At 50.1% G+C, this 143,477-nt stretch overlaps 1 protein-coding gene across 1 annotated transcript; it reads right to left on the reverse strand.

The window, feature by feature from the left end:
* Positions 1–38,779: 38,779 nt before the first annotated feature.
* Positions 38,780–106,785, reverse strand: CDH22 (cadherin 22). Its single transcript, XM_063078720.1, has 11 exons — positions 106,516–106,785; positions 97,398–97,692; positions 84,565–84,684; positions 75,333–75,500; positions 71,528–71,721; positions 68,883–69,136; positions 59,734–59,870; positions 48,559–48,680; positions 48,322–48,439; positions 42,387–42,638; positions 38,780–39,333 (listed from the first exon to the last, which is right to left on the reverse strand). The coding sequence occupies exons 1-11, from the start codon at positions 106,783–106,785 to the stop codon at positions 38,780–38,782; spliced, it is 2,484 nt and encodes an 827-aa protein (XP_062934790.1).
* Between the last annotated feature and the right edge of the window lie 36,692 nt (positions 106,786–143,477).

Raw genomic sequence — 143,477 nt, forward strand, 5'->3', positions numbered from 1 at the left:
CACACTTTGAGAACCGCTGCCCTAGGCGTTCATATTTCTATATGAGCAACCGGTTTCCTATTTCAAGCGCTTGGGATTGCTTGCCTCAGGGTTTTCCCTGGTCTTGAAAACATGCTTGGTGTAGATGTAGGCCAGGAATGCTGCAGCTGGGGGAGTTAATGCCCCAAAGTACTCTCAACGAACTTGGGTTGAAAGTTGGAGAATAAATACGCCAGCTTCCTTGCCCTTGGGAGGAACAGATCTGAGGTGTGTGCTACACTGTCTGCTAGGCTCTCTAGAGGGACGGAGCCCCAGATGCCCCCAGCGGCACTCTGCAATGGTGCTCACTCCCTTCCCTATCTCCCTTCCCCACCCCACCACTGGTGCTTCCTCTGTTCAACCCCTGAATATACTACCTGCATTCATTCCTTGTCTCAGGGTCTGCTTCTGGGAGAACCTCCCGCTGAGAATCAGCAGAGCTCATGTGCAAGAAGGTGCAATTTTGTCTGTTAGTGTCTTTGACAAGGGAAGAGGTGGTGATGCTTGACAGCTCTAGCAAGTTCTGGTTCTAAATGGAGCTCAGCCAGGAGCTTTCTGTGCGACCTCAGAAAAGTTACTCTCTGGTTTTGGGCTTTTGTTCCCAGATAAGTGATGATGGTCTGGGTCCCTGTGAGTTCTCAGGGTCCTGCTAGTTCTGAAATTAGTTGGGGTCTGTCTACCCTGGCCTGTGGGTGGATGGGGTGGCTGTGAGGCACACATAAGCCGGAAGGTGGCGCCAAGGTAACATCCAAAGACCTTGGCGGCGGCTTGGACGCCCTGAGTTGGCTGTGACGACTCGCGCCACACTGGCCCCATGCTTTGAAGATGAGGCTTTTCCTCCCTTGGCTCCATGGGCCTGAGCCTCCTGCAGTCTCTACTTGCAACTTTATCCTTTCCCTGGATCTTACCCTCTCCATTAATTTTTTTGTTTCATGTAGCAAACATTGACTGCATTCCTACTGTGCGCCTCATCCAGAGCTAGGGTTGTGCAGTGGCACTACTAACAGCTCACACCAATTGGGTGCTCACTGTGTGCTAGGCACAGCGCGAAGAACTTTACATGCATTGTTTTAGTCCATACACAACCCTGTGTAAGGCGTGGTCTCTTGTAATACCCATTTTACAGAGGAGGCACAGAAGTCGAATGACTTGCTAACGTCTCAAGAGTTAGAGCTGGGTTTTGGACTTGAGTAGGTTGACTCAAAAGCCTGTGGTTTTTACCCACACAGTGAGTAGGGAAATGGGCACATGGGGTGGAGGCTGGTAAATGCACACCCACAGGGGCTGGAAAGGAAGGCAGTCCAGGTCCGAAGTCAGGATGGCAGAATTATGGCAAAATGGAGAGGCTCTGCCCATCTTTGAGGGAGCAGCATCCATCAGCCCCTTCCAATGGTTGCCCAGCAGAAATGAGGATTGTATATTACTGGGAATACGGATCATTATGTGAAATCTCCCAATGTTTAAATGCTACCAGTTTCAAAAATTAAAAGAAAAAAATTGGCAAGAACTCAAGAAAGCACATCACAGAAGGTTGAGATTAAAAGAGACTGGAAACTTCATCGTGTCCAATCCTTTTGTTTTATACATGGGGAGACTGAGGTCCTGGGAGGGTCCTTTGCACCCAGCCAGGAGGATGGATAGAACCCCTCGGGACTTAGGCTCCACCATGTGCAACACAGGTGACAAGGGCCCAAAGCATGGAGTCTCTAGGACTGAGGCACTTGCCTTGGGCTGGGCTGAGCTGGGTGTAGATGTCCTCCTAGTTTATGACCAGCCCCCTCTCCTCTTGCAGCCCTGGCCTCGGGCGTGCATGCACATAACACCCTCCCCCCCAACACACCACCACCAAGCCTTCAGGTCCTGCAGTTGATTCCTTGGGCAGCAGAAGTTATTAAAGACTCTGCCCCCAAGGATTTCTCTCCCCCAGAGTGATTCTGGCACAGAAAATTGCAAACCCACCTGCAGGGGTGGGGAGATGCAGTTTTAATTTGTAAAAATAGAAAAAACACCCATGCTGTGGGCCTGGAATCTGGGGGAAGCTCATGAGGGGGAGCTCCCCTGGAATGAGCAGCACTGTTAAGGGGGGGCTCCAGGAGGGGTCCAGCAAGGTCAGTGAACAGCTTTTGCCCAGGCAGACTGGGCCAGTGGGTGGGGGGATGGGGAGCAGGGGGTGGGGAGAAACGTTCCTCCATTCCTGTCCCTCCCTCCCTGGCCCTGGGGCTCTCTGCCTCTCTCCCTGCCGACTGGCACATCCCACTGGGCCTTGGTGGCCAGCTAGTTCCCTGCCTCCTCCTCACTCCAGGACTCACTCCCACCCTCTGCAGTGTCTGCCGCTCTCTCCACCCCCCTGCCTACTTTCTGCCTTGCTCCCTAATCACTCCTTTCCTGGCTCCAGCTCTTCCACCTCACCCCGTTCTCTTTTGAACAAGTGTTATTGTTTTGACTAATTATAAAAGTCATACTCCTGCATCACCTGCACCCCCCAATCCAAGCAATAAACAGGAGCTGGAAAATAAGACTACCTGTAAGCTTCCTGCCACACCTGCCAACCACAAGGTATAGGTCCTTCCAGCCTTGTTTTCTGTGCCAAAAATATTTTTTAAGCTTGGGCTATTATTATATGCACTGTTTTGTAAGCAGCCTTCTTTGCTTAGTGGTATACGGCAGACATCTCTCCGTGCCAATACATATAGATGGACAACATGCTTTTTAATTGCAGCATAGGATTCCGTTGTACAGCTGGATGCTGATTCATGGAAGGGCTCCCATATCGGTGGACTTTTAGGTGATTCTCCTCCGATGCCCCCTCCGCTGATCCTCTCTCTCCATCTCTCCTCTCCTGTCTCCCGTTTTCTCTCCACCTCTTTCACACTCCCCTCCTCTCCTGTCTTCATCCCAGTGTCCCCGCCCTCAGTTTCCCCTCTCTGTCTCCACTCCAGGCCCCACTCTTTCTGGACATCTCCAGCCCTCCCCACTCCCTCCAAGTTCTCTACCCACTGCGGACGGGTGCGGGGGTCTCTGATGTTTAACACCTGATCCCCATGTCAGACATGTGCCATCTCATTAGTGTGCCTGTCCCCCCAAGTGAGGCAGGTTGGAGCCATAGTAGCAGCAAGAGGCCTAATTGAATGTAACTAATTATTCACTCCCTTAAATGGGCCTGGGAGGGACAGAATTACTCACTCTTAACTGGGGAGACAAGGAACTGGCCGGCTGGCAAACAAATCCCGGGGCCTGTGGAGATGGCTCTCCTTGGAATACTAATTAGGGTAGGAGTGATGAGATAAAATCGGGGACAGAGATGCCTCTCCCTGCCTCCCTTCTCATCCCTCATCCGGGAAGTTGGGGGTCGAGAGGAGAAACAGATCCTCGTGTGAATCTAATTAGAGGACTCCAGGGCAGGGTTAATATGGGGTAGAGGGTGAGGGAAATGAAATGCTGAGCCTGGGGCTTGAGAAAGGTAGGGGGTTAATGTTTAATATGGAGAGAGACAGGAGGGCACAGCAGTGCTGGAGGGGACAAGGGAAGGAGCAGGGTTGGAGTGGGGTGGTAGCAACCTCAGTTCCACCCAGAGCTGAGGGGACCCAGTTGGTGCCTAGGAGGAAGCCTCTCTGCTCCCAGGTGCCAGGCCTTGTGCTGAAGACTGGATGCCCGTCATCCTCACGATGCCCACGTGCATTGCTCATGAGGACATCTGAGCCTCAGAGAGGGGACGTGATTCATCCAACCGAGATCGAGCAGCAGAGCTGGGGCTCAGTTCTGTCTAGCTACAAAGCTTGACCCTAACCCTAACCCGAGAATTACCCAGGCCTCAGCCCAGAAAATCCAATAAAATTTCCCAAAGGGTGGGGCATGATGGTGGTAGTGCAGGCACCTGTATTTTTCTGAAGCTTCCCCAGTGATTCTAACATTCAACAGGATCAAGATCCACTCACTGGTTTTTAGACTTTATTTCCCTGTTTGAGTCTCTGCTTCTTCACACTGTTTGTGGCATCCATTCTTCTACCCATTCAACCCATCCCAAATGACATCCTGACTCCAGCCTTACCTACGATGCTGGTTTCCTGACATCCAGGAGCATGAAAGTTGGAGCAGGAGGGACTGCGTGGAATAGGATGATGGAAATGACTGGGGTGTGGGGAGGGCTCTGTTGTCCAGGGAGGTGGGAGTGGAGCAAGGGTAGAAGACCAGAATGTGGCCCCAGGGGACTCCAGGCTGTACCCTTCTGGGCAGCTCCTGGAGGTCAGAGGTGAGAGGTCAGCTAGGATTGTGCAGACTTGAGAAGAGGATTGGATCAGGCTATGGGGAGAAACAGAGATTGGAGAGACTGTGTGTGTGTGTGTGTGTGTGTTTGTGTGTGTGCGTGCGCGCGCGCGCACGCGCGCGAGCACATGCATGCATGCACATGTAGTTAGGGGAGTGGGTGGGTGTAGTAATCATGATTCTAGGTGCCATTTATGTGCCAGGCACTTCTCTTTCATTATCTTATTTGATCCTGACAATAATCCTTTGAGGGAGTATGGTTATCCTTGCAACTGAGCAAGGTATGGCTCAGAGAGGTTGAGTGAGTGGCCCAAGTGACACAGCAGGGATAGCATCCAATTTTTGGCTCTCCTCAACTCCAAATCCCATGCTCCTTTCTCCCACGATGCTTTGGTTCTGCTATTGGGCTTGTGATCTCTTCTCTAGTAGGTGTTAGCGTGGGCATGCTACTCTTCTGCGTGTGTGTACATGCTTGTTAGCTCTGCATGTGCTTGTGTGTGTGCTCCCTTCTCAAAGGAGCTGGCTGTCAACATGCCTCCCACTGCTGCCCAGCACAACACCGCCTGCTGACCAGCAAGAGGAGAGAGGAGGGGGCGGCTCCAGTGCTCACACAGCTGGTGACCATCTCTCCTCATGCCTGGGGGCTCAGGAGGGGTGGGGCAAGGCGGGTCATCCTGCCAGCCAAGTGACAAATAGCCTTGTTTGTAGCAAAGATGGACAGAGAACACTCACTAGTTCTAGGGCAGGGAGATTTCCCCTTTTCCAGGCTTTCAAGGCCCCACACCCACAGTGAACGTGGCAGGGAGAGATGATCGGTTGCCCCGTCACACTCACCCCCCTCCACTCCACTACCCATCTTGTGTAGGGGACTTCATGGGAGCCTCAAAGAGCGGCAGAAATTTATGAGCCCAACACTGATTCCCGTTCACCTTACCAGCCGATCCATCTTTCTGGAGCCAGGGATGAAATGAAATTATTGTGAAATAAATCTGTACAGATGATGGACTGGCAGTGGGGGAGGGGGCAGCAAGGGGTGTGAGCTGCAGAGGAATATGGGGCTCAGGTGGGATGGCCATTGCCACTCTCCCTTGGCTGAGACCCAGAGAGGGGACTTTCCTCCCTTTGAGGTCTTCTATTGGGGGTTGGGTTGGTGTTCTGTCTATGCCCCCAACTCTCCCTGGAGTCCTCTGTCCGATAGGACTTTTGTCTAAAGTCCTGGATGCAGGGGTTTCCAGCTTGTGCTGGGGTCCTGAGTCACCCATGCTTCCAGACTGCCAGGGTCAGAGAGCAGGGCAGGGCAGCTGGGCCAGGGGAAGGGGAACCAAGGGGTTGCATTCAGCGTAAGAGGGTGGGGACAGAGTCGGAGTCAGGACCAAGGTCCTGGGTGGTTCTTCACATATTTAATTATCCGACTGTAATCATGACCAGGGACCAATCAGAACATCCACAGAGGGGCAAGATCCTTGGAGGCCCCCTGCTGTGTCAATTGTTTAATTTCTGGGAATGAGGAGAGAGCCAGGAATGAGACTAGTGTTGGGGATGCTCAGAGAACTTGGGAGCAGTACCCATTCACCAACGTTTAGAAGTAGTTTGGTGTTTTAACAACCTCCATAGCGGGACTGGTGTGTTTTGGCTGAACGCCAGCCTCGGAACAGAGCTAGGGTTGGGGCAGCATGCCCCCAAAAGCCCTAGTGACCATCTCCCTCCTCTTTGCCCAGCAGTGTCTGGGCCCCCTCCCTAAAGACCCTGCAGGATGGCTAGACCTTAGGCTGGTGAATCAGGGATAGGCTCAGAGTTGAAGCGCCCACAGTATACTTGGAGTGCCAGAGTCTTCCTGCCTCCCCTCCCACCTCAGCCAGCTCTCAGGGGACCCCCTTCACCCTGAGCACCGAGCTGGAAGCACACGCAGCCAGCTGGCTGGGATGTGATCATTCGGCCTCCTGAGCAAGGTCAGCCCTAGCAACAGGGTGACAATGAGGTCCTGTGGTGATGAGCAGTCACAGCTCTGCTGGGGCCACTGGGCAGGACAGGCCCTCCACAGCCCACCCTGGTCTTGCCCTAGGACCCCTCCCCCTCCTCTTCCCAGGAAGGGTGCAGTGGCTTTGGGGGCTGATAAGGGCCAGACAGCCAGACCATCAGCACCTATTGATATTGCAGGCTGGGTGGGGGGTGTGGAGTCTGAGTGCAGCCCCAGGCTCACGCTAGGTGGGGTGGGGGTGGGAGCCAGACATAGACTGCTCTGGCAATGAGATTTGCCTTGTTAATCTGTGCTTGCTCAGGCCAAGGGCCTTGGGCATCAACCAGCCCATCCAAGGAGTTAAGAATTTGAGGGGGAGTAGAAACCCAGGCTGGAGTGAACAGAGCACCTGCTGGAATGTGTGCATATGTGTGCCCCTGGGTGATTTGGATTTGTGGGGTTTTGTCTCCAAAAGTGTGTGTGTATGTTTTCCTGATTAGTGTGCATGTCCTTTAAAAGAATGTGTGTAAAAGGGCTTTGTTCTCTGCTTATGAGTGTTGATATTTCTCTTTAGTTCACGTGTGTTGCTGGAATTGATGTGTGTGTGTGTTTCTTGACTGTGTGTGAGTGTGTGTGCACACCCACACGCTCCTGATGGTTTTGTTTGTACATACCCTGTTTACGCTCCAGCCCACTCAGAAGCCTGCAGGCCCAGACCCCGCTGAATGGACAGAGCTAGGTGGGCGGGCAGGCAGGCTGGCCTGTACACAGGGGGCGGGATGGGTCAGAGGGGCCCGGGAGGTGGGTGGGTCTAGGCATCTTCCAGAGGCACCAGCCTGGCAGGGAACAAAGGGGCAATCAGTTGAGAGGCCACAAGAGCAGGGCTGATTGAGGAAGAGGAATTACTGAGGAGCCTCATGGGGCCCTACAGGGGGGCGCTGGGCGGTGGGGGGGCCCTGGCATCCTGATTAAGAGGGTGAGCAGGTGCAGCTGGGCTTACCTGAGCCACAGGAGGGCAGGCAGCAGGGAGTTGGGGGAGGCAGAGGAGGAAGATCAAGAATGGGAAAGGGACAAACTGGAGCAGAGCCTGAGGCTGACGGCCTGGACCTTGAGGAAGAGTAGCAAGTGGCCCTGGGGAAGGAGGTGACGGTGCACAGAGTAGATGTCATCACTTTCCTAAATGGGATCCCTCTCTATCCATTGTCCTAAGTGGTCTCTCCCACTCCCACTTGTCCAGAGCTTGCTGTAGGCCTGGCAATGAGCTAAGTTCCTGCCACATAATCTTCACAACACGGAGGCCAGTTCTATCATCAGCCTGGCTCACAAATCAGGCAATGGATGCCCAGAGACTTGCTCAAGGCTGCACAGCTACTAACCCAGGTCTGTGTGATTTCAGAGGCCTCATTTTAACCTTTGTGCTACCTTGCCACTCCCCAGGCCTCTGCTGCATTGCCAGTGGGGAGAAGATACTGAAGACAGATTGCCGTTACAACAAAAGAGGAATTTATAAAATCCACCTGACCAACAAAGCAGGCTGACCTGGGAAGTGGTGAAATGCCCAATGCTGGAAGTATGCAAGAATGCCTCACTGGTGAAGAGGTTCCTTGCAGTATAGGAGGTTGGATTCCATTCTGTTTATCACTGTGGTATGGACTTGTCAGAGCCCCTGGGTTTGAATCCCAGATCCACTGTTTAGTCACTGTGTGACCTTAGGCAACTTGCTAGACCTATCTGTGCTTCAGTTTTTCCCATCTGTAAAATGGAGGGGTGTGAGGATCGAATGGGTAATACATGTAAAGTGCTAAGAACAATGCCTGGTAAGTAAGCGCTTCTAAGTTCTAGCACTGTAAAAGGGTGCTTCGAAAAGTTCCCGGAAAAAATAGAATTAAAAGATAATATGAATCTTTCCATAAACTATTAAAGTTCCCTCATATATTAGGTGGGGCAGAGTGGAAATGGATGGGGGTGTGGAGGGTCAGAGAGAGCTGGGGAAAGAGGTGAGACTTGGGATGAGCAGAAAGCCAGGCGAAAAAGCAGGTGTTTGGCGCTGAGGCTTGAGGGTTTGGGTGGCGGTCCAGGTGACCTCCTGAAGATGTCCAGACCTCACATCTCTCCCCGAGGCCATCACTCCAGCCTCCTTCCTGCTTTTCCTGCATAGCCCCTCCTCCTCCAGTCCATTCTCTGCCCCCTTTAATTTGACCAGGTCACTCCTCTCATCTGCAGCCTTCAATGACTCCCCTTTGCCTCTGGAAGTGGTTCTCAAAGTGTGCTAGGAGAACTCCCCAGAGGAGGGATAACCTAAGGTGGCATGTGATCCAGATTTGCTAGGGACATTTCAGTTCTTTTGATGACAAGGAAGACATCCCAGTGCTGGCTTGTCCTTCCCACCTCTTGCCGCAGGGACATCAGGTCAGACTCAGAGACACCGTCAAACAACTGCATCTAGTTAGAACTCAATAACACTGATTTGTTTTAAAACTTGATTTCTCCGGCTGTTTTCTTCCTCTTGGAACACCCCTCTGGGTTCCTAAATGCCACACTTTCTGGTTTGCCATCCTGTTTCTCTGGCTGCTCCCTGCCAGCCTCCATTTTGATTTTCCCTTTGCAGCTGGTCCTAACTAGGCAGGTGTGTCTCTATCTGTTCCCAGGGCTTGAAACACCACTAGTGATTCCCCAATGTATCTTTCCAGACTCAGATACATTTCCAGCTGCCTTCTTGACGTTTCTATTTGGATGTCCAACAGGTATCTCTAACCTGCATGTCCTAAATGGAGCCTGGTGCTACCCCACACCTGCCTCTCCTCTTGCCTGCCCTGTTTCAGTAGATGGCCAAACATCTAGGCATTATCCTTGATTGCTCTGTCTTTGCTCTCCCCGTCCAATCCATCAGCTGTGCCTGTCAACTTTACCTGCAAAACATCCAGAAATAGCCACTTCTGTCCATTTCTTCATGCCCTCGTTCACTCCAGCATCGCCCCTCTCCTGCATGTTGCAGTACCCTCTGTGCTGGTCTTGCCTCTTCCGCCTTGCACCCCCATAATCCCCCCCCCCCCCACAGTAGCCGGAAGGGCTTTTGGAAGCATTAATCAGATTATGTCACTCCACTGCTTAAGACTCTCAAAGGGCATTCCCTTGTGCTTACTACAAATCCAAGCCCTTTGCTCTGGTTTACAAGGCTCTGCGTGACCAGGGTTTTTTTCTGTCTGTTTCTCCCTCTTCATCCCACATGAGTCTCCCCCTTGCCCACTCTGCTCCTGCCACAGTGCCTTCCTTTTGTCCTTGAACATGCTGAGCTCAGTTCTACCTTACTCTCTGCCCAGAATCTCTCCCTCTTGATCATTGCAGCATGGCACTTTCTCTTTTTTTTTTTTGCTGTTTGCTTGAGGATCACCTCCTCCAAGACGCCTTCTCTGACCATCCAACAGTAAAGTTGCCCCAGACACTACAGCATCCTTCTCTTCTCACTCTTTGCAGAGCATGACATACGCAGCATGACCTTTTTTATTTGTTTTCTTTGTTTGGCTTTTGCTTTCCTTCATATAATTATAAATTTCATCTAAGTAGTAAGGTTACCTGTCTTATTCATTACTGTATTCATTACCATTCTTGGCACTGAGGATATAGCAACAAATAAGACAGTTAATAGGAGGTGATCACTAAGTATGTGCCTGGGTCATAAGAGAGATTATTAAGTATTTGTTGATTGAATTAATGAACTGCATTTATTTTTACAACTACCTTTGATGTATGATAGGTGTCACTGTTTTTTTTCCATTTTAGGTAGTAATACAAAGTTTCCTTTTAAGAATAAAGCAAAGAGGATCTGATAAGAGACTTGCATCCAGAATATATAAAGAACTCTTACAAGTCAACAATAAAAAGGCAAATACAGTTTAAAAATGGGCAAAGGACTTGAATAGACATTTCAGCAAAGAAACATACAGCTCACTAATAAGCACATGAAAAGATTCTCAACATCATTAGTCATTAGAGAAATGCAAACTAAAACCACGACGAGATACCACATCAAACCACAGTGTTATATCACTTCACTAGAATGGCTAAAATAAAAATACAGACAATAACAAGTGTTGACAAGCCTGTGGAGAAATTGGAATGTTCATACATTGCTGGTGGGATTGTCAAACAGTGAAACCACTTTGGAAATAGTTTGGCAGCTCCTCAAGAAGTTAAACATGTGGTTACCATATGACCCAGAAATTCCTCTCCTAGCTATATACCCAAGAGAAATAGAACCAAACATCCACACAAAAACTTGTACATAAATATTGATAGCAGCATTATTAGAAATAGTCAAAAAGTAGAAACAACTCAGATGTCCATTCATGATGAATGGATGAACAAAACATGGTGTGTACATACAATGGAATATTCAGCAATAAAAGGAAATAGATTACTGGTGTGTGCTGAAACATAGATGAATCTTGAAAACAGTATGCTAATTGAGAGAAGCCAGTCACAAAAAGTCACATATGGTATGATTCCATTTACATGAACTGTCCAGAATAGGCAAACCCACAGAAATAAAAAATAGGTCAGTGGTTTCCAGGGGCTAGGGAGAGGGGAGGATGTGAAGCCAGTGATAATTAGTACAGAATTTCTTTTACGGGTGATGAAAAATGTTCTGAAATTAGATAGTGGCAATGGTTGTGCAACTCTTTGAAAAATACTAAAAACCACTGAATTGTACATTTTGAAAGGGTGAATTTTGTACTATGTAAATTATATCTCAATAACATTGTTATTAAAAAATAACGTGAAAAAATGATAATTTAAAGAAAAAAGCCAACAACAGTACAGGGACACATGGATCTCTGGTAAAGTCATAGAACTGGAATATGAATGACTGAAATTGGCTTATAGGCTTTTTGTTTATTTATTTATTTTAATTTATCAATATACAATGTAGTTGATTTTTGTGTCCCTTTACCAATTCCTCCTTTTCCCCACCTCTAATAGGCTTACAAGAATAAAGTCTAGATATCTTAGTTCAACATTCAAGGCTATGCTTAACTCCAGCCTCATGTCCCGCCCTCCTTAATATGGTCATATTGTTTTGCTCCCTATTTCTGAGACACTTAGGAATCGTTCAGATTGCCTTGTCTTTGCAAATTTTGGTTCTTGCCTGGGATGCTCTCTTTCCTTTTCTCCACCTAATTTAACTGAACCAGTCAATATTGGTGGGATTGATAGGGGATGGGACATGTGCTAGGCACTGTGTCTGGTGCTGGCAAGACAGTGCAGAGAAGCAAGACAGGCATGGGCTGGGCCCTTGACCAGCTCCCAGACAAGATGGGGAGACAGATGAGTACCCTGCAACAACCAAGCTGAGAGAAGAGACTTGGGCTATGGGAATGCAGCAGAAGAACCTAAAACAGCCTGAGAGATCAAGGGAGGTTTCCCCAGAAGGGGACCCTCTGAGGAGTTAGCCAGGCAGAGGATAGGGAAGAGTGCTCCAGACACAGGGAACAGTCTGGGTGAAGGCCTCAAGACAGAGCAGGGCAGGTTGCAGGAAGGTGGGTGTGGCTGGAATGTAGCCTAGATAGTGATCCTAGAGAGAAATGATCCTAGAGAGAAAGTCGGAGCCTGGTGGTAGGCCATGCCAAGGAATCTGGACGTTTCCAGAGCTCAATTAGATTCTGCACTACACATTATGGTTATTTTTTCTTCAAATCTCTGATCATCCCTGCTGTTATATATCCATCTGTTTATTGACTCTCCCCCTACTAGAAAGGACATGGACTTTGTGCTGCTCACTGTGCTGTCCCCAACAGCCGGAACAGTGCCCTGGTCACATAGACACTCAGTAAATACTTATTGAATGCGTCAGTTTACCTGACTATCTCCACTGCTTACCTGAGTTATTTAAAGTCAGGGACCTGGTAGATTCATTGTGTCCCCAGGGCCTAGCACAGAGGTTGGTGTACACATGCTGCTTAATAAGTATTTAAAGAATAAGTGAATGAATGAATGTCTCCCCCAGGGTGTAATGAATTCCTGAAGGGCAGGGACTATGTGATTTATGTCCCTAGTGCCCAACACATTGCCTGGAAGAGAGCAGACACTCAATAAAGGTTTGCTGAACCAAACAGCAATCTCTACTGGATGGAGGCCCTTGGCAGGCCTGCAGTGAGAGCTACAACAGGCACATCAAGGCTCCATGCTCCCGGTTCCCAGGAGGCAGGAAGAGAAGATGGCCAGCTGGCAAAGGGTCTTAGGACCCTGGAGTCACAGGCTGTGCAGATGGGATCATCCTGGATGTGTGGGGTGGCCAAGGAGACTAGGAGCACCAAGAAGAGCTTCCTGGTTGTTAGGGACCCCCCTCCCCTCCGTTTATCAACCAACCCCAGCCCCGCCCTCCTCTGGCAATGGCAGACAGCTCCACCAATGAGGCACAGCTGGGGTGGTGGTGGGATGGGACAGATGGTGGGAGACAAGGAAACCCCCATGTTCTCCTCCATCTGTTACATTTAATTGACTTCCCGCGGAAAGAAAAAAAACACAAACCAGTTGCAAGGATGAAATTGCTAATTCAAAGCCCCTCTGATTAGCTAGACAAATATTTACCAATTATGCCTGACCCCGTCTGTCCCTTTTATGTTTGCAAACTCCCCCATCAGCACCATGGCCACATCACACCCAGCTGGTGGCTCTTCTACCAATCGCTCTCCCGGGGGTCAGATTGGCTGTAGGTGAAACAGAGGCAAATACTGTACTGGCAGATAGTCGTTCAACAAACACTTATGATGCCTATTGCAAGTTCAAGCTCAGTGCTGGGCCCCAGGAAGCCAAAGCAGGATTTCCGTGGGCAGTTCTTCAGGTCGTGCACTGCATGAAAGAACATTGTCTAGGAGAGCGGGGTACCGCTGGAACCAGAGGAGGGGGCTTTTTTTTTTTCTTTGCACAATAGGCCTTAAACTTGCCAAACCAAATTCGGAGGATTGTGCCTGCCTAGAGAAAGTGCCTTTTTCTAATTCACACAGAATGTGCTAGTGGCAGCTCTACAGACATGAATATAGTTCAGTTTCTAATCTTCAAGGACTCTTGTGATAGTGCAGGAGAAAAATATGCCTATGATGAGTAAACATTCATTTAAAAAACATTTATTGAGCACCTAAAGTTTGCCAAGCACTGTGTTAGCTGCTGGGGGAGAGAGAGGAGTAATACACATTTCCTGCCCTCCAGGAGCCCAGTGTACTTGGAAGAGATGGATGTATATACCTGGGTCTGCCCTTGCGTTTTTCCTTCCCTTCCTTCCTTCCACAAAATCTTTAGGAATACCTGGGAGATAAGAGTAACATTTCTGGACACACATCACCTACATTCAAATTCTGGCTCTACCATGTCCTTTCTCTGTAACCCTGGGCCACAGGTGCATACACAGAAGAACACATGCACAGAGAAATCCACCAGAAGGCTCACACACACTCAGGCTGTGCTGAAAGACAGTTGTGGTGGCAGGGTGTGGTTCTGGAATGAATGAGTCTTAATTTAGAAGTCAGAAGATTTGGGGTTGTTTTAAGTCCAGGCTGGGGGAATAGAATGATTGCCTGGTAAGGTAGTGAGCTCTACATCACTGGAGGTGTGCAAGCCAAAGTGTGAGGTTGCCATAGAGAGAAGGATCCTGGTTGTGGGTGAGAGGCAGGTTGATCCATCAGGCTGACACTTGTTTCTGGTATGACAGTCCCCTCTTGGGACAGTGAGATCCAGGCTCTCTACCCTGTATGTCCATTCCCTGGGGCAAGGCACTGAATGACAGAACCACAAGCAGAGGGAGGAAAGAGGAAACTTCCAGCCCCTTTTAGGAGACCAAAGTTGGGCTGGGAGACAATGGAATGGCTTAGCCTTGAAGAGGTGACTTGAGAACCCAGTCTGCTTGTGTGACCATTGTCCTTCCCTGCCCCCAGGACTCAGTTTCCCCACCTGTAAAACAGGAAGAGAATAGACTATATAATATCAATGTTCAGCCCTTGTTTCCTTTCTCCTATTCCTAGATTATAGATTATAGACAACATGTATTGAGGGCTCACTACATGCCAAGCACTTGGCTAAGCCTATTGCACGTAGCATCTCATTTAAATCTCACCACAACCCAGGAGGCAGGCACTATTATTATCATGCCCACTTTACAGATGAGGAAACTGTGGCCCTCACAAGTAAAGTAAGTTGTCCAAGTTCACCCAGCATGGAAATTATAGAGCCAGGTCTCAAATCCAGGCTGACATTGAAACCCGGGAGGTCAGTAACCCTGCCCTCTTGCTGATGGGTCCTGCCAGGCTCTCTGGATGGCCCCACCCCCTGCCACATCCCTGGGAACACTCCCCCACTCCCCATCCCTTTCCTGGGCTCATACCATGAAAGCCCCATGCATAGCCTTCTACTCTAGAGGGATATATATTATCTAAATTTGATAAGACAACTTAATTTCACTCCGTGTCTGTTACCGGTGATAAAACCAGGAGACTTTTATGACCCAGCGTCCTCGGCAAGATTGTCAGGAACTTATTATACAAGGTCTAACTGGATTTCTCTCTGCAGATGGCTGGGAGCCATGGGCTGGAACGCAATTCGGCAACACATTTGGGGGAATAAATGCAAAATGCTTGTTCCAGAGACTTAGATAAGGCAGCAGGCCTCTGAGCTCCCCAAGAATTGGATCTGCCTTTCCCAGGCCCTGAAGGGCGATTTGGGGAGGATTTGCCCTGTTGGGGGAGGAGGAGATGATGGGCTCTCTCTCACCTTCCTCCCTTGATCCTCCTCACCCCAGGGAAGGGATGTGGAGGTGCCTGAGACTTGGGGTTCAGCAGTTGCAATTTCTGGAGAGTTAGCAGTTTGGGGGAGAGGTAGGAGTAAGCAAGGGGCAGAATGGGTGCTGGAGGGTGGGACCAAGGATATGAGAATTGTGTGCACTGAAAGAGGGGTGAAGGATTAACAAAAGGATGGGGAGCTGGGCACGTCTTCACTTGCTGCCCAGGATCTACCCAAGACTCATTCCTACTGCCCTGAGATGCCTGGCCCCTTCCCAAACACACCTCCAGGGCTGGTGTGGACCCTCATAGGCAGGGCTCTCAAACAGACCCCATCCCTCAGATGAATGGTTCACATACAGATTCAGATGACCCGCATACTTGGGCTCACAGATACCCCAAGATTTTGAGGTCACGATCAGGGTACCCCAAATTCAGAGCTCACCTCAAATTCTGATAATCTCCCAGGGTTGGACTCACAGACAGACTGGATTTATCTCAGTTTTGACAGCACCAAATGTAGATATGTCAAATTTCAAATTTGGAGCTTCACAGAGTCAGCCCCAAATTCAGAGTTCACTCTCTAGTACAGTCATCCCCCACACCTGGCCTTACACACAGATGAGGCACAACCCCAGATACACACATCTCTCCAAACTAGACTCTAACCCATAGCTTGGGCACCCCCAGCCTTGGGTACCACCAGAACCTGAGGGGCTAACCTCAGATCCAGGCATCCCCCTAAACAAGCTCATACCAAGCCTTGGGGGTCTGGCTCTTCCTGTCCTAGGCTCCAGCCCAGGTGCAGGGAAGCTGCTTCACCACCATTGATCTGGGAAGTTTGAGGCCCTTGCCTACAGTCCCTGTGACTCTAAACCCTTTCCACAGGGCCAGAGAGGCAGCTGAGATATTTTCATCTGTCACCCAGCTCCCTGAGGCCTATTTCGCTTCCTTTCAGTGGACTTGGTACTCCATTAAGGAAAGTTTGTCTCATCTTTTCAGCCCTCTCTTGCCTCTTCTTGCATGTAGAATCCCCACCCCAGCAGGGTCCTTCCCCTCCAGTTTTTGGAGGGAAGAGGGCAACATGTACTGAGCATCCTCTGTGTGCCAGGGCCTGGCGTGTCTGTGATTTCATCAAGTCCTCACCACAACCTTTCAAGCTAGATTTTTATTATACCCATTCTGCAGATGAGGAAATGGAGGCACAGAGAGTTAAGCCACTTGTCCAAAGGCACACAGTCCAGAAGGGTGGGAGTTTTGTCTCTGCCAGGATTTTGCCCCAGGACTTGGAGCAGAGCTGGGAAGCATCCTTCAGATTTGGAGCTTGTGGGGGCTGTTACTATGTGGCAGGCTGGGGGGGAGTTGTTGCTGAGCCTAAGCTTGTATTGTTTCCACACTGGCAAAATGAATTATTTCTAGTGGACAGGAAGATGGGGGTGGGGGCATGGGAGCGGAGAACACTGCAGAGAGATCAAGGGCGTCGGCTGCCAGGGCCAGTCACTGGGGAGGGGGGTAGAAGCTGGCCTTTGCCAGGAGACAGTGATGAATGGGCTGGGTCCCAGCCTTGGGGTGCCAAAGGGCAAACCAAGACTCAGCTCCTGCATGGGGTGGGGCAATGGTGTTGGAAATCACTGCCACCCTGGAGAAGCCAGGAAGGGGGATTGCCCCACCTTGGGTGAAGGCCAGGAAGTCCATGGGGCTGCTGGAATACTAATGGTACTGCAGGATGTAGCAAGCAGGCTGGAGCCTGCCTGTCTCTCCATCCTTAACTCCACAGATTCCTGGAGAGGCATGTTGGGGAGCGGGGAGTGAAGAAGAGGCCTGGGCCAGGGTCTGGGGCTGAACAAGAACCTGGCTGCAGTGGGGAGCAAATGAATGTTGGAACAAAGCTCTACCATTTCCCAGATATGTGACCTCAAGAAAATCATTTCACCTCTCTGAGCTGCAGGTACATGTAAACAGGTCAATGATGTTGACCTGTGGGGCTGTGAGTGTTGGAAGGTACAGAGTACCTACTGACTTAGGATAATGGTACTTTATATTACAGAGGGGTTACCATGCCTACACCTTAACAGGTATACCCTGAAAAATCACCTCCAAGTGGGGGGTAAAGCCTGAAAAATTACCCAAATCCTCTAGCTGTGTGTGATTTTTTTTTTTTTAAAGAGAAACAAGTAATACAATCCTCAAAGGATTTTCCCTTTTGGGTCTAAAAAAAAATCTAATATCTTCATTTCCATCCCCCGTTTAAGCTAATTTGTGGAAAATTAAAATGGGGAACTCACCAAGGTTGGCATTTTAATTGGATATTGTCTGGCATCCTCTTTAGGATTTCCTGATTAGCTTCCTCCATTAAATCCTGTGTGCTCTGTTTAGTCTGGTTCCCACCCTCTTTGGGGCTTGGGACTGGCAGGGCTGCCCAGGGCTCCAGTGACTTCCCACGCAGAAACAGGGATTTCAGCCTGGCCCCCCACCTGTCCTCAGAGGCTTTCGGGTCAGAGGGACTCAGGTTAGACTTTTGGCTCTGCTGCCACTGATGGGTGATCCGTGCATGGCACCCTGCTGGCTGCGCTTGTAACTCATTGGGAAACGTGATTTCCCTGAATGACTTCACTTGGGACCGAGCATCCCTGGCACACCCAGGTGATCAATACATAGTGCTTCTCCTCACCCCACCTCCAAGATCTGGGGGGCTCCTGCATTCCTCCTAGTCTCCAAGGGCAGAACTCTCTTCTGCATCCATCACAGTCCAGCCTCTGGTTAAGAAGCCCATTTGTCACTCTCCCCACTTTCAGGGATCTGGGTAATAATAGCAATAACGATGTTTCTTGAGTGCTCACTTCCTGTCAGACAGGCTACCTGCAGAGTCTTATTCTGTCCTCATAACAACCCAAGGAAGGAAGGACTACTATCTTCCCATTTTATGGATGAAGAAACCGAGGCTCGGAGAGGATAAGTAATTTGCCCAATGCCACACAGCTACTTTGAGTGGCAGAGTTAGGATTAGAATTCAGGCGGTCTGGCCCCAGAAGTCCCCTAAACTCAGCCTCGGCTTCTTGGCCCTGGGTTCCCGGTGGGTCCCTCGGAGGCTCAGACCATAGCGCCCCCCGCCCCCATCTCCAACAGCTAGCTTTGTCTGCGCCGACGGGTGAGGGACTGAGCGGATGAAAGGGGCCCATTGTCCTCACTTCGAGGCCCAGTCCCGAGGAGGGGCTCCCTCCTCCGCCCCGCGGGGGGCCGCAATCAGTACTAATCAGCCACAGCTAATTATCCAGCCCAAGGGGAGGTGAGCACGGTGGTGCCAAGAGGGAGCAGCGGAGGCAGCGCGGGGACCCGGGTTCCAGCTCTGGGCCAGGGTTTCCCTGACTACACGTAGGGGTGGGTGAAGGTAGCGGGCCCCTAACTCTGAAATGCAAGAGAGAGGAAGAGCCTCCTCCGCTGCCTACCCCAAAGCAAGCTAGGGTAAAGCACAGCTTCTGACTGGAGGTATGGGCTCAGCCTGGCTGCCTGGTTTCAAAGCTGGCTGCGGGGTCACTGATGTAGTTGGTCACCTCTCACTTTTCTCATGCAGTAGATGGGGTAAGGTTAAAGCACCGACATCCACTTAAAATGGTTGCTATGAGGGTTCAGTATGGTACCTGGAACAGTTCCTGGCATGTAGTAAGTGCTCAATAAATGGCAGCTTATGGTTAGGGAGCATTTTGTTCACGTTATCTCATTTAACTCCCAGAACAACTTCGTGAGGGAGGCATTATGGCAGATGGGGAAACTGAGGCTCAGAGAGGTGAAACCTCTTGCTTCGTGGAGTTAGCCCATTCATCCGTGCGTTCACTCTGCACATTTACTGCGCATTTACCATGCCCCAAGTTCATTGCTCAAACAGACTGATGTAGCTCCTGCCCTCTTGGGACTTATGTTCCAGCAATTTGAATTTCCACTTCCCTGGCTCCCCCTGGGAGGGGAGGGACACCTCTCCACCCCCTTGTAGTAGCTGAGGAGGGTGTAAGAGGGGGCCAACTAATGGAAATCTTTGGGGTTAGGGTGCCTAATGACCCCCTTCTCATAAACATCTTATGTAAATTTCTTTCATAATTACACTGAAAGCTATCAAACTATCTAATTTAATTTCTCTGTGAAAATAAATAGCTAATGTGGCCCTAGGTACTGGTATAAATACTTCAGGCAGAACGGTCTGAGATTGCTGCCTGTGCAGGCCTGACTGGCCACAATACACACTTAATAAGTACATATTTATTGTACTTTGCTCTCTCTGCTGACTCAGCCAGAGGGAGAGCAAAGCAATTGGGACCATGGTGGTAATGTGGGGATGGGGGAAGGAGTGGAGGGAAAATATGCAGGGGAATTAATTATCCATCTTTGTACATCCATAGCTTTTTATTAAACAAATATGCAAATGCTGCCTAACTAGCTGCCTTTGCTTGGGTCTGCCTCGGGAATGACTGTTAATCTGTGGCTGGGCCCATGGGGAAGAGGCCTGTCTACAAAATGGACCAGGGCTGGGCCAGCCTCTCGTTTCTCGCTCACCTGCTATGGCTCCCCCGGTCCACCAGGCCAAGCATCATTAGTTTGATTTTCTTACCCAAGGCAGATGAATTCCCTGCTGCCAGGGTTCAGCGTCAGGTGTCCTCCTCTTGTTTTACATCTTCTGTCTACATCTTCATCCCCATTTTCTGTCTTTCTTCCACTTGCCCGGTATGCCTCAGCTCTACTGGCCTCCAACCTCGCTTGCTGCATCTCAGGGCCTTTGCACTGGCTGTTTCTCTGCCTGGAATGCTGTGTTCCCATGGCCAGCTTGTTCTTGTCATTCAAGTTTAAGATCAATGTCACCTTCCCCAACCATGCACTTGAAAGTACTCCTCTTGCTTTTATACTATCTTGTTTTACTATTTTTTTCATAGCACCTATGTTGGAGTGAGTAGGACTGAAGTCATACTGGGACCTAAAACTGCCTGGGATGTAGGCAAATCTTTAAAATACACAGTTTTTTTCTTAACATGTATTTCTCTGAGTTCCCTCTTTTCTCATGGTTATTTGATACTTTGAACCTTGGTTACAAGGCAAGATGACATTATGTACATAAATGTAACATTGTTTTCCAGTCAGCCTGGATTTGCAAACTTGCCACAAGGCACGTACTATCCAGACCCTGAGAAACCAGAAAAAGACTGTCTTCTTAAAAAAGACATTAATAAAGCTATGCTGATTCCACCCCAAATCAGGACCCTAAAATAATATCAAGGACGGGAGCAGAAACCACATGGAGCCTTGGTGAGACCTTGCACCTGGCTCCTTGTACAGAGCCCCACAGCTCATGTCCCCCTCCCTCCTGCTTTTCACTTCCCATGTTCCAGTCCCTCAGTTTCCTCTTTAAAAACCCCTCAGTAAATGTGAGTCAGGGAGATGGCTTTAGTCTGGTTATTCTCTTTCAGGTTTACTGGAGAGACGGGTTAGCCTAACATCTCTCCTTAGGTCACAGGTATTCCTAAATAAAAGCTGACTTCCATTTTCACCAACAATTTGACTTTTGAGTGGTTTGCTTTTGAAGGGGGATAGGCAGCCGGACCTGGGTTTAGTAACAAGATTTTGACAAGCTTAAGCCAGGAGCCGAATGCCCTGAGGTAACAGATCAAGCCAGGGTTTTTGTATGGGGCAGGCAGCTGGACTTGGACTCTGTAACACTATTACTCTGGTTTTTTCCTTTTTTATTTATTAGTTTTCAAATTTATTTTTCTCTCCCACTAGAAAGTAACTTCCAGGAAAGAAGAGCCTTGTATTATTTATTGCTGTATCCCCAGTGCCTAGAACAGCATACATAGCAGGTCCTTGCTAAATGTACATTACCTGAATGAATGAATAAAGTAAAGAAGAGCCTCCTCACTACTATTCTTGTTGCCCAGTCACCGTCTTCCTGTCTCCACAAAATTCAGGATAGTCTTTTTAAAACACAAATTCTGCTGCAGATAACCTTCCATGGCTCCCTAGTTCTTTGGAACAATCTCCGAGTTCCTTCACCTGCCTCTTTACAACCTGGCCTCTGTCTGCTTCTCCAGCTCATTCTCTATTCACCCCAGCTTGCTTCATGCTACACACTCTGGCCTCCACACAAAGCGCCGGGCTTCCACGTGATCCCTGCACATGTTGTTCTAGTTGCCAAATTCTCCTCCTTGCCCTTCTTTGCTCGGCAGACTCTACCTTGTCTTTTGCATCTCAGATCAGGCATCTCCTCCTCTAGGAAGGTTTCCTGCCTAGTCTGCTTGCCTCCCTCTGTCATAGCTCTTTCCAGCTCACCCTCTTACCTTTCTGCTTCTCTTTCTAGATGGAGAGCTTCAGGAGGGCCAGTTTCTCATCATCTAGGCAGGAATCAGGTGTATGAGCCAGATTCTGGATTAAGAACATGGATTCTGTAGCCAGGCTGCCTGGATTCATATGTCAGCTCCACTATTTACCACCTGTGATAGATACCCTTTAGGATGGCCCCCAATGGGGCTGTGGCATCTGGCACTCATGACTTTGTGCAGACCCCTCCTCTCAAGTGTGAGCTGGACCTCGTGACCTGCTTCTTATAAGTATGAGGGTACTTCAAAAAGTTCATGGAAAGATTCATATTATCTTTTAAATCTATTTTCCACGACCTTTTTGAAGTACCCTCATATAATACAGCAAAAGTAATGGGATCTCTTTTCTGAGATTAGGTTATGAAAAGTCTGTGGCTTCCATCTTGGGCACCTTCTCTTGCTCACTGTCTGTGAGGGAAGCCAGCTGCCATGTGGCAAGAGAGGCTCACGTGGCAAGGAACTGATCTCTTCAGCCAACGGTCATGTGGGAGGCCCGGAGGCATCCAACTAAATTGTGCCTGGACTCCTGACCTACAGAAACAGTGAGATAATAAATGTTTATTATTTTAAGCTGCTAAGTTTTGGGCTAATTTGTTACACAGCAGTAGATAATTACATACTGACTGAGTAATCATGGGCAAGTTACTTGACCTGTGTGTGTTTGTATGTCTATAGAGAATGGGGATAATAACTGTACTTACTTTGCAGGGTTGTTATGAGGGTTAGATGAGGTACTGCATGTGAAGCACTTAGAGCAGTGCCTGGCCTACAGTAAGTGCTGGATAAACGTAGTTATTATAATATTCTCAGCGCATAGGAGATGCTCAATAAATGTTGAACAGAAGCAACGTGGCTTACTGTTTATTGCTCTCTTGGCACGAAGAGAGCATCTCCAGCTTCTCGAGATGGCCTTCAAAGCCCTTTTTGATCTTTTGACCCCTGTCAGTTTCGTGGGTGTGGTGCTGGCCACTAAATTCAGCTCACCACATTTCATTTTATCTCTGTACCATTCTTGTGAGGTAGGGGCTGTTTAACAAATGCAGAGACCTGGGTTCAGAGAGGTTAAGTAAATTGCCCAAGGCTACACAGCCAAAACAAGATTAAAACTAAAAAATTTGAATCCAGGAATGTCTGGCTTCTGGTTCAGTTGATCTGTATGTTCTCAGTGTTTCCTACGGGTCTGGCATGAAACCGAAAATGGGTACATGGCCACCGAATAACTGCCTGCGTGCCTGGATAAATATTGTTCCCCCCACCCCATTTTTCAGGTGAAAATGCAACAAAATAGCTGCCCCCTGCCAAGAGACATTGGGGAGCAATGCTTAACCCAGAAGATTGACCTGCCAGTGGGGTTCCGTGGCATCAGCCCAGCAGCTCTGCTCAGTGGCCTGCTTTAATGGAGGAGAAGGAAGAGGCAGTGGAGCCAGCAGGGAGAGCTGCCCATTAGCCCTAATTAGCAGCCCGTCTGGAAAAGAGCTTGGGCTGAAATTAAGATACTGTCAGTGGGTCCCAGCTGGGTCATAGCAGAGTGGCAGCTGCAACATTTCCAGAGCCTGAGCTTGAAACACCCAGCTGGGAAGGCCTTTCTGCCTGCCTCCACCTGGGCTCAGTGGCCCCTGGGAGGCAGCCAGACCCTCTCCCAGCCAGGCAGTGATCACTGAGACAGCCTCATGCATGCAGAGCACTCACAAAGCCCCCACACCTTAGTTATTTCCGTGGGTTCTCCCGCAGTCCTGGGAGATGGCATCTCTACACCCATTGTGCAGAAGAAACAGAGGCTTTAAGAGTTTTAATTGTGTGCCCCTTGGGCCGGCCCCATGGCGCACTCGGGAGAGTGCGGTGCTGGGAGCGCAGCGGTGCTCCCACCGCGGGTTCGGATCCTATATAGGGATGGCCGGTGCGCTCACTGGCTGAGCGCTGTGTGGGAGACACCAAGCCAAGGGTTGCGATCCCCTTACCGGTCACAAAAAAAAAAAAAAAAAAATTGTGTGCCCCATACCCACAATTAGGAAGTGGCAGAGTTGGGGGTTCCCTTAAGCTGATTCCCTGAGCCCAAGGTTGGGGGGTGGGAGGCACAGAAAGATCCTGACTAGGGCTGGGGGGTTAGGGCATCACCAGAAGGACAGGGGACAGGGCCTGAGCTCCAAGTCACCATCACTGACTCCATCCCCACTCCCTATCCTAAGGCAAGGCAGAGGTCCCAGTGCTACCTCATCTGGAGGAAGAGACAAGTTATGCAGTAGGAGTCGATTGGGTGGAGAGGGAAATAGGGGTGGAAGAGCAGGAAAACTGAGTGTCAGGAAGGACTCAGCCTGCCTCCCAAGTCTCTATTTCCTCTCTTAAAGCATGGAGAATAAACTAGGATTTTAAGTTAAAAAAAAAAAAAAATCACAAAAGCCCTAAAGCTGCCTTCCATGGAATCAATGGCAGTGATTTGTGCAGCAGAGGTGCTGTGGGGAAGCCCTGTTGGACAGCGGGTGGGGCTTTGTGGCAGGAGATGGGCCGGGAGGTGCTGGGGACCAAGGGATCCCTGCCCCAGGTTGCCGATATTGTTATTCATAATAATAACAGGGAAGGAGTTGAGGGCTCATTATTTATGTGCTAGATACTTGCTGACTGCTTTGTAGAGATTAACTCTTTAATCCTGGTAATTAACCTCATAGGAGTGGGTATATATGGGCCCTTGTTAAGTAGTTGAAGAAGTAGGTCCAGGGGCTGAAGAGGCTTGTCCAGGTGGAGGAGTGAGATTTCAAATCCACATCTGTTTGTCTTCAGAAGCTTGTATGTGTCTCAGCCACACCAGGCTGAAAGGGGGTAGTGTGGGGGGTGGGGGGATGCTGCCAGCTCTGAGGAAGTCCACAGTTTTCACCTGAAAGAAAGACTTAGACTTTTTCCTAGGATTAAGTTTTGAAAGCTAAGGGGAGAGAGAACAGGAATGGCTGCCTGAGAGGCAGCAGGGAAGAACTGCTTCCTGGCAAGGAGGCTGGGACCTCATAGGGGACCAAGTCCTGATGCATCACGGATCCAAAACTAGTGGGAATTTCTCCAGTCCTGGGGCCTCTTTTATCCTCCTAGGCTTCGACCAGGGGTTGGCAAAGTACCACACGTGGGCCAGCACTTGCCTATTTTGTCAATAAAGTTTTATTGGTACACAGCCACATCCACATCCACTCATTTACGTATAGTCTGTGGTTGCTTTTACACTACAATGACACAGATGAGCTGTGCCAGATACTGTGTGGCCCTCAAAACTGAAAATATTTACTATCTGGCCCTTTACAGAAGAATTTGTTGACCACGTCCTAGACAATATAATCACTCATTTTAGATCTCAGAATCTAGAATATCAGAGCTGAAAGCTTCCATAGAAAATATTCCATCCAGCTGAGGCACAGAGAGGGAAAGGGACTCAGCGAAGGACACACAGCAAACAGTGAAAAAAATCAAAACAAAATCCTTGGCTCTTGCGTTGAACCGATGCAATGGTTAGCTCCAGGAAACCCTGAGAGTTAGCATCAATCCTGTGCTTCCAAATGTGTGGTATGCCTGCCCCTGACAATCATAGATAGCATTAAATGACACTAAACTGTCACCTGGTGAAATAGGTGATTCCTCCTCAGTCCTCTTTCAGTCTTCTGATTATGTCAAAGAGAAAGTTGTGTTTGGTGCTCACATGTCTTTGTCACTTCTCTAATACTACTTTTCAGTAATCTGCCTTGCAATAGAGTACAAGACTCAGGCTGCAGGCTTCGGCAGGCACCATTATCAGGCCAGGCATTAATAATCATTGTTTAGTGTGCTTATTTTCACATCACCATCTATATCCTGTGTTACTGTTTTCCACTTAATGTACTGATGTAAGTTTTGCTTTCAAAATAAAATTAAGTATGAAAAGGGGGTTGTTGTTGGAGGAAGAAAAACATAAAATAAATAATAGTCCAGGTGGTACTTGAATATGGCAGAAACCATGAATATGGTATTTGAAAGGCTGGGACAGGGAAAACACTGATCGATTCCATAATATCTCTAGAGCTGAAGTTCCAAGGTTCTGTGATTTAAGAGAAGAGCATGATCTCAAAGTAAGGGTAGGGCTGCTATCATAGCCTGGAGGATGGAGTGACTTCTAATTCACACGAAGGTGTGCTGTGGGCCAGCAGGCTCCCCAGCCACATCCCTTCATTTCCACCTTCTGATTTGAGCTACAAATCCCATGAGGCTGGGGCATCTTGGAGGCAGCCAGGTGACTGGCAGAGGTCAAAGATTAGAGGTTGCTGAGATGGGAGTTGCTCCCTGTTGCCAGTAGGTCATCCCTGCTTGCAATGAAGCTATTCCCATCCCAAGCTGCTGCACGGCAATGCTGACCATGGTGGCATGGGCAGATCTGGGTTTAGAGGCTGTCAGCAGCCATCCACAGGAGCCGGCCCTGGGATCAGATCAATCTGGGTTCAAGAGCTTACTCTGTCCCATCCGTGCTGTGTGACTTTAGGCAGCTTCTCTCTCCTCTCTGAGCCTGTTTCCTCACTGTGAAATAGGGCACCTTAGTGATTGGATCTGACTCCCACGGTACACTTGAAGATGTGGATTAGGTGGTGCAGGGGTGTTGAATAAGTGGCAGGTAGGTTGAGCAATCCCCACCCTGAGGGTGACCCTCTAGGAGGGGCACTGGGTGGTCAGCCCTGCCAGAGGTCATGGCTGGGTCTGCACGAAACTGGTGGCTGCAGAGGGGCCGGACTGACTCCCCCAACCACTGCCAGGCTGAGTTGAGGGCAACTGGCTCCCCAGCTGCCAGGTAGCTACTGACATTTTTATGGGCAGATCACAGGTAATGAGCTTTCCCTCCCAGACCTGGGGACATTTGAGAAAATTGTATTCAGGTTGGAGAGTGAGAGCGGGGAGAACAGGGTCAGGAAGTGAGAGGCTCTCCTGCCTCTGCCCACCTCCATCTCTACCTCCATCCCCACTGCAAAGGAGAGAATCAGCTGAAACCATCCAGCCCACGTGGGGCTCAGCCCACTAGGGGTGGGGCAGGAAGCAGGTTTCTCTTCTCTCTCAGGATTACTTTGTGCTGAATTCTGTGGTCTCAGAGGCTGATTCCTTGACATTACAGATGGGCAGTAACTGTGCTCCAATGCCATCCTTCCTCCTTTCACTCATGCATCATGCAAATTTATGCACCCACCCATCCAACAGATACTTTTGGAACACTCTCCTTGCTCAGGCACTGTGTAAGGACAGAGAAAAGGTTCCTGTCCTTCCCAGGAACATTCACTTTCTCATTCATCTACTCAACAGATGTCTACTGAGCTGTTATGTGTTGGCCACCATGGCTAGTGGAGATACAGTGACGATCCAATAGGACACCATCCCAATGCTCGGGGGCATCAAAGAGGATGACAATCCAGGCTTTGGGCATGGACACCGATGGGTATTGCCGAGAATACAAATGATGGATTCTTCAGGACAGTGATAATAGACATTGATCGTGCCCCCAAAGTCATCACTGATGACTTCCATCGATGATGGTATCCTCAAAGTACTGGTGCTAAGCATTGATGTGCCCCTCTGGACATTGGTAATGAACTCTGACGGTGCTCCTATGGTATCAAGGGTGGGCACTGTTGGTACCCCCCAAGGCCACTGCTGCTGGGCACTAACAGTGCTCCAATGACATCAGTGATGGGCACTGGTGAGCTAAGGACATTTCTTTGCTTCTGCTGGAGATCTCAGCTCATCCTCACATTTGGCCTCCCTTCCCCCACCCAATTAATGCTCTTACAGGCAGATGGATCTTGGGCTGACCCGGTGGCCCAAAACATGATGTGATGGTGGCCATCCCTGGCCTCCCCTTGATTGGCAGGGCTGGCTCTCCACTGGAGGCCAATTGATCCTCTTGCCTGGGATTCTGTCTCTAGCTAGAATGTCATTTTCCACACACACACAAAACCCCTCTTTCTTGTAATTACTGAGAATTACTTATGAAGAGAGAGACAGAGTGCGCATATTGATTGCTACCCCCGAGAAGCTAAGGAATCATTTAGCGCAGATTAACCTAACTTTCTTTTGCCTTTTGGGAAGTTGGACTCCGAGTTATTTAAGGAGATTAATCAGCTCGTAAGAGATCCAGACAGTCTTCTTTCCTCTTCTATTGCTTTTTGGACTAGTGGGGGCCATGTCATTTTTTACCCTGCCCTCAAAATATCTTTTTCCTCATGCCCTACCACCCTGTCTCTATTTCCATCATTCTTGCCCAGTCTGTTCAGTTCAGCAGGATTCTCTGCAGGCCCCTGTTTTGGAAAATTGGTAGGCATACCTCTTGTTGTCATTAGTTTACCTGGATACATTGTTCCCTGGATCTGAGGTTCCACACAACCTCAGAGAGGGCTGGGTCACCCCAGGTAAGTCTCCCCATCCAAGCGCTGGGTCTCTGCAACTGTCACATAGGAAGGATCCAGCCATTCCATCACTCTGGCAGTGGCTTCCAGAGGCTTTTCTGCGAGGCTTGCACATTGATTCTGCAGATGTCAATCCTGCCCATCCACTCTTCTGGGCTTCCAGGTGCAGCTCAGCTCCTCCTCTTCCCTTCTAGGAAGCTGTCCCAGACTGTGCCATCGTCTGGGAACACTGATCCTGCTTAGTAAGGTGAGGATGAGGGGAGGAGAGAGGAGAGAAAGAAAGCCAGAGAGAGGAAGGGGAGGAGAAGAGAAAAGGTTGTGAGAGGTCCCGGGGAGGATTCAGCATTTGTCTGTCTCTGCAGCACATCTTGCAGAGTGGAAAGAGGATGGGTTCTGGAGCCAGACAGATTTGGGTTCAAATCTCATCTCCAATCCTTCCTGGCTGTGTGACCTTGGGCAAGTCACTTCACCTCTCTGAGTTTCAGGCCCTTCATCATTCAAATGAGATGATAATAGTTCCTACCTCACAAGGTTGTTACCATTGTCAAATGAGGTCATGAATGTGACATGCTTAAAACAAGGTCTGGCGCTTAGTAGGATCTCCACTGGGAGCAGGTAGATATCGCCAGGTCCCAGACTTGATGGAGGGACTCTTCATAGATCTTCTGTGAAGACTTGCTGTATGGTATGAAACTTCATCTTTGCCTTGGGGATCTCTGTTCCTCCTCCCCAACCCCACTTTCCCAGATAGATGCAGAAGGGGCAGCCTGTGTGCCTGGGCTCTGGGAGGTGACGAATCTCAGCTCCCGGGGTCTGAGAACATTGCAGAACATTGCAGGCCCTCGCTACCCCCTCTCTGCCACTTCTCTCCTCTTCCAGGAAAAAAGTTTGGAGTCAAATGGGTCCCGAGGTGGAATATTTTCCAAATGTCAGTGCAATCTGTGGTACATTACAGCTAAATGTGATCATCTCAGTGCCGGGCTCTGAATGTCAGCGCACTGGCCGTGATGGAGTGACAAACGGCAGGTTGACAGGTGGGGCAGCAGCCTCCCCGCTCCTGGGAAATCAGCCTGGTTGGGCAGGGAACTGGGCCAGCTCTGGGTTCAGCAGCTGGCAACCATGGGCCTCTATGGGGACACACAGTGGGCCTCGAGGAGTTCTGTGCATTTGGTGTGTGTGCACATATGTGAACACGTGCTCCAGTGTTCTGCATCTCTTTCTCCTCATCACTATGTCGGTGTGCACACATGCTTAGACACCCTGAGACAGTGTTCACTAAGCACAGGTGAGATCTGTGTGTGGCTGTGTATATGTGTTCTCCACCTCAAGGGGATATCGGATATCTGTGAGTTTGCACATATTAGTAGAACCCCTGGAATGGTGTGCATACATCTGCACTCACTGATCGTGAGACTGTGTGTAACTGTGTGGACATATACACCACCCACCTCTCGGAGCCTTTTATGTCTGTTGTGCACGCTATCTTCTTGTGCCCATATGTGTAGCTGTGTGTATGTGCAAGTGTGTGTAGTTCTGTGAATATGCAATTGTGTTTGCATGTGTATCCGCAGTCTCAGGACATCAGTGTGTGCATGCATGCGCGTGTCTAGGTTTGTAAATCCCATCTCAACTGCAAAGGTGGAAGGGGAGCCTGGAGTGGGGAGGGACTCTCTGCCTCGCTGCCCTCAGGGTGGGGGCATTTTGATGGCTGTCTGCTCTGTGGGGCCTGTGATTGGCTGGGTGGGATGGGGATTAAATTGCCTCCAATTACCAGACAGTGAATGAGGAGCTGTGAGGCCAGAGGGATGGAGTGTGTACGCCAGGATCTGCCAACCACAACGGGATTAAAAGGCCCTGTGCATGCAAATGGCCCCACGAGTCTGTGTGGGTGTATGCACACACTAACACCTGGGACCATGTGTTTTATGTCTCTGTGTGTGGGGATATGTGCCTGTGAACACACACAGGAGCATGTCTGTATTGTGTGTGTGATTATGAGAATGCAGATGTGTTCCTGTGTGTCTGTCTATGTGGCTGTCATTGTGCCTTTGTGGATGTGTATCTGGGGGATGTGCAGGTGTTATGTTGTTGTCACATTTTTGTCCATGTCTGTGAGCATGTATGTATGTATGTACATGTATATGATTCTTCATGTGTCCTTGTGTGTGAGTTCTGCATGGATGTCTTTGAGTGTGTGTGTATTTATGTGTGACTTCATATTTATGGGTGGGTCTCTGGTTTTCTCTGAATAGTCTGTGTGTGTGTGTGTATTTAAATATAAGGGTCTGTGAATCAGTGGCTAGGAAGGAAGAGGATGGGAGAAAACTATTCCCCATCCCACCCCACCCCAGCTGGTGATCAGAGTCCCAAGGCCTTCTCCCTCTGGCTGCACCGCAGGGTGGGCAGGACTCACACAGTCTGTAAAGGAGCCTGGCAAGGAGTTCCCTGGTAAGAGCTGGTGCTGAGCCTGGAACAGGGGATTTTATGGGTTAAATTGTATCCCCCTAAAATTCATATGTTGAAGTCCTAAACCTGTTGTACTTCAGAATGTGACCCTATTTGGAAATAGTGTGGTTGCAGATGTAACTTTAGTTAAGATGAGGCCATACTGAAGTCAGATGGGCCACTAATCCAATATGACTTGGGTCCTTATAAAAAAAAGAGAAATTTGGACACAGACACAGACATGTGTAGAGGGAAGAGGATGTGAAGAGATGCAAGGAGAAGAGGGCCATCTACAAGCCAAGCCAAGGAGAGAAACTAGAAAAGATTCTCCCTCACAGCCCTCCAAAGGAACCAACCCTGCTGACACCTGAATTTCCAGCTTCCAAGCCTCCAGGATTGGGAGATAATAAATTTCTGTTGATTAAGCCACCCAGTTTATGGTACTTTGTTATGGCAGCCCTAGCAAACTAATCCAGGGGTTGCAAAGTGTTAAAAGCGCTTCTCCCACCAGTTCCCTTCTGTTCCCTAAACACCCATCCCATAGATGTGTGTGCTGTGATCAGGGGCTGTGTCCTCTTGGCTCTGTGGTGGGGAGCCACTAGGCTCCCTCCAGCTCAGAGCACTCTGCCCTCCAGGCCTCAGTTTAGTAGCCTCCTCTGGGAGACCTTCCAGATAACCCCATCCCTGTCCCTGTCCTAGCCCCTCCCCTGCCCCCAGATATCACCTTGCTTCAAACTCTCCTGACAAAGCTGGGCTTTAGCACCTTTTCAAAAGTAAGTATATCTTCTCCCTATTTTTCTCCTCTCCCTGCATAGCTCTGTGTCCTGTATACAGCAGGTGCCCACTAAATGTCTCAGTGAGGGATCCTAGGCTTCCAGCCTCTTTCTGATCTTGGGATGGGAGAAGGACTCATCTCCACCCCTCCTCACCTCACATCGAGCTCCCTTGTCCGTGTCCTGACAGCTGCCATTACCCGAGGGCCGAGCTCCGTGCTTTTGTGTGGGCCACTTCCTGCTCTGAGCAACCCCAGGGAGGAGGTGCTATTTTGAGCCCCATTTTCCAAAGGGGAAGCTGAATCACAGGGAGGAGAAAAAAAACAGTCTAAGATTACACCTTAAAGTTCTTGAATGTCAGATCAGGAAGGAATTTAGGGATCCGTTAGGTCGCTCCTCTCAGCTGCCCCCATTTTACTGCTGGAGACACTGAGGTCCACGCAGTTCCTCTCCCTCCACCTGACCCTGATGCTCCTCAGAGTTCACCCTTGACCCATTGGCCCCATTATTCTACACAGTCTCCCCGGGAACTTCTTTGCTTTTACAACTTTAGCTATCCTGTGGACATGGTAACCGGCAAATCGCTTGTTAGTCCCCTCTCCTCTTTCTGAGCTCCAGCCCTGAATTTTTACGTCTTGCGCACATGGACTGCAGACCTCTCAAACTCAACATGTCCAAAATCAAACTGGCTTTGCCTGACCCCAGATCGGAGGCTTCTCCTGGGTTCCCTGCCTCATTACCAGCTCTGCCGTCCTTGTCACTCAAGCCTGAAGCCTTTGACCTCCTGTATTCACGATCCGCACATCCAGTCAATTGCCAGCTCCTGTCAGGTCTTCCATCTATTTCTCAGGTCTGCTGTTGCTGACCCAGCTTAAGCCTCAATTTCTCTCTCTGAGTTTCCTATGTCAGCCTCTCATATCAGCTAGAATTAGGCTTGGCTGCTTGGAACAGAAGACAAAAATAACAGTGACTTCAAAAAGTTGGAAGTTTATTTCTCTCCATGTAAACCAAGTCTGGATATGGGAAATTCAGAGCTGGTATGGTACCACCATAGGGTTGAAAGGAACCAAGTCTCCTTCTAGTTTATTTTCTAGTCATTTATAGGGTATAACCCTTGTCCTCATGATCCAAGATGGCTGCTTTGGCTCCAGCCATCTCAGCTGTGTTCAGCCAGCAGAAAGGAGAAAGGGACAGAAAAAGAGGCAAAAAGCACAGGCCAGCAATCTTCTAAGGAGGTATCCCAGAAGCTGCCACACACAAATTCTGCTCAGATAGTATTGGCTGAGATTCAGTCCATGCAATACATAGCTGTGATGGAGGCTAGGAAATGTAGTCCTTTTAATAGATAGCCATGTGCCCAGCTAGAAACTGGGGTTTCTCTGATTAAGGCAGATGGTGACACGGTGACCTCCCCCCGTCTTTATGGTTTCTCTCTTCTCTCTCCCTCTAATCTACCCTGGATACTGTAGCCAGGATGATCTTTCTCAAATGCAAATCTGTACATAAGGTTGTTCAAATAAAACTATAGGATTCCCAGTTAAATGTGGATTTCAGATAAACAATAAATACATGTTTTAGCATAAGTATGTCCTGTGCAATATTTAGGATATTAATACCAGAAAAAAAAGTTTGTTATTTATCTGAAATTCACATTTAACTGGGTGCTTTGAATTTTATCTGTCAACCCTATCCATACACCTTTCACAGTTCCCCATTGCTGTCAGGAAAAGGCCCAAGCTCTTTGGAAGGGTTTACTAGGCCTTTTATGATCTGTCACCAACTGACCTGTCTAGACTCGTTTCTTGAGCAAACTCTTGCTCTCCAAGCCCCCACGCCTTTGCTTAAGCTGTTTCCTTGGCCTGGAATGCCCTTCTCCATCTGAGAAACCCCATGTATCCAGAGGGACCATGTGGCATTTGTATCTCTGTATTCCCAGGGACAGGGCAGGGCTGAGAGATTATCTGGTGAATGAAATGATGAGTCCAAAATCACGCAACAAATGAGGGGCAAGGTTGGAGTGGCCACCTGGGCATGATGGTTCCCTCCACAGTGCTCTCTGCACCTGGGTTGGCTCACATGGGCCCAGCACTGGGATCCCTGTCTCCTGGCCCTTCGTTCCCTGCAAGCCCATGTCTGAGCATCATGCCCCACAGCACACAAAGGGTTAAGCCAGACTTGGATTTGGGAGCCAGAGCCCATGGAGTCCTTCCTGACAATAAAGCTGATGAGTCCCTCCTTGCCATTTTCGCTCGCACAATAACATTTAATCATCATTTGCACAGCAGATGAGAAGTTTGCGGCAGATGCAATTCTGCGTGAGTGGCGATTTCTGCGTGTGGGCACCATTCCTGCTGTCCCCAGCACACCTGACAATCTGGGGCTGGAGCACGCTGAACCCCAGAGGGAGCGTGTATGCATCCACATGCCAGGAATCTGACTCCACACATGTTTGGGAGACGAGCTTTGGAGCCACGTGTCTGTTTGTGTATGTGCTTGTCTGTGGAGTTAGGCACCTGTAGCATGACTGTGGGTGAACCACGGTGGGCCTGTCTGAAGGTGCATGTGAACAGAGGTAGTTAGGTTCCTGAGGATTTGTGGTCTGGAACCACTTACACGTAGGCAGGCCAGTGCACGGGGGTATATATCATAGCATTGCTTGCCTGCTTGGTGTAGATCTGAGTACTTGGGGATGCTTGTTTTTTAGGTGCTTGTAAGTGATCGTGTATATGTTCATAGACACATATCTATGTGCTCATGTGTGAAAACACATCTATGGGCACCATTCGCTTAAATTTAGAGTTTGTAACAGACTGTTCCTGAGGCTACACCTGCTTTCCCGTGTGTACATGTAACTGTGCATATGCATTATGAATGAGTGCATGCAGTTATATGTTCACATGTGCACAAGCACATCGGAGGGTATACACATACATGTACTGTGTACATAAATGGGAGTTTCTGGGGACACATGTTCATGCATATGTATAAGTACATGTCTGAATGGAAAAAGATGTTCCCTCATTGAAGAATGCCAGTGGACGTACATGTACACACATGTAAGATAACACATCTATGGAAGCCATGTATATGCTCTGTGTACAAACATGAGTGCAAACATGAGAGCTTGCCTCTAGAACATGCGTGGTGCACTGGCATGTCATCACATTTGCAGGCCTGCACAGATATACTCTGTGTGCCTGACTAAGAACGTGCACATGTCTGCATCTCACACACAGGTGGGAATAAGTCTGCGGTACAACGCGTGCATGTGTCATGTGCTGGCATGCTCCTGTACCCATGTGCATACATTGAAGCATGAGCCCTCCTGCCTCAGAGGAGGGGCTGACAAGGTTACATTTTCCAAGGGCTCAGTGACCAGTGACAGAGAGCTGGCCTGAGTGCTCTTGCTGGCAGGAGGTAAGTGGAGCTGCTGATTTGTGACCTAGGGGTGGGTGGTGATGACGGCTGGCTGACGGAGTGGGAGCTTAGCCACCCCCTATGACAGCAGCCGGCTCTCCGAGCTGCCTGAATCAGGAGGGGAGGTTAGTTCTTGACCTGTGGTGCTTGGTGTTGGCTTTCCATCTCCTTCATGCATGTCCATAGCCATGTGTGGGCACACACACACATTGGTATGCACCAGGGACACAGACTCAGGCTTGGACGGTAGCCAGCCACTTAAGCTCTGCCTCCACCTTGCTCCCAAGCTCTGCCATACATCTGGAGGGGCTCCCCTTCTCACCAACCTGCTTCTCTCTCCTTCTCACACTGCCCACCCCCTCAGAAACTCCACTCAGAATCCAGGTCATCTAGGTCCTGTGCAGAGCCATTGGTGTGTGTGTGTGTGTGTGTGTGTGTGTGTAAAATGGTCGTGGGCCCTTGAGCAAGGCCTTCCTCATCAGTGAGCATTGGGTTCCTTGTCTCATAGGGCTAATAAAATTACCAGATTAAAGTTAAACAAGACAAGTTTTGTAAAGTGCTAAACACAGTAGACACAGAGCTCACTCTCCATGAGTTTTGCCTATATCAGTATTACTTACGTTCAGTGCTTAGAACAGTGCCTGGCACAGGGCAAGTGCAATGTAAATGTGCTGCCATCATTGTCATTACCATCATTGTCGTCATTAATATCCCTCATTCTGAAATTCTTGGCCAATTACACATAATTCTTGCTCAAGACCCTGAATACTCTTTCATCCTATGATAATGACAGTGATGGTGATGATGATAATAAAAGAGGAATCTTTCTCTTTTCATTTTCCTAGATGCCTTGTAAGGAGGGCAGATGTAGTAAATGGAAGGCTGTTTGTTCTCTGAGCTCCTCAATAGAGGTGGATGTGCCCATTTGGAGCCTGGAGCTGGGGTGGCCGTATTCTCTGCTTAACACAGGGAGAGGATTTGGAACTCTTGGGGAACCTGGCAGGAACCAACAAGACAGATGGCCAAAGGTTGTGTACCCCACAACAAGACCCTTTTCTGTGACCCCAAATCATAAGAAAAATCCATGATATGCTAGGCATGAGTGGATACCTTGTTCAACCCAGTGGATTTCACTTCGGGCTGGCTCAGCACCCAGTGGAGACAGCAAGTATGGATGCAGGTAAAACTTTTCCCTCCACACCCCACCCCAGAACCAGCAGAAATCATGGGGAGGCTTGAGGACTCACCTAGGCAGTGAAATGCAGTAGCAAGTAGAGGAACAAGCTTTCCCAGTGCAGACAGTGACTTCTGGACACACCCAGAACACGTGTTCAGGGCTTACTATGCGTGCTGCTGATGGGGTAGGTTCTGGGGGCCAGAGCACTGAGGTTTAAATCTTAGCATCTCCACTTATTAGTTGTTTGATCTTAGGCAAGTTACTTAACCTCATTGTGCCTCAGTTTCTTCACTATAAATAAATAAATAAATAAATATATATATATATATATAAATGCAGGGCTACCTTGTTGGACTTTTGTGGGATTAAATGAGTTAATTCATGTGCAGTGCTTGTGTGAACACAGGAAGCACTCAGTAAGTGTCAGTTGTTGTTAATGTATTTTATCCTCACAACAACCTAAGGAATACATGTTCTGAGTGTGTGCACTTTGTGGATGAGAAAACAGAGGCACAGAGAGGGCAAATCACTTGTCCAAAGTCACACAGCAGGTAAACAGTAGAGCCAAAGGCTCAGAATGTGAATCTGCATAAATAATGTTCTTTATTTCTGGCAAGAAATAAAGAGTTCTTTAACTCTGTGTGACCTTGGGTAAGTCACTCCCCATGTGTGGGGTTTGGACAAGATGTTCAAGGGACCTGTGAGTCCTTGTTCATGTGTCCCTCTCAACATGTAACCCACCTGTAACTTCCTTCTTGGCAGAGTGAGAATCTGTCAAGGCAACTAGTGCCTGTGGAAGGATCAGAGACTTGGAGTCAGGCGACTTGTGTTTTCCCAGCTCTGTCCCATACCAGCTGGGTGTCCTTGAACCAGTCACTTTATTCCTCTGAGTCTTGTTGGGATCGTGTATGTGAGAGCTGGGCACATGAGGGTGAGAGAGTGATCTGGCGTCTCCCTGTTCTTCCCCAGTTGCTATACCCATTTGTAGCATGAGCAAAAGGAACAAGTTAAGGGTCCAACATGGGGTGAACAGAGGTTCCCAAATATGCCCCCACTTGGTCCTACCATGTCCACATCCTCGTCATTAGTGATCCTCAGTGGACTTCAGAAGACATGTTCAAGTTCAGCAAAGCATCAGGTTCCTTAGCCTGGCCTTCAAGTTCTTATAACCTGCTTTAACCAGCCTTCCCCGCCTCATGTCCCATCATTCCTCCACCCTGTGATCCATCCCCTGGGACCACAGACCCTTCCTGAAGCTGCCACATGCTTCTTGCTCTCCCCTTCTCCCCACCTTTGCAGATGCCCTTCTCTCTGCATGCAATACTCCTTCTTTCTTGGCCATCTCATACTGATCCTTCACACTCAGTTAGAGTCACCTCTTCTGGGAAGCCCTCTAGGAAATATTAAATTTTTCTTCAGTTACTAGGACATTGCTCTGTTAATTCTGCTACGACTCTTACCAAACACATTATTATTGGCTGTTTCTGCTCCTGACCCTCCTCCTTCCTCTGAGTTAGGTCTTAAGCTACTGGAAGGCAAGAACTACTTATCATCTGTGTAACCCTGGGCGTGTTACTACTCTCTGAGCCTCAGTTTCTTCACCTGTGAACTGGAGCTGACACCATTTAACTTAGACGAAATAATACAGATAAGGCACTCAGGACATACTGACTGTCTCTGGATGTACCACAGTGGACTGTGGCAAATGTGGAGGGAATGAATGAAAGCTCCCTGGGAGGGTAAAAAAAATAAGGCTAATTATCAAAAAATAATGCTAATAATGAGCATTTATTGAGCATTTTTCATGTGTCAAGAAGACACTGAGATCAGAGCTTAACATTCATTATCTCCTTTAAGCTTCTTAACAACCCTTTAAGTGAGAGACTATCATTATCCCCATTTTACAGATAAGGAAACTGAGGCTTCAGCAGTTGATTACCTTGATGAAAAATACCCAGCTGAAATTCATACCAGATCAACGTGGAATGAACAAATCACATGAATCACTTGGGGGTAGGAGTAGGGTGGGAGGACATATAACCTACATCTTATAATCATATATGGTTTAAAGCTGGAAACTTTTAGAGACAATTTAGTCCAGGGGTTCTTAATTTGGAGTTCATAGATGGAGTCCATAGACGGGTTCCCAGACTAGACAGATAAGGTGTCCAGTGGCTTCCGACCTTTCTGTCTCCTGCCAACTCTTCCATCCCACCAAGTCCTAGAGCTGCCCAGTTTGTCTTCTCTTGGGACTCCTGTCAGGTGTCCTATTAACGTGGTCTGAGACTCTGGAAAGCTCCACAGTCGCCGAGGGTGTCCTTATCCCTTACTTAGGGCAGAATCAGGAGCTGACAATTGGGACCATTTTTTCCTCCTCCCTTGCAGATGTTGGGAAAAGGGGGAGAGCAGCTAAGGCAGAGCTCAGACTTGAGAGGCAGACACCCTGGGGTTCTAATAACGACAAGGATAATAGTAGTAGCAAAGGCTAACATTTATTGAACACCTACTATGTGCCAGGCACTGTCCTAACCACTTGACACATACGAATCCCTTTTATTCTCACATCTCTTTGAGGTAGGTTCTGCTAATAACCTCATTTGACAGATGAGGAAACTGAGGCCCAGAGAAGTGAGCTGACTTGCCCAAGGCCAGGCAGCTGGTCAGTGCCAGAGACTCCACCATCACTGATTAGGTGTCTTTGGACAGGTCACAGCCACTTCTCTGGGGGGCTTTCCTCATCTGTTACCTGCAGGACCCCACCTCACTGTTTCTAGACGACTGAGATGGTCTCTGTACAGCATCCTAGCACATAGCAGGTGCTTAGTAAACGAACAGCCTTTCTTTCTCCTTAACTTTGATGCGAGAAAACCTGTGGTGGCGGGGGGGGGGCATCTAAGCAGCGTCCTTCCTCCAGCAGTCTCGCTCAGACCAGGGTTGAGTAACCCACGCCTTCCCGACGCAGCAACGCCGCCCCCATCTCCCCTTGACTCCAGAGCCACGCAGTGCCCCGTCTCGCCGAAGTTTTAATGACGTTGGTCAAAATTCTGCACCTTGGGCCCCAAAGCTGCACCCCCTGGAGGGGGGGGGATCGGGGAATCTGCCCCTAATAAGTCTCCCCTCCTGTCCGGCCGCCCTGGGAGGGTGGGAGGGCTGGGGAAAGGGGTGAGCGGGGGAAATGTGTTGTCCTCGGGTCCAGTCGGGTCCCGGCTGGGGCTAGGAGGCCTGGGCCTCGTCGTCGGCGCGGTGGCCGGCGTAGAGCGCGGCCAGGGGCCGGAAGCGCGGGCCCCAGCCGCTGAGATATGAGAAGTCCTGCTCGGAGCCCGACGAGCCGCTGTGCAGCGAGCTGAGCGACCCGGCCGGCGAGTCCGCGCCTTCGAAGGCGTAAGTCTGGAAGGCGTCGTAGGGCGGCACCGACAGGTCCCCGTCCGCCAGCGCCACCTTGCGGCTGATGAAGTCCCTGAACACCGAGAAGTCCGGCTCGGGGCTCGGCGGCCCCTGCGGGAGCGAGTGGCGCTCCGAGGGCAGGCGGGCCTGCGGGGGGCTGCCCGCGCCCCCGCCCCCGCCCTCGCCGCCACCCCCGTCGCCGCCCTTGAGCTCGCCGAAGTCGTAGAGACTCCGCAGCGCCGTCATGTCGTAGGCTTCGGTGTCCTGCTCGCCGCCGCCCTCGTCATTGTATTTGATGACGTTGTCCCTCATGTCCTCATCCTCGTCCGGGCTCAGGTGGCTCTTATGGTGGCGCCTGAGGGTGAGGATCAGCAGCACCAGCACTGCGCAGGAAACAGAGGGGGCGAGTGAGGGCCGAGCCCCGCCCAGAGCATTATCCGGACCCACCAACCCTCCCGCCCATTCCGCCCTGGAGCGGGCCCAGCCTCAACATCCTGCAAATCTTCCTGGATTTCCACCTCTTACAATCAGAACCGAGCTGACTGCCGATAGGTAGTGAGCTTCCCATCTCGGGAGGTATGCAAACGGAGACTAGATCACCACTGAGGGTGGGGGTGGTGAACAGAGAGCAGAGTTAAGGGTTTCCACGGGTGTTGAGGGCTGGATTCAACCTCCGAGGTCTCCATTCTCAAGTCTACGAAGAGATACACTCTGAGGACTAGGTGCTGGGGAGTATGAAGGGGGCAGCTGAGAGACAGGTGGAGCTGGGGGAGTGAGAGATGCCCTTGACCCTGACCTCTCTTTCACTCTTGCCCTCTCTGTTCACTCCAGAAGCCCTGAGCTCCCTCTCAGGCCTTTGGGTCTGGGGTCAAGGCCAGCAGGAGCCCTTCCCTGAGAGCCCCAGGCCAGGTTGAGTGCCTTCACCTCCAAGGTCCCCGGGGAAGAGGTTCCTCCCTCTATAACACCAGTTCTCAAAGTGTGGCCCCTGAGCCAGCAACAGCTGCATCCCTTGGGAACATGTTAGAAATGCAAGTACTCAGGTCCTGCCCTAGAGCTACCGGGTGGCACCCAGCAGTCTGTGTTTTAACAAGTCCTCCTGGTGATGAAGAGACAGCTCAAGTTTGAGAGCCACAGCTCTATCATAAACCAGACCCTGCTGTGTTAACATGTCTGTCGCCCCACCCCAAAATACACACGTTAAACTACCCTTGAGGACCTGAGAAATGTTCCTGTAGCTTGGTACCTGGCATGTGGTGAGCACTTGAAGCATGCTTGTGGAGTGAATGAATGAAGAGTTGAATGGAGACCTGGGTGAGTGAAAGAGCGAGTCAATGAATGAATCATCCCTATCACTTTCTTCACTTGACTTCAGGGCTCCACACTGTCCTCCTCCTCCCACTGTGCTCATCACTTGTTCTCAGTCTTCTAAGCAGACTTCTCACCTCTCTGACTTCTTAATGTCAGATGTCCCAGGACTCAGGTCTTGGTCCTTTATCTCTGCTCCCTCTCTTGGCACTCTCCTTCAGTCATGTCGTTAAGTTCCATTTAGAAGCTGACAATTCCCATATCTCAGACTCCAGCTGGGACCCCGCCCCTGAAATCTAGATTGTACATCCAATTTCCTATAGAACATGTTCTCTTGGTTGACCAAGAGAATCTCAAACTTAACATATCCAAAGTTGAAATAATCTTCCCTTCTTCCCCACCCTCAGTCTTCCCCATCTCAGTGATGGCAACCCCAAATTTTAGTTACTCAGGACTTTAAAAATCTCTTGTTCACTGATGAACTCCAGTGCCTAGCACAGTATAGCACATAGAGGGACTCTTTGGATGGATATGTAAATAAATAATGATGGGTGGGTGGATGGATGGATGGATGGATTGGACATGTGCTGGGTACTGTGCCAGGCACTGGACTCTTCTTGCTGCTCCAAACAGCTCCTGCCGGGTCAGTGGCCAGAGCCAGCTGCTAGGGCCATGGGGTAGGGTACTGGCTCACCACCTAACAAGGTGGCTATGACAGGGAAGGAGGTGGGGGCTGGGGACAGGTCCAGAGGGAGGACTCAAGGGAAGGAAGGTATCAGGAGAGAAGTGGAAAAGATGTATGGATGGCTTTTGGAGCTCACGGCTAGGAGCTGTAGAGGGGGATGCCCATGAGAGCAGATGGTGGGGATTGCGAGTGGCGGGCGACAGATGTGCCAGGCCTGATCAGCGATTCCTCCCATCACCTTTAGAGCAGTGATGTGCACTTTCTTCGTTTGTGGGCAATTAGGCAGAAATTTGTTTGCACTGCCTCGGAAAATGAAACCGCTGTAAAGTGCACCCTCTGGAAAAAGAGTTTCTGAGCAATGGGCTGGGGTGGAGAGGGAGGGGCTCCTGGGCCTCCCAGCTAGGAGGAGCTTGCCCAAGGCCTCTGCAGGGACTGAAGAAATACATCTTGGCCAGGGGAAGGTCCCTGGAGGCCATGCAGCGACCACACCAGTGGTAGGCAGCGAGGGGCGAGAGACAGCTGTCATCTCTCAGGGAAGTAAGCAGAGCTGGTATCTGCAATCCACACCTCCCTTGAGTTTCTCCAGCTCTGGCTGCACCATGAAACCCAGTAAGCACAAGTGAAGCATCACTGCCTTTCTGTATTTGTGGGGCTTATGGCCACTGGAATCCATTTTAGCTCCTGAAACTTGACCTCTTCACTGGTGACAATTTGGGATTCAAATGGCTGCTGGTGGGACTGGTATTAGTGTAGATTTTGCACCCCCCTCCAATGTCTTGAGATTTTGCCCCAGGTGCCTTAAGGTTTTGCCCCCAGTTTAGATTTATAGTAGGTGATGTAGTTAGAGTAACAGGGGACACAGGGTGAGAAGACCTAATTTCATGTAAGAAAATCAACTGTAGGGCTGGCCTGTGGCTCACTTGGGAGAGTGTGGTGCTGAAAACACCAAGTCAAGTGTTAAGATCCCCTCACTGGTCATCTTAAAAAAATCAGCTGTGTACCCTTATACAAGCCATTTAACCTCTCTGAGTCTCAGTTTCTTCATCTGAAAAATGGGATGATATAGCTGGCCATGTGGTTGCAAGGTTCACAAGAGCCCTTTTTACTAAAAGCCCTATGTAGAGAATTAAAAAGGACTATAGACATGAGAGAATTTTTAAAAAAATATGTTTGGTTTTTACAAATTAGGGAGAGATTTGGGCTGTGTAGAGGGTGAGCCTGTGTGAACTCAGTCCCAGGTCGGGTTGACACCATCTGGAGTTGGTGGTGGGGCAGCTCTGAACTTAGATTTCTCCTGGGAGCTGCATATCAGAGCTTGGAAATGTTCAGGCCAGCCTATCCTTGTATGGAGAGGGAAACTGAGGCTGCAGGGGGGCTAGGTGAGGAAACCCAGGACTCCAGGACGAGAGCCAATTGAGCGGGGTGGGTGGCTCTCGGTGGACTCACCGACCAGGATGAGGACACAGACCAAGAGGGCTATGAGGGCACCGGGGCTGAGGGAGGCGGCCATGACAAAGGCGGTGGTGTTGCAGGACTGGATGGCGCCGGAGCTGTCGCAGCCGCAGATGCGGATCGTGAGTGTGCCCGTGCTGCTCAGCGTGGGTGGCCCGCTGTCCACTACCAGGATGGGCAGGAAGAACACGTCCTGCTCCTGCCGGTTGAAGCCCATGTGTTGCGTGTGCACTGCAGCTGTGTTGTCTGCTCCAGAAGAAGAGTGTGGCATGTGACTTGGGTCCTGGGCTCAGCTCCCCTGTCCTAGCCATCTCCTGATCCCACCTCGAGATTTGCCTCCCTATGTTTCAATGTTACTGCCTCCCAACTGACTCATGGGTCTATTCCCTGATCTCCCAAAATTCTGTTACAAGCTGTTCCCAAATGGTGCCCCCAACTGCCCGAAGAGCCTGTCTCCAGCCATATAGCCCACAATTCTGTCCTCGGCTGCCCCAAGATTCTATTCCCAGCTGTCTCAAGATTGTGTTTTCAGCTATTCTAAGATTTTGTCCCCAGCTGTGCCAAGGTCCTGTCCCCAGCTATTCCAAGATTCTCTCCCCAGCTGGGCCAAGGTCCTGTCCCTGGCTATGTCAATTTTTGTTTTTTTGGCCATTTGTTTCAACAGCCTGCTTTTGTTCTAGATTCTACCCCAGCTGCCTGGTGCATTTTGGCCCTAGGAGTCCTGTGGTCCTTGGATTGTGGTTTGCTGGGCCCTGACAAATCCTGGGTCATCAGCGAGGACTGAATGCTGGCTGGCATCTGACTTTGGCTGAGGGATCTTTCTGTCCTTCAGACCCCGAGACCAGCTGAGCATCCCGTAGCCGGCTCAGAAGTCTCTCTGAGTCTAGCAGGCTGGGGGTATGGCCACAGGGGCCTGATGAGTGGACTCTAGAGTGACAAGGTCTCCTTACCCACATCTTCCTTTTTACATAGGCAGCCAAAGGGGAAAGTGAATGAACACACATGGTACCCACTGCGCTGCTTCAGCCTGTTGCTGGGAAAGCCAGGCTGGGCTTGGTGATAGGTGGTACCCACTTCCTCTGCCCTTCCCTCCTCCTACACACCTGTTCTGTATGAGTCAGGCCATACCGGCCCTCCATCATTTTGATAGCTCCTCTTAGCTCTGTACGACGTGGTGGTATGAAATGCTCAGAGCCCAGCTGGCTGCTGTCCCCACCCTTTACAGCCGACTCTGCAAAAGAGGGCCCTGCCTTCTTGCTGGGGGCCCTTCAGTCCTTCTCTCTGCCCTTGCAGTCTTCAGGCTGGTGTCTCTGACCCGAGACTTTTGCAGCCTGGGTTCCGTTCCCAGCTTGGTGGCCCCAGTTAACCCAGTCCCTTCCCCAGCATCTCCAGTGCCCCAGATCTGGCCTTCGTCATCTTGGACACAATGCAGGAAAAGGAGCCCTTGGACAGACTGACTTGTGACCTGGGGCACATCTAGGAAGTGGTCATGAGATGAAGATTGCGCACGAGGTGATGGGCGCATGGGGGCTCATTATATTATCCTTCCCACGCATTTGAAAATTTCCATAAAAATATTAAACAGTAATGCCAAGTCTGTCATTTACTAGCTTGGGAAACTCACTTAGGTTGTTCGGACCTCAGTTTCCTCATCTGTAAACTGAGAAAAAGAGTATCACGTAGGTTTGAGGATTAAATGGTACGATTCACGCATGGCCCTTAGAGTAGCTCCCAGCACATAGAAATTCTCAACCAATGCTGGTTAATATTTTTTTCAGAGTCCACTGTATTTCCCCTACACTGCACCATACAGCGGCTGCCTGTCTAGGGCCCTGCCTTTACTCATAAAGCTCCCACTATCTGGAACACCCTCTCCACCTTCTTGCCTGGGCAAATCCCTCATCCGTCATGCTCCAGCGAAATGTCACCTCCTTTATGTGGCCTCCTTTCTCTGCTTCCCTGGGAAGGAAGGATTTATGGCTCCCCCTTCCCTGCTCTGACTACTCAGGTGCCACGCACAGTTCTGTTACAGCACTTGTCACGTTGCACTAAGTTAGTGTGTGCCTGTCTCTCCACTACACAGCCAGCCAGCGCCTGGCACTAAGCCAGTCTTGAACAATGCTTGAATGAACCACAACTTTTGGGCTACCTGGTGATCCTGGGTCAGTTCCTCAGGCTCTGGCTTGAACTCTAGCCCTCCTGCCAAAGGGTGAGTTTACCCCAGCTGTGGAAACATTTGCCTTCCACTGGGGAAGAGTGATTCAAGGGCAAGATGGGGAACAGAGGAAATGACATGGGATCATTTGCATTGACTGGATGCCTTTTATGCATCAAGGAAGGTGTGGGTACTTTAGATACATAGTAATGTTTAATCCTCACAACTCAAGAGTTGTGGCATTATCCCCATTTTATATATATGGAAATTCAGGGTCAGGGAGAAGTGGCTTGTCTGAATTTATCCAGTGAAATCATACATTCGTCAACTCACCAATCTGTCAATTTTTCCTTCCTTCCATCCACCTAACAAATTTTTATTAACTCCTATGTGCCAGGCACCATGCTAGTCACCGGGGGAAAATGGTAGAGAGCTAAGCCAACCATAGCCCTGGATCAGAGCTTATATTCTAATGTGAGAGACAACTGTTAATCAAGTAAACACACAATTTAGTCTACAATTACCAACCATGGAACGATGATGAGTGCTCCCAAGGAAAAGTATAGGAAGAGCACGTAATAGAGGACCTGACCCAGCTTGGAGGTCAGGGAAAGATTCTTAGAAGAAGTGACATTACTCCTGAGCCCTGAATGATGAGTTCAGGGAGAGAGAGCTGCCTGTGCAAAGGCCCTGAGGTTGGAAGAAGCATAACACACTCAAGGAACTGAAAGCAGTTCTCTGGCTGGAGGGGTGAGAGCAATAGCTAGCATGAGTCAAGATTCGGCTGGAGGGGGAGACAGGAACTCATCAGGGGAGGTCTTGGAGGCCATGGTAAGGAATTTGGGTTATTTTCTTAAAAGCAATGGGAGGCCACTGATTGGTGTGTTTTAAGCAAAGAAGTGACCTAGTGACACATCATCCATTCATTCAACAGCATATATGAAATGAGCACTCTATATGTCAGGACTATTCTAGCCCCTGGCGATACAGCAATGAACAAGACAGACATGGTCCCTATCCTTGCTGAGCATACATTATAAGGCAGCTGATAATCTGAAATACAGGAGTGGATGTGGAAGACCATTTGTGAAGCTATTGTGTGTTTTAGGTATAAGAAAATAGTGGTAATGAAGGCACACAGAAGTAGGCAGATTTGAGAAATGAGAGGCTGGCACTGGTTCAACCTCAAATTGCCGAGCAAGAACAGAGATGGTTTGTCTCTCCGGGTTGCTGTCTTTGGCCATGGAACCATATGTTCTGAGAGCTCTGGTCCCTGCCACTTCCCCACCCCATAACAGGGAATCCTGGGGCATCATCTCCCTGAACCCATCAAGCTGCCATCCTGGGCAGCAGCTGGCTTCGGTTGGGGGAGCTGCTGGCCTCCCCAGACCCCTACCCCACCCTTGTGGGTGGGATCTGCGCCCAGCACTACATCCATCCATCTGGCCTGACATACATCAGTGTCAATCCCTGGCTGCAAAAGCAATATTTATAAATCACGTTTCCAAACTGGCTACAAATTTGTACAAAGAAACAGATGGGTTGGGGTAGCCTTTTGTCACCTAGGATATTTATATGGTGAGGAGGAGGGGGCTTGGCATGTTTCAGAAGGGGACTAAGGGACTGGAAGGGGGACCTTCCGTGGCTGTTCTGACCTCAGCACACTGCTGCCACCCTGTCCTTCACCCCCCCCCCCACCGCCCCGAGCTTTATACACTGGATAGGAGCTCTGCCAGCCCCCAGCCAAAGAGAAGCACCTGGGGCAGAACCTCAGGCCCCTTGGGTTGGAAAGACTTGTGTACTTGGTGAGGCAGAGCCAGGGCTATCTGTGTCCCCTGGGCCCAGCTCAGGATACCATTGGCATAACGAGTAGGCCAGGCTGTACTGGCTGTGAAAATATCAAAATACTTCCAAAAAGGTTTAAATAGTTGTGACTGTGGCCCCCCCCAAGTCCTTCCCTGCTGCTTCAGCCTTTCCTCCAGGCATCTCCCCAACTTTGACACAATCAGCCACTAAGGGGTTAATGGTTGGCACAGCAGGGGCTCTAGGGTCCTGCTTCAGCTTACATCAGTGTCCTTTCTTGGTTATCTGAGCTGGACTTGTTAAATATTTCTAATATGACTCCTGGGAATACAGGTGGGTTTGACTTCAGAGGCCACTAAAGCCTCACCTTTTGCGGGGGAGGGTGTCAAGATCTTGAGGGCGATCCCAGACTTGCTGCAGGTCCAGAAGGAACCAATATGATCCGGTCCCCAGTGCTTCTCTGACTACATCTCCTCCTGGTTCTGTCTCTCACTGGCTCCAGCCAAGAAGGTCTGTTTCTCAAACATCCCAGCCCTGCCCCCACCTCAAGGCTTCTGCACTTGCTGTTTCTTCCACCTGTATGGTTTTGTGTCCAGTTATATCTATGGCTCACTCCCTCATTTCCTTTTGATCCCTACTCATCATGGATCTTCTCAGAGAGGCCTTCGTGGGCCACCCTATCTAAAACAGCTTCTACTCTTAACCTGCTTTAATTTTCACTGTTTCATTTTGCACATTTTATTGAACACTTACTATGTGCCAGGCACTGCTCTAGGCACCCAGGGTCCAGCACTGAACAAAATTAAGTCCAGACTCTTGTGGAGATTGCATCATTCCTCCACCCCTTGCCGCATATCATTCCCAACATATTATTTTCTTGTTTAATTTCTGTCTTGCTTTACTAGAATATCACCTCCATGAGGGTGGGGATTTTGTGATGTTTGCCATTGCATTTCCAGGGCCCAGAGCAGAGCCTGACACACAGACATTGTGTCTCAACAAATGCTCAGTAATATACTCAATAAATAATTGCTCAATTGTAGGAAGTGACACGTTCTGGGTATAACAATATACCTTGGTAGCCCTCTTCTCACTGGGGCCATCTAGCCACCCAGGGTGGTAGGCATTATCAGCCCCATTCCACAGATATGAAACTAAGGCTTAGAGAGGCACAGACACTTGCCAGGGTTGTATAGAGAGTCATCAACTGAGCCTGGGCTGGGACCCAGGTCCCTCACTCCTAGTCCATTGACACCCCCCTTCCCCTCAGTGCATTCCTTAAAGGTTCAAACTTCAACTTCATGAGGAACTTGTAGCGGGGGCGGGGGAGGCAGATGAGGAGGTGGGGTGAGGGTCTCACCATGGACTCATGGACTCAGCCCAGGTTGGATGGCAGTTTGCTTTCAAGGTAATGAGCTAAGGAAGGAGGACACCGGACCTGAGACAGGTGTGGGTTTGAATCCCAGCCCCACCACTGACTCCTCGTATGACCCTGGGTGGGTCCCTTTTCCTCTTAGAGTCTCTGTTTCATCACCTGCAGAATGGGGAGAGGAGTAGGAAAACCATCTCCCAGAGCAGCTGTGAGGGTGCAAAGGGAAGTGTGAGTGGGACAAAGCACTTCTTAAACTGCACGTTAGGGAGTGTGTGTACGTGGCTTACTTCAATCTTCACTTAGAACAGGGGCTCTTTCCAGCCTGGACTCGGGCCCAACCACTCCCCATCTATCCCCTCTCTGTATCTTCCCATCTACCATTCCCCACTCTTGGGGTGCCCCCTCTCCACTCTGCCAGGCCACACCCTGCTGGTTTTTTGTGGTGGCAGCTCTGGTTTGGCCCAGACTTTCTGTGTAGTCTTAGACCCAACACTGGCCTCTAGGGGCCTCAGTTCCTCCATTTGTGACAAGGGAAGAGGGCAGAGGCTAGGCGCCTCCCTCCATGCAGTTGAGGATCTGGTGGCTCAGAGATAACTCACCTTGGATGTCGAGCAGAGAGAAATGAGGGTTGCTGGGGGCTTCAGGCACCAGGCGGAAATAGAAGCGGTGCCCGCCTTGGGGCTCGTCTCTGTCTACCACACTGATGGTCTGGATGAGCTGAAGGGTGAGGAGGGGGCAGGGAGCCGATGGTGAGGTTGAGAACACTCCCAGCCTGCATGGAGGGTGCCCGTGGCCAGTCCTGGCAGCAACCCCCAGTCCCAAACCCCTGGTGGTACCTGGCCTGGTTTGGCATCCTCACAGATAGCTGCCTCGTAGGGCGTGGCCAGTTCTGGGGGATTGTCGTTCACATCCAGGATTCGGATCCTTAGGGATGCCCGGGATAGCTGGGCATGATTGTCTGTAAGAAGAGCACAGGAGTGGGGTGAGAGGCCCCAAGTGTGAGATCTAGACAAGCCCCTATCTGCTACCAGGACAAGATCAGGCAGTGGGGTGACCCTGAGAGATTTATGGGTTGACCAAGCTGATACAAGGACCAGGACTGGGGACATGTGGGCATAAGTGGGTAATCATCATTGTAACCATCACCACCACCATTACTATCATCACCACTGTTACCATTAGCACTGGCACCACCGGCATCATCACCACAACCCCACAACCATAATCCCCAGTCCCATCCCATCACCATCACACCATTAGCATCATCACCACCGTCACCATCTCCGCCATTTCCAGCACCACCATTAGCATTATCATCACTGCCCCAACCAATATAACTATCAGGACAGCCATCACTGTTTTCACCACTATCACACTCTATTATCATCACTGTTGCTGTCACCATCACCACCATAAGTTCACCACCATCACTACCATCACCAATAGAACTACCACCACCACCATATCCATCAGAGCCACCCTCTTCTCTACCACCATTGCAAATACTAAGACCATCACTGTCACCACCCTCACCACCACCACCATCCCCCATCACCATCACCAATATCACCACCACCATCTGCACCATCACCACCAATATGACCATCACATCATTCCCCCCTGCCCCCAACAACACTATCGTCACCACTGCCATCTCCATCTGTCAGCAGAGTGCACCTGGAGCACCTATATCCAGCATTTCAAGTATCTTTGCATAAATCCTGTGGTTTGGTACAATTTATATCCCCAAATCGCAAAGGAGAAACTAAAACATGGGAAAGTTTAAAGACTGAATTCTAAAATCTCTGCTCTCTTGAGACCCAATCCTGAAGGGGCCAGACAAATCCAAGGAGATGGGTCTTGGCCAGCAAAACCACCAAGTCCCCACCCCTCCAACTGGGATCTCTCTGAGGTCAAGGCCCTTGTCTTATTTATCTCTGGGCCCCCAGAATTGTGGGATATGGCACAGAGTAGGTTCTAATATATTTGTTGAACAAATGAATGAAGCCTGGAAGATCGAGACTAAAGGAGTCTTCAATCCCAGACGTGGCTGTGTCCCTGACCAGTGTTTGATTTTGGGTAAGACTATGCCTTCTCCGTTATCAGTTTCCACACTTGGAAAACGAACAGAGTATAGTGATTAAAAGCAAGGACTCTGGAGCTGGGAGATTGTGATCCTAACTCTGCCACTTAGTAGCTGTGTGATCTGAACTAGCTCACTTGACCTTCCTGTGCCTCCGTTTTCTCACCTGTAAAAACAGGTCTAATAGTAACAGGTTGGATAAGAGACAGATTGAGTTGATCTCTGGAAAAATGCTTAAAACTGTGTATATAACACATAGCAAGTGCCACAAAAGTATTTGTTAAATAAACAGATGTCCTCAACGGGTTCTTTCAACAATGACATTAAATGACTCTAAGATGTGGAATACTCAACCCACCTGTCCTCTCTGAACAGCATCCTGAACGTCAGCCCTTTCTAGCCTCCCTGCAGCCCCGGACCTCTGAGTGCTCTTTGATTCTCTGTCCTCAGCTATCTTAGCCATGTGTCCGTTACTGACATATCCCAGCTGCCAGTAACCTCAGGAACATCCCCTGGGAGAGGAAACGATACCCCACTTCCAAGCAGTGACTTGGATGATGGGGGCCTCTGGCTGCACTGGAAGGGAGCTATTTTGGGGGACAGCCTGGAAGCTTCCAGGCAGATGGCACCCCATTAGTTTTGTGGGGTTTGGGACTGGTCTGATGCTTCTTTCTCTGAACTCGGGGTTCTGGTGAATGCTGGCTGCAGCTGCTCATGTGTTGATAAAGACAGAAATGGAGATTGAAAGGCAGGTGCAGCCACCTCCTGGGGGGTCAGGGAGAGGAGGGGGGGTGCATCCTTAATTAACTCAGACCCTGACCCCTTTCTGGAGCTCCCCTTAGCCAGCGGCACCTAATCTTTTCAGCTTACCCAGATCTGCTGCTTCAGCGATTAGAGGGGGCTTTTTGGGGGGTGAGAGATGGGAGTCGTGACTGGGAATGCCGGGTGAGCTGTTATTTTTAAGAGCGTGTTGCCAGAGAACTTCAACAGACAGACGGTGGGTGCTTTCAGGAGGAGGAGAGAGTGAGGCTCAAAGCCAGGAACAGGCACCTCTCTCCCAGCCGAGGCAGAGGGAGGATGGTGGGGTGGCCAGGGCCCAAGTGTCCTCCCCAGGCACCCTCTCCTGCAATGGGGGGTGGTGGAGGAGGGAGGTGCAGGGGCTTGAGGGGGAGACAGGATCCTACAGGCCATGCAGAAGGGAGACCTCAGAGTAGGATGGACTGCTCAGTGGGCAGTCCCTCTCCTGGAGTGTAGGTCCCATTGCTGGTGAGACCCCCATCTATGCACCATTTCTTTGGGTTATGCTGGGCCTCTCTTAACTCCTCTTTTAAAAGTTCACAGGTCTCCTCTTAGAAAGCCTTGACCCATCTGGCATGAGTGAGGTCTCAGATCTAAGAGGCAGGGCAGCTGGGTAAGCCCTGAAGAGGTATGCCTCTAAATTGCCAAAGTTGCCACCTGCAGAACTTGTCTAGGGACCCCTGAATTTGGGGCTGACCTAGAATCCCTAGAGCTTTTGGGTTGGCCCCAGGTCAGCATACAATGCCCTTGACATTGGGGCAGTTGTTCTCCAGGCTGGCTATACATTAGAATCACCTAGGGAGCCTTGAAAAAATACTAATGCCCAAGACTTGGTCACTGATGTTTTTTAACAGCCCCCAAGGGAATCTAGCATGTAGCAAGGTATGCAAACCACTGCCCTGGGGCGACTATCAAGTGGGAGAGTCCCACCTGATGTCTTGCCTCTGATGGGCTTCCTCCGAGCCCCTCCTGATCACAATTAATATCATTTATAATAATTGATAATAGTAATTTATATTTTTGCCACCTTAAATGTCTCTGGTATAAAACAAGAAATCTATCAGTTGATTAATTTTGAGCTCTGTGCAGGATTTTCCAATTTGTAACATTCTTTCTTATCTGTGACCTCATCTGCTCATCTAAATACCCCATGAAGGAGGTATTGTTAAATCCATTTAGTTAATAAGAAAACTGAGGTCCGGAGAGGAGCAGGACTTTCCCTAAAGCCATAGGTGAGTCAGTGGCAGAGCTGGGGTTGGGTCCTAAGTCAACTGACTCCATGTTCAGTGCTTGGTCTGGATACGATGTCAGCAGGCCCTCCTGCCACCTGGGTGTTTGTCCATCCAGTGACAGCTACTGCTCAGACTCAGGCCCAAGCTGACCCGATGTCCAGTGGCAGGTGCCCCCGCCAGGGGCTGGGTCCCCCACGGCCCTCCCCTCTTGGCATCTCAGTTCAGCTGACTGACATGCAAATTAGTTTAATTATTTCTTCTTCTAAAATAAATTATATTTTGCAGTAGCTGCAATATGTTGTGTCAGGCAAAATTACATTCAATATTTTTAAACTAATTGATGCAGCCTTGAGGAAGGCTGAATGACAGCCTGGAGCTGAGCAGGACTGCAGCCTTAACCGATTCCTAAATTAAAATTAAACGTGCTTCGGCCTGGTGCTTCCTCCTTGAGTTGGCTCCCCACTAATCTGGGGAGGTGGCTGGTGAAGCCCCGGTGGTCTGAGGGGCCCGAGGAGAAGGGGCTGCCTGGTGGGTGTCTCGGGAAGAGACCAAACTTGGGGCAGGAGAACTGCCAGGCAATGTGGCAGGTCTCTTACCTACATGGGGCCTCAGAGTCCTTCAAGTATAGTGGGCGGGGGGTTGGACTGGGTGATCTGAAACTGAGACTGTGGTTTTTGCTGACAATTATAAATTGAACACCTCCTTTGTACCAAGGACACAGCCGTGTACAAGACGAACACGGTCTCGTGGTCTAGTGGCAAGGACAGACATTATTCCAGACTATGATATGAGCTGAGAAAAAAAAAAAAGTTCAGGAGCTATAAGAGCATGGAGCAGGGACTCCTGTCCTGATGGGGTGCAGAGATATTTTCCCTGGAGTAAGTGACATTTCTGTTGAGATATGACTAAGAAATAATCAGGGAAGGGTATGGGGAGGGAAAGATCGTCAAAGAGAGTGGGATCAGCATGTGCAAAGGCCCTGGGGTGAGAGGCAGGCTGTAGATAACAAGACTCTGTATCTCTCCTAAGGAAGATCCCAGCCCCTGGCATGGTTACTCACCTGGTGTCTGGACCAAACTGACCCTCGGGAGGTGGCGGGGGGCTGGGGGTCAGTGGGAAGGGAAGCAGAGATGAGGCCTGGCATAGTGACCCTGTTAGGGCACTCCTAGGAATGCGCTCCTTCCCAGAAGGATGGCAGCAAACATATATGAAGCCCCTGCCACACACCAGGGTCTGTGCAGCCCCATTTCATCCTGTCAACCACTATGCAAGGTAGGAACTAGTATTATTGTGCTTTACTGATGAGGGGGAAATAGGCTCAGAGAAATGGGGCAGCTTACTCAAGGTCTCACAGGGAACAACTGCAGAGCTGGGACTTGAACCTGGGTCTCCTTCCAAAAGAGGAGTTTTTCACCACCAGATGGTACTGCCTTCCTTAACGTCTTTAGATGTCACACTCTTACTTGCCTTCAAGGCCCCAAACAAACATCACTGCCTCCTCCAGGAAGTTTTCCTTGACTGCCCCCAGTCTTGGACGATCAGAAAATAAGCCCAAGTCTTATATGCATACAAGACTCCATCCTGCCATCACCTCCCTGGCCTCCCCCACCTCTCCCTCCCTCTTTCACTCTGCTCCAAGTTTGCTCCTTTATTTTTTTGGAGTCTTTCTCCAGATGTCTTCTTGGAGAGACCTTCCCTAATGACCTTATTTAAATTTGCTCCTTGCCTTCCACCAGATACCACCTCCCTGCTTTCTCACCATAGCATTTATCCAACATCCTTAGTTTTTATTAAGTTGCTCATTATCTATCACCTCCCCTATAATGCAAGCAGAATTTTTATCTATTTTGTTTACTGATGTGTCCCCAGCACCTGTGTGCATGGCACACAGTAGGTGCTAAATAGCTCTGTCAAATGAATGGATTTTATTGTCCGTGGCATCCCTGACTATGTCCAGTGCTCCAAGAGGGATGCTGGGGAGGTGACAGGGAGAGACCGAGACCTTCCTGGATGGACTGACAGTGTGGGGGTGCACCCCTCCAGGACCCCCCAACTAAGAAGCAGCCTGGTGCTGTGACCGTATTCTCGCCTCTCTCTCTGCACCTAGGTTTTCTCATCAGTAAAACAAATGGAGTTGGCTGTCACAGAGAAAGAAAGAAGCCCAGAGAGAAGTGAAGTTACGAGCATGAGAGTGGGAATGAGAGAGAGAGATCAGCTCGAAGGCACCTCCTTCCCACTCACTTGCAGTGGTGGGGAGGGGAGCAGAGCCCAGACCCTCTTCTTCGCTGTTCCCCCACCACCCCCTCCTCCCAAGGGAATTAAATTGCATCCAAACACCAGGCTCTGATTAGAGCTGGCCAGCTGGGCAGGAAGATTTATCATCCCAATTACAAGCCCGCCAAGACAAGCCGGCAGGACGAGCTGGGTGAGCAGGTGGGGGTGCTCCAGGAAAAGGGGGTGTCGGAGCAGCCAGGAGTGGACTCCTTGCACTCCCAGCCCTGTTCCCATGCCCTTCCAATAGGAGGGGGCTCAGGTGCCCTTCTCTGTCTCTCTTAGGAACTTTGCTTATCTGTTTCACTTCCACATGGAGATTGGAGGCTTTGACCTTGTTGGGGTGAAGTTTATTCTTCCAAGGGGTGGGGAAAACTTCTGCATGAAGTAGAGCCCCTGAAATAATAGCACTCCTTGAATTGGGGGTGGGGGCATGGGAGGAAGTTTCCTTCCCTAGGGGCTGAGCGGGCTCCTGATGTTCTGGGCTGTCCTGACTCCATGTCAGCATCTGTTAGCTACTTAAGGTAGCAAAAGATTCCAGGAGTCACCCAGTCCAAGAGGATCCCAGGCCTGATTTACACACCTTTGATGATGGGGAGTTCACAGCCTCCTGAAGTGGCCCCTTCCAGGTAGAGCTGTGACATGGCTCTCCCCCAGACAGCCCCATGTGCAGCCTCCCTGGAGCTCCCTTGCACTGTCCCAGCCCTGCCCTGGCACCAGAGCACACAGCTAAGCCCGAGTGTTCCTGACAACCTCCCATCTGTTTTCCCTGCTCTGGGCTCGCCCCCTCCAACCCACCCTTCCCCTGAACCAGAAGGAACATTGAGGACTGCACATCTGATCATGTCACTCTTCTGCTCAAAGACCTGCACTGGCTCCCTGTCGCCTCCAAGAGATGTCTGGCTCCTTACAAGACATCCAAGGCCCTACCCATCCAGGCCCAGCGAGCTTCTTCACCCTTGTTTCACCTTAGCAGCTCCGGCCACACCCAGTCTCTCTGTTCTCAGAATGGGCAGTGAACAGCCAAGCCTCCAGGCTTTTGAACACAGGTGCCTTTTTGCTTTGAGTACCTGAGTCCTCTTTCTTGGCCTTTGAGACTCAACTCAGATGTCCTCTTCTCTGGGAAGGGTTTCCTGCCCCTCACTTGCTGAGTAAGTCTCTCCTTGCTCCTTGGGAATCCCCATGGCTTTCTTCCATTCTGTGTTGTCACTGACTGGTGACATGTCTCTCCCCTGCCCACCTGTGAGCTCTCAGAAAAGTGCCCAAATCCTGTTTATCTCCAGATCCCAGCACCCAGCCCAGGCTGGGGTGGGTGAAGAGAGCCTCTCAGAAAACACTGGCAAGTGTAGACATGGCAGGAGGCATCCCTGGAAGAACTGAGCACTCTCTGCGACACAGACCCCACTGAGACCCCTCACTCCCAATCCCTACTCTTTCCTCATTCCTCTCAGATCCCCTCTCTGGTCCCTGAGGAGAACTGCACTGGGAGTCAGAAAGCCTCAGGGATGGGCAAGTTGCTTCCTTCCTTGACCTCAGTCTCCCCACCTATGAAATGAGGGGGTCGGGGGCTGGGGTCCATCATCTCTGACATTCCCTCTCCCAGCAGATTCTTTCTCTGGCTGTTAATAGCACCTACTGTGTGTCAGGCACTGTGCTAGGCACACAATGAACATGATTTGTAATCCCTGGGGGATGATGAGATGTTTTATATAAAACATTCAGCACAACATCTGGCATATTGCATGCTTTAAATAAATAGAAGCTGCTATCAGTAATAGTTATTATCCCTACAGCCATCTAGTAAGGTAGGTATTACTGTCACCATTTTATAGATGAGACACCAAGTCGATGAGAGTGGGAGTGGCCTGTCTGAGCCCACACAGCTGGGAACCATGCAGCTGTGGCCAGTTCTTTTCCACTGCTTTGCTAACTGGGCAGGCATGCCCATTTACTCATCCATTCAGTAAATTACACACGCCTACTATGTGCATGGCTGGTGTGAATGTTGCACATGCAGCATCTCCTGGGGAAGAAGGATATTCACTAAATACTCACATCTATAAATCATAAGCATGCTCTGTGGTATGAAGAAATATGCAGGGTGCTTTGAGACGTGACTTGGCCTGGGGTGACCCAGATGGGGAAGCTTCTAGGGAATCTGGTTAAACCTTTGCCACCCTGGACAGCTAGATATTACCCCTCCAGATGACCCTGAAAGAAGTGGCTGGATGCAGCTCCTGGTACCCCTTACCCCAGTGTTGGCTTCCCAAGACCCCCCCATCTCTTTGAAGACTGTCCCTTTACAACTGCCCTTTCCACCGAAGGATTCAGACACAAATTGTGCTTTAAATTCAATATCGGTCATTAATATTTCATGATTACAAAACGTTAAAGATAATGTCAGTGGAAGGAGCATCTGCATGGGCAAAATGGATGACTCAGAAGTTCGGGGAGAGGGGAGCCGGCATACTAAGTGGCTCGGGAGCCTTTGAGGTAATCCGGTGTGACAGGCGGCGGCTCCCGGCTGAGTGCAACATTCTCCGAGGTGCTCACAAAGCGCCACTGCTGTGTATAAATATTTCCCCTCTGATTCTTGTCACCTCGTGTTTGTCACGCCCGGGAGCAGGCGAGGCCACCGTGACCCCCTGAGCATCCTCTCTGTTTCTGAGGAAGCCAAATGGACGCTTCAGCAGGAGGACACTGGCCAGGCGGGCAGTCCCATTGGTATTGCACTTGGGGCTCGGGCTGGCTCCTGGGAGGCTGGAGGTCTGGGTCGTGCCCTGCTCTGCATGGACTTGCTCTGTGATCTTGGGGCCATTGCTGTTCCTCCCTGAGCCTCTATTTCCTCATCTGTAAAATGGAGATAATTTTGTCCTCGTCTCATGGAAGTGGCAAGAAGGTGAAGTGGGTGGGTTATTTGTGACAGCTCCGGATTTTGTACCAGCACCAAGGAAATATGACTTGGGAGGACAGCTGGGCTCTGGAGTCAGACAGGCTGGGAGTGGGAATTTGGACAAAAGACTTCACTTTCTGAGTCTCAGTTTTCTCATCCACACATCAGGGATGACAGTACAATCGACAACTCTTAGCTGTGAAGATTCAGTGAGCTCATTAGTATAAAGGGCCTGCCTGGCACAGGTTCGGTGTTAAGTCCATGTACAGAGTCAAGACCAACACATACCATTAACTGAGCACTTAATTAACGGTATCTGTCGGTCTCAACTTAACCACTAACTTGACTCAACCACCAACTCAACCACCAGGCTAAGTTCTTTCCAGGTGTCATCCTTCCACCAGCACTGTGAAGTGAACCATTCATTTTCCCATTGATTAGTAGCCCTGGTGAGGGGTTGTGGATTGAAGCTCATAGAGAGGGGGTCTAGAGCCCATTAGTCAGTCTTCTCTTTTCAGAGATTCCTCTCCTTCTCCAAGGTCAGCTGCTGGGATTGGTGGGTGGGACTCAGAGAGCAGAGCATTTCAGGAAAAGGCAGCTACACAGCAATGCTGTGGTGGGAACCCAGCAGACCTGGTCCAAATCCCAGCTCTGCCACTGTAGGTCCTGGGGCAAGTCTCCTAACTCTCTGAACCTCGATTTTCCTGTCAGCAAAATGGGTGCCGATTATGCTACTGATCATGATTCAATAGAAGTATGTGCTAGAAAGCATCTAGGCCAGAACACATATTAAGGATAAATTGTAAAATGTTTGTGGAGTGCCCCGCCCCCACATTCTTTCTCCTGTGAAATGGCAGCATTACAGACTTTGTATGCTATTCTAGATGTTTTCTAAAAGAGACCCACTGGGTAGACTCACAATGCCTAACCCAAGAGGGGACTTGCTAGTGGGGGACAGGCTGGTGGGGGATGTATTTGTTGGTAGGAGAAGAGGCACTTCTGCCTGGCAGCCAGGCCTGTCCTCCTTGGCTTGTCTGCAGCCCGGAGCCTCAGTGCTGCCCAGGGAGCAGGTTTGGGGAGGCAAAGAGGGGGAGCTCTCTTCCCCCCACTCCAGCCGCCACTTCCTCTCCAGCCACCTTTGTTATTTCTCTTTCATGCCGGAGGAGGAGTGGATTCAAAGCCTCCAGAGCAGCAGGCACTGAGGTCTGAGCCAGCTTTGTATTTTCTTTTAAACCACAGTTGAAAGAGACGAAGGGAACTTCAGCCTAGGGACTTCCTCGGCCGTGGGGCCTGGGAAGTGGGAAGACGCCAGCAGGGGAGGAGGGGGAAGGCTGACAGGAGGGGCCTAGGGCAGGAGGGGCATGGGATGTGCAGAGGCGAGGCGAGTTTGATGCTGCCTGCCCACCTGCCCTCAGGCTCAGAGACTCAACAGTATTCGCGTTGTCATGATTGCTTACTGGTGGTGCTGGTGACTCTTGAGACCTTGAGAGCTGCAGGGTGGGGAGCTTGGAGACCAGGCCGAGGCAGTGGTGATGGCAGCTGCTCTGGTTATGGAGGCCCGGTGGGCACTCCCTTCTCCACTCTTCTGGTGCTCGTGGGTCCCCAAGCTCTCAGTTGCTCACCTCCACGGCCTTACTTATCTGAACCCCATGTCTCAGGTCCTCCTCTCTTTCTATCCCAGCTGACACTCCACCAAACTGCCTGTGATACACACACACACACACACGTATTCTTTCAGAAACTCAGGCCAAGCACCTTGGAGTCACCCTGACCCTTCTCCACCTCTCACCCTTGCGTCAGCTATCTGCAGGTCCGCTGGCTCTATCTCCAGCCTGTCTCCCAAAGCTGCTCATTCCTCACGTCCTCCACTGCTGCTGCCTAGGGCCAGCCACCGTCCTATCTCCTCGGCACTATTGCCTTTAGCTTCTAGCTAAGCCCCTGCTTCCCCATAGCCCCCAGTCTATTCTCAATGCAGCAGCAGAGGTACCCTGCCAGACAATATCCCTCCTCAGCTCAAACCCCTCCACGTGACTCCAGCTTCATTTGGAGTAAAGTCCAAAGACCCTATAATAGCTGACCACCCTCACCAACCACACTGGCCTCCTCACTGTTCCTCCAAAGTGCTAGGGAAACTACTACCTCGGGGTCTTTGCACTGGCTATTTGCTCTGCCTAGAATGCTCCTCCCCAGATGTCAGCATGACTCCCTCACTTTATTAAGGTCTTTGTTGAGTTATTCCTAGAGCAGCCTTCCCCTAAGCGAAACAATGTCCCCCTTCCTTCCTTCTGATCCCCTTTCACTGCTTTCTTCTCTCCCTGTTTCTTCTCAGCATGTAACATCACCTGACACATTATGCACAGCCTTTCTTGAAGTTTGTTGATGGTCTAACGCTCCCCACTGAGGACAGGAGCTTTTCTGTTTCGTTCAAGGCTGTATCTTCAGCCCCAGGGTTTGGCATGGAGTAGGTGCTCAATAAACGATGAGGGAAGAAAGCCGGCCGCAAGGCCAGCCCTATTCTCTTGGCTTGGGACCCCTCCTGGATCTTTGTTCCCACCATCAGCTTTTGCCTCCACTTCCACCCCCAGCGGATTCTTTGCCCAGATTCTTACTCTTTGCCCGCCCCCAACCTTTGGCCTCTCCACCATGGGCTTTGACTGACAGCTCAGCATTGACCCCGCCTTTCAACTTATGCTCCTCCCCCCATATATACCTGGGTTGGGGCCACCCAGCTCACCTGCCTCCATGGCCAGCACCGTGATGTTGTGCCAGCCGGCCGTCTCACGGTCCAGCCCCTTGCCGGTCACGATGGCGCCTGTGTCCGCATCAATATCGAAGATCTGGTCCAAATCCGATTCGCGGTCAATGGCGTACCTGATGGGAGCAGGGCAGGGCTGATTGAAAGTGCCCCGGTGCCAGATGGAGCCCGTGCCCATGTCTCCCCACCTCGCCCCAAGAGAAGGACCACCTGCCTCGGACACACAAGGGGCAGAGAAACACTTTCCAACAGCAGGGGTGGGGTATGGGAGAGAGCATGGGAAGCCATCTGGGTTTGCATCTCAGCTGCACGGGTGCCTGCTATGTGACCACGGGCAACTCTCCACCTTTCTGAGCCTCAGTTTCCTCCGTTGGGCAGGGGAGCTAATAATTTGCGCCCAGTTGTTGTGAGAGCTAGAAACAGGCGAAGTGCCAGGCGCAGAGTTAGTTATCACTCATCGACGCTGGATTCTAATCTTACCCTAAGAGGTGACTCTGGAATTGGGTTGAAGGCAGAGGAGGGAACCGGGAATAGCACTCAGGGCAGGGGGAACAGACGCTGCAAAGGCAGGGCGGGCGGGAATTATTCAGGGAATGGCAAATGGTGTGAAGTGGCTAGAACTGGGAAGTGGGGAGAGTTAGGCACCAGAACACGCCAGCACAGTTTCAGGATTTCACGTGTACTGGGAGCCAGTGGGGGATTTTGAGCCGGGCTGGGGTGGGAGGACAGTTGTGGCCTAGGGGGCTCTCCGGCCGCCAGGGATGGGGGCCCAGGCCGGGGACGCGGGCTGAGCGGGCGCCGTGCCGAGGGGGTCTGTGGGCACAGCCGCCGGCTCCTCCCCGCCTGCGCAGCACGAGCGAGCTAATCTGTCGCTTTTCAGTTGCCGCGTGAAAAAGCCCTTTGTTCCGCCTTCTTCCCGGGCCTTTGTGCGGCGGCTCCAGGCCTGAAAGGCCCGTGTCCAACACATGTCTCGGGCGGCGGCGGCCCAGAGAGGCCCCGCCAGCGCCGGCCGCCGCTTCCCGCCGCTGATAACGCGGGTGGGGGCGCGGCCGGGCTGCGCTGAGGACAAAGGCCTCGAATGCCGAGCAAGGGCTCATTGTGCAGCGCGGACAAAGCAGCCTGGCGGGGAGGGGCCCAGCCCAAGCCACCCGCCCCTCCCACAGGTAGGAGGTAAGGGGCCCGTTCCCCATCTCCCAGCATGGGAAACTGAGGCCCAGGGAGATGAGGCCAGCAGAAACACTTCCTGCTCGGGGCCCCAAGCCCTGAGATGGCCCTTCAGTGAGGCCTTGGCTGTGTTGCCAAATCTCTCTGGGCCTCAGCGTCCCCTTCTATTGAATAGGGATTATGACAGCCAGCGGGACTGCACAGGTCTGAGAGCAGTCAGAGCTGCGTTTGAATCCTCTGCCATTTATTCTACCTGTGTGATCTTGGACAAGTCACTCCACCTCCTTGGCCTCTGTTCACCTGGAAAAAGGCGTGATTCGTACTACCTCGCACTGTGGTGTGGGTTAGAGGAGGAGCTGGTATAGGTGACAGCCCTTATTCTTTTCATATTTACTATTGTGGCAGAGGTGAAGGCATGAGGCATACTGTAAAGGGCTGTCCATATGGGTATAGTGGGCATTATCAGCCTGTCTCCTGAAGCCCCCCCCTCCCCAGCCCCCATCTCTGAGCTGCTAAGCCCACATCCTTCTTGCCTCTGACCAGCCTGGGTTCCACTGACCTGGGTGAAAGTGTGTGGGGAGGTTCAACCCCAAGATTATGATTCCTGTCCCTAGCATGCACTTAAGAGTTTGTAGATCACTTTACTCCCAGCCACCCCTCCATTTATTCCTTTATTCCCTAAACACTCACTGAGTGCCTGTTCTGCGCTGCTCTTTGCTAGGCTCTGGGACAAAGTGGCAAACGAGGCAGACAAGGTCCCTGCCAGGCATTCTATGAGGCTGATGTAAATCTCCTCCATTTTGCAGATGAAGACACTGAGGTTCAGAGAGAAAACTTGCTAAGCTCAAGGCTGCCAAGTCCTGTTGTTCAGGTTTGTCATGCACAAAGGTATCAGGTTGAAGGGAGGAAGTGGGGATGAATTCCAGGCAGTGTTCTGCTTGCCAATCCTTGTGAAGATCTTCTCAAAGGGGGGCCTTTTCCTTCTTCACACAAATGTGCCGTATTAGCTAGCAATGACCCTGCCCAAGGTTGCACCACAACTCTGTCGCAGAATTGGAATTTGTACCCAAATTTGAGACTCTATACCTTGAACTCTTTCTCGCTTGTTGAACTATCCAAAACTTTGGTGCATGGAGTCTCAGGTCCCCTTTGCCCCCATTCTGGCCCTGTCAGATGTTTGGTCCAAAGGAGGTAGAATGAGACTCTGAGTGCTAATTCAGCTAGAAGAAACCTTAGAGACCTCCTCCTGATTTTCCAGGGAGGAGGGTGGAGGGCAGAGTCCAGGAGAGGGCAGGGGCAGGGCACAGCCTGGGCTCCTGATCCCCAGGTCAGGGCTGAGAGTGAGGCAATGCTTGCAGGAGGATGCCACCTGCCATCTTGCTGCTTCTCCTGCCCTCTCTGACCAGACCTTTCTCCTCTCCTCCTCTACACAGTTTTTCTCTTTTGTTTGCTCCTAGAAGGGAAGGGAGGGGCTGGAATCTAAGTGGAGGCAGCTGTTCCCAAGGCCATGGGGTGGGGCTGTGCGAGAACCCACGATTAACCAACTAAAGACTTGGGACTGCTGGTCATTGTGGCTGGCCAAGCCCAGGTGTTTTTGTTCCAGCTCAGGGAGCCAGCGAGTGAGTGGGAGGGAGAGGGTAGGAGGGGCTCTGTGTGGCAGCGACTGTGGCCTGGCCAACATGAGGATGGGGGAAGCTTGTGCATGCATGAGTGTGTGTCTGGTTTGTGTTGTGGGTGGAAAGTGTGTGTTTGTGGGACGTGAATGTGTGAATGGTGTGTGTGCCTGTGTGTGTGAGACAGTGTGTTGCAGTTGAAAGACCAAGGCTTAAGAGGCAGCTGCTCAGCCCTGGGTCTGGATGCTGGTCCACGTTGCCCCCAGACAAGTCACTTCCATCTTTGAGCCTTAATTTTCAGCAAAATAGAGATGATAATGCTAACTTGCAAGTTGTTGGGAGGATGAAATGCATATAAGGTGCCTAGCTGAGCTCCAGGAAAATTACTCCATGAATGGGAACTATTGTTATTCTAATTATTATTCAGAAATGTCTAGCAGGTAGTGCACAGGAGTCCCCCTAACCCAGTGTGTGGCTTGCGTGCCTGGGAGGGGGTGGCACCATGTATGACATAGGCACATTCTCAGTGGTCTGAGAAGGACAGGAAGCAGCTGTAGGTCTAGAAGGTTCTGCTTAAATTTTGCAGTCCTCCTCATTCGGTCAGCCAGGACCTGAAAGGCAGCAAGGGGAACCAGAGCAGGTGTGGGTGGAAGAGGACAGAGAGAGAATACGGGGTACGTGTCAGCTATTCTGTATGCGTGTGTGTTTACATGTATATATGGCCATATGTGCACGGGAGGCCTGGGAATAGTGGTAGGAGTGCCCACCTGCCTAGGTTTGAAACCTAGCTGTGTGACCTTGGGCAAGTCACTTAATCTCTCTGTTCTTCAATTGCCTCCTCTTATAAATGAAGGCACTATTACCTACCTCACAGGCTGGTCATGAGGTTTAGACAAGTGAGTGCCAATACAGCACTTATTCCAGTGCTGGGCACCTCCCCGGTGATGTATGGATTGGCTCTTATTTTCACTGCTGAGCAAGACTTTGTGCCAGGCCTGTATAAGGGCTTCACCTGCATGAGCACCTCCAATCTTCCCAGGTGCTCTCGTCATACTCATTTTACAGATGAGGAAACTGAAGCTCAGGGAAGCAGGTAGCCCCGCCAGCTCACAAAGGGCTCATTAGACATAGGGCCAAGTTCTCAACCATGTCTGTCCAGAGCCCCACATCTAAGAGCGCCCTCCTAAGGAGCAACCCAGGTATACGTGCTGGCATTCCCATGTGCTAGGAACAGCGCAAAATGCTGCTGTTGTCAAGGTTAGTGTCAGGGAAATGGGGTGGGTACTGCTTCCTGGTTTGGATGCCCATGTAGTTTTTCTCTGCATAAATATGTGGATGTATATTATACAACATGCATAATAAACACAAAAGGCTGGAGGATCATGCATGTACAGGCTTTCTGGTGTTCCTGCATGCGGGCTCATGAATATATATGAGGAGACTTCAAAAAGTTCATGGAAAAATAGAATTGAAAGATAATATGAGTCTTTCCACGAATTTTTAAAGTACTCTGGTACATTCAGCAGGCTGCATGATGCAGCCCCCACCCAAGCTACTGCAGGGGAATCTTTTAAAATACTAAGTGGGCTGGCCCCAGCCCCCAAGGGATCCCTCCTTGTTCACTTCACCCTATCTGTGACTCTTTTCCCCAACCACCCTTTAAGGCACATACTCAAAAGCACATACACGATGTCTGGAAAATTCTATGTGGTTATTACTGGTTGCAGAACGAAGCAGAAAAACAGGTATTCAGACCACCAAGAAAAATGGTAATGTCCTTTTCCTGAGGGCCTACTACATGCCAAGCACTCGGTCCTCCCTCCAACTCAAGCACAGAACTCAGTACGTCAGTAGACATTTAATACCTATGAATGAGGCAGGTACTGTCATGATGCCCATTTGAGAAATGGGGAAACTGAAGCTCAAAGTGGGGCGAAGTGACTTGCTCAAAATTCTACAACTGAGCTGGGATTTGAACCCAGGTCTTCTCTGATTCCAAAGCCCATGCACTTTCTGCTGCAGCTCACTGTGGAGTGGTGGGTGGAAATGAAGCATCCACTTTCTCTGATCCAGTGTGGCCTTCCTGTTTTTGATGTTCAAAGGAGACTCACAATGGGGCTAGCGCCGGCAGGAATCCGGCTAAGCTGATAAATGTTCAGTCTGTCTGCAAAGCTGCCTAATCCAGAGATGGACCCATCTGAGAACCCTCCTCCCTCCCTCTAAAGCCTGCAAAGGCTTCCCACTGCTTGTAGGATAAAGTCCCACTTCTTCACCTGACATTCAAGGTCCTTCACAGCCTGTCCCCAAGTGCTCCCTCTGTCCTTCTCCTCCACCATGCCTGACATGAGCTTGTCTAGCTGATCTCCCTGCTCCTGAATTTAACCTCCTGTCTTCTTGATTTTGTTCCTGTCACCTGCCCCTCATCATCACTCCAACCTGGAGCATCCTCGCCCCATTCCAAGCCTCATCCTCCTCATCCTCCCTCAGGGTCCCCCTGGGGGAAACCTGTGCTCACTTTCCTCCCTGGTGCAGCGAGTACTTGCCCCTCCTTGGAGCTCCTCAAGCCCCTGCCTCAGCCCAAGCTCACTCGGACCTGGATCTGCCACTGGATTCATTCACACAGCACCAGCCTTTCCACTGGCCCATGTCTGACTCGTCTCTGTGGCCCGTGCACAGGGGAGGGCACAGCACAAGTTTAGAAACTGCACTAACCACAGAGAGAGCAAGAAGCAGGGGTGAAATGGCATAAGGCGGGATTCAGGAAGCAGTCGGTCATGGGTTAAATCCCAGGAGCTGGGTGACCTTGGGCAAGTCACTTCCCCTCTCTGACCCACAGTTTCTTCATCTGAAGAGTGAGTATAATACCTTCTGGGGAGTAAATGTGACAATATGAAGCACCTTCCATTCTCCCCAGTGCAGAGGCTCAGAAAGACCACCCTGTACAGTCTGTATTCCCAGGAGCCTGCTGTGCCCTGCAAACCGTGCTAGGCAAAGTCCCCCAGGACACCGCTTCATTTCCTCACGTTCAGGAACACATCAAGCTCATTCCTGCCTCAGGACTGTCATATTTGCTGTTCCCTCTATCTGGAATGCTCTTCCCCACATCTTTGTATGGTCGGCTCTCTGTCATTTTGATCTTAGCTCATTTGTCACCTCTCTGACCACTCAATCCAAAAGTGGCATTCCTGACCACTCAATTGCCCTATCCTATTACTCTGTGTATTTTCTTTATAGCTCTTATCAGCAGTGATCTCATTTAACCATTGACTTGTGTCAACAAATGTTAAACTGTTTGCTGGCTGTCTCCCCCCAGCAGAAGGCAAACTCCATGAGGGCGGGGATCTTATCTTATCACCTCCATTTCCCCACTGCATGGAATAGTTGGGGAGAGTCAGTGACCCTTACAGTGTGGAGCTGGGAAACAAGGCAGGCTCAGGCAGCACATGTGGCCTATGAGGACCCCTTCTCTGTCTCCCATGGCCCCTCACTGGCCTCCTGTTTCCGTGTTTGTACCCCACCACCTGGGAGCTCCACCTCAGCTCTGCCCTTGGCTGAGTCATCTGAATGTCCCCAGGCCTGGCTCAGGGCCGGGCACAGAGGAGGAGTTGGGTAAATGTTTGTGGTGTTAAATTGGACCTGTCTAAAGCTCCTTACCCGCCTCCACATCTGAGGAGCCCGAGGGAAGGGGCTGGCAAAGAGAGATGAAAGAAGGTGGAAGCAGGTTTCAAAGCTGGCCCTTTCAGTGCAGATAAAAGAAGAGGGAAGGGAAGCCAAAGGAGGGAAGAGGGAGAAGACTGAGAGTGGGTGTGGAGAGTGATATTGGAGAGGCAGGGAGCCAGCAGACAGGAGCACTGACCTGGGGACCAAGGACTCGGCTCCCATGCCTGATTCTTAACTCTCCAGGAGAGCCTGCAGAAGCCTCCTCCCCTCACTGGGCCTCCTTTTCCTGACAAATAGGGGTGACAGTGTCCTCCCTAGAGAGGTCTAGGGCCAGGCCAGAGACCAAGACTGTGCCAACAGCCCTGGTGGAAGGGAGGTGGAGTTCAGAGTGGCAGGATGGTTTTGGCAGTGAGATTGGCGGAAGTAGCACAGGCATTCTGGACTTCTGGCTAGAGTCTGAGCTCCTCGGCCTGCCCTTGAAGCCTCATTAGATTTCACTTTTGTGCCTCATCTCCTCCATTCTACTGTGGCTATCACAGTCCGCTCTTCTCTAGACACACCTGCCACTCCTCTCCCTCCATACACCCACATAACCTGTTCCTGCACCTGGAATGCCCTTCTCATATTTACACCTGACCAGACCAGATGCCCAGCTCAGTTCAGTTTCTGACTCCTCCAGGAAGTCTTCCCAGACTCCTAGAGTTATTTTCCAGTCTGAGAGCCCATGGGCAGTTAAACAGGATGGCAATTTTGTGTCTCCTCCCCTAGGGCTGCCATGTAAGGTTGCACAGGCTATGCACTGTACAACCCCAAGAGAACCATTCAGACAATGACTGGGATGTTGACCTCTGGAATTATACAAGAAGTCCTCAGATTAACTTCCCCTTCCTCTCTCCTCCATGCTCGGCACAGAGTGGGGCACATAGTCAGCTCAAAGATTACATGGACGGGGGTTTTAAGGAGGGGACAGGGAGCCCCAGAGCCTCTTTCGCATCTGTCTAACTGGCCATTCCCCTGACCCCCGACCTCCTCCTTTGAATTAGCTTCTGCTACAACTTATCTTCCCTCCTCTTCTATCTGACCTTCGTCCAACCTAGGCCACAGTCAGGGAGTCCTCAACCCCTCCAGCTTCCAACCCCTCCCAGGGACAGCACTACCTTCATCCCTGCTCTGCCTCTGTCTCACCCACGTCGGTTTCTATTTCTTTCCCTTTCTGCCTTTCTCTCCGTCTCCTCTCTCTGTGTCTACATTGCCAGGCGGGTCCCTTGTCCTCTTTCCACTGGCTCTTCTCTCTCTCCAATCTCTTCTTCTCATTGTTGGTCTCTCTACATCCCCATGAGTCTATTTTCCTGTCTCTTTTCTCAGTTTTTCTCTATTTTTACATTTTACTCACTCACTTAGTGAGTGTCACCGAGTGCTGAGCCCTGGGCTAGGCTCTGAGGATGCAGTGGTGAGCAAATAGATGAAAATCCCTACCCTCATGGAGCTTACCTGTAAGTGAGAGAGACAGACAAAGTAATGAGAAAAATAGGCTGCATGTGAGATGGTGAGCAAGGCTACTGAGGAGAAAGTAGAATGAGGAAAGTGGGTATGAAGGGTCGGGCCTGGGGGTTGGGTACGGCGAAATTGTAGAAAGAGCAGTCAGGGAAGGCCTTACTTAGTGGGTGACTTCTGAGCAGAGACCTGGAGGAAGTGAGAGTACGAACCAAGGGGGATGTTAGGGCAAGAACATTCTAGGCCAAGGGGTCAGCAGTAGCACAGGCCCTTAGGTAGAGGTGAGCTTGGTGTATCTGTGGAGCTGTAAGGAGGCCAGTGTGGCTGGAGCAGAGTGAACTGGGAAAGAGAGAATAGTGGGAGATGAGGTCTGAGAGGTCACAGGGAGCCTGGGTCACATAGAGTCTGCGTTATTGTCAGGGCTTGGTCGTTTATTTTGAGCGCAATAGGTACCTTTGGAGGGTTTTGAGGAGAAGTGAGCTAGACTCTGGCTTTCATTTAAGCAGGCTGGCTCCTGTATCGACTCTAAATTAAAGAGTGGGGAGACAGAAGCAAGGAGACCAGCGAGGAGGCAGCTGCAATAATCTGGGCAAGAGAGAATGGCCCAGACCAGGGTGGGAGCAGCGGAGGTGGTGAGACTTGGTCAGATTCCGGATATATCGTTAAGGTGGAGGCAACAGGATTTGTTGATGGGTTGGGGGCGGGTGTGAGAGAAAGAGAGGGGTCGAGGATGTCTCCAACACTTATGACCTGAAAAACTGGAAGAATGGAGTTGTCCTTCCGGAGGTAGGATGATTCAAGAAAAACATGGCAAGTCTGAGATGTCTAATGGAGACCGAGGGGGGATGAAGAGGGAGAGGTGGGGCCAGAAGGAGACTCCGGGGGGTCGTGGGCAGGTGGGTAAACTGGCTGGGAGCAGAGCTCAGAGGGAGGAGCGGGGCTGGGAGGCCGAGTCCAGTTCTCTTGCTGCACCTAGTTCTCCCTCCTTGTCCTGACTCCCGTCGCCTCTCTCTCTGTGACTGTCCTCACATCTGTTTCCTTGGCTCTTTGGCTCCCGGCCTGTTTCTCTCCACCTCCCCTCCGCGTCTTCTCCTCCGTCCTCCCCGCCCCGGCCTTCCTCCCCTCCGCCCGCGGTCTGTCCGCGGGGCGCTGGCGGGCGAGCAGGCAGCAGGCGTCGGCCCCGGGCGCGGGTCTCACCGGACGGGCCGGTTGGCGGCGTCGGGGTCCCGCGCCGTCACCACGCCGACCAGGGAGCCCACCTGCGCGTCCTCCTGCACCTCCAGGAGGCCGGAGGGCGGCCGGAACTCGGGGGGCTCATCCACGTCGGTCACGGCCACGCGCACGATCGCCTGGTCGCGGAACGTGCCCAGGTCTGCGAAGCGGGGGTCCACGAACTTGTTGAGGGCCTCCAGGACCACGGTGTGCACGGGCTGGGACTCGAAGTCCAGGCGCTGCGAGAGGGAACAGAGGGCCGGTTAGTGGGCTGGGGTCTGGTGGACATTGAGGCTCTCAAGAGGCGGGCGGCCCAAGGTCACAGGTGACTCAGCAGGGCTTGGGGGGAGGTGAGGGTGCGGTGTCCGGGCTGCACGTGGAACTAACTGGCTGTCAGAGACCCAGACCAACCCTTGCCAGTTGCAGGTGGAGAAAGTGAGGCTCCGTGGGAGAAGCACATAGGGACACACAGTCACTCCGAGCTACTGTCTCTGGGAACTTATGTTGGGTGATTTCATTAATTTATTTAACAAGCACTACTATGTGCCAGTGATTTACATATGTTAACTCGATTTTACAACAACCCTAAGAGGCTTGTGTTATTATTATTATTTCACTTTACGCATGAGGAAATGGAGGCCCAGAAAGGCTCAGTAGTTTGCCCACCATCCCTGAGCAGAGCCAGGATTCCCTGGTACACAAAGAGGTAGCAACTAATGTGAGTTGAGCCTGATAAGCCAGACTGCCTTAGGGTTTTCCTCTGAGATCCGGCTAAATCCATGCTGAGCCTGTGCTTCTCATCAGGGGTGCTAATGGGTGACCCTCTGATGAATGAGCTCTGTGGCTCTGGCCTGCTAAAGACAGTGCCTATAGCAAGGAGAAACAGCAATGGTGGAGCTGCAGGCACCTTTGTTGCGTGGTAGGGGAGCGATTTGATTGGCAAAGGTGACCTTCCTAAAGACCCACAGGCAGGTGCCTGCCCTGTGTATAAGGGTCCCTTCGTTCCTCCCATAATCCTCCCACCACATTTCCTAGCAGCAAAAATGGCTCCCTCCTTCCTCCATCCTGTTGCCTGGGAAATCAGGATGCAGGGAGGCAGACGGAGGCCTGGCTGAGAGTGAGCGATGGATTCTGGAGCCAGGTCATCAATCAGGCTGTGCCTCTGCTCTCTGAGCCATCGCTGACTCCACAGAGACAACTCAGGCGCCACTGCAGGCGGCAGGGGGCCTGAGGGTGGGGGACAGGACAGCCCTGGAGATGAGAGCAAATGCTGGGCTGGTGGCCCCAAGGCTAGGTTTGGGGCCTGCTTCTGCTGCTCTGTGGTGTTGGGTCTCTGGCCTCTAGTTCTCCATCTGTGAAACGGGCTCATCACACAGTGAGGACAAATGGAGATCAAAAGACAGAAAACCACATAGTGCTTAAAAGAGTGGATTCTGGAGCCAGACTAGTTGGGCCCGCATTCCTACTGGGCTATGCTATGCATGATCTTGGGAAATTTCCTGAACTTCTCAGGGCCTCAGTTTCTCATCTATAAAATGGACAATAGCAGTACCTCAGAGGGTTGATGTAAGGATTGAATGAGTTAATACGTGGGAAGCAGTCGAAGGGCACCTGGCACGTGGTGAGCACTTTATTATAAGTGTGCACTATCATATTATTTTCCTCCAGGAAGCAGCTGGAGGAACTGGGAGTTTTCTCTATCCTCAAACCCTCAATGCCGGATGAAGAGTGGTCATTGTGTGTTTGCTGAGTGAATGAAGGGCTGTCAGGGGCAGATGTTTCTGTGGGTCCTAGAAGGCAGTGCACAGGCTGATAGGAGCAGATTTAAGGAGAAACATTCTAGCAGAATGATGGGAGAAGAGCTGGACAGTGTCAGGGTGTGAGCTTCCTGTCCCTGGAGGTATACAAACAAAGGCCTGTGACCACTGGACCAGTGCAAGGGATTTGGACCTTCCGTGAATGAGCAGGGTTGGAATGGACAGTCTGAAAGGCCTGCACAGCCCTGAGTTGTCAAGCCCATAAACAAGTCCTGGAAAATGGATTTTTGCTTCTTTATTTATCTTCTGTCCCCTTCTCCTAGGAATCGCTGAGTTTGCAGTTTTAGATTCTGGTTCCTGGGCCAGTCAGGGGGTGAGGAAGGATGTTGGACTCAGGAAGGAAAGAGTTTTGGAGTTACCAGACCCAAATTCCAAGTCTGTCCCTTATGGGTATAATCTTGGGTGAACCCCTTTACCTCTCTGAACCTCTATTTTTCACTTGTAAAAATAGGGAATAATGATGTCTCCTTCAGAGGGAAACATGAGGATTAAAGGAAATGATGAATGTGAAGAGCTTAGCATGAACTTGAAGTAGCATATTACACAGTGTTTAAGACCATGGATTCAAATCTGGATTAGATCTGGCTATAACAACTAGCTGTGCAACCTTGGACAAGTTACTTAACCTCTCTGTGCCTCATTTTTCTCAGTTGTAAAATGGGAATGATACCATCAGTGTTTTCCTAGGTTAGCCTTAGGTCTCTAGAGAGATCTACTCCCTGGAGTGGAGTGAGGTGGGGTATGGACTGCTCAGAGTACTCCCTGATCCCGCCCCCCCTGGGCAATCCCCCATCCCTCCTGAGGCAGCCTTACCTTCTGCACTACGATGATGGCCTCCTGAGTGTCGCTGTCCGTGGTGACCTTGAACGCATCACCGCCACTGCCACTCTCCTCCTTAAGGTGGTAAGTCATGTCCGTGTTCTCACCCACATCGGAGTCTTCGGCTTTCACACGTCCCACAGCTGTGCCGATGGGGGCCGACTCCCGGATACTGAACTGGTACATCTCTGTGGAGGACACAGCCATGAGGATGGATGGGGGCAGCCTCTACTGCAGCTCTGGGGGAGGGGAGAAGAGGGTCCAGATGAACCTCTAAGGAGGCAGTGTCTGCAAGGGGCTCCCAGGTTGGCCAGGATGGAGGGTGGGAGAAGCGTGTCCTCTGCAGAAATGTGGAGGCAGTGCAAAGAGGTGGGTCCTACTTCTGACCCTTGGGTTCATTCACTGATTGATTTGGGAAAGTGCCTGCAGTTCTTTGAGCCTCAGTTTCCCCACCAGCCCAGTGAAGGGGACAGAGGAGCACAGTGATAAAGGCTAAGGCTCTGGAGTCAGTCCCAGCTTTGTAACCCTGAGCCTCATTTTCCTCATCTGTAGAATGGGAACAGCAGTGTTGTTATGACAATTAACTCAGATGATGGCGCATGAAAAATGCCCAGTACAGTGCCTAGTACATGGTAGCTGCTCAATAAATGGAACAAATAGTATTAAAGTGATGGGGCTTCATACTGATTTTTCTGTTGATGTTAATGGCATTTATTCCTTCATTTCAATATATAGTCTATATTGAGCACCTATGATGTCCCAGATATCATGCAGTTTAGGCACTGGGGTTAGAGCAACAAATAAAACAGACCAAAATCTCAGCTCTCACAGTGCTTTTCTCTTAATGGAAGGAGAAAGACACTAAACAATCACATCAGTAACACATACAGTGTGTCCAATGGTGATAGGTACTTAGGAGAAAACTAAGGCAGGGACAGTGTGGAGAGTGTTTTGAGGGTGTTGTGCAGTTTTAAAGAGGTTGATCAAGATAGGCCTCACCGAGATGGCATTTCTGCAAAAGGCTAGGGAGGTGAGGGAGTGAGCCAAGTGGATATTTGGGAAAGAGCATTCTAGACAGAGGGAGCAGCAGGTGCAAAGTCCCTGAGGTGGGTGCAATGCCTGGCATGTTTGAAGAATGGCAAGATGGCCATTTTGGCTGGAGGGGAGGAGCAGAGGGGAAACCAGGAGGAACGAGGTCAGATGGGATGCAAACAGCACCTTGCTCTCCGCTCCGGTCAAGGTGAGGATGACTTGCTAAATCCTGCCCAGTCCAGGCAAAGCAGGGGGTGTGGGGATGGGGATGTGTCTCTTGGGGCCCCCACAGGTCTGGGTAACCCTTGTATGGAGAGGCTGCCTCTGTTCTCACACAGCAGCCAGAGGGTCTCCTTCTAAAACTGAACACGCCACTCCCATGCTTTAATCCTTTCCATAGCTCCCCACTGCCCTTGGCATGGAGTTGTGCAAGCCTCTTGTCCTGCTCTACAAAGCGCTTGCTGCCCGGCTCCTGCTGACTCCCCAGCCTTGTCCTCCACTCCCGCACCCCAGCTCTAGCTTCAGCCTGGCTGAAGCTCTTGTGATTCCTTAAATATGCCTCGCTCGCTCTCACCTCCAGGTATTCTCTCTCCCTGTTCTTCTCTTCTCTCTGCCTTCACCTCCCAACTCTCACTCTTCCTTCTAGTCTCACCGAATGTTACCTCCTCCAGGGAACCTTCCCAGACCTCCAGGCTCTGCTCCTGTGCTCCCACAGCCCCTGAGCTTATCCCATTGTAGGGATTACTGCAGCTTCCTCTCATTTGCTGTTTATTCCTTCTCCCAGGTATGAACCCTGGAAGACAGGGACTGCATCTCTTATTCACCAGCCATTCTCAGAGCCTGGCAGAACACACCAGGCTGTCACATTAATGAAATGTGTGAGGGACTAGTGAGTGTATAAATGGAAACCGGCATTATTACCTGTATATACTCGCCAGATTAACACAGATTAGACTCTGACAACACCAAGTGCTGATGACAATGTGGTACAAAGAACAAGTGTATTTCTTCATGGGGCAAAGAGCTTGGCTTTGTTTAGTAAAGTTGAAGGTAGGTATATCTCATGACCCAGCAATTTTGTTCCTCTGTAAATACACTAGAGAAAAGTGTGTAAATCGGCCCTAGGAGACATGAGCAACAATGTTCAAATCTGTGTCCTTCATAATAGCTCCAAACTGGAAACAATCCAAACGTCCATCAACAGCAGAATAGATAAATTATAGAATAATATGGAATACTATACAGCAACAAAAATGGATGATAGCTGCAAGTAACAACACGAGTTTATAAACAAATTTGAGAGACAAAAAAACAAGAAACAAAACAATATGTATCACATAACCCATTTACAAAAGGTTCAAAAATGGGTGAGATTAGACTATAATGTCTGAAGATGCATACATAGGTGAATAGACACTAAAGAAAAGCAAAGAAGATCCCCAAAGCGGGTGGTGGTTAACTCTGGGGGAAGGGGTGCGGGGAGATGTTATGATCAGGAAAGGGCATCTTGGGGCTTCTGGGGTCCTGGTTGGTGGGCATAGGCGTATTTGCTTTATAATTATTTGTTGAACTGGACATTTCTATTTTATACCCTGCTGTTTGTGTGCTATACTTCATGACAAAGCAAGGAAGAAAGGAAGGAAGGAAGGAAAGAAAGAAAGAAAAGAGAAGGAAAGGAAGTCTTCCTGGGGCCCTGGCCTTCTCCTCTCTGTCTGCCCTGCCTTTCCAGCTCAGAGGTGATACAGATCCTGGCACAGTTGGGCAGAAGACTGGGTGGGCTCCCCCCTGCCCCACGCATGGGCTTTGAAGCTTCTCCATCAGTGGATGGGGCTGGGCTGGGCTGGGTGAACGGGAGGTGGGCCCGCTTCCATGCCAGACTCCCTGGTGATGTGGAGCTAGTGGGCGGGCTCTGCCCACCCCACTCTGTATCTGGGCTGAGATGCTAGGCCCTGAGGATGCTGTGCTCTCAGCTAAGGGATTGGATTCCCTTATCTTGCGGGGGTCAGTCCCCTGTGGCCAGGCCTAATGTGAGAGCAGCAGACCTTAAGTAATGACTCGCCTGATAGGAATCAGCCCAGCTCCCCGTGGCATTTAGTCTCTGCCAGCTTTGGTGGCTTCACCGGCGCAGCTCTTGTCCTGAGCCTGGGTCCAAGCAGGGCTGGCTGGGCTGATAGGGAGGGAGGGGCCTGGGCTAGAGAATCCCCCAAACCCCTTTGTGCCAGGAGAGGCAGAGGGTGGAAAGACCTAATTTAGAAGCACAGATTCCTCATCTGCAGCTCAGAGGAGGAGGGAAACACCTGTCACTGAGACTCAGTTTCTCCATGCACACCTATGGGCGTCCCTCTGCTTGGGTGTGGTGGCTGCTGCCTCTGTCTGTATCTATATGCCCCCGCTCCACTTTGCAAACGTGGGTCAGTGGCACATGGCTGTGCCACAAGCAGGCTAGGGGTGTGTGCAAGGGCCAGTGAGGGGCTGGGGTGGATGGACAGAAAGTTGACAGGTGGGGCTCCCCCTCTGCAGGAAGCAAGGTGAGGGGCATGAAGGTGTTTCTTAGATGTATGGAATGTCAGACATCACCAGGGCCTTCCTCTGCAGGAAGTATGTTTGGAGGGGGCTGGCGGTTAGTGGGTGACGTAATGGACAGACAGACAAGTGAGAAGCCCTCTTTTGGTGGGAAGTCTAAAGGGAAGCTGGGGTCCATGGGTGGCCTGGTTGGGCTAACAGACGGACACACAGATGCGGCCATCCTCCGGGGAGCCTCACTCACTCTGTGGGAAACGGGGTGGGTTGTCATTGACATCGGTGACCACGATGGTGACAGTAGTGGAGCCCGAGAGGCCGCCCAGCTGACCCGCCATATCCATGGCCTGGATCACCACCTCATAGCGCTCCTGGCTCTCGCGGTCGAGGTCAGGCACAGCTGTCCGGATCACACCTGTAGATGAGCGAGGGTGAGCCTAGGCATGCCCCCCACCAGCTGCCAGCTGATATGGAGCCCCCTGCACAGGCTGGGCAGACTCAGAACTGGTGAGCTCTGGGTTAGTTCAAATTCAGGAGGACAGTGGGTGACACAGAAGATGCTGATGTGTCACAGTGCCCATGCGGGGCTCAGTGGCCACCACACAAACTCACACTCACTCACATACATGCTCCTACAAATCCATGCACACATGCTCATACAGATAACAGACACACACACACATACACAAACACACTCATACAATATACTCTCTCACACACTCACACGCATGTTCATACCGATACACTCACACATGTACAGACACAATCCCACATTCACACAAATAACTCACATACTTATACACACACAAACATACTTACAAACACATAGAGACACTCTGAAATACACACACTTGCACACAATAGTCCAAACACCCATACACACACTCATACACAATACACTTGCACACATCCACATCCACACACACAGCTATCACATACACATACTCTCTCAAATACATGTTCTCCCCCCCACACTCACACATTCACACACAGGGTATACTATCAGCCACCCAGTCCAACACACACACGTGCACTCTCATGCACACACTCTCACACACACACATGCTTTCTTACACAGAGACACAACCCAAAAGCAACAGAAGGGACTATTTTGTTTACTGAAAAGAAGCCTATGGACTAGAATTGTGTGACCCCCCTGGGCAACTAATCCCACTCTTGGGACCTCATTTTCCCCACCTGGTATTCTATGCATGAGTCAGGCCTGCGCCTGACTTGTCTCTGTCAGTAACACTCAGCTTAGAGCCAACCACAACGAAATCATTGCCCCCGGGGATCCCACCCCTCTCCCCCTCTCCCCCAACCCCACCCTAGATTCTTTGTCCAGGCACCAGCTAATTGCTGAACAGACAATCCTCTAACCTGTTAATGGAAATGGGGGAGGGGAGCTGGAATGGGGGCAACTGCAAGATTACTTCTGCCGAGGGGAAGCCTGGGCTTCTTGTCTCCCTGCCAGCAAAAGAGACTAGGGGTGGGAGGGGGAGTTGATGCATTCAGAACCTCCCTGCCACCTACTCCAACCTGCCAAGCACCAGGTGGTGACAGGTGGTGCCCAGGGCCTGTGCACCAGGTGGAGTCATGCACCAGCAGCTCCACGATGCGCCCCATAAAACCTGAGCTCCAACTCCTGATGTCCCCAAACAGCCCCCAGACACTCCTCACATGGCCAAGGCAAGGAGAGACTGTAGTGTGTGCATGTATGTGTGTGTCTGTGTGTGTATTTGTTCATGTAGCTGGCGAGGAGAGGCTGTAGTGTGTGTGTGTGTGTGTGTGTGTGTGTGTGCATTTGTGTGTGTAGCTGGAGTAGCCAGGGGTGGGGCACCTACTTTTGTGTGACCACATGTAGATATAGAATGGGTATTCTGTTGAATCACGGGTCATACAGACCTTCAGTCAGTGGCCTTTGCAACTCATCAATAGGCCCCCTCCTGACCCCTCCTCTGCTGTGACTGGTCTTCCCAGGGACAGGGGAGTATTGGAAGCAGACGGCTTTGGGATATATCCCAGATCTGCCAATTTTTTTGGCCATGCAATTTTGAGCAAATCCTTTTAACTTTCTGAGTCTCAGTTCCCTTATCTGTAAAATGGGGACAACCACAATAACTACCTAAAAAATAGGATTTCTCAAACTTGGCACTATTGACATTTTGAGTCGGATAACTCTTTGTAGTGTATGTGTTCTGTACATTGAAGGATATTTAGTAGCAACTTTAGCCTCAACCCACTAGATAATGCCAGTAGCAGCAACCCCCCCTTCCCCGCCTCAGTTCCAAAAATGACACTGTCAAATGGCCTTAGGAGTAAAATAGGTTACGAACTGCTGAGAACCAGTGGTATAGGGTTTCATCTCATGAGAATTGCATGTGATGATAACAATCAGTAACATTTATGTGCATTTGCTCTGTGCTTGGCACTGTTCTAAGCCTCTTAAGTGAGTTGTCTCATTTAATCCTCTCAACATTGGTATGAGGAAGGTGTTAGGATTATACCCATTGCACAGATGAAGAGACAAAGGCAGAGAGAGGCTAAGTACCTTGCCCAAGGTCACACATGTATGAAGCACACAGCCAGGATTCAAATGCACACTCTGGTGCCAGTATCCATGTTCTGAATGGCTCTGCTAGATCACTGTCAGGGTAGAGACTCCCTGCCCAGCCCACCTAGTATCCTCTGCTCCACCCCACCCCCAGGTACAAGGGGAGAGGCCAGACCTCTGACACAAGGATGTCACTTCTGTGGTCCTATCTCAGCTCCTGGAATATCCTTCTTGCTCTCTTCAGTCCTAATCAGGTAAGCCATTTTTTCAAACATGGAGCAAGTACCCCCGATCTGTTTCCCAGTTGCTGCACCTAAAGGCTGGGGCTGTGAAGGCAGCACCCTGCTGGCCCTCAGCTGTTCTGTGAGCTGAGTCTTTGCAGCCCTGGACAGCAGGGTCATACTGGGAAGGTGGAGTCTGTCGTCTTCTCTACACTGCGGAATTGGAAGGAGAGAAAAAGCAGAGAGGGAGAAAGAGGGGAGGAAGAGGGTGAAGATGGCAGAGAGGGAAGGGGAGAGACAGAGGAAAAGGAGTCCTGGAGAAAGACAAGCAGAGGGAAGGAGGGTGCAGGGGGTCCCAGGCAGAAAGGCAGGGAAGGGAACTGACTTTAGTCCAGCACTTACTGTGCGCTAAGCTCTGTGCATGTCCCTTTACACTTAGGATCTCATTGAATGTAGAGGTTTGGTGATAGGATTTGGAGCCACTGTGCAGCTATGGGCTTGGACACCAAAACTCAGTGTCCCCATCTTTGGGTAGGGCTTAGAGCAAGGCTCTGGCTCTGCTCCTGTGGGTGAAGAGAGAAGTCCCATGTGAGTGGTCTCCATGCCATCCCTGCCACTTCCAGCTCCAGAGGAACTGAGGACCCTAAACTCTTCTCACTTGGAAATGGGTCATAAAGCCCTGTAAAGTGTGTGATTTCAGGTGCCATCTCTGGGATAGGTACCCAGAGGCCATGCTGCCCCTGGGCCCTGTTCCTGGGGTCACACACTGCTGTATGTTGCTATGGTGATAGCTCCTAATGAATCATATCTCCTAGTATCCACACCCTTGGGTTATCCCCTCCCATACTGACTCTGGCCTTGGCCATGAGAGTTGCCTGGGCCAATGAGACATCAGGAAGTAAGACTAAAGCAGAGGCTTGATAAGCTTTTGTGCATTGGGGCCTGTACTTTTGGAATCCTGAGACTACGGTGCTGGAAAGAAGCTTGGGATGAAAGGCCACACACAGAGAGAGGCCCAGTCATGCCAGCTGTCCCAGCTGAGTCAACCCAGTGACCTGACAGTTGACTGTTGCCACATGAGTGACCCCAGCAAAAGAGCTGTCCAACCAACCCACAAACCTGTGACAGCTAATAAATTGTTGTTGTTTTAAGCCACTGAGCATTGGGTGGTTTGTTACATATCCGTAGATAACTGATAGAGAAATCTGGTTGGCTGGGCTGTTCTTCTGCTGGTTTCGTCTGGGCCCACCATGCAGCTGTGTTTAACTGGAGGATCAGCTAGGTTGGAAAGTCCCATGGTGGCCTCATTCACAAGTCTGGTGGTGGATCCTGGCTGTTGGCTGGGACACATTGGTTCTCTCATCCTCCAGTAGGCTGGCTTCCTTACATGGCGGTCTCACGACTATGTTCCAGGACAACAAAAGTGAAAACTGCAAGTTCTCTTAAGACCTAATCTCAAAATTTGCATAACATCACATCTGCCACATCCTATTGGCAAAAGCAAGTCACAGGCCAGCCCAGATTTGAAGGGCAGGGAAATAGGCTCCACCTCTTGATGCGAGCACTGGCAAAGTCCCATTACTAAGAGGCTGTGCACAGGGGTAGGAGGGATTTATCACATATTTTCCTATCTACCATGTTCCACTACCCATGCTACCTCCTGATGCAGGGAGAAGCATTGTGGAGGCTGTTGCACTCCTGGAGGACCAGGGGACCGGGGTACAAAAATCCCAAATCAGCCCATGAAGTTGTTCCTGAAACCTCGTGGCTCTGCAAATTCATTTATTCACTCATTCATTCATTTGACTCTTACTGAGGGCCTACTATGTGCTAGGATTGCACAGAATCAGATGTGAGGCAATGTGAAAAGGAGGGACTCTGGAGTCAGATAGATATGAGTTCAAGTCTTCTTTTTACCATTTCTGTGCTACCTGACCTTGGGCAAGTTCTTGAGTCTCTCTGAGCCTCCATTTCCTATTCTGTAAAATGGGGATACCCATCCAGTAGGGCGATTGAGAGGATTAAATGACATGAAGCTTCCACCAGCAGAGCTTACATTTTGGAGATGTCTTGCTGATCCTTTTCCTCAAGTCCCGGGTTGGGTACACCCACAAATAAGTTCCACAGGGGCAGAGATCCATGCTGGTCTTGTTCATCTTCGTATCTGTAGGGCCTGGCACACAGTAGGTGCTCACATAACATTTTGACTGACTGATTCCTGCTGCTCCTCCACCACCCCTCTCACAGCCTGGGTGTAGTTGTCTATTTGTTTCTGGCTTCTTTGTTGTTAGAACAATAGCTCCTTGAGGGCAGAAACCAGGTCTAGTTCATTATCCTGACCCCAGGGTCTGGCACTTAGAAGGTGATCAATAAATGTTAGTTTCATTCCTTCCCCGTCAAGTGGACCTCTCTGGCCCAGTTGGGATTTCTAGCAGAGATCGTGAAGTCTCTGAGAGAATCCTTTTGTTCCTGCTGGGGTGGTGGCATGTGGGGGCTGATAAGTATAACCTGGCCCCAGCTGCCTGCAGCCTTGTCTTTCCCCATTGCCCCCAGTTCCAGCTGTTGTCCTCACTGCCCCTGCTGTCTCCTCCAAATGCTGCAGAAAGGGCCCTAGAGCCCATGTGATGCCTCATTAGCCCGCAAATGCCATTTCTGTCGCCCCTGTGGGGGGCTTGCTGGCAGGCCTGGCCTTTAAAACACACAAGTTAATTCCTCCTCTGGCGCCCCGCCTCCTCCCTTCCCTCACACCTTCCTCTCAGGCCCGTGCCGGCTCTGTTCCCTGCTATCTGCACAGCCAGAACAGACTGTACCTCGCAGCAGCTGCTAAATATAGACCTGCAGCAGCAGAATATTCCTGGCTGGGGAAATAGAGTTGGGGCTGGGAAAGGCACCAGGGCGGCTCTTGCAGTGGGGCTATGGACAAGGGGAGGACAAATCTGGTTCTTTCTGGGAAATGTCAAAAAGGACTCATTCAGACTGAGAAGTTGAGGGACTCTAGAACAAGAACCCCATTTGAACTCTGTCACCTGCCTTGCCTGGTGCTCACTTTCTAGCTTCTTGGGAACCATTCCTGCTCTCCCAGGCTCTGTGGACTTCCACTTGCCTCCCTCCTCATGACCCCCTTCTTTTGCAGAAATTGGTGGCCATCCTCACTCTTTTGCAGTCTGATCCTTCATCTGCCACTCTTGCTGCCTTCCAAGACATAGTCCTGGCCCGTCCCTTATTTCTATGTTCTCTCTCTTCCTTCCCCTCTGAAAGCTTATCCATGCTAAGGTGCCCACCTCCTCAGACTAATTGGATAAAGGCATCATCACCACCACCACATTCCCTTGTCCCAGTGAGTGCTGGGCTGAGCACTTGCACACTCACTCTTCCCCGGGCCTGCAGTACTCTTCCCCAGAAATCTGCATGGCTCACACCCTTGCTTCACACTTCACTCGGTCTCTGCCTCAGCATACCTCCCTGGAAAGGCCTGTCCTGATTTCTTAAGCTAAGTCTATCTCCTTACCTTCTTCTAGCACTATTAGCTATTTGACATTATGTTATATATTTATGTGTTTATGTTATATGTTTATATGTTTTATTTTTTGTATTCCCTACTTCAATAAAAGCTCCCTAAGGGTAGAGCCTTAGATTTGCCTACTGCTGCATTCCTACTGCCTGGAACAGAGCCAGACACATAGTAGGCACTCAATAAATAGTTGTTGAATAAATGAATGAACTCTCCCATTGAATCTTCACAAATGTGAGGTGGGTATTATTATTCCGCTGGTGCACGGAAAACTGAAGCTTAAGGAGCCCCAACCAATCTCAGAACTCCACGCCCATATTTCAGATAGCGTGCTAGAGCTTCTAGATGTTTCTTCCGCCTCATCTCTCCTCTTAAAGCCAATATGGCTAAAGCTTAATTATTTAGCTCTGCACCAGATCCCGGGGCACATTCATTAATTCCTCTGCTCCTATATCATTTTCTTTTTTTCTTTTTTTTTTTTTTTTTAAAAAAGATGACCGGTAAGGGGATCTCAACCCTTGGCTTGGTGTTGTCAGCACCACGCTCAGCCAGTGAGTGAACCGGCCATCCCTATATAGGATCCGAACCCGTGGCCTTGGTGTTATCAGCACCGCACTCTACCGAGTGAGCCACGGGCTGGCCCTCTATATCATTTTCTTAATTTATATCCTCCTACTGTTTCTATCAGTGTCCCCTTGCCTAGATGAGTATATGGGATTAGGTTGAGAGGAACTCCAGATTCCTCCCTCAACCTAGTCCTGTGCATTCATCTATGCCCCCAAGGTTGGCCCTTTGCAGGATCTCACTGCCACCCCCTATTCTCTCTCCTCAGCTTCTCAGCTAACCCTCACTCTCAATCCTTCATCATCTCTGGCTTCTAGCTAGACAGGCGGGTAAGGAGTCCAGGTGGGTGTTGAGAAAAGGTGCAGGCTTTTGGTTTTAGTCCTTTGGGACTCTATGGTGGTCACAGACTCTGGGGTCTCCCTGCCTCCAGTTCCTGCCTCTGAGCCAAGATCTACAGCAGCAGCCTGAGGGATCTTGTTAAAATGAAAACCTGAGCATGTCACCTCCCTGCTTAGAAGTCATCAATGAACCTGCAGTGCTGGTGAGGAGGAGGGAAAGAGGCACTCCTATGTGTGGCTTGTGGGACTGTAGTGTGGTACATTTCAGCATTATCAAGATTCCAAAGGCATGTACTCTTTGACCCAGCTTTTTCACTTCCTGAAAATTATCCTGCAGATATACTCACACGAGCACAAAATGATGCATGTATGAGGTTATTCACTATAGCACTGTTCGTTGTAGCAAAAGATTGGAAACAGCATAAGTGTCCATCAATAGGGGATTGCTGAAATAAATTTTAGTGTATAACAGCCATTAAATAAAAGAATGAGGAAGCTCTTTATGCACTGAGTTGGAATAATCTTCAAGATGTATTGTTAAGCAAAGAAGGCAAGCAATGTGTACAGTGTGTGTTTATAGCTACCATTTGTGTAAAAAAAAAATAAAACAAATACATGTACCTTATTTTCTTGTACATGCACAGAATCTGGAAAGATACACAAGAAAATTACATTGGTTGTCTTGGGGACACAGACTGGGTGGCTGGGGGAGTTGGTAGGGTGAAGAATTGCCACTAAATATCCCTTTGAACTTTTTGAATTTTGAACCTTGAAATGTATTATCTATTAAAAATTGACAATATTTTTCAAGTGAATGAGTCCAAGATCTCATAGGATATATACACCAAGTGGTTACCTTTGGGGCTGCAATTACTGGGGATAGGGACTTGGAAGCATTTTCTTTTTCTTTTCTTTTTAACATTTCTTTAATGTTTGAATGCTTTCTAAAATGCATTACTTTTACAAGGAGAAAAAAATAATGAAGATATTATGTGTGCTCATAGACTGAAATCCTCACTCCTCCCCTGCAAACAAAACAAAAACACACAAACAAAAGCCCAAGACCCAAATCCATCTATCCCTCCCCTCTCCCGAAAGCCCACCATTTCCCTTAGAATAAAATCCCAGCTCCTTAGCCTGGCTTACACCAGCACAGTCAGGCCCCTGCCAGCCTCTCCACATCACCTCTCAACATGCCTGATTTCCCAAGCCTGAGTTGCTTACAATTCCCCTCATGCCTCAGGCTGTTCTCTTCCTCCAAGCTTTTGCGTGTGCCATGCCCTCTGCCTGGAATGCCCTTCTCTGAAATCTGAGTCTGGCCAACACCTTATCCTTTGAAGATTACAGCTAGTGCCTCCAAGAAGCCTTGCATCCTAATCTCTCATGCACAGACTTGGTCCCCGCTTCCCCTACAGGACTGTGAGACCCATGATGGCCTTTGAAAACGTTCTGTGGGGTCTGATGTCTCATTTCCTGGCTCCACTACTGTCCTGCCCCTCCTATCTGTGGTGCAGTGCGAGCACCCCGAGCACCCCGTTGGAATTGGCAGCCACTTCCAGCTGTGTGACCTCCGGTGAGTCACTTCACCTCTCTGAGCCTCAGTCTCTTCATTCTGTCCTCCCTGGCACTCTCCCAAGGCTCCTCGGAGACTAGCCAAGTTCTAATCTCAGAGTGAGTGAAGTGGGAAACGGTGGGTGGGGTGCTGCACCACTGTTTGGTGGCGGGGGGGGCGGTGAATAGGCAAAAGAGAAGCCACCATTCTGTGAAGGTCTCTAAGTGTCTCTCTCTGTCTTTCCATCAGATCCTAACTGCCATATGAACAAAGCTTTCAAAACTGCTGAAAATGTGTCCTTCCCAGCCATCTTCCCTCCCCCAACCTCACTTATGACCCTGTAAGGGCTGCAGACACCCCTGCCTCAGTTTAGCTCTAAGGACAAGTGGGGCAGCTTAGTTCCCGCCTCCTGCCTTTTTGTTTTTCTGCCAGTCTTGCAGGACCCCAACCCCCCATTCTTTTTCTCTTCCTCAATCCTTTCCTCTTCCTGCCTCTTGGCTGCTCCTCCCTATGATCCTGGAGTCTCCTGGAGAGCCCAAGATGCCTCCCTCCTCTGAGGGTGGTGCCACCGTTGGGACTGAATGCAGAGGGCAGAAGTCTGGGGGTGGTCCTCTGCTCGCGCCCGGCCCCGCCCCGCCCCGCCGCTGGCTCCGCCCCAGCCCCGCCCTTTATGCCCCCGCCCCTCGAGCTTCATCCCCTCCTTCCAGCTCTGCCCCTTTGGCCCGGCCCCGCCCCTCACCGGTCTTGGGGTCCACCGTGAAGTGGTGCTCGCCATCCAGCACGCTGTACACCAGCCGAGCGCTGCTGCCATATGTGGGGTCATCAGCATCCGAAGCCATCACCTGCATCACCGACGTGCCTGGGCCCGGGGGACCAAGCAAGACAAGGGTCGTCTGGGGCTGCTGTCCTCGTCCCCCCCCCACCTCCCCCAACCCAGGGAAGCTGAGAGAGAAGACCCCCTGAAGATTCGCTGGAGGCCACCAAAGCCAGCGCCGTCACAGTCCCCATCCCCACCCTGAGTCTCAACCTGCTTCTTGACCCGGGGCCTTCCTAGTGGCACAAGGGTGACCCTGGAGTCAGACGTGTGGATTCAAATCTCCCTTGGGTGGTTTTCAGCAGTAGGACTCTGGCAAGGAAAGGCAGCTTCTCTGAATATCCATTTCAGCAAAACGGGGATAATCCTAGACCTTGGTTCATCAGGTCGAGGGAATGAATTTTAAGCTCCCAGCACAGAGTGGCTCAGAGCAGTCTCTCAATGGTGGTGGCAACAATCATCAGCACCAGTTAAGGTCACCACATTCAGAGTTACAGCCAGGACTGGAAACCAGACACCTGACTCTCAACCCAGGGGTCTTTCTACCCATTCTAGCCACTTCTGATTCTTTAAGGGACTTTTGCCTCCTCCCCCCTCCCCATCCCTCCCTCCCCACGGTAGGGGACAGTCTAATGGGACAACCAAGTTCACTGGTGCTCAGAGGCCAGTGTCTCTCGGACTCGGCGGGAGAGTGGCAGTGCCCAGCTTTGCTTTTGGAAGGTAGCTGGCTGTGGGCCCTGGTGTCCCCCTCGCCCCTTCCCTGGGTGCCCAGACAGCCCCCCTCCCCCCCATACACACACTGCTCCTGATGCTCCGCACGTAGGCTGCTGGGGAGAGTATAAATTGGATAAAAGTCCATCAAACAGCGGCAATTAAGTTATTGATTTTCGACGCTGCCTCATTAAACTAGGAGCTTCTTTCGGCCTGTCCCAGAGATGGCTCTAATTTGACATCATGTTCAATTTGACGAAAGCCGGGATGTGAGGTTGGACCAGGTGGGAGTGGGGAGTAGGGTGGGGAGGGGTTAGATGGAGGGGCCAGGAAAGAGGTTTGGTCCATCTGAACCTTTCCAGAAGGAAGGGGGTGAGGTGGAAGACCCAAGAGGGAGTTTTGGGTGCTCGGGATATGACCCAAAGGGGTGGAGAGTGAGACCCCAGTTCAGGGAGATGCCCTCTGCTGGGTGCCCAGCCAGTGGGTTGGGCTGTCTGGGCCAGCAGGGCAGCATGCTGGGAGGTGAGGCCAGTTCACCGCCTGGCTAATGAGAGAGACTGGAAGTGCTACTGCTGCAGTTCTGCTAAGCCCAGCCTGCTGCCCGCCTCTCCCGCCTCCAGCCTGGGGCCCTCCATCATTCCAGACAGACACATGTATTTATTTTTCACTCTTTTGCATTTCTCATTTCCCTCTCCGGGTCTCCCCTCCCAGCCAGAGACTCCTAAACCAGCCCTGCAATGCGCCTCTCTTTCACGGCTCCCTGTCAATCATGTCAGAGTTGCCAAAAAAAGCTGGGGAAGACGCGTGGGCAAGCACCCTTCCTCCTGATGCTGTTGCCAAGAGGTCTCCTACTCAGGGCCAAGGACACAGCCCCAGGTGCCTCCTGACTATGCAGAGATGAAGGAAAGGAATGAACTTCTACCGAGCACCAACTACACACACAGCTTCACCAGGAACTTAAATCCATCATCTCTAATCTTCATAGCATCTCACAGATGCAGAATGGGTCCCTCTAATATTACAGGTAAGGAAACAGGTCAGACAGCGGAAAAGATTTGACTTAGGGCATAGATTGAGGAAGTGGTGGGATTCGAACTCAGGACTCTGTGATACCAAAGCCCTTCTGGGTACCAGTCTCAGCACCGGCAGTGACTTTGGACACTGTGGCCTGGTGTACTGGATCACAGTGATGGCGCTGACACTTACTAAAAGTTTGACCTTGTACATGTACCCTTTGTACACCAATCTCCTCATGTGTGAAATGACAGTGGTAGTATTACCAAACTCCTGAGGTCATTTTGAGAATTCAAACAGATTTTCATGTTCAGCACTGAGGACAGTGTCCGGCCCATGCTTAGAATCCAATAAATGCAGCTTGTGGTGGTGGTTGTCTCAGGAGGCACAGCATGCCGGTGTACAATGGCACAATCATGCCTCCCTCCAGAGATTGCAATGGGAGAAGATACATAAAGCATCAGGCTCATGGTGGTGCTCAATAAATAGTGCCTGTTGTAACTGTTATGAGAGGGTCTCCTTGTAATTTCCTCCTGCCTGTTTTCCCCCACCCCCTGGGCAAGGCACAATGCTGGGCTGGGCGACTCCCCAGGGCCATGGCTGCAGTCTCCCTGGCTGCATCTCAGGAACTCCCTCAGGGATGATGGAATCATTTCCCCAATTTGGGATTCTTTATTGCAGCCATTACCGACATGTGGGGATGGTGAAGGGACAGTGATTCACCACTGGTTTCCCAGGCCCCACAGAAATGGCTTCCTCAGTCCGCAACCCCCTCCCACCTTCTTCACCAGTCAGCAGCTCCCCAGAATTGGCAGAAAAAAGGGTGCCAGGCTTGTGGTTGCTGTGGGACCTCCTCAGATCATCCCCCCTAGGTTCAGCAATTTGCATTTGACAATGCAGTCATGTTCATTCTCTTCCTCAGACCTCACACCAGCTCCATGATACAGAGGCAGTGGTGTGCTGGTAAATGTTTAACCATCAGCTTCAGAGGGTGGAAGAGTGGGAAGGAACTCCCTGTTTTGTAGTGTTTCCTGATTTTCATGCCCACCATGCCCATTTTCAAGCTACCAACATGACAGCAACTGGCCCACAAAACTCTTGAAAATCAGTATGTGGCTCTTGTGAGCTGGTATGGGCGAACTCCAGCACACTCCTGTGTCATTCCCATTTTGCAGCTGAGGATACTGCTATGCACAGTGAAGGGTGAAATTGTGAATTAATAATGAAATCAATTATTAATCAATAACGTTATTGATTAACAACGTTGTTGATCCATATAACTATTCAATGACAGTGATAATGATAGATTCCATTTGTTAAATAACTACTTTGTGCTAGATGCTATGATACTCGTATAAGCCCTTTATGTATATTATCTCGTAGAACTTAAACAATAAAACCTTAAGATAAGCTCTATTAAGACTTTCACTTTACAGATGAGGAAATGGAGGCTGAGCGAAGTTAAGCAATAAACTTCTTTGTCCCTCAACTTTCTCATTTGTGATGCAGGGGTACAGTACTACCAAACCCTCGGGATGGTTGGGAGAACTCAAATCGATTTCCACATTCAGCACCAAGGACAGTGCCCGGCCAAGTTCATCTGTCAAGGAAGTAGGAGAGGCAGGACTCAAACCCAGGTGGATCTGATATCAAAACCCACCTTATCCTGCCACATAGGTAGGAGAGGTCGACTGGAGTAGAAGCGGATGGACGAGTGACAGAGGGAAGACTCACAGAAAGAAGGGAAGAGGAGCTGAAGGGCTAGGAGTTGGGTTTAGATTCTCCCTCCCCAACAGCTGGTTCAAGGCCAGACTTTCAGAAGCAGCTCTGGGATTGGTTGGAATGAACTGTTCACTGTCCGTGGTGCTGATGCTCAGCCCTTCTGCTAAATGGCTGTTAAAGGCCTAAATTCAGGCTGGAACAGGAATGGTTGCATGTGAAATGTTAGATATGGAATGGCTAGTCTTTGGAGAGCACAGAAACCAGTGTTTCTCAACCTGGCTGCACATTAGAATCTCTTGGGAGCTTTAAAATAAAACTGATGCTGAGCCCCATCCCAGACCAATTAAATAAGACTCTTCAGGTGGGGCCAGGCAAGCGTATTTTTACAAGCTCCAGAGTGATTCTAAAATGCCTCCTGAGCTAAGAATCAATACCCTGCAACCAATCCCTGATTGAACTGATGAGGAAATTGAGTCACAGAGGGGCTCAATGACTTTCCCAAGATCACATCATTACTAAGTAGCAGGAAAAGATTCAAACCCAGGTCTGTTTAGCAAGCATGTTACCCTCCCAGACTCACTGAGCCTGTCCTGAGACTGATACCTAGGCTGTAGCACCAAGGATGACAGCTGACACCAAGTCATTGGAGCTCCTCCCAGTTAATGTCAGCATGAGAAGTTGGACACTCCCGAGAGGAGATGCTCCTCACACCTCAGTGGAGACTGGATGGGTTTTGGCATCAGAGTCCTGGGTCAGATCCCACCATTTCCCCACTCTGTGCTCTCAATCAAATCTTTTCTTCTGTCTGGCCTGTTTCCTCCCCTGTAATACTAGAGGCTATGAGGATTAGAAAGGATGGATTTAAGTGGCTGGTGAAGCTAGGCATGTAGTGGGCACTCAGTTGAAGTTCATTCCTTTCCCTCATCTCTGTATAGTCAGGAGGCACCTGGGGCTGTGTCCTTGGCCCTGAGTAAGAGACCTCTTGGTACCAGCATCAGAAGGAAGGGAGCTTGCTTACTAACTCATCTCTGGTTTATCTGGTTTATCTCTGACACAGTTTGTGGTGGAGCCAGAATCGGAACCTTTGTCCTGGCTTCCAGGCCAGAACTCTTTCTTTTATTGTTCTTTAACCCTTGCTGTCTGAGAGGTGTGATTGAGGCCTCAGGCTCGGGCTCTGGCGGTGGGGGCGGGGGGGTGGGGATTGTGCTGCATGGAGTGATGCTCAGGGATTGCAGACATAAATTCTCATTCCAGCCCTGTCCTTGGCTCTGTGCAGCTGTGAAAAAACCTGATCTGATCAGGCCTCAGTTCCCCTTCTGTAAAATGGAGATAAGACTTTATCCCTCCTGCCTCCCTGTGTGTGGGAGACCCCTTAATGAGAGAAAGAGATGCAGCACTTTGGAAAAGAACAGAGTCCTCAACTGAGGTGACCAAGAGTTATTATTATGAAGATGTTTGTAATTATTATCATCCTGCCTCTTCTCTACCACCCTTTGCCACCCCGCTGGGCCTAGGGAAACTCTAGGCTCACATTTAGCTTCTCAAACATTTATAAAAAATGAGTCCCACCCCCTGCTGCTGCCAGCACTGTGTGCAATGCTTTCTATTAAAAATTAAAAACCACTTGTCGAGTCCCTGGGAATGATCAGATTACACAGGAAACAAGCCCTTTCGCAAACTCCCCCCCTTTCCACCCCACACCCAAGTCCCTCTCCGATCATCACTTACAATGCTGGCTTGCTGGGTTGGCCTTGACCCTGCTTCCAGCTGCCCAGCCAGCACAGCCTAATGTAGATGAATGATGCACAGGAGATGCAGGGAAGTGGCTGCATGGGAGGGGGAGGTGACAGCATAGAGGGGAGAGGGAAGGTCCAGAGACAAGTGACAGAGAAGGTGGTGCAGAGAGATGGGGCAAGAAAGTGGGTCAGAAATAAGAAATGAGGGACAGAGGTTCAGAGAGATAGACAGAAAGTGGGACAGAGACAGAGATACTTATGAAGCAGGGGTTGGGGGGAAGAGCAGGAGGGGGAACAGGCAGCAGAAAGACAAGGTCTGCCCCGATGAGTAAGGGACCTCCTATGCAGCAAACACCCTTCTCCAGAGTCTCCAGGGAATGCCCCAACACCCTCCTCTCACTCTTTCTTTCCTCATGAATCCCAGCCACTAACTTGTCCACCCAGGCAATCCCTGCGTGTGTGTGGATCTAATATGCCCCCCTGAGAAGAGAGGACTCTCCTACTACCTCAAATCGAGAAGCACAAGCTTTTCTGTCCTCTCAATATTTACACGAGGCTCTCTGTTTTGTAGTCTACTGACTTTGTTTGGTTGGGACAGCAACATTTTAAATATCTGCAATAGCGTCCTTCTGCCAGTTGCAGAAAGTAAACATTTTTTTGTCTATAACTCAGTTGCATTCGTTCATCCAACATCTACAGAGCACCTACTGTGTGCTAGAACCTTGAAGGTAGGATGGTAGCTCTATCACCCTTGCACCCCAGTGCCATGTGGTCGCAGGGCCTGGCATAGAGAGGGTGCTTATGTTCGCTGAATAATTTGTTGATGGAAAAGAAAAAGAGAGACATGGATATACTCCTCTCTGTCCAGATTACCTGGGCGGTGGGGCTGACTCCGGAGGGCCTGGGCCTCTGCACATCTCTGCTGCCTCTCCCCACTGGAAACCTCCTGTCCCATTCCCCCCAACTCAGGTGGTAAGAGCCAGTGCCGTTGCTAGGCAAAGAGATATTACACATATAGATCTTCCTGGACTTTAATTAAAAACATCTTTAGAAGTTGTCTCTGCAGAGGCCAGCGATTGATTCCTGGCTTGGGCCCGAGGGCTGCTGAACCACACTCTCTCCATCTGCAGACGGGACAGTCGGAGGCTCCCAGCCTGCTCCTGCCCTCTCCAAATGAGACCCTTGGGGAACACACTGCCTCCTGCCTTCCTCCTTCCCTCTCTGCCACTATCTCCCCAAGCACTGGACTTAAGAATCAGACAGTGTGTTTTCCTAATTTTATTTCCCTTCCCCCCTTGAGCCTCAGTTTCCTTAGCTGTAAAATGGAGGTATCAACACAACCCAAGAGAGTCCCTGGGGGGATAAAGTGAGATTAAGAATGTGAAAGTGATTTCCAGCTGTAAAGTCCTGTGCAAGAAATGGTTGTGACTGTTCCCCCAAAGGAAGCCATGGATGCCAAGTCAGGTAACTTGAGTTCTGATTCCAGGTTTTGGGTCTCGTTCTGGCTTCGGCTCTTACTGTGGAACTTCAGACAAGTCACTTTATCTCTTCTTGCGTTTATTTCCTCATTGGTAAAATGAGGACAGTAATACCTGCCCTGCTTATTCTCCAGGATTTTGAGAATAAAGGGAAATAGCTCTGTGAAAGCAGTGTTGGCTGATAGCTATTATTTAGCGAATGTCCCAAGAAGTGCAGGCTGTACTACAAAACAGTCTTGTTCCAGCTATTAAAGATGCTGCTTACAGAGGAATTGGAATACATGGAAAAGTGGCTGCAGTGGAGCCCCTGTCCATTTCCACAGTCTGTTGAGCCCCAATCCCACGGTCCAGAGATGTCAACCCTATGGCATGTGCCACTACATTCTCCTTCCTTTGCTCACAGCAGACATCACTATCCATTGTGGCATTCTTTTCTCCAAGCCTGAATGAGATCTTAGAGTCCTCCTCAACAGAGCCCTACAGTCACTACCAATTAATTGATCAGAGTTGGCAGAAGAGAGGAAATTGATCTGCTACCATTTTGAGGTTGGGGCAGCGGCTTGCTCTTCTGTGCATCCCCACAACTATTTGCTTTTCTGTCCTCTGTGGGTTTATATATAAAGTAGGTACTAAAAAATATTTGCTAAGTTAGGTGACTCATCTTTGCAAGCCCTACAGAGTCAAGTACACTGGAGGACTTGTATATAATAGGTGCTAATAAACATTTGTGGATTTGATTCAATTACTTATCTTTACATTCCCTGCAGTGCCCAGAATAAAGTAGTGGCCAATAAATGTGTGTTGAATTACATTTTTCATTTCTGTATCCTCAATGGTGCCAAGTATAGTTGGCATAAATAAGTAGCTGAAGTTGAATTGAGTATGGGAGACCTGTGAAATTCTCTTGCTGTCCATTGGTAAGGTCATGACACCCTAGAGAAGGGGTTTGGTCCCCTACATTGAAAGATTATCTAGTCTAACTCTTTTCTATCGAAACTCACTCCCTTGTTGATTTCATTCTTGAGCTAATGACTTCCAAAGTTGTATCTCTAGCCCCATCTCTTTCCAACTGTCCCTGTGACATCTCCACTTGGATTTCCAGTAGACATCTCAATCTTAACATGCCTGAGAATGAATTCTTAATTTATCCTGCAAACTTGATCTTCCAGAAGCATTCCCTGTCTCAGCCATAGCAACTCCATCCATTGAGTTGCTTAGGTCAAAGGCTCCAGCAGCGTCCTCATCTCTTCTATCTTTCATTTCTCACATCCAATCCCTCACAAAATCTGTTGGCTCTACCTTCCACACACATCCAGAATCCTATCTGTCTTACCACCTACACTGTCCAAGTCACTGTCACTTCCTGCCTGCACTATTGCAGTTGCCTCCTTGCTGACCTCTCTACTTCCAGCCTTGCCCTCCATGGTCTATTTTCAATGTGGTGGTCAACAAGTCATTCTTTTAAAATATAATATGAGTCACGTCACTCCTCTGTTCCCCCTCTCACTCAGAGTACAACCAAAAACCATTTAATGGCTACTAAGACCTGTGTGATCCAGCTTCTGGGACCTCTTCTGAGGTATCCTGACACTCTCTCCCTCACTCACTCCTCTTCAGCCACACTAACTTCCTGCTATTCCTCAAGCATGACAAACACACTGTGCCTCGGGACCTTTGCACTTGCTGTTCCCTCTGCCTGGAACTTTCTTCCTCCAGCTTAGTGATTCTCCAAGTGTGATTCCTGAACCAGCAGCTTCAGCACCACCTGGGTATTTGTTAGAATGCAAACATTTCTAACAGCCCAGACCTACTGAATCAGGAACCCTGGGGGGTAGGGGGACAGCAATCTGTATTTTAACAAGCCCTCCAGGTAATATGGATGTACAATAAAGTTTGAAAACCACTGTTTCACGTAGATCCTCAGTTCCCTACCTTCATAGTTTTGTTCAAATATCCTCTTCTAGAAGGAGAGGCCTTCCCTGACCCCTCTATCTAAAATAGCACTGTTCCCAAATCACTCCCAATTCCCTGTTCTTCACAGCACTCACACCACTGGGCGTATTATATATTTGCTTGTTTATTTCTCTCCTGTCTCTCTTCCTGCTGCAGTATTCAGGCCTCCTAAGAATCCCCATGCCTGGAAGAGTGCCTGGCACATAGTAGGCACTAAATAAGTTTCTGTTGCATGAATCAACCTCCTCAATACTCAGAAAGGAGCTTGGGGCCCAGGGAGTGGAAGGGACATGCCCAAGGTCATGCAGGGAGCCAGGCCTCCTGACTGTCAACCCACGACCTACTTCGCTGCATTAGGCTCAGCATGGCTGGCGTGCCCCTCCTCAGAAGCGTGGCTCATCGGAGGCCCCCGGCACACTTCTCTTCCCTTTTAAGCTGTGAGTGGTTTAATTTGCGAGTGCAGCTGCCTTTCATGTCCCAAGCTGCGTCCCTGCTCCCTCTGATCTCTGAGGCTGCCCAGACCCCAGTGCCGCTTGTTGGCCCCACCCTCCTTAGCCCAGATCAGGAGGCTCGGTAATTGTGACTGATTTTCAAAGCTGCCCGGAGTCTCTGCGAGCTCCCGGTGTCAGATTTGCTTCTCCTTCAAAAAGTTGCTCAAATGAAATAAACTAATTTAATTTCTGTTTCTTCCCTCCCCCTACTGGATTCCCCAGCTTGTCCAAATTGAGTCACCCCGCCTCCTGACTTTTTCCTGAGTCGGATGTGAGAGTCAGCGGGCTGGGAGAGGGAGATGAGGCAGGGCAGGGTCTCCTTAGGCTGGCACGCATGAACTTGGGGCCGGCTCTGCCTCTGACTCTTTGTGTGACCCTGGATGAGTCCTTACCCTTCCCTCGGCCTCAGTTTCCCCATCTGTGAGATAAGGACCGTCACCACTCCAACAGTCTGGGAGCCAAGCCCAGCAACTTGCTTGGTTGCTGACTTGCTATGTGACTGTACATCTTCTCTTCTCTCTGAGCCTCGGTGTTCCCATCTGTTCAATGGGGATGATAACATTGGTCCTGCATCCTCTCAGAGTCACAGTGAGAGTGAAGGGGGATGGATGAGCCACCAAGGTGGACATGAGGCTGCTACTCCCCCCAGGACCCCATCCCCAGCCATTCTCCATGTGCAGCAGAGGGACTTTCTAAAATGCAGGTCTGCCCATCACTTTTTGCTTAGGACTTTCTCAGGCTACTTGCTTCCCTCGAGTCCCTCAGATATGGCTCCTGCTTCCTTCCCTAGTGTCAGCTCTCACCACCTTTCTGGTCATTTTCATGCAGAAACATGCAGGTCACTTTTGTGCAAAAGGAGACAGGGACAAGTCTTCTTAGGACAGAGTTCAAGTCAGGTGGCGGGGGCTCATGACCTGGGAAGTCAGGGCCTTGTGCTGCCTCTGACTTGTTGAGTGACCTTGGACATGCCACTGCCTCTCTGAGCCCCATTTTCCCCATTTGCAAAGTTAATTCCTAAGTTCTTGCTGGGCTCTGAAATTCCATAGATCTTTGTCACTGACAACTTCCAGACCTCTCTGCTGAGCCTGTATATTCAACTGCCTTTTTCAGGATCTCTGCCTGGCTGTCTAATAAGTACTTCTGACTTAGTGTATTTGAAACCAATTCCTGATTTCCCTTTATCCCTTTCACCTGCTCTTCACATCTCAGTAAATGGAAATTCCACCTATTTAATTGTTCAGGTCAAAATCCCAACAGTCATCCTTGAGTTTTCTTTCTCTCACATCTGATCAATTAGCAAATGCTTTCAGCTCTGCTTTCAAGATATATCCAAAAGTCAACCTCTTTTCAACACTTCTACTGATACCTTCTTGTCCCAAGCCACCATCATCATCTCCTGCCTAGGTAACTTCAATATCCTCCACCAGGGGCAATCTGCTGCTGCCCTTGTCCTCTCCCCACCGGTCACCCATCTATTCTTCATGGAACAGCCACGGGATCCTGTTAAAACTAGGTCAGATCATGTCAGTTTTTTGAACAAGACTCTCCACTGACTTCGCAGCTTGCTCAGCACAAAAGGCAAAGCCCTGCCTACAGGCTATAAGATCCGGTCGCCTTGCCGCTTCTCCTCAGGGGAATTCAGCTCCAGGGCCCTTGTGTGTGCCGTTCCCTCTGCCTGGAATGCTCTCCCCCCAGTGGCCTGTCCTCACTTCATTCAGGTCTTTGCTTCAATGTTGTCTCCTCAGAGACTCCTTACTGAACCAATGATCTATTTGTTTATTTGCTTATTGTCTGTCTTCCTTAGGCAGAATGTACCCTCCATGAGAGCAGGGAGTCTGTCTGCCTTTTCACTGCTGCATCCCCAGCACCTAGCACATAGTGGATACTCAACAAATATTTGTTAAATGAATGAATGAACACACTCAAATAGACACATAGCATGTCACATGCATGCACAGGCCTTAAAGTGCCATGCGTGTGTACATCTGCACACATGTGTGGAAAGCATATGGACATCAGGCACACCTGTGTACCCATGTGTGTATACACCAGCCTGTACCCACATTCATACCCTCACTGGCCTCATTCTCCCACCATCTTTCTGTGCCCAGTATTGTCCCTAGCCCACTTCCTCCTCTTCTACTACTGGCTGCTTGTTCATTACTCGCAAATCTGCCAGATGTGACCCAATCTGGGGGAGCTGGGGCTGATTATACCCTTCCCCAAGAACCCAGGTACCCCTGGCCTCTGACACATGGCCATAGAGCTGGGAGGTCCAGATAGAGGCAGTGCCAAGCCCTTGGCCGCAGTGAGTCAGCGATGGAACATGGCTAGGACTTAGTGCAGCTGCTCCTGTCTAGCCTGGCTTGCACATCACTTAGGCTAACATGGTGGGGAAGGAGATGGAAGCTTCTGGCTTGTGCCCTTCACCCCATGACTTCAGCTTCTACCAGAGCCTCAGGAGCCCCAGGCTAAGGGGGTCTTGATGGTTAGACAACTGTCTGGGGTTCCACAGAGGGAGAAGGTGGAGTCAACCAGCCCACAGTCTCAGCGCCCTCCTGCTGTAAGAATCGGAATTTCTGAGCGTGGCTGCATCTGATGTCTTCATGTAGGTGTGGGTTTTGTGCGTGCACTTCTTTTTCTAAGTGTACAACCGTGTGTGCAGCACTCCTGGGTGTTTGCAGCCGTACCTGGGTAAGTGCAGCTGTTTCTGTGTCTGGGGCTCATCTGTCTCAGTGTGAGCCTGTGTTCCCAGGTGGCTGGGTGTTGTTGAGTTGTGGCTTTCTTGTGGGCAGTGAGTGAAGCTGTCTGGATGTTGTTCATCTGGTTGTGCCCATGCCTGTCTGCAGCTGCACTCCAGGGGACCTGGGCCCCAGGATGGTAATATCTGCCTGTGTCTGTCTACATGGCCGAGTCTGTGCAGCAGCTCTATCTGTGAAGGGCTGTTCCCTAAGTAGAGTTGTAAGTGGCTGTGTCAGGGTGTGAGGCTGTGTCTGGGTGTGTGTTGGGCCTTGTTTCAGCTGTGTCCCTCTATGGTTGTTCCTGGTTGTAGGTGTGCTTGTATTTAGTTGTTCCTGGAGATGAGACTGACTCCATGTGGGGGTTGTGGCCTAGGGCTGTGCTATGTCTGTGTGTAGTTGAACATTTGGGAGGGGCTGTGTCAAGGTGTGTAGCTGTGCCTGTGTGTCTGAAGGTTGCCTGTGTGTGGGGCGGCATCTATGAGTGGGGTGCGTACAGGTATGCAGCTGAGCTCGCATGTGGGGCTGGGCTTGCATGTGCGATTGTGTCCAGATATGTGGCTATGTCTGTGTGTGTGACTGTGTTCTGGGTGTATGACCATGTCCGAGTGGGCCACTGTGTTTCCATGGGCAGGTCCATATACATGTAGAGGCAGTGTCCATGGATGGGGCTGAGGTCATGTGTGCAGATTTGTCCAGGTGTGCAGTGGGACTGTGTCCAGGATTATGCCTGACGCTGGTGGGACCTGGGCTCCTGTATGTCCCCTGTGCCCTGGGGCAGCAGTTCCTATCTCTCCTGCCCCTCCCTAGAGGATCAGCTACTCCTCCTCCCAGCAGGCTCCACTCAGGACCTGGCAGCTCCCCTCGCCTTGGGGCTACCTCACCCTGCCCGGCCCTGCAGAGCCCGCAGCCCACCTGTGGGCGAGAGCTCAGCCACACTGCCAATGTAGGGGCCGTGCAAGAAGCGGGGCTCACTGTCGTTGATGTCCTGCACCTTGATGATGAACTCCGACTCGGGCTCCAGCAGGCGGTTGGTGGCACGATCCCGAGCCTGGGCCCGCAACGTGTAGAAGGTTTTCTGCTCACGGTCTAGGCGCTCCATGGCATGGATGTCGCCTGTCAGCTCGTCGATCAGGAAGATGGTCCCTGCACCCTCACCCGAGATGGTGTACTTGATGGCCCCGTCACCCTCATCTGAGTCCGAGTGGATCTGGGGAGGTAGGGAGGAAGGTGGGGTTGAGGCTGGGGATGAAGCTCCTCTTGGCCTCCCCCGTCAAGTCCCATGGGGCCCATTCCTGAGCACATCTCTTCTTCAATGCACCCACGTTCTCAGTGAAGACACTGAGGCCTGGAAGCCATGTCCACCCCAGTCCAGGCCTCACTGTCACTGGCCTGGAGTTCACCAGCCCTCCGTGTCTCTCTCTGCCCCAGCCCTGCCCCTGTAATCTACCTTCCCCTCTGCAACCAGAGCTGTCAGCCTCAGAAGCAGGTCTGAACATGTCCTCCCTTGCTTGAGCTCTTCCATGACTCCTCATTGCCTTTACAAAGAAGTCCAGAGCCCCTTCCACCCCTCTGCCTTTCAGCACACAGAGCCCCCAGACTCCTGCTTTGAGCCCATCCTTATTTCTCTGCCTACCTTAAATTTACTTATCCTGCAAGGCTCAGCTCAAATGACACTTCTTCCAGAAAGCTTTTCTGGATTTCCCAATTCCCCTCCAAGATCTCTCAGTACTTCCAGCCATAATTTTCAAGTTCAACTTTGTAGGATGCTGTAACCAGCACTTCTCAAACCTTAATATGCCTGCAAACCAACTGTGGATCTTGTTAAAATGTAAATTCCAACTCAGTAGGTCTGCAGTGGGGCCTCAGAGTTTGCATTTCTAACAAGCTCCCTTGGCCTCACTCTGAATTATAGGTCCCTCTCTCCCTAGACTCTGAGCCCCCAGGAGGTTAGGGATGGCATCCTACTCATCTCAGCATACGGAGGACCAGGCTCAAGACTTGACACGTGGTGGGGCAGACAGTGAGGAGAGAGAGGAGGAAAGGGAATGCAGGGTGAAGGAACCCCAACTTCGTGCAGGCACTGTGCTAAGCAATCCATGTACTTATCTGTTCAAAACTTTTAAAAACAACAACAAAAACCACGCTACTAGAGTAGGTTTTGCTATCCTCGTGCAGATTTTTTATTTTTCATTTTTGAACAGAGGATCGGAGAAGTGGGATGATTTCCTCAAGGTCAGATCACTGGAGAAGCTGCCTGGCTCCACAGCAGGGGCTTTCCTACTCCATCCTAAGCCCTACAGAGGGGCCCACAGGGAGAGGCATCATAGCCTCGTCTAGCCATGGCTCAGGCACCACACCCCTGTATGTCCTTGCACGAGTCACTGTGCCTCTCTGGACCTCTGTTGCTTCATCTGTAGAAGGGAGTCATAATAACACCTTTCTCCCAGAGGTATTGAGGGGTTCACTAAGTTAAAAATCCACATGAGACCCTTAGCACCTGCTGGGCACCATGTGGCATTTTCAATATCTAACAGGGGCAGTGCCCACAGATAATACAGCAGCAGGGCCCCTGCTGGGCCGGGCGGCAACCCTTTGGTTGCTGGAATGTGGAGAGGTCTGAGGGGCTGAGAGATTTGGGGCAAGGGAGAGGAGAGGGACTATTTACGGCAGGTATGGAGTGTTTTCACTATTTTAACAAACAGTACAATGATACCAGTTTGTGCAAGCTGAAAATCAGCCCTGCCTGAGACATAATAAGTGTCCAATAAATGGTAGTTATCATTATTATTATATTATTGCTAAATGTTAGCTATATATAACTGGAATTTTATCCAGGCACTGTTAGGCTCCAGATTCCAGGCTGTTTTCACTACACTGAGATCTCTTGGGTGAGGAACCAGCAAGAAGTCTGTTTTCTTGCAGAAAGAAACACCTAAGTTCTTGTCCTTCAATGCTCCAATCTCCAAGGCATCCCTGAGCAGAAGAAAACTCATTCTGATGAAGTCATTGCTTTTGAGTGGGTCCCTTCTCTCTAAGCTTTCATGAAGATGGGGTGTGAATGAGAGAATCCCTAAAGCCCCTTTCGGGCCAGGGTGCCATCAACCCCAGCCCACTCAGCAGGAGAACAGGTGTCAATAAAGTTGTCATAATGGGGAACAAAATCCCACCCCCTGCCACACAGGAGGAGGTGGGGTATAAATCTGCTGGTGGAACTTTGTGTCTGAAAGGTGGATTATAGAAGTGCCATTTGGAAGATTGAATGGCCCATAAACATTTTCATATTTCATTAGCCGATTAATGGGCATCTCTCTCTTTTTGGCGAGTCTGCTGATTCTCAGCAGAAATTGCGGGGAGTAAATGCAGGCGTCTGGTGGAACCTTTCCGGGTCCCCGTCCTGTTATAGATTGCCCCAATTAATGCCTGTCCTGGGCTCCACCGAGAAGCCTTCTTCCTGTCCAGTTACTGTTAATAGATTTCTCATAAGTGGCTGGATTGTAAAAACCTCATAACTCAGTTTAATGCCCCCAATAAAATTATCTCAGGACGTCGGCCCTGAATCATTGGCAGTGCTGGGGACGAGGAGTCCTGTCTCTCCTGTTTGCTGTTTATGCTTTTCTTCCACCTTTGCCCAGGGGGGATGGGATGGGAAAGGGTGGGATTTTTCCCTCTCCAGGTGCTTCTACCCACTTCCCAGTCAGACCTATTGTCTGCTTATTTAATCAGCAAACATTTCTGAGCAGCGTGGTAGAATAGATGCCATTTGGGAAGGATGCTTAACAGCTATAATTTGATTAGTCTTTGTCATTGCCCTAGGAACATTATTATTCCCATTTCTCAGGTGAGGAAACTGAGGCACAGAGAGAAGTCATTTGCTCTGCCACCAGTGTGGGAAGCCAAGCTCCTGACTCCACCAGTCACTAACATTGTGACCATGGGCTTGTTAAGTTTACTTCTCTGAATCCCTCTTTTCCCCTGAGAAAGCAGATCAAGCCCTACCCAGCACAGGTATGGTGCGGATTAAATGAGAGCATGTTTGTAATAACCTAAGCACTCTGTAGATGGGTGTTTCCCTTCCTTTCTGTCTCCTGGGTCTCCATCATGTTCCTGCAGTCCTTGACATTTTAACTCAGACCCTGGACAAGGATCATTTATGAGTGACGAGTGGGGAGGAGGGAGTGGAGCCTGGCGGTGATGTCATCCTGTGTTCTTCTGTGAAGTATGACATGGAGCTCAGGGCTCATGTGGGGGCCCAGTGGCCACTCTCTGGGGACTGCAGAGTCAGACAGGGCTAATCAGCCTGGGTGGGAGCTAAGAGCTGGTTGGAAGCTGCAGATTCAGGCTGGGCAGGGGCTGCCTGCCCTGCCTTCCTGGGTTCTGGCACCGTTGCTGAGAGGCAGCACATCTGGCTCTGTCCTAAGAAGATATTTCTTGACTCTCAACTGCGAGTGGAGGCTGAAGGCTGGTGCTGTCATTTATCAAGCATCTACTATGTGTTAGACAAGTGTTACAAGCCATCTGAAAAAATTTAATTTGACTTTGTGCAGTATGTAAATATATCACTGTTTTCCAGGTGAAGATACAGGTCTGTTTGATTTCAAAGCACAGGTTGGTCCCTTTGGGAATCTGGTTAGTCTGCTTACAAGGCTTCTAGCAGAGGATGAGGGAGAAAGGGGAGGGAGTGGGATGCAGAGCAGTCACTGGGCTGTGTGGCAGGGGAGTGGCCTTGACACCAGTCTTTTGCCTGGCACCCAGCAGGCCACAGTCATTGGTGGCCTCTTCTCTCTGAGCTTCTATCTCATCATTTGGAAAAGGACCTCAAATCACAAACCAGGAAAGACCCTTTGGAGTTCCCTCCCCCTTTCCCACCCTGGTTTCAGGAGGGATTGAGGGATCAGCTAATCCAACCCCCCATCTCCTGACAAGAACCATACACTCAAATCCTGACCCATTGGAGATTCAGGGGCCGTTATCTAATACCTTCTTGTCTTTCAGAGTCAGCTTGTTTCCCCTTCCAGGCAGCCCTCTCAGATGCATTCCCAATTGGTTGAAGAGACCTCACCCCACTCTGTCCCCCTGCCCCATGCACACGCCCTGCCCCTCTACTCCACACTCCCCTGTAACATCTCAGTGTCACACATCTGTGTCTGTGTCTCTAGTTGTCATGGGCTTCAGGGCATAGACAAAATTTGATTTGTCTCTGTGTGGACTCCCTCCCTGTGCCTGGCACACACTTGGTACCCTGACAATGCCTGCAGAGAAAATACAGGGGGAGCGGGGAGTTGAGTGTCTGTGTGTCGTGTGTGTGTGCGTGTGCACATGAGTATGTGAGACTGCACAATCCCTGGGGGCCAAGAATAATGCTGTTTGTTTCTATCTCCCCAGCACCCAGCACAGGGCACAGCAAAAGACATATTGAATGAATGAATAATGAAATATACAACTGTCATTAGAAATCCCCCACTGTCTTCTAGGATTTCTGAAGGATGCAGTACCTCTGTTAAATCCTAGGTACACATGAGCTAGACTAGGGAGGACAGTCATTGGGAACGTATAACACTCAGGGCACAGTTCTAGACCCGATTAATCTTATCTCACTTATGTCTCACAATGATCTTGTGAATTAGAGATTATTCTCTCCCTATTGTACAGATCAGCAAACTGAGGCCCAGAGAGGGCCCAAATCCAACCTAAAGTCACACAGCTAACAAAAGGCAGCCCTGAGGCCTGTCTGACACTACATCCAGGGTTCTTCCCACTTCATCCAGTGTGGCCAGCCCCGGAGGAGAAATTCTTCCTCCCCCCACCCTCAAGCCCTAGCCTTCGATCATAAACAACACGAAAAACATGAGAGTGATAGTTTCTCATCCCAGGGGGCTGAAAAGTGGGATTTATGAGGCCATTAATTACTTCCTCCTAATTAAATCAAAATTAAATGCGAGCAGAGGTACGTTTTCCTTATTAAAGACAATTAAACGGACAGTGCAGCTACGCAAATAAAACGAGTCCAGGATTTAAATGGAAAGCAAATCAAATAAAAAGCCTCCCCTGGAATGAGGGGTCTGTTCATGCCTGTGCTCCTCGTAAACCAGGAGTTCATCAATTTTCCTTAAATATTAGCAACTTAATTAAATCTGCTCTCCACCCCACTTTAATCCTGCCGTATATCTAAAATAGATCTCACCGCCCACAGGAGTTGGTCATAAGTGCTGACCCTATAATTCTATCTTTTTTAAAAAAAAATTAAAAATCCTACAGAATCCACATCCGGCTGACAGAAGCCTCGGGGGAAATTACAGTTCGGAAAAGGGATTAGTCGAAGTACCCAGATTTTATGGAAATGCTGGGAGGTTGCTTGGAGGGTGGGTGAGAAGGTGCGGGGAAGAGGTGGGCCATGGCTGCCCACAGGGCCAGAACTGTGGAGGGAGCTGTTTGTGTGGGGCCTCGGCGACAACCGTGGGCCCAGCGGTTCCTGTAGGTGCAGACAGGAGCTTGGCGGTGAGTGATGGAGGAGGCGGTTTTAAAATAGGTTACCGTTGGGCGCCGGGGTTCACTCTGTGGATGGTGCTGTTGCTAAGCTACCTTTGGAATTCGACAAGGACGGATGCTCCCAGTGTCTCCCTGGGGTGGGGGGACCAAGCAGCAGTGAATTAACTGAAACCATGGAGAAGTCCTTTCTCCCTGAAGAGCAAGAGAGCGTGGTAGGAGTGACTGTGTACGCATGCACGTGTGTGCACACACAAGAACTCGTCTGTGCACGGGACTCAACTGGAAAGAGGACAGGTGGTTTTTTAAAAGCCCAAGCTCATATTCCTAGGGTGGGGGGCTGGGCTAATGGCAACCTCCCCCCACTCAGGGGTGAGAAACTAGGATGTCAGGTTGCTGAGAAGGCTTTTGGGATCTGGGGCAGGAGTCTGTAACATCTGTGTAGACAGTATGTATACTCAAGGTGGTGGAAACACCAAGCGAGACCTAGAATAATAAAAGCTAATACCAAGCACATGCCACAGGGGCCAGGAGTTATTCTAGGTTTGTGACATATGCTAACTCATTGATTCCTCACCACAACCCTTGGAGGTAGGGCCTAATAATAGCCTCACTCAACAGATAGGGAGACTGAGGCTCATAGAGGTTAAATAATGTGCCCAAAGTCAGAGAGAGCATAAGCAGCAGAGCTGGGATTGGAGCACTGGCAGGCTAGCTGCAGTTGGCCCCGTAACCACATCCAAAGCCTCCTCTCATAAGAAAGTGCATGGGGAAGGTATTTGCAGAGAGATGGAAACGACTTCCTCCCTGCACCGAGTGCTTTTCTGGAGGGGGCCTTGGGAATGAGAGAGCAGGAGCTCCAGGTGAAGGTGATGGGGGTGGGGGGAAACAAGTCATGACAGTGACAGTGGTGGAGATGTTGAGAGAGGTTGCTGTGGGAAGGGAAAGTCCCCTGGGCCTGTTACAGTTCTCCTCTCAGAGCAGATGCTTCATAGGGGACTCTTGAATTGAGGTGAGTTGGTTCTGTCATCGTGCTGCTGGTGTGTGGCCTTGCAATGATCTTCCCCACCTCTGAGCCTTGGTTTCTCCTTCTTATAATGAAGAGACTTACTAGGGCCCTCACATCACTGGCAGACTGTGACCCAAGGAGACAGGGGTGTGGATGGGCTCAGGCTGTTGGGATGGTAAAGGTAGGTGGATGAAGATGAAAGCGGCAAATCAGCAACTGGTTTTTCTCATCTTTTCAGGACATGGGTAGCTGGGGAGGCTTCTGCAGAGCCCCAGCTCCTGGGCAGATGATAGGGCTGAGATGCCTAAAACCTCCTCCTCTGATATTTAGGCAGATGTGTCAGAATCCTTCCCTGTCTCTCTGGGGTTTCTCTGGACCAAAGGCCTTTTCCCAGACCTGGAGTTCCCGGAGAGGTCCGAAGAGAATCAGGCTGGGACTGGTCTCTTGTCGTTGGGGGCTTAAAAACTCCAACTCAGACAGGTTCAAATCCTGGCTAAGCCACTTGCCACTCTGACTTTGCCCTCTCTAACCTTGGTTTTCTTGGCTACAAAAGGGATCAGTCATTTCTACCTTGCAGTTTAAGGGTTAAATACTTTATATGAGAATAATAAACAAATAAGCCACAGGCTGAACACTGTATGTGCTCAGTTTTCTTCTTTCATCCTCAACAACCATAGGAAATGGGCTCTCTGAGCCATATGTTTACAGATGAAAAGACTGAGGAAGTGACATAACTTGATCAAGGTCACATGATGAATGGGTTGGCAGACCAGGCCTCAAACCTGACGTTCCTGCCCCCAAAGCCTGCGTTCTTAGCTATTCCACCACTAGCTACTACCTAGCACATAGCCAGCATGGGTCCCTCTTTCTCCATCCCGCCCCTCATTCCACCAGTCCCACCATCTCACGGCCCTGGCTGGGAGTCAGCTGTCCTAGGCTCTGCCACTGGGTTGCAGGGTCATCTCGAGCAAGAACCTGAACCAATCTGAGTTCTGTTAAATCCTCGCTTTGCTCAGTTGTGGGGATTAATTTCAGCCACATGTATGAAGGGGAAAGTAACCAAAGACCAGGGATTACTATGTCTAGGCCAGAGAAAATCTGGGTTTCCTGCAAGGCAAACCCAAAGGTTTACATCTAGACTTTCCTCTTTTCCTTGTTGAGGATCCTGACCCCTGAACCTCAGAACTGCTCAGGATCCCAATTCTCAGACTCGTTTAAGCACTTGGGAAGCTCGGGAGTTGATCTTCCCCAGCCCCCACTGCTGACCAAAACTTCCTGGAAAGTTGAGTGGCCTTAACAAAAGCCAGAGAACTGTCCTTGGGCACCACCCCGCTTTCATGCCCTACAATCCCCCTCCACTTCAACACCAAAACTGCTGAATAAACCAGGCTCCTTCAGGCCTCCGCATCTTCGCATAGGCTACACCCTCTTCCTCATCAGTCTGAGGAACTCCTACTCGTACATCAAAACCCATTTCAGGTGTTTTCTCTTCCATAAAGCCAGCCAACAGATACCACTTCATGAATGCCTACTCGGTACCAGGGGCTGACTTGTGAAACTTTTTATGCACCAGGGTGTCTCTGCCACTCTAGGGAGCCCCAAGTGTCAGAAGCTAGACCTTACTCACCTTTGCCCTCCCCCCTCTCATCACAGCTGAGCCCCATGGGGGCCTCAGGGATTGAATGGATGAATGAAAGTCCTTCTCAGGTCCTTTGGTTCCAAGGGCACAGATCTGCCAGATTAACCAGCATTTACTCAGAGTTCGTGAAAGTAGCTTTCATTCATTCATTCATTCATTTAATAAACAGTTTGTGATCAACGACTGTGCTAGGCACTAGGGATTTAATGGTGAGCAAAACAAACAGGATCTAACAGGAAAGACACATATTAATTAGGTAGTCAAACAAACACATGCATAATTAAAGTGTATGAAGGAAAGATACAGGGACCTCAGAGGGTATGTAACAGGGGGATCTGTCCTCGCCTGGTGTAGTCAGGGAGGGCTTCTCTGAGGGAGAGGCATTTGAGCTGAGACCTGTAGTGTGAGTATAGGGTAATTAGAAGGAGCAAGAAAGATCGGTTCAGGAGAAGGAAACAACCTAGTAGAGGGACGGTGACAGGAGAGTATGTGGGGCATTGAAGGGGTTTTCAGAAAGACACTGGGGCTGAAACTCAGAGAGTGTGGTAGGAGATTGGGCTGGAGGAGGAGCCAGAGTTTTGTAGTCAATGAAATAGAGTTTGGGCTTGACCCCAAGTGCGGGAAGCTATTGAAGAATTTTAAGTAGAGTGGCCAGAGTATGCATATGACACAATCAGATTTGCAAACTTGTTTCTAAATTCCACATGCATCAGCCATCAGATGGACTGGGTCTACCCACTAGCACTCTCTTCTAAGATGCGAAAGAGAGGGAGAAGAGAGAAGGGCGTGGAGTAGGGGACTGGGGTTCATCTGCCTGTCCCTGGCCAGGGAACAGCTGCCAGGAGGCTCAAGGGACGGGGATGAGCGGGGCAGGGCAGCTATGTGGGGCTCCACTTTACCTTGCCCACGTACAGGGGCTCCGTGCCCGTGTACTCCTCCACCACGAAGAACTGGTTCCACACCCAGCCGCGCTTCACGCGGGCCGCGCCCGGCGCGCCGTCCTGCCGAGCCCCGGTCGCTGACGGCGCGGGCGCGCCCGCTGCCCACGGGTGCCCCAGCAGCAGCGGCGGCGGCGGCGGCAGCAGCAGCAGCAGCAGCAGCAGCAGCAGCAGCGCGGGCGACAGTGCGGCTCCCGCCCGGAGCCCCCTACCGTCGGGCCGCGGCCTCATGCTTGGCCTGCGCGGGGGCCGGGCCCAGGAGCACGGACAGGAGACACCCGGGCGCTGCCGCTCGGTCGCACGACGAAGCGGCACCGCGTCACATGGTGGCCTCAGCGCGGCCGCCGGGACGCCGCCTCCGACGGGGCACCCGGACAGGCTCGCGGCCCCGAACGCCGTCCAGCCGCGGGGGCGCCCGGCTGGAGGGGGAGGGGGCGCGGCCGCACCCGGGGCATGGACAGCCCTCGGGGTCCCCGCCCGCGCCCCCCTCGCGAAGCCGCGGCCGGATCAGCAGGCGGCGCCTCGGCAGCTCCAGAGGCGGCCGCGCGCCATGGTCCCTGCGCGGAGGGCGCGGGTTGGGGCCGATCCTTCCTTCGAGGACTAGGGGCTGTCCCGATCCATCCGGAGCCGCCTGCAAGAGAAAACAAGAACACGTCAGGGGGGCGACATTGTCGCGGGAGGGCAAGTTGAGTTTATATTTCGTCTTGTAGATATTGGTTAAATACCTACTGTGTGCCTGGCGCCTCGCAGGGTGGTACCCATAGTGGTTCCTGTCTTCCTGGAGCCCAGAGTCTAGAAGGCCGCCCCTGTCCCCCACACGCCAGCCTTGGACGCTGCCTCTCAGCTCCCGTCACACACCCCTCCTCTCCCACTCCCCACCACCCCTCCTGCCGCTTTCTCAGGGCCCTCACCCAGCTCCTTCTCAGTGGTCCTTCACCAGCTCCTGTGTCCCCAGAAGCAGGGAGCTTAGGAGCTGCCTCCCCCGCCCCTGGCCGACAATCTCTCCAGCCTCCAGAAATCCCCACCACAGGCGTTTCTAGAAGGGGCTTTAAGAGGCCCCCAAGACTCAGGCTGCCTGCGTGCAGAGTCCAGCACCCACCCAGCCTGCCACCCACCACTCCCGCCCTCCCCATCAGCGCAGAGAGATCATTCTGTCCCATACAGGAGCCCAGAGAAGGCCCTCTGATGTGCTTCTAGCCCCAGCCCCGCTTTTAGGGACTGAGCACCCAAGTCCCAGAGGGTCTTGCTTGGATGTGCCCTGTGTGACTTTGGGCAGGGTCACAACCCCCTTCACTTGGCCTTGTTGTCTCCCCTTCCCCCCAGAAACCTTTCTTTCCCAGAATTAAGAGACACCTCTCCTCCCCATCCTGGGCCAGCACTGCCGGCCCCAGATCAATCCATCTCTCTGTTCCTCCCTCCATCAGATCCTGCTTTCAGCAAGAAAGGATCTGAGGGACTAACGCCTACTCAAGGTATAATGATGAATAATGGCTTAATGTGGGTGTTTACAGGGGACAGCAATGCCACTTTAATGGAGGGATTTCAGGCAGGGAGAAGAGAGAGTGGAGGTGACTGGCTCAAACCCCACTCCTCCCCCCAGGTCCAATTCAGCTCAGTTCAACTACTCAATTCCACCGAGTGAGCATCAATTCTGTGCCAGCTTTGGCCTGGATGCTGGGAACAAAGGTAAATAAGCTCTCAGTTTAGTGGGGTAAGAGATGAGACCCCCCCCAATAACAACCTAACTCCCAGGTGGTATGTGATCAGGGTTATAAAACTGTGTCTGCATGTTAATAGCCTGAGGCCTGGGGGGCTCAGGGAAGGGAGTGGGCACAGATGTTTGAAGGTGGGGGAGCAGGAGGGCATCAGGGCTGCTTCTTGGAGGAGGAGGCATCTGAGCAGATGGGAAGAAAGAAGGGAACTCCAGGCAGAGGGTGTGCATGCAGGCTGGGGGTGGTCTGGCTAGTCTGGGGAGTTAGTCTGGGAACGTGTAGTGTGTGGCTGGGCAGAGGGTGTGGGGGTCTGACCTGGCAAAGGAAGTGGCCTGAATCTCTAGGGGAGGAGAGACGCAGACCGCCTCCTTTGACCCAGCACCACAGTGGCAGTTCTCTGGCCGTTAACTCACATGAGTCACAACTCTGAAAGCTGGTGTTTTATACCCATTTTGAAGATACCTGACTCTCCAGTACTTCTTCCTAATATTGGCTACAGAAATTCTTTATGGAAGGGGTTTCAGGCTGGGGAGTCATCTGCTGGAAGGTGAGGGTGATAGTTGAGGGGTCAAAACCACATTTCTGGGCAATAAGAATGGGAAAATATCAACAGCCTTCAGGGAAAAATGGAGGGGAGGGGCCCTGAACATGCTGTCCCCTCCTTCCCTCTAGGACCTACCCTGAACTAATTGAGGTCAGGAGGACCCATGACCCTGCTGTGAGCATCCCTAGTATCCTTTCCTCCCCCTCGCCTATTCTGTGGGTCTAGGCATGATGCTCCCCTACGCTGGTGGTCCCACTCTGCAATCCGTAAGCTAAGCTGCTGCCTCTGGGGATCTGGCTTTGATTCCTCACATTATGGCCTGGGCTGGTTGTAATGAGGCTGGAGTTATGGGTGGGGAAGAGGCATCCTCCGAAGCCTTCATTTCCTGAAGCTTATGACTTCCCTGCGCACACTGAGGGAACTGTTCCCCTGACTCCATCGGGCAGTTCCAGGGCCCATCAAAGCTCTGTAGGGAAGCAGAGGAGGAGCTGGAGGGAGACAGGATTTGTAGGGAGGCTGGGGCTGCCTCAAGGGAGGGTGTGGGGCACAAGGGTGAGGTGGGCCAAGCGTAGATCCCCCAATGTTTGCAGGTATCCAGTTGTTGCTCTCTCCTTCCCTCCCTCTCTCCCTCCCTCCTTTCCTTTATTTCTGTTCTTATAACACCTTTTACAAGGGTGTGTGTGTGTGTGCACTGAAATTCAATGTTCATTCATTGAATGTATATTGAATTCATTCATTCATCCATCAAATATTAATGTCTACTACAAGTGAGGAGACAGAAACTCATTTCATTCATTCATTCATTCATTCATTTATTCAACATACTTTTAAAATCATTTCTCTGTGTAAGACAGCAAGATGCAATCAGTTATTCAGCTATGTCAGGAGAGAGACACATTTCTTCTGATTATTCATTTCCTCTCTTCACAAATATTTACCAGCACCTCCCTGATGCCAGCCCCTGTGCTGGGCACTGGAGATAACATAGTAATAAACCAAGTAAAGCCCTGGCCCTTATGAAACTGACCTTCTAGTGGAGGAGACAGATAATAAAGTAATGAACCTACAATATAACTTCAGGGAGTGATAAGCGTTAAGAAGAAAAATAAAGCAGGAAAGAGGGAGGTAGTGAATGATAGAAAGGATGGAGTGAATGTGTTATTATAGACAGGATATCAAGGAGGGCCTCTCAGAGGAGATGACATTTGGCTGAGTCTGGAAGGAAGAGAAAGAGCCAGGCACAAAATAGTTTTGCACATAGGGAACAGCATGTGCAAAGGACCAGAGGCTGGAACAAGATGAGGTGGCATTTGAAGTTAAGGTGCAGGAAAGATTTGGACATGTGGAATTGGGGTTTTGGGAGGAGAAAGTGCTCTTGGTGAAAAGGCTGCCCAGGGCAAAGACCTGGAGCCAAATCCTCACTTGAGAGAGGGGAAAACTAGAGTCCAAGAGTGTTGTATAAAGTTGCATAGCATGCCCGGTAACAGAGCAGGACCTGGATTCCCCTTGGTATAGGGCACCTTGGGGAGTGGGAAAAGGTGCCTCTCTGAGTGGATGCAGCCCAGTCCCTTGTGCAGGGCACCACCTGCACTATCATTTGAGGGGCAGGGCCCCACCCCTCACACCCTCCGCCCTCGCTCCCCCACCTGGTCCTTCGTCCCTCAGCTGCCATGTCCTCCCTTGGGCATGTTGGCCAGGTTCCCTGGCCACCTGCCAACTCTTCACCACTCTGCACAGCCTTGCCAGGTTTGCTGCAGACACTTCAGCCTCCTCTCTCCCTCCCTTTTTCCTTTTCCTGCTCCAGCAGCTTTTCCTGAGTGGGTGTCAACTATAGGACCCTGTCCTGGCCTTCAAAATCTGTCTGAGAGGGAGCTGTGGAGTCCTGGGGCTGCATTTGGCTCTGCTGGGACTTCCTGAGAGAACTTCCTTGGGCAGTTGGTGGCCGTCTCTAGGCAGCAGGTCTCAATCTACACTGTCCACAGCTGTTTAATTCCAAGTGAGACTAAAAACTGAGCCCTGGCCTGGCTCAATTAATGTTGGCTTTTCCGTGTCCACTTCCTATGATTCATCTATCTGCCCAAGGGTCTATGTACATGTGTGTGGTTTCTATACACATGTGGACATGTGGCAACAGTCACAGATGTCAGTGTGTGCATGTGTATCTGGTGCACATTCATTCATTCTGCAAATATCTGTGAGTTTCCACTCTGTGTTGTTCTAGGCACAGTGAAAAGAAACAGGCACAGTCCTTGCCCTTGTGAGGTGGGGGACACAGACAATAAACAAATAACATGTCAGATGTTGATGGTAAGTACTAAGGTGAAAAGCAAAGCAGGGTAAGGGGCACAGGAAGTTCTGGCAGATGGGACTTGCTGTCTGTCTGTCTATCTATCATTATTATAAATGATCATTTATACAGAGTGGTCAGGGAAGGCCTCGATGTTAAGATGACATTTGGACAGAGATCTGAAGAGAGCGATGGAGCTGTGCATGACGCTGGGAGGAGTGTTCTAGGCTGAGGGGACAACGAGTGCAAAGGCCCTGAGGTCAGTGCACATTTGGTGTGAAGGAGGAACATGAAAGAACCCAGTGTCTGGGGCCGGCCCGTGGCTCACTCGGGAGAGTGTGGTGCTGATAACACCAAGGCCACGGGTTCGGATCACTATATAGGGATGGCTGGTTAGCTCACTTGGGAGAGTGTGGTGCTGACAACACCAAGTCAAGGGTTAAGATCCCCTTACTGGTCATCTTTAAAAAAATAAATAAATGAAATAAAGGAGCCCAGTGTTGCTAAGTGGAGTGAGTGCAGGGGGCAGCAGGAGATGAGGTCACAGAGGTATGGAGGTGGGGTCAGAACTGCAGGGTCTCTTTTGGGTTTTTTACTGTGAGTGAAATGGGCCTCCTAGGAGCATTTGAGCAGGGGAGTGACATGATATGATTTACGTTTTAAAAGAACATTCTGCCTGGCTATTGTGTTAAAATTCCCAGAAGCCGGGACTGGGGTGGTGTCTAGAGGGGATATTTCGATAATCCAAATGAGTAGTAATGGTGGCTTGAACCAAGTGGGAGCAGGGGGGGTGCTGAGAAGTGAAGCTGAGCCGCAGGATATGTTGATGGGTCAGAAACAGGGTGCAAGAGGGAGAGAGGAATGGAGCATGACTTCACCTTCAGCCTGAGCACTGGGAATGATGGGGCTTCCTTTCAAAGAGCTGCAAATGGCTGTGGGAAAAGCAGATTTGGGGAGGAGGTCAGGGGCTCATTCAGATGGACGTGTTACACTCAAAATGCCTGTTAGCCATCAAGTAGAGCTGCCAAGGAGGCAGCTGTACCTACAGTCAGGAGCTCAGCGTGAGGTCCTGGCTGCAGATATAAACCTGGGAATTTGGGTGGTATTTAAAGTTGAGACTGGATGAGATCACCAAGGAGGGAGCGTGGATGGAGAAGAGGTTCAGGGGCTAAACTGCGGGTCACCACAAGGTGTAGAGATAGAGGAGCTGAGGAGACAGAGAGACAAGTGGGGGGAGGGGAGATATCCTGGAAGCCAATAGAAGGTGCTGTAAGGAGCGCGCGATCACCTGTGTTGAGTGCTGCTGTTAGGTAGGTGACTATCTATCCAGCTTTGCCTGGGACAGTTCCACGGCATAACTATTAACAGTGTCCCCCACCCCATTTACTCCCAGTTTAGATGATAAATTGATAGGTCAAGTCAGATGTAGACTTTAAATTGGTCATTGAGATTAGCGACACTGAGGTCATTAGTGACCTTGATCAAAGCTATTTGGTGGAGTGGAGGGTGGACAGGCTTGACTTGAGTGGGGTCAAGAGTCACTGAGAGGAGAAAAGGTGGGGACATGTGTGGGTGGGTGATGGCTGCTCTTAGGATTTATAAAGGCTCACTTGCCTGCTGTCCCCAACCTCACCCCAGTAGAGATGACTCAAGACAAAAGTCCAGGACATGAATCTGTGTCCAAGAAATACCACCAAGGCAGCTTCAGCTGCATTAGATGGACCAACAGGGCCCCCCCCCACACCCCTTCCTCCACCCTCCCCATCTCTCTTGCCTTGGGGCCCAGCTAGACTCACCCACATGTGCCTAGACTGCAACAGAGCCACCACCATTCGCCTGGGACCACTGTGCCCCTGGGCCCCCAAGCAGGATAGGTGAGGTTCTGACACCCGCCCACCCCGCCAGGCTCCCATGACCTGGCAGAGCCCTGTTGCTTCCACCTAGGGCTGTGAATTTCTCCAATAGACATGGGAAGAAGAGAGAAGCCCCCAGATTTGGGGTGTGCCCACCTGCCTCCTGGTTCCCACACAGCCCCAGGGGGCGATTCCCTACAGCTCCAGTCTTCTGGCAGTCACCGAGTACCCCCTGTGCTCTGGGCCCCATCAAGGCTCTGTCACTCAGTTGGGTACACATATGGGAAATATTTAACAACTCAATATAGCATAGACACCAACCACAGTGACTGCAGAAGCAGGGTTCAAGAGGCCCCCTGCTGGGCCAGGGCTTACCCCTTTGGTTGTTGGAACATGGGAAAGTCCAGGGGATCCTCATGGCAGGGGCAAGGGTGACCATGGTTGGGTCTTGGGCAGTAGCTATTTGCCAGTAGTGATGAAGCATTTCCTTACACACTATAGCCATACCACCTATAAGCGCCGATTATCAGCCCTAGATGTAGGCCAGCTGTGATCCTTGCTCTCAAGGCACTCACAGCCTAGGGTAAAGACATTCGTTCATTCACTCTTTCATTCTACAAACCCTTACAGAACATTTCCTAATGAGTCAGACAGGGTGTTAGTCACTCTTGGGATGCTGGAGACATAAAAACAATGCCTCCCTCAAGGAGCATCTAGAGAGTGGCAGCATTCATTCAGCATTTACAGAGCACCTCATGTGTGCCATTTACTCATTTATCTATTCAATTGGCACTTATAGAACTCCTACTGTGTGCCAAGCCCTGTGCTGTGTCCTTGACAAGTTTGATAATAAATAAGCTTTAACAGGCTTATGGACAAGTCACCAGATTCTAATGAGAGAAATCTCTGGCAGTTGCTCATTTATCAGTGAACCAACATCTAATGAAGGCCTACTGTGTAGCAGGCTCTGTGAATTAAATGCATATACCCACAGATGAGTAGGAGAAACCAATATTTTTTTTTTTAAAAAAACCTCAAAACAAACAAACAAACAAACAAAAAAACAAACCCAAAACAAACAAAAAGCAACTAAAATAAAGCATGGAAAATGAAGAGTATAGGAAAGCCATGCACAGATGTGAAGGCTCAGTCAGAGGAGGAGCTCCCATCTAACTGGGTAATCACTGAAGGCTGCCTGGAGGAGGGGGCACTGGGGCTGACCCTTGAAAGGTGAGAAGGAATTGCACATGGGGAGATGAGGTAGGAAATTACAGGGAGAAAAAACATAAGCAGAGAATACCGCAGGGCATGAACAGGGAACAGTGAATAGTGTAGTCTGGCTGGGTTTTATGGTGTGTAAAAAGAGTGACAGGAAATAAAAAGACAAGACTGGCTGCAAACAGGCAATTCACGCCCCCTCTGTTTTTCTTGTTTCAATGTCATTTCAATATTCACCCTCAGGCTGGCCATGTGCTCAGCCCCTCCTCTGTGAACAGTGATTAATCCAAACCAGTAAGAGCCCTTTCCTTCTCCCTACCAGTAATTGGCTTAGTAAGTATCATGTGACACAATTCTGGTCAATAAATTTAAAGGAATATCTTCTAGGGAGCTTCTGGGAAAATGTTTTTATGCTTAAAAAAGAGATACCTTAGGGAGAAATTTTTTGTTTTCTGCATGGGTTAGTAGGTGATGGCTGGAGCAACAGCAGCCGTTTGGGGATGATGAAGGAACCCGCTCCAAGAAGCCAAAGAGATCTACTAAGAAAAGATGGGACAATCTGTGTCATTGAAAATGTTGTTAAATCAATGAATTAACCCACTCTGGGTCTTGAATCTAGTTCCAGCCCCCACTTCCTCCAGACTCTCATTCTCTCTCCTTTGTTCTCCTCAACCTGTCTGGCTGGGTCTCCCTCTGGGGTGTGGTATCAGCTGTGATGGCAAACTTCTGAAGGACAAAGACCATGCATACTCCTTCCTCCTTCCCTTCCCTCCTTTCCCCTCAACCCCACCGCCCGCACCTGGCAGAGCCAAGCACAGACCTGCAGCCTGAGAGGGACTCAGGAGAGGCTTGTTCCAGAAAGGCTTCAAGGGCTGCTTAGGTGGCATGACTTTCTCTCTCACTGAGGAGATGCCAGCTCTGCTGGCTTGCTGTGGCCCCATCTATGCTCTGGGCATCACTGACGCTACCCACACTGTTTCCTTCTGGAGTCTGGATTGGGTGGCCAGCATGTCCTTGATTTCTCAGTGCCCTGGCACCATCACTGCTAAGGATGTATGACTGCCAGCTCAGTGGCTCCAGGTTCTCCTTTGTCATCTGGCTGTCTCCCTCGGGACAGGGGAAGGGATTCTTATCCTACCTGTCCCACATTTTGTTCCTGGTCTCCTACTCTGCCAAGACCAAGAAGAGGGGCTGAGCACATTGACCCCCAGGCAGGAAAAAGCAGAGGAGATTTTACGGTGCAGCCCAGGGCTCTTCATGCATGCTGCCTCTCCAGAGCTCCCGATAATCCTCCTAGCCCCTATCTCTGGAGCAGAATTTAACATTCAGGGAACCTAAGACCATGAGATCCAAAGTCAGGCCAGTGTTTGAGTTACATTACTTTACTGTATGTGTGACCTCGGTAATTTATTCCCTTTCTCTGAGCCTCAGTTCTCTCATCTGAAAAATGGGGATAATAGTGCTTTCCTCCAAGGGCCAATGTAAGGAATAAATGAGACAATTCTTGTGAAGGGATCCACAATGTTTGGCAATGAATGTTAGCTAATGATGACTAGTCTTATTATTATTACTTCTGGTCACTTGACAAATACTACTGGATCCCTATTAAGAACAAAATATCTTGGCTGGGTAAAAGTGATGCAGAGATATTTGTCCATTGAGACAAAAAAATCATTGGCGTATTCATTCATGTATTCATTTATGCTAGACCCAAGAGTGCACCCTGTCCCAAGAAGAGTGAACACTTGTACAGAGTAAGGGCAGTGGCCTCCTGCTCTGGTGCTAGACTGATGCCTGGCCGAAGGGGCGATTCAAGAAGAGGCAACTCATTCATTTGTTCATTCATTCATTCTCTCACTCTGCCTGGCACACTTGGCTTGTACATGTCCTCTCTCCATGCCTGTCTGGCTCCCAGGTCTGCCAGTGGGAGCTGTGTCTGGCAGTCTGGCTCCTGTCTGCCCCATCTGACTCCCAAAGGCACCATGCCCACTGGATCCTGAGCCCAGAGCTCTCTGCGCTTGGCTGCTGCCTTCTCCCTGGGGAAAAATTATTTCTACCAGCTCAGTGCTCTCCCTTTGGTCCAGAATGGATCTCTGTGTAGCAGGAGCTACTGAGGCATGGAGGGGTGCTGGGCAGAGCTCACCTTTCAGTGCTGCCTCTGCCCCAGGTGGAAGGCATGGTGGAGCCATAAAGTGGGGAGCCAGCAAGTTATGCCTCAGCATGTCTGTGACATGCATGAGCACGCATGTGGCTGACCACATGCGTGCATTTGCATCACTGATGATGGGTGCAGGGGCAGCATGCAGTGCATGGTATCCCAGCACCTAGGACAACTCCCAACCTGAGGTAGGCACTCAGCAAGTGTGGAGCAAGTGACTGGATAGCGTGGGCTGAGCCCACGAGCTGTTTCTGGGGCCCGGGGTGGGATGCATGGGTATTGCTGGGAGGGAGGGGGCTTACATCTCCCGGTGTGTTTGTGTGTGGGGTCAGGATATGCTGAAGCTTCTGGGCTTGGTAGCTGAATGTTACCCAGGAAAGCAAACGTGGGAGGTCAGGGGAGAGGGGATGATCAGAGCTGGGGTCTTATGCACCCATACATATGGTCACCCCCTCTGCCAAGGCTGACTCGGGCCTCCAGTCCTGCCCCCGAGTCTATGCTGAGCATGTTGGCAGACATGCCTTCATGAAGCCAAGCTCAGTCTGGATGGTTCCCCTGTTCAGAACCTTCTCTGGCTCCCTTTCACCTTCAAGGTAAGGCCCAAACTCAGACCTGACGTTCATTAGTTACCACTTAGAGTAACAAAGAGTTTTGCATGCAACTTTTTGAGATGGGTACTGTTATTTGCCCTCATTTTTCAGATGAGAAAACTGAGGCACAGGAGGTTATGCCACTTGCCCAAGGTCACACAGCTGGTATATCATGGAGCCTGGATTTAAACTCTCATCTGCCAGCTCCAAAGCCTGTGCCTTTAGCCACTACACACGTGCCACTCAAGGCCCTGCACGATCTGGACCTGCCTCCTCTACATTATCGTCACCGCCTCTTTTCGTGGACCCATCTCCTTGGGCGCATGGAACCAGTGGCTGTTTACTACATTCATGCCTCTGGGCCTTTGCTCCTGCTGTTCCATCTGCAGGAATGCCTCTCTCCCTCGTTGCCCCACATCCAACCATGGCCCACCTTTCAGGGCCCAGCCCGTCTGCCCTCTCCCCCAAGCGGTCTCTCTGTCTCCTCCCCTTACTCCGGTGAGCTCACACTCGTCTGAGCTGTGGCTCAGGACCGGGTTGTCTTTCATCTCAGCCTTAGCCTTCCGCCTGCTGGCTGTGGGTGCCTCCGCTACTGCTCTCCACCCTTCAGCGCGCACCTCGGTGCTGTGCTCAGAGTGGGCACTACTGACTGTGTGAGTGAATGAGTGAGGGGGTACAGGGGTGGGTGTGTGGATGGATGAATGGAAAGACACAGGTGAGGTTGCCTGGTTACTGCCACACCACCTTCCCCCAGACTGCCCTTCTGCAGTACTGTTTCCTTCTGCTTGTTCCCTTTACTGACTCATCAAGTATTTACTGAGCACCTGTTATGTGTCAGGCACTGTTCTAGAGACTAAGGATGTAGCAGTGAGCAAGTCAGGCAGTTTCTGCCCCCATAGCCTTCCATTCATTGTGTGTGTGTGTGTGTGTGTGTAGGGGGAGATACATCCGTTAACCCAATAACCTCACACATAAATGTACAGTTACCAACTGGGTCAAGTTTTACAAAGAGGAAGTACGGGTGACCCCCACATTTAATAGATAACATAACCTCATTAGGGAAGGGAGGGGCCAGTTAGGGAACAGTTCTCTGAGAAAGGGGTTTTTGAGCTGAAACCTAAAAGATGAGTGAGACATACTCAGGCACAGGAAACAGAATGTGTGAAGCTGTATTCAAGGAGCTGGAGGGTCGGGGGCCTGAGCACACAGTGGGGGGAATCTAGAGGACCAGCTGAGGGAGGGGCTGGAGGAGTTTAGGTTTTGACTCAAGAGCAATGGGAAGGCATTGGAGGGTTTTTAGCAGAGGAGATGTGATAAAATTTGTGTTTTTAAAGAGATCAGTGTTCTGGTTGCTTGAAGAACAAACTGCAGATGTGCAAGGTAGAAGTGGGGAGACCGGTGAGGAGGCAGGGGCAGCGTCCAGGGGAAGAGAGTGGTGGTGGTTCGAACCAGGAAGGCTGTCGTGGCATGGAGAAAAGGTGACAGGTTTGAAATATTTAGGAAGCAAAATGGACCAGACTTGGTGATGGATCAAATGCAGGGGATGAGGGAGGGCGAGACATCAAGAGTGACTCCCTGGCTTTTATTTTTGTTTTAGCTGACGTTTATTGATCACCTACTAACAGCCAGGCACTGTTCTAGCATTTTATGTGCATTACCTTGTTTATTCCTCACAATAACCCCGTAAGGTACGTTGTCATTATCCCCTTCACAACTTCATCTCACTCCCACAGGAATGCTGGGGCAATGGGACACGGTGGCATTTGTCCCAAGCTTTGTTCCTCTGGGGAACAGGCTTGGCAGATAAAAGGAATAGAGAAGGAAGAAAGGAAGGCAGGTTGCGTATATTGAGCTGATTCTGAGTCAGGGAGAATAATGATAGATACCATTTACAGAGCTTTTACTGTGTGCCAGGCACGGCGCCATCCAATTAGCTAATAATAAGAGGTAACACTTAGTTCCATGCAGGGCACTTTCTATCAATGATCTGATTGAATTCTCACAACAGTTCTCTTTAAAATTTCTACTACAGAAGAAGGGACAGTGGTTCAGAGAGGTGGAGGACTTGCCCAAGGTCACACAGCTAGTTAGTGGTAGATCTGGAATTCAAACATGGCATGGGGAGGGGAATGAGGAAGGGACAGGAGGTGCTCAGTCGCTGCTGGAAAGGACAGGCTGGCATTTGGCTCTGACCATGAACCATGTCCCCCCACCCCCAGCTTGATGGGACCCGCCCAGGCCTGAATCCCTACTGAAGGCCTGACTTCCCATGCAAGTCATGAACACACATGTGTATTCACACTCACACACACGCACACTCCCGTGCACACATCCCTTGGCTGGCACTGCTCACCTGCCCAGGGGTGGACTGTTTGGACCCTCCACCTGCCTCCCTGCCCTGCCCCCGCCCTGCTGCGTGCTGTGCCGCAGGCAGAGCCGCGCTGTACATCATGTTGACAGTAGAAATTACATCCCGAGCTGCTGTTTTACACCGCGCCCTGTCAGAACTCACCGCAGCCCAGTGATCAGGACAAATTGAATACCATCCTGGCCGTGTCAATATTTATTCCATTTTACAAACGCGGCCGGATGGGGGGCAGGGCCCTGCTGTGGTGCCAGCCAAGCAGAGCCCCAGGAGGCCTTTCTCACTCTCACGCCACCGGAACTGCCACCTCCTCCCTCGCCTTCCCTCTTCCTCCCCTGGACTTTTCATAATAAGTTAAAATTGTGAAATTCAGTCTTGATTCCCAAAACTGCACAAATCATATATGCACAGTTTAATAATTATAAAATGAACCTATGGATCCACCCTTTAATGAAAACACTGAAAATTGCCCTGTCCTCAGAAGCCACCCGTTATGTGTCCCTTCTTGACCATAACCCACTGGTCCCCTCTGTCCTGGCTTTTATGATAACTAGTTCCTTGCCTTTCTTCATTGTTTACCACCTAACTATGCCCTCCTAAATGTCTTCGTTTAGTCTTGCTTGTCTTTGAGCTTTATGTAAATGAAATCCTACTCTTTCGCATCTTGCTTCTGTTTTTCAACATTATGTTTGTGAGCTTCATCTTCGTGCTTGCGTGCGTTCCTTTTCACTGCTGCATAGTACTCCACTGCATGAGTGTGCCACGATTTATGCATCCATCTATCCATTCCCCTCATGCCTCTTCTTTCCCCCTTTCCCCTGCTCTTCCTTCTAGTCAGCCCCATTCCTTCCCTTCCATCCCTTCTCTTCTTCTTTCTCTTCCCCCTGCTCCACCTGCTGGCTGGCTGTTCCCCAATGCTCTGCTGCTACATCTGGAAGCCAAGCACATACTCACATCACACATATACTTGATCCCAGCTCTTACATCCTACCAGGGTCCTGGATGCCCCCTGTGGATCTCTCCCTCCCCTCCCCAGCTCCTGGAATATTGGCTCCAGCCAGAGGGAGGCTCCCACTTGGGCCTGAGCGTACTAAAGTTTGTCTTTTGCAGAAGATCCCTGGGAGCAGAGATTGGGGGTGTGGCCCAGGAGGATCCTTTGCCCTGAGCATCCTGCCTTGCCTTCCACTTTCACCCAAATTGTAAAGCACTACCCTCTGAGCTGGCATGAGAATTGAGGTGGCCCCCAGTGGCCCTACAGCTGTCTTTGGGATGCACAGCTAAGTGGGGAGGGTGGGACTGGAACCTGGGCCAGGCAGAAGCCAAGCCCCAACCTCAGCTCTGCTCACTCAAAGTCTCATGGAGACTGACCCCGTGCCTAGTAGCATTGTGGTCTTACCCAGGCCAAGGCAGAGGAGACCTGCAGGCTGATGGGGAGACCCCCCCTAGGAGCCATTAGAAGGCCTGCTTGGATACTGCAGGAGCACATGTGACACATTTCATTCCAATCACCCTTAGTACCTTCTCTGTCTTGGAGCTGCATTGATGGTGCACCTATTCGGGGTAGTTAATTTTTATTGCAATGTGAGCAGATGACATTAAGAAATCTGTCCCTTTGCTGTACAGAGAAAGCTCTCTAGGCTGGAAGACAAGTGGACTAGGTTGGAACTTGTCTTTGATCCTATTATGCTGGGTGACCTTGGGCAAGTCCCTGCCCTCTCTGGGCTTCTGTACAATGAAAGGTCAAACTGTGGTTCCCAGGGCTCATCAGAGGACCAGGGTCATACTGGTGGCATAACAAGGAGCAGGTGGGGGGCAGGTGCTTGTTCAAAATGCATATACTCAGGCCCCTGGAGCATCTGATTTAGTAATGATGATAATAGTACTGATAAACAACATCTACAGGGTGCTTTCTGTGTGCCAGAAACTTGTGTAGTTCATGAGCTAAAAATAAGAGGCTATACTTATTGATCACTGTGCTAAGCACTTTACATGCATTAATCTGTTGTTTAATCTGTGCCACAATTTATTTTACTATAATCACTGTTTTACAGATGAAGAAATGGGGTGCAGAGAGGTGAAGTCACTTGTCCCAGGTTACAGCCAGGAAGTGGGGAAGGCAGGACTTGAACTAGGAAAGTCACTCCGGAGCCTGTCTTCCGTCTGGGATAGCTCCCTGGCAGAGTCTGATGCTGACCCGAGAGCCCCTGGAGCAGGTGGTCAGGAAGTGATGTAACAGAGAGCAAGCATTATGCACCCACTGTGTGCATGACCCCAAACCAAGTGTTCCACTTCATAGTGATTCAACAAGTGTGTGTGGAAGGCTCATCCCCACACACAGCCAGTGTAAGCACTAACTATTATTACTTGTGGCAATCTTCACACCATCCTTCCTGAGATGGGCTTTAGTCCCTCCAGTTACTGACGAAAAAGGAGAAGCACTGAAAAGGGAGTGGCTTGCTCAAGACCACATAGCTAGGGTCCAACACCAAAGCTGTGAGCTTTCGCCCCAGAACACTGCCTCCACTACCTGACCCTGCCCTGCACCTGAATTGCATCCCCCATCTCTCTGGGCCTCAGTCTTCCTATCTATAAAATGGAGGAGCTGGACTATTGGATCAGGAGTCTGCTGTAATCCCAGCTTCTGCCCTTAACATCATGTGTGATCTTACATGAGTTTCTTAACCTCTCTGGGCCTCAGTCTCCCCATCTGTAAAAGAAGTTTCCACTATTATACTTCAACACTACACACAAACTGCTTTAAAATAAACCTCCTGGTGATGAGAGACCTTACGTCCGGCTCCCTGGAAAAGGGCTCTAAGGCAGAGCTTTGCCTGCGGGAGGTTATTGGAGAGGGCTCTGGGGAACACCGTGGCAGGGGAGAGGGAAGCAGGACCACGTGGTGCAGAACTGCAGTGCTGTGTCAGCAGGGACCTCACTGGTCCCATGGAGAACTCTGGAGCTGGGATGTTCCAAGTTGAGGCAATGAGCAAGGCCTTTAAATCCATGCATCTACCAGCCATGGGATGTGGATCGTCCAACCCCCAGGGACATGATCTGCGTGAGACAGCTCACTGTGGCTAAGGGCAGCTCCCATGGCCACAGCTGTCCTGGGTGGTATGTGCTACTACATAAAATGTGCTGAAAACTCAGGGCCCGACCTCAGCTCTGGAGATGACAGCAGGCAAGACGTGGCCTGAGCCCTGGCTTAGCCAGCCAGGCCCTGGCCCAGCTTTTGAGTCTGCTGCCCGCTGTGATCACAGCGGGATCAGCGCCCCAGATCTCGCTTAAAACCTGGCTGCTGCTGCCTGCCTCGTGGCTCATCTCCTGCGGCTCCCCGAGGTCCCAGCGATTATGCCACTGAAAATTCCGCTTTCATCTTGTCAACCTCGCAGTAAATTACAGGCCCGGGGAGGCGTGGGCCTCCTCCTTAAACAAGATTCAATTCCACTTAGCTGTCCCTCTTTCCGCCTCCCCACACGGGTTCCCTCCCTCCCACCACCCAGCTCAGGATTTATGGTCTCTCCTTGCAGGCAGCTGGTAACCATGGCGAGCTCCTTAGGGAGGCTTCGGGCAGGAGCCTCAGCAGCTCCGGACTCCGGCTGCTTCCTCCTAGGACAGGAGAGAGGGGAGGCCGGAGATGGCAGAAGACGGCAGAATGGGCTTCCAGAAGCCGAGGCAGAGAGAGAACGTAACCCGGCAATAATGAGCACTTTGATGCTCCCACATCTAATTCTCACAATAACTATGGGGCAGACACTGTCATTACCCCCATTTTATAGATGGGCAAACTGGGGCCGAGGGGCATGAGGTCAACTGCCAAAGGCACACACCAAGGAAGCGGTTGGCTCCAGGGCCGGGGTGCCCAGCACTTAGGCACACTGTCTCTTCCCCAGCTACTTTTGGAGAGTTTTAGGCCTTGACCCATACCCTTGATGTCTGAATTCTCTCTTAGATCTCAGCACTTGCTCACATTTCTCTGATGATGGAGAGATCACTCCCCTCCAGAGGGCCCATTATCTTTCTAATGATTAGACACCATTGCCAAATAATTGATCAAGCCCTGTCACCCCTCAGAAGCATTGTTTTGGCATTTAAAGCCCTCCACGATCTGCTGCTAACTCCTTCTGCGAATTCATCTTTTACCAACTCTGTAGGCTGCCTGGGGGTCTCCTCCAGGCTCAGGGCCCAGCTCTGCTTCTGGATCTTTTCTGATAGATACCATTCTCCATCCTTTACAGTTTCCACCCTCCCTTTGTTCCCATCCCAGAACATCCACTACTTTCCTCATTCTCTGGATGAAGACAGGACCAGAGAGGAGATGAATTTCCCTAGTGCACGGAATGAGTTGACAATGGGTCCCAAATCTTCTGTCAATTACTTAATACATAGTAATAAGAATAACTAACGTTCACTGAGTGCTGGATACCACTGTTCTAAGTATCTCACGTGTGTGATCCACTCAATTCTCACACAATCCATGAGGCGGGCTCTATTTTTTATTGCCATTTTGCTGTGGAGATAAAGCCCAGAGAGGTCAGGTGACTTGCACAAGCTCTCACAGGTAGTCTGACGTCAGAGCCACGCTCCTAATCAGAGGCTCCCTCCCTCCTCTCTCTACTCCACATGGCCTGTTTGTGGACAGTCACGCAGACAGAAGATGTAAAGAGGAGCCAACATGCCAGGGAGAGGTAAGGATGGCCACTTTGTTGGGAAAACTGGCCTGTCACTTGCATTCTCAGGCCTGAGGCCTGAGGTCAGCACTCCCCCTGCCCTGAGCCTGCGCACTAGGGATTGTCACTTTCCACTTCCTCTGCAGTTGCCCATCCATGTCCTCAGCAACATGTGGCTTCTTCCTACTGGATTGCAACCCTGGAACTCCAGAGGCAGGGGACAGGGTCTGATTCATCTCTACACCCCCAAGCCTAACTCAGGCACCAGCATGTAGTAGGTACCCAATAAAGGCTTGCTTTTATTGAAAGTAGGCTTCCCACAGCAGGTGATGTTTGAACTGATCCTGGAAGGATGAGTAGGGGTCCACCAGACAGAGCAAAGGGGAAGGGAATTCCTGGCAGGGGGAACAGCTTCAGCGAAGTCTCCGAGGAAGAAATATTCAGAGCGCCTCGGGGTATGGGGTGGAAAGCGGAGACGCAGCCAGGCTGAGTCCCTTGCTAAGGGATTGGGTCTCAACGTGGAAGTGAGAACACTCTTTATGACATGGTTGTGCCTGGAGCAGATGGGGAAGAACACACAGAGAGAATATTTCTCAACAGTGCCCAGGTGGAGACTGTGGGGCTGCAGGCTGCGATCCAGTTTGGCCGAATCGCCCCCCAGACTGTAAGCAGGGCCCTGTCTGGGGTGACAGATAGGCAGCACTGATGCCAGGCCTGAGGGGGTTTTACTTTATTCCTTCTCCTGACAAGCGATGGAGCTGGTGGATAAGGCATCCTCTTCCCTAATCTCCCGTCTCAGGCTGGAACAAGAAAGCATGCGGAGACTGGCGCCTCATTCAAACCTTAATCCTCTCCTTCCTGAGATGAAAGCTGTGGAGCCTACTCATGGATTCTTCATTTCTTTCTCCAGGAGACAGTGCAAGCATTGAAGAAAACAGGACTCACCTACAGGGCATCTGTAGGGGCTGCCTAAGGGTGTGGCGAGACCCTCGATCTGTGCTCATCTTCACAGAGTAGGCAGGAGCTGGGCTGGGGGAGTTGATCCGGGAGTCCGACCTGGGCTGAACTCCCAGCTTTGCTGCTACCAGCTGTGTGGCCTCAGACAGGTTACTTCCCCTCTCTGAGCCTTCGTGTTCTCTTTTGTAAAACGGGAAAAATAAATTCTTCCAGGTTTACTATGAAGCTCGAGTAGATGATGAATATAAAAGTAATTCTCTGGAAAGAGTCAAATGCTGTAACCAGGTGAGGTTTGACGATTATTATCCACAAGTGAGAGGGGACCAGTCATGAGAGCAAAAGATAAAGATAGCAGCCACTGTCTGTGGAGCTTTTACTGCCTGCTGTGATGACCCGGGGACCGAGCTCATTATAGACATCCATTCCTCAAATCCCCACTATGGCCTTCCCAGGTAGGCACTATTGTTATCCCATTTTGCAGATAAGGCAACACATCTGTGTCCATCCTCTATGAGTGTTCTTCCTCTTTACAGCAGAGGAAATGTCCCTCTTCTTGTCTGAGTCCACCCACACCTTCCTGGAACCCAGGAAACTTTATATACTACCTTATCTCCTGCCTTATCTTCATCCCTCTCTAACGGCTCCTTGGACATTAGCATTTAACATGCTCAGGTGGATTCTATCTTTATAAAACAAAAACCAAGCACACACCTCCCTATACCCCCAACCCCTTCCCTTAATAGCAAATCTTCTCAGAAGACTGATCATACTATCCTTTTTTCTCATTGCCCACTCCCATCTCAACCCACTGTCATCTGGCTTTCATTCCCAACGTGCACCGAGATGGCTCATGAAGGTCACCAATGACCACCATGTTGCTAAGTCCAATGGATATTTTCCAGTCTTCATTTTACTCTCAGCAGAATTTGGCTAACAACTGGGTTCCTTCCTACCTCTCTAATAATGCCTTCTGTATCTTCTTTGCAGGGGTATCCTCTTCTATCCCACCTTCAAACTCCTCACTGTCCCAGGCAATCTCATTCATGCCCATGGCTTCAATTACCATCAATACTATGATGACCCCCAAACTCAATATCCCCTGTTCTAACCTCTCCTCTGCAGTCCAAAGATAAATATATAACTGCCCTCTCATACCTCCACTTAGATGCCTCTAAGAAACCACAAACTCAACACGTCAAAAGCCAAATATATGTTCCTCTTTCTTTCAAATATGTTTCTCTTTCTCTTCTCCAGGGTTTCCTATCTTAATGAATGGCACACATATCTGTCAAGTGGTCCGAGCCAGGGGGCTGAAAGTCACGCTTGATAGCTCTCATGCCTGCACTCCCAAAGGGCAATCTGTTAAGTCTGGTCCACTTTACCTCCAAAATAACTCTCTAAATGAACCACTTTGCCCATCTTCATCTCTACCTTACTTCAAACCAGGGATTCAGGATGACTTGGGTTTTTGGCTTAACACTGGATGGTGGTGGTGGGGGGGGACTTACCATGATGGAGCAAATTAGGGGAGGAAAAGACAGAGAAGGAAGCAAGAGTTCCTTTTTGAGTGTGTTATGTTTGAGATGTTCCTGAGGTATGCACGAGGAGATGTGCAGCTGGCAGATGGAGGGAACGGTGTGGAACTCCAAGCAGAGGTCCAGGCTGGAGATACAGATCTGAGATTCATCAGCATGTAGATGATAGCTAATGCTGAGGAAATGAAGGATCCCAAGGGCACTCCAGCATCAGAGATGAACTAGAGGAGGAGAAGGAAGCACTGGGGCTGAGATGAAGCTGTAAGGAGGTTGGAGGCCACCCAAGAGACTGTGGTGTCATGGAAACCAAGAGTGGAACTAGGGGTCAGCATGCTGAAAGCTGCCAAGGGGCAAAGTAAACTGAGGACAGAGAAGTGACTCCACTAGGCGATGCAGAGGTTGTTATTGTCCTTGATGAGAGTGTTGATGTCTGTGCTCCCTGATGGAGTGGCAAGGGATGTCATTTTCTTGCTCACATTGTACCTCTAGTGCTTAGTGCATCAGACATTATTTCCCGGTGTATCTAGGTGTCTTCAACTGAGTGTTGACCATTATCCTTGAAAAGGTATCTTCTTCTAAAAAGCTTTTGCATTTGGCTGTGGGTGCTACCTTTCTAGAATTATGTTAAATAACATTCAAAGCTTGAGCTTCCCTGGCAAACCCACGTTGTGTGGATGAGTCTTCCAATCCATAATTTAGAGCTGGGTTATCTCTAGTTCACCCTTACCCCAAGGGTGAAGCCCTTTGGAGTCCCAGTTTATTTTGATGAGGGTTTCCCGTTTGATTTACCACCTTGCTCATGCTATGAACTTTGATTTCAATTCCCCTTATGCTGTGAGATCATCAAAAAACAAATTCAAATGTTCTGGGATCAGCAAATGCCCTGAGGACAGAAGCAGTTTCTATGCTTTCTAAGTTCTCTGGGTTTCTGTTTTCCCTTCAGTTTTGACCTAATAATTCCTGGTAATTCCTTACAAAAAGCTTACTTGTCAGCTCTTTGATGCCTTAATAAGATGCTTTTTATATTTTATCCAGCATTCTTAGCTCGTTTTAGCTGAAGGGTTGATCCAAAAAACCTAGCCTCTTGTTTCTAAACACAAAAATGGCTAATCCCTAGCTCAGGGCATGGCACATCATAAAGGCTCAATAAATGTTTGTTGATTGAATGAAGTGAACCCAGGTCTCCAATATCCCTTCCCTTTCTAATGTATTGGACATCATATTTACATCACATGTCACACTAGACACCAAGATACTGATAGAGTGCTGTGGTCAGAGCTTGGTGAGCTGTGCAGAGAGGCAGGGCTGTGAGCTCAGAGGAGGGAAAAGATCCATGAAGGATGGGGAGGGACAACGGCAGGGGTTAGTGGACAGGACCAGAGTGAGCACAAGGATGGAACTGCATCTTGGCAGATGAGCCACTGGGCTGGGAAAGGAGGACATACAGGAAGTGAATGTTGCAAGTAAAGGCCTGAACTGAAGGCTGAAAGGTACGGGGAATCTAAGAGCTAAGAGTGGGCAGAGAAGCAGGGACCAGCCAGGGAAAGGAGCCAAGGGAGGCTCCAGGAACCAGTGTGAATGTAGAAGCAGAGCCCAGGCAGGGGCAGTTCCCTGCAGCCACTGGGAGGAAGGAGGAGGAAACAGCTTTTGTTGAAATGCACACATGGTAATTGCTACAGAAGAGTACTTCCCTTAGTTTAAAAAGCTTTCTCCTCTGCATTTTCCTTGGTCCCAGTTTCAAAGGAATTTCAATTGCAAAGAAAATTTTGTCATCTCCCTGGGGGGAGAGGGCTCCGCAGCTTCCAACGGTCATGCCTGATGATGATTCTTCTCCAAACTGGGGATTTTCACGCTTTGGCTGCGTGGAAGCTGTCTGGTGATTGGGCCATGTGGAGGGAGGGGTGGGGGTGAGACAGCCCTCCCTGCTCCTTGCTGGGGTTGGGAAGACTGGGTTTGCAGCCAGGGGTTCCTGGGCCTAGGCTGAGGACCAAAGGTCTTTGGAGCCAACTTGAGCATCAAGTGCCCAGATTACCATTGACAGTCCTAACTCCTTTCTCTTTGAACCCAGTGGGTTTATTTAATTAATTATGTTAATGAAATGAGTGGTCTCTCAGCTTCCATCCTCACTCCACTATACTATTGTCTACTTGGCAACCCATTTGGAAAACAGTTTGGTAGTTTCTTAAAAAGTTGAAAATAAATTTACCATATGATCCAGCAATTCCACTACCCAAGAGAAATGAAAACATATGTCCTACAAAGACTTAGACACAAATGTTCATAGGAGCATGATTCAACAGAGTCAAAAAGTGGAAACAATCCAAAAGCCTCTCAGCTGGTGAGTGGATAAATAAATGTGGTCTATCCACACAAAGGAATACTATTAAGCAGTAAAAAGGAATAAACTGCTGATACATACTATAACATGGCTGCACCTCAAAGACATTATGCTCAATGAAAGAAGCCAGATGCAAGCAAAACAAAACAAATCACGTATTGTATAATGTTGCTTATATGAAATGTCCAGAAAAGGCAAATCTCCAGAGACAGAAAGCAGATTAGTGGTTGTCTGGGGCTGGTGTGGGAATGGGGATAGACTGCAGATGGTCATGAAGGATCTTTTTGGGGTAAAAATAAATGTTCTAAAACTGGTTGGTGGTAGTAGTAGCACAACTCCATAATTTACTAAAAGTCATTCAACTGTAATGCTTACAATGGGTGAATTTTATAATATATAAATTATTCCTCTATAAAGCTGTCAAAAATTGGTCTCCATTTCCGTCAGAATAAAAGCCAGAGTTTCTACAAGGCCCCACATGATCTGCCCCTGTGACCCCTCTGACCTCGGCTCCTCCTTCTCTTCTGGTCCCTCACTCAGCTCCAGCCCCGCTGGCCTTCCGTGGTTTCCTTCAACACGTGCTCCCACCTGACAGCCTGGGCACTGGCTGTTCCCTCTGCCTGCATGCCTTCTCCCAATATCTGCAGGCCTCCCTCCCTGCCATTTAAATATCTTTGTCCAAAAAGCTTCTATAAAAATGAAGTCCATTACTTAGGGGAAAAAAAAGAAAGAAAAATCTTTGTCCAAATGTCACCTTTTCAGTGAAAGGTAACCTGATCACTCCATCTAAAGCTGCAGCCCCTCCCCAAGGCTCTGCCAACCCCTGTTTCTCTCCTCATTTTTCATAGCACTTATCACCTTCTAACATATTATACAATTTACTTATTTATTATGCTCGCTGTTGGTCTTCCTCTCTCCTCATTAGCACGTATGTTTCACTGGGATAGGAATTCTCATTGGTTTGATTCACTGGTGTACCCTTGGGGCATAGAATAGTACCTGGCACTGAAAGGTGCTCAGCAAATATTTGTTGAGTGGATGAATTAATAAGTGATTCAACAAACGTCGTCTGAATACCCTCTCTGTGCCGGGAGCTGAGCACACAGCAGTGTGTTGGCCAAACAAGTCTCTCACCCCTAGGTGGCTTGCATTTTAGTGGTAGAGAGACTGTAGGCAAGAAAATACTTTAAACCAGTAATGGAGGAAAACCCCCAAGGCCCCTCACCAAGAAATCACAAGGGGGATACACTTTACAAAAGGCTGCTCTGGGAATATGCTGAGGGATGGTGTTCTTGGAGTGTGACCTCCTGGGTAAGTAGGAGTTGGGCAGGTGGAGAGAGGGGAGAAGAGAGGACTGAGGCCCAGGGAACACCATGTGTGAAGGCCCAGAGGTCAGAGAGAAAGTACATCGTCTTATTTGGGGAAATGTATGATGTTTGTTCTAGCTGAAACATGAACTGGAAGGGGGGCAGGGGACAGGTGTAGATGATGAGGTGACTGATGCCAGACTGCAGAGGACCTTGGAAAATAGGAAACAGTCAGCCCAGCAGGGCACCGACCAATCAGAAAAGACAGTGGTGGCCACACACACCTGGGACACTCCAGCTGAACCTCTGCAGTGCCTTAAGCCACTGGAGAGACCCTGGACTTTAGTCGTGTTGGTGATCTCTGAAGGGTTTAAACAGGGCAGTGACAGTGATTAGATTTACTTTTTAAAGAATCACTCCAGCTGTCAAGAGCAGAACAGAGGGGAGGGGCTGGAATTGACTTGGGGAGGCTGAGTACGAGGTTGTTAAGCCAGTCCAGCTGGAAGAATTGACTGTGATTCCGAGTGATTGATTGGATAGAGGTGGTTGGAAAAGGGAGGGATCATGGATAACAATAATAACCACAGCCAGCATTTATTGAGCAGATACTGTGTGCCAGGGAAGGCTGCTCCGAGCACCTCACAGGCACTGTCTCCTTTAGCCCACACAATGGCAACAACACCGTGAATGAGGAGCTGTTGTCATCTCTGCTTTACAGATGAGGAAAATGAAACACGGGAGGCTCTGTGGCCATGAGGGTGTATCCAGGCCTCAGACAGAGTCTGACGACCATGTCAGGCTTTCAGGGGTGACTCCCACATTGCTCTTTGGGTGAGTGGTAGAGTTATTTGGGGACAAGAGGGCAGGTGGGGCCAGGGGAAATGAGAGGAAGTGCCATTTTTTTCCAGGGAAGATGCTAGATCCACAAAAAGTGTGAGGTTCTGGGGGCCACCCAAGTGGAGATGCCAAATGGGCAGTTGAGTATGTGGGTCTGGAATCCAAGAAGAAATTAAAGCCACTAACAAGTGATTTGGACATTATCCCCACAAAGACACCACCCTACAGTGGCTGAGATGGCTTGAGACAAGCATGAGTAAGAAAAGGCCCAGGTCAACCCCAGATTTAAAGGGTGGCAGAAGTACCAAACAGTGCTAAAATGATCCCTTTGGGGTAAATAAAAAAAAATAGTAGCAAAACAAATGAGGAGTTTTCAAAAAGTTCACAGAAAGATTGTATGATCTTTTAATTTTATTTTTCCATGAACTTTTCGAAGTACCCTTGTATGTGCTGGTGTATGAGCAAAACATCTTTCTAGAAGGCATTATGAGGAATTGTTAACAGGGTTTACATCTGGAGAGCAGCTGGCCAGATGGGGGAGGGTGCCCTCGTTGTTTTCTTTGTCCTTTCTGTATACAGAGTGTGTACCCGCACATGTACAGAAAAATGTCACAGCTATTTTTCTAGATATCAGTGGGGGAATAACTGGATGATGAGACTTAAAGTCACTTTGTTTTTCTCTCTGTACTTCTTTGCATTTTTAAAACTAATAAATGTTTTTAGAAAAATTAAGAGGGAGGTGGAGATGACGAAGGTGACTAAGAAAGAGTGGTTGGAGACATAGAAGGGAAGCCAGGAGAGAGTGGGTGGCAGAAGTGGGAGAAGAGAGCATTTGGAGGAGGGTAAGTCCCCCATGTCCCCTGTTGATAAGGGGCCAAGCATGGTGAGGGGTGACAGGATCCATAGTGAGGACAGAGGTGTCGTTGGGAAGAGCACCAGGGAGGCCAACGGTGACCTTGTGACAGTTGTAATGGGGAGGGGGTGGACGCCAGATTGGAGTGGGCTGAGCAGTGAGTGGGAGAGAGTGGAACGGAGACAACTTGATCAGTTGGGCTTCTAAGGGGAGGCGGGAGGGGGCGGTAGCTGGAGAGGAATGGAGGGCTGAGGGAGGGAGAGTCGAGAGCTCTCTGTGCTGCTGGGAGGGTGCAGGTGCTGAAGACTGAGGGCAGAGGGTGGCAGGGAGCAGCGTTGGCTGAGACCAGAGGAAGGAGGGCTCCTCTGTGATGACAGGTGATGAGAAGGAGCCAAAGGCAGAATCAGAGGGTGGGGGATCTAGGGAGCTGGGAACAGAAGGCAGTCCTTGCTCCCTGGGCTCCTGGGTGCTCCCCGTCGGACCACCCCTCCAGCTCCTTCCTGTTTGGTAGTGGCCTTCGAGGACAATGCTTGGCTTTGCTTCTCATGTTGGCCACTAACCCCCACTGCAGCTTCCAGGCCCTTCACTCAACTGTTCAGGCCACTGGGCACAGGCAGCTCCTGAACCTGCTCATCCTCTGGCTTGCTGTGTGGCCTCCAGCAACTCCTCCGCACCCCTGTCCCTGGGTCTCGGTGTCTCCTCAAAGGTTTGTCCAGCTCCAGGACAGTAGGATTTCATGGTTCAATGGCCTTCCGGTCCTGCCTCTGCCAGCCCAGTCTTCAACGTCTGGATTAAGGAAAATTTACGAGGGGTGAGGTGGTCCTCCCAGCTGACAAGATGAGTCTCTTGGCCCAGAGATGACCTCAAAAGACACGTTTCATGCTACCAGAAGAGACCTGCCACTTGGAATTTTCAGAATTCTGACTTTGGGTCCAGAACAGCCCAGTCAGTTTTTCCAGATTCTTGCCCTAAACCCTTATGAGCGGAGGGAGAGACCACTGCTGGGGCAGGGGGCTGGGCTGGGCTCAGGAATGCCAAGCTCTGGTTCAGACTCTGCCCAACCTACCTACGTGGCTTTAAGCAAATTCTGCATCTCTCTGGGCCTCACTCAGCATTCTCATCTGAAAACTGGAGAAAATCATTGCTCCCACGTGGTTTCACTGTGTGGGTTAAATGAGATAATGCACTTGACGCTCCTAGAACACAGCAAAAGCTTGCTATATGATGACTATTATCATTATCAATAAGCCCCACCCTGGTCTATTAAAACTGAAACTGTATAAAAGTCATGACTCAGGAGTCTGTGCTAGAGAAATCTCGGCATGTGTGCAGGAGATGTGCACGTAGACAGTCACCGCAGCACTGCTGGTAAGGGAAAAAGGGAAAACATTCTATGTGTTTATTGGTAAGGGAGAGGACAAATAAATGGAGTATATTCATAAGATGGAATACAGCCCCTTAAATGGATTGAACCAGAACTATATATATCAACAGTGATAGCTTTCAAAAACATTTTTGGAGAGAAAAAAGCAAATTTCAGAGTGACACATCCAGTACGAATCCATTTACATTTAAAAAAAATACAAAACAATGCTACTTATTTTCTGTGGGTACATATAATGTATGCTAAAGTATAAAATGGTATGCAGCGATACATGTGAAACTCCTTACAGGAGTTAGTTTGCAGGAAGTGGGAAGGAGACCGGATTGGAGGTGCTAGGGAAGGGACTTGAGCGCCATCCACGGTGTCCCGGTTTCTAAGGGAATAAATTCATGTATTTCTTATAAAATTAAAATTAATTTTTCAAAAGAAATGAGCAACTTAAAAAAATTCCTGACCCACCTATTTCACTAGATTGTTTGGAGGATCAAATTACATGTGCATACAGAATGCATAGTTTATTTTCTAGTTGACAGAGCATTTGTTAACCAAAACCTTACTCTGTTCTCTCAATGAGATTTTGAGGATGGATCATAATTTCTGTCCTATTGAGGAGGAAACTGGGGTGCAGAGAGGTGAAATGATTTCTCCAGGTCACCCACATGTCACGGGGACCAGCTGGGATTCAAACCTGGGGCTGTCTGTTTCCATAGCCTGGGCCTCTCTTTCTACTGCTTCAGGCTTGGGCATGAAAAATGTCTCTTGAACGGTCTAGGGGCCAGTGTTGTCAGTGGATAGTGACGGTGGGGGCACCGTCCTCTGAACTCCTTCTCAGGGGCACCTGCAGTCTCCAGGCAGGAGTTCTGCAGCTGGCCCCAAAGACCTCAGCCATATGGTCCAGGGACTGCCCTCTCTCCTGAGACCTCCGCCCACTATTTTCTAGGAGGCAGCATGGTGCTAAGGATAGACTTTGGATATTGAACTCAGAAATCTGGATTTGAATCCCAGCTCTGTCACTTATCAGCAGATGACCTAATAACTCCTAGTTTGCAGGCTGCTGTGGGCAAAGTGTACACAGAATATGCTCGATGAGTATTGGTTCCTGCTCTCTTTTCCTCTTATAACAGCTTTCCCAACTCTAAGCAGGTGCCTGGATAGCCCTTGGCAGTGTCTGACTCACTCCTGAACCCTGCGCCAGTCACTGTGATGACATAAAGTAGGTGCTCAGGGAAGTCTGTGACTTGGCTTCTGGAAATTTGTGTGGTTAAATTATCAATGACAACAGGAAAAGTCACCACAATCTAACTGGGTGGCAGATCCCCTCACAAGCAAGGGTCCTCCCAATCCCAACTGATTGCTGGAGTCAGATCGCTGGGGCCATCTTGAACTTTACCCTGAGGGCAGCAGGGAGTCATTGAAGGTTTAATCAATCAAGGAAGTGACATGGTTTGATAGGTTTTAGAAAAAACATGCTGTGTGGAGTGTGGCTTCGGAAGGGGCATTCCTGGAGACAGGGTGACCTGTGAGGAGGCTGTGGAGAACAATTCAGGTGACAGATGGAGCTCGGAGATCCCTTCTTATCCTGTGAGGTACCTGAGGGACTGGAGGAGGCCAGGGAAGGGTGGGGTGACAGGACTGGATTTTGAAAGATGCTAGAATTTTATAGGAGATTGAGAGAAACACGTGATGTATGTGAGAATGTGTTTTGTAAACTAAAAAAATTGCATACGCCTACCCTCATACTCTCTTGTGCTTGTCACAGCCTTTCTTGGGCATACAGCATAGTGCGCCTTTGTATTCAGGGAGCATTGACTCAGTTCTCATGTAAATTCCCAGCTCACCTGAATCACTCGGCAGATACAAGTTTTTATGTCAACTCACAAACTGACCCATGTAAACCCTCCAATAACACAGAGCACATGATTTCAAGTCAGGTAGCCAGCAAGGGGGAATGGTCAGCTTTTCTTTTTCTTGTTTGTCACAGACACATATGTCGACCTCCAGCTGGCACTAAGGATAATATCACACACACCCCAAACTTCAGATTCAAGGAAGAACAGGACGGGCAGGTAGACTATAGACAGGGTGAGAGAGGAAGGTTATAGTTTATCATAAAAATAGCAGCTACCATTTCTTAATGCTTACTATGTGCTGGGCACATGCATTCTTACACCAATCTCTGGCGAGTGTGCTGTTATTACATATTCCTTTTACAGATGAGGGAATGCAGACCTAGGGAATTAAAGTGTCTTCCCCAAATCCACACAGCTGGTAAGTGGCAGAGCTTGGGTTTAGGACCTTTTCTAGCCGTAAGGTCCACATGACAGCTTCCTGCTATCACTAGACTTAATGAATATCAATACCTTCCTTTTTGTTCCCAAAGACATCGATACTGATGAGTTTAATGATGTTGCTTTATTTATTCATTTAAAAAATAATTATTGAGTGACTACTCTGTGCTTGGCAAAGAGGAAGGAGAATGGCATTGGGACAACACAGACAAAGGTCAAGAGACAGGATATGCCCCAAATACTCTGGACTTTGCAGGTTAGATTCCAGGAACAGATTAGCCTGGGGGGTGGGGAGCCGTGCAGGGGAGAGAAGGGTCTATAAACAGTGGGCGGGGATGGGAGTAGGGTAGGAGTGTATCAGAGAGCAGGAAGGAGTCTCGCGTCCTTATTTATTACCTCTGGGCTCTCAAATGCATGACTACGAAGCAGAAGTGACAAAATAAAAAGGGAAAGGAAAAAATGCTAGCTACAGCCAGAATAAAATCAGGGCAAATAGAATAAAGCCTGACAGCCAAGTATAAATAAATATTCGTAAAAGAGTTAAAGGACAGATTAAAATAAAAACACCAAATGCAATTCTTACCCCTTGACAAATGCAGTGCGAATTGGGTTCTTTTAATCAAATGTTTGGCAGGTGTATGAATTATTTATAATTCAATATCGGGTGGTTAAATGGAAAATGGAAGATGTTCCTGTAGTCTTCGCAGAGCTTATCCGTCTCCCCCAGTGAGTTCTCCCAGGGAGAGGGTGGGGGAGGGATGCATGAGTAGGTGATTTCCCTTCCCCCACAACAGGTGCAGGGCTGGATGCTGGAGCCACTAATCCCTGCCTAGGTCTGGGTGTCACCACTTGTCAACTTGCTCCCTAGTCACAAGCCTTCCTGCTTCTCAGAGCCTTGCTTAGGAAGGAGGCCCTCTCAATGCTGGCAAAAGAAGTGGGGGTGGCTTGCCAGCATTAGGGGAGCTGGGAGTCCAGAGACCTGGGTTCTTGTTCCTGGGCTTCCGCAGACTCTGTGCATGCTCTTGTGCAAGTCTTTGCCCCTTTCTGGGTCCTCCTCCACTATATGAACTTCTCTATTGTCTTCCTTTACTTTCCATGGCACGGCATGTTTCATTTTACAGAATACAATACAGCAGGTGGTCCCCACTTTATCCAGCTATGGCAGGAGGCGTAACTGTCTCCATTTTACAGAGGAGAAAACTGAGGCTCAGAGAGATGCCTGGATGTACCTCTGGTCACACAACTGGTATGAGCTTGAGTTGGGGTTGGAGTCCACACCTTCAGACTCCAAGTGACCTGCAAGTGCGACTCTGGAGTTTGGATAGAGTGGACAGGGCATGAGCTCTAGAATCAGACAGACTTAGGTTCTAGTTCCAGCTCTGATCTCACTATCTGTGTGACCTGGGGCACAGTCCCTAAGCCCCAGGTCCTCCACTTTCTCATCTGTACACTGTGCTAATGACAATAGCTACCCCTGGGGCTATTGTGAGGATTAAGAGGGGGTGGAGTCATTGTGCAGTGCCTGCCCTCATGGAAACTGGACATTGCTATAATTATAGCTCCAAAAAATTACCCTCATTTTACAGATGAGGAAATTGAGACCCAGAGAAACGAAGGGGCTTTCCCACAGTCATTCAGTGAGTCAGTGAGTCAGTGATTCAGTGGCAGGGAATCCAGGTCTCTAGGTACTTGTCTGACCACATGCTGCTGGCTCATGCCCACACCTCGCCAGGTTCCCACACACCTCTGATTCTGAACTGGATCCCCCCACCCCCAACAGAGACCCAAGGAGCATCTTCACACTGAGTCATGGGACATTCTACTTTTGTCTGCTGCCCTCCCCCATTTCTCTCTCTCTGTCTCTCTTACACATACATTCACACACATGCACCCGCACCCGCACCCTGTTAGCCAAAGCAGGCCTGGAGGATCCCACCACAGCCAAATGTTGATTGACTTCCCTGAGCAGCAGATGAATGAGTCCTTGCAGCTAACAAACGGCTGTCGGAAAGGTGGGAGAATGAAGGTAATTAGTCCCCCTAATGCCGATTTCAGACTAATCTTTCACACTTAAGGAAATTGTTCCAATGATTTTCTTATTTTCAGGGGAGCTCGTTAAGTAAGAATTAGAAAAATTGATATGGTAGGAGATAAGAAAATGGATTTCATAATGACAAGCTGCCTAAACACACCGAGAGGGGGATGGCTGGGCCAGGATGGACTGACAGATCCAGGTTCTCCTGGGGTTGGTGACAGTCAAGTGTTCTTGGGACCCCGGGAAGGAAGGAGGACCCTGGGGGCAAGGGTCCAGGACCCACAGCCTCAGCCTGAGGCCACTGCATAGTAGGAGCTCAAGGAACGCTGATGAACTTGATGTATTTATTACCTGACTGTCTCCCTCAGCCTCCCTGCTCCTAAGCCCTGGCCAGAGCAAGTAGCTCATTAAACAACTTCCCTCAACATCTGGAAAGAGTGAAGTCTTTGCTGGGATCCAGGGCCCACGGCAGGGAATTCAGACCTCAGCACCTTCTGGATCCCCTGGGGGAAGCCAATGAACATTTATCAAATGCCTGCTATATGCAAGTTGCTGTGCTGGTGCTTGACCTACATGTCACCCACCAGCCGCTCGGGGTAGATGTGCGTGAGGCCATTTAAGGAGGTGGAGGTAGAGACTCAGAGGCAGGGCCTATGTTCAGCCAGCCCTACTGACTCTTTTCTGGGGATATCTATTCTGACTGGTCAATGCCTGTGCTGGACCACTTATTACATGTTTTGAATATTGCCCTTGGTCATGTGACATGGCCAAGATCACAGAGCTGTAGGTCCTAGTGTGGAATCGGGGCACCTGATACCAAAGCTTACACCATTTCTGTCCCACCAGGTGGCTCCTGTGTAATGAGTCCCAGTGGGAAGGAAGCTTGGAGGGAATGACTTGGAGACAAAAGAAACTGTGTCTCGTGCACAGAAGGGGTGGCTTCACCAGTGGGAAAGTGGAAGGAAGGGTCTATTGGATAAGATGTCTACCTTTCTGGGATGGGCCCAGGCCATGTTTTCACTCCCTCCCTACCAGTGCTTATTCCTGCCTCCCCAGCTTTGCTTGGGCTGTACCACCCACCTGACCACTGTACCCAGTCCTGATTGCTCCTGGTCTTCATCCCTAGCTTCATCCCCAGCTTCAGAGTTCTCCTTCACCTGTGAACCTGAGAGGGACCTGGTGGTCCCCATTTTTAGCTGCAGTGCATTCTGGGAAGCTTACCTTTGCATGTCTGTTGACCAACCCGCCTGTGGACCTAGGTCAGAATCATTAGCAGAACTGCCTGGTGATTAGCTCCAGCAAAGGAGAACTGCTCTCTAACAGGCCAAGCAGAAAAATGTGACTTTGTGAAAATGTCAATATGACATTTTCTCCTCGGGTCATGGGCCACGTCATGCATTTCAGTCTTGTCGCCCCCATACTCCCAACCATAATGTAAACTTAGGCTGTGCAGAATTTGTGCCTTATTTGGAGAAAGCCCCTAGTGCAGTGATTCTCAACCAGGGATGATTTTGCCACCCTTGGGACATTTGCAATGTCTGGAGACAGTTTACTTGTCACAACTGGGGGGCTGCTACTGGCATCTAGTGGGTGGAGGCCAAGGAAGCTGCTAAACATCTCAAAATGTGCAGGACAGCCCCTCACAAAAATGAATTATCCAACCAAAGATGGGTTGAGAAACCCTGCCCTAGAGTCATCTGATCCAATGTCCCCTTTAAATAACTTACCTTAGAACTGCGGATAGGATCCAGGTCTCCTGACCGTGTCTACCACTGGGATTAAACGATGGAAAGGGCACTGGGGCTCTGAGCCAAAGATTCAGGGATCTGACACTTTTTGTTTTCAATCTTACAAACATATTGTGTTCCTGCTATGTGCCAAACATTGTGCAGGGTGGATAACATAAACACAATTTCTGCCCATTTCGGACTCACAATGTAGTGAACTTTGAGCTGAGCGACATTAGGCATGTCTCTTCCTCTCCTGAGCCTCAGTTTCCTCATCTCTAAAATGGGCATAACCCTTTGTCTCTCCCAGTGTTATTGTGAGGCCTTCAGTAATTTAAATGTCAAATACAATTGTAGGTCCTCAATAAACATTTATGTAGATTGAATGCTTCTCCTTCCTGGAGAGGACTGGGCAAGTGGCAGGGACAGTTTTTCTATTAGGAAAAGAGAAGAGGAGAAAACTAAGACATTATTGAGCATCTACCATATGCTTCTCATGAGATCCTCCTATCAACCCTGCAATGCGGGTGTTCTTTCACCCAAAGCACTCATGAGGAAACTGAGGCACAGAGAGGGAAAGATACATGCTCAATCTGAATTTGAACCCAGCTCCCCTGGCTCTTTTAGCTCTCCCCTTTTTGACATCTTTGGGCCTTTTAAAATGGTGCTGGGTGGAGAATCGAGGTTTGAGCCTGACTCGGCCTGGCCTTCAAGCCTTATTCCCCAGCATCTCCCTGGGTCTTGGTCTCACCCCATTAGCGCTGCTTTAAAAAGTGCGGGCCAACCAGGGCGCGTTATTGCCCACATAAATCAGGCGGCTCCAAGTACGGAACACCTTTAAACAAACAGCTGATGGGAGTGAAGTTCCAGGATCATTATTAATAGCTTTTCATTTCGGTGGCCGCTGTGCTGTGACATGCCTTCGCAGCAGAAGCCCCGCGCAGCCAGTCCCCGATCAGCTGATCCCCCGAGTCCGCCAGTCAGAATGAATGACTGTACCTTTGTGTTAATTGTGGAGCCCAAGCCACATGCAGAATGCTAATAGGGCCAAGTGGGAGGGGGCGGGTGCCAGTCTTGCCTGGTTGCTGGGCAGGGAAGGACCCCACCTCTCATCCTCCTCCACAGCAGCCAGCAACTGGATCTTTCCAACATATGTATTTGAGCTCCGCCCTCCTCTGCCCAAGAAAGCCCCATGGACCCCATGGCCCCAAGCCAAAGTACCGACTCATGTGTCTGCCATTCAGGGGACCTTTGTGTCTCATCCTATCTACCGTTCCAGCCTCCTTGCTAGCATTCCCACATCATGAGCCCTGCACTGCTCAAACTCCTATTCATTTATTCATTCATTCAATCAATCATTCATTCATTCAACAAACATTTACTAAGCCCTCTGAGGAATACAGGGGTTGAAACTGTAAGTAGGATGGAATGGTCTCTCATCTCGCAGAGTTTAGCATCAAGCAGAAAAGACAGACGCTTGTGGGCTCTGGAGCCAAGCTGCCTGGGTCCACATCCCAGCTTAGCTCTTCACTATCTGTGTAATCTTGCAAAAATAACCTCTTCTGGACCTCGGTTTCCTCCTCTGTAGAATGAGAATAATAATAGTAGCTGCCTTACAGGGTTGTGTGAGTAATTAGATAGCTAAAAATGTATGTAAAACACATACCATACTTGCTATCATTTACTATTGAGCACGAAGTACTCAATAGCTGTTAGCTATTATTATCATTATTAACTCATGACTTCATTAAAATGTATGATAATGACTATAAAAGAAAGGTACAAGGAGGAAGAAGAGCATCAAATAGGGGGTGGGGAGGTGGGCCAATCTGGGGTTCATGGGAAGGTTCCTTGAGGAAGTGATATTTTCTCAGACTGGAGGGTGGGTGTGGGGAGGGAGAGCACAGTCACATGGAGGGAACAGCATGGGTAAGGGCCCTGAGGCTGGATGCATGCTGCCAAGCAGAGAAACCTGAAAGGCAGCAGGGAGGCTGGCACATCAGGAGTGATGGGAAGAAGGCTGGGGTGAGACGGAGGAGCAGGAGGGGAGCCACACCACGCAGGATCTCGTGGGCCTTGTTATATTTTAAATTTTACCCTAAGACTAATGGGAAGCCATTGAAAGCATCCAAAGCAGAGGATTGGCACGAACCTTATACTGCTTTTAAACTCGCCCAGGCCACTGTGTGTGTGAAGCAGACTGGCCCCTACCCCTCACCTGCTGGGGTCCTCATGGGGTGACTGAGAAGGAAGTGGGGAGCTGGGAGAGGAGGCCGTTGTCTAGGCAAATGATAATGGTGGCCTGGACAAGGTGGGGGCAGTGAGAGTGGACAGGAATGGACTGTTTCTAGAGACCTACAGAAGGAAGAATCCTCAGGATGCAGTAGGAATGCTCTGCAGAGGCCAGGAAGGGGGAGTTGTTCGGGAGGACTCCAAGGTGGCTCCATTTGCTGATCTGGGGAACAGAGGGGAAGTAGCAAGTTTGGAGGGTCGGGGGCCACGAGCTCAGTTTGCTATGCCCTGATGGTTGCAGGGCTCTGAACCTTTGCATGTGCTGTTCCAGAAAAAATGCTCTTCCTAATCTTGTCTGAGGGGGGATTTTTTATTAATCACTCAAAGTCAGGCTGCAATGTCCCCTCCAATATGTGAAGCCCTCCCTGGCTACCCCAGATTTGGTCTCTCCCTTCTCTGTATCCATGGCCCTCCCAGCACCCTGTGCCTCATAAACCTCTTGGCTCCTTTGCAGTTTCCTTTGCTGTTTCCACCTCCTCCCCCTCCAAATGTTGAACATCCCCAGAGCTTAGTCCTTGGGCCACTCCTCTTTTCTGTCTGCATCCACCCCTTAGGTGATTGCATGCAATCCCATGCTTGAAACACCATGGATTCGTGGTGACACCCAAATTGTGTCAGATCTCAGATCTCTCCCCGAAACCCCAGCTCATATAGTCACTTGCCTGTTCAACATGGACATCTAAAATACACTTCAAACTTATCATGTCCAAAACCAAAATCCTGAGTTCTACCCCTAACCCACACAAATTATAACAAAATAAAATAAAAATTTAAACTATTTCTCTTCCAGCTTCTCCCATTTCAGTAACTGCAAACTCCATTACTCCAGCTGCTTCCATCAAAAGCCGTAGAGTAGGTCTTGAGTTCACTCTTTATCTCAATCCCCACATCCAATCCATCAGCAAATCCTGCCAGCTCTGCCTTAAAACAGATCCACAAGCTGACCAGTCTCACCACCTTCATTGCTAACAGCCTGGTCCACGCCAGCAGCATCTCTCACCTGGATTATTGCAACAGCCTACTAACTGGTCTCCCGGCGTCTGCCCTGGCCCCTTGAAGACTGTTCACAGTTATGGTGTTAAAACATAAATCAGATCATAACACTCCTTCTCTTAAAATTCCTTTAGCTTCTCATCTTACTCAGGGTAAAACGGCTCATAAGGCCCAACATGATTTGGCCTCTTGTTATTTCTCTAACCTTTTCCTGCCTCCCTCCCTCCTATTCCAGCCACGCTGGTCTTCTGGCTGTTCTCTGAATAGACCAGGTACAATCCAACCTCAGGGCTTTTGCACTTGCTGGTCCTCTCGCCTGGACCACACTGGCCCCTGATGTCTGGCTTGCTCTCTCCCTCCCTTCAGGGGTCTGCTCAAATGGTTGGCCCCATGAGGCTTTCCCTGACAGCTTGAGATAGAACAGCTTCCCAATTCCCCAGGCCATCCCTATCCCCTCACCCTGCTTTCTCCCCCCAGCCCCCCCAATAGAACTTGTCACTATCTGATATATTATAAAAGTACTGCCTCTTTACTCTATAATGTAAGCTCTATGAGGAACTTTCTTCTTTGCTTGATACAGTATCCCCAGCATTTAGCACAGTGCTTGGCATATCATAGGTGCTCAGTGGATATTTCTTGAATGACTCTGGAATTGTTTTTAACTATCTGTCTACTTGCCTGTCTCCCCCAGTAGATGGTGGGCTGCAAGTAGTTCTAATTCTCTACTGTTCTGGCGTCCAGCACAGAGCCTGCACAGAGTGGGTGCTCATCAAATGTTGGAGTAAACAAATGAAAAGAATTTCCAGATGGATTTCCTGGGGGGTGGGGAGGGAGGCAGGGGTTATGGATAGACAGAGTTGCCTCCTGGAGTCCTTCCTGCCTCTTCCCAATGCCCTGGGGTCACCTTGGAGGGAAGGAAGCTGGGAACTGAGCCAACAAATCTCAGAGGCCAGAAGGGATAGGGATTGGGATTTAGGAGT

This window comes from Cynocephalus volans, chromosome 1 (assembly GCF_027409185.1).
Source record: "Cynocephalus volans isolate mCynVol1 chromosome 1, mCynVol1.pri, whole genome shotgun sequence".
NCBI classification, from domain to species: Eukaryota; Metazoa; Chordata; class Mammalia; order Dermoptera; family Cynocephalidae; genus Cynocephalus; species Cynocephalus volans.

Bases quoted from the DNA above. Each gene is read 5' to 3' on its own strand.
- CDH22 (XM_063078720.1), bottom strand. From the start codon at position 106,785: ATGAGGCCGCGGCCCGACGGTAGGGGGCTCCGGGCGGGAGCCGCACTG. The intron at 42,639-48,321 runs GTGAGTTATCTC...CTTCTGGAGCAG, and splicing joins CTCTCTGCTCGACATCCAAG to ACAACACAGCTGCAGTGCAC. The intron at 39,334-42,386 runs GTGAGTCCACCG...TTTCCTGCGCAG, and splicing joins CTGTGTCCTCATCCTGGTCG to TGCTGGTGCTGCTGATCCTC.